General features: G+C 44.2%; 2 protein-coding genes and 1 pseudogene across 15 annotated transcripts; 2 read left to right on the plus strand and 1 right to left on the minus strand.

Moving 5' to 3' along the window:
* Positions 1-3689: 3689 nt before the first annotated feature.
* Positions 3690-63235, plus strand: CFLAR (CASP8 and FADD like apoptosis regulator). Of its 12 annotated transcripts, none has more exons than XM_053596635.1 (11): positions 3694-3985; positions 7952-7997; positions 22086-22485; positions 24917-25022; positions 27338-27473; positions 28333-28418; positions 34605-34659; positions 38253-38302; positions 40022-40103; positions 57959-58469; positions 63049-63235. In XM_053596635.1, exons 3-11 carry the CDS (start codon positions 22136-22138, stop codon positions 63185-63187), a joined length of 1515 nt encoding a protein of 504 aa, XP_053452610.1. In that variant the 5' UTR covers positions 3694-3985; positions 7952-7997; positions 22086-22135; the 3' UTR covers positions 63188-63235. The 12 variants fall into 12 exon arrangements, with proteins under 12 accessions (XP_053452616.1, XP_053452610.1, XP_053452607.1 ...); XM_053596636.1 differs by lacking the exon at positions 3694-3985 and adding an exon at positions 11107-11267 and having other exon boundaries at positions 5250-7997; XM_053596634.1 differs by lacking the exon at positions 3694-3985 and adding an exon at positions 5250-6734.
* On the minus strand, positions 46604-47937 carry LOC128589855 (ESF1 homolog; annotated as a pseudogene).
* A 19166-nt stretch (positions 63236-82401) lies between the features above and the next one.
* On the plus strand, positions 82402-128196 carry CASP10 (caspase 10). 3 transcript variants are annotated; one of them, XM_053596647.1, is made up of 9 exons: positions 82402-82579; positions 86088-86441; positions 90114-90207; positions 103121-103256; positions 107224-107333; positions 117075-117183; positions 117748-117932; positions 118023-118231; positions 124565-128195. In XM_053596647.1, the coding sequence occupies exons 2-9, from the start codon at positions 86089-86091 to the stop codon at positions 124716-124718; spliced, it is 1350 nt and encodes a 449-aa protein (XP_053452622.1). In that variant the 5' UTR covers positions 82402-82579; position 86088; the 3' UTR covers positions 124719-128195. The 3 variants fall into 3 exon arrangements, with proteins under 3 accessions (XP_053452622.1, XP_053452623.1, XP_053452621.1); XM_053596648.1 differs by having other exon boundaries at positions 117748-118032; positions 124565-128196; XM_053596646.1 differs by having other exon boundaries at positions 117748-118231.
* The last annotated feature ends 1918 nt before the right edge of the window (positions 128197-130114 follow it).

Below are 130114 nucleotides of genomic sequence, written 5' to 3' on the forward strand. Positions count from 1 at the left end.
TAGCTCACAGAAATCTCAAAGTCTTGGGCTTGAGTAATCCTCTTGCCTCAGCCTCCCAAGTAGCTAGGACTACAGGTGTCTGCCACAACGCCCAGCTTCTTCATTAAAGTGTGTTTATTATGGGCCGGGCACAGTGGTTCATGCCTGTAATCCTAGCACTCTGGGAGGCCAAGGCAGGTGGATAGCTTGAGCTCACAAGTTTGAGACCAGCCTGAGCAAAAAAAAGCAAGACCCTGTCTCTACTAAAAATATAAAAACTGTGGCGGTGCCTGTGGCTCAGTGAGTAGGGTGCCGGCCCCACGTGTCGAGGGTGGTGGGTTCAAACACAGCCCCGGCCAAACTGCAACAACAAAAAAATAGCCGGGCGTTGTGGCGGGCGCCTGTAGTCCCAGCTGCTCGGGAGGCTGAGGCAAGAGAATCACATAAGCCCAAGAGCTGGAGGTTGCTGTGAGCCGTGTGACACCACGGCACTCTACCGAGGGCAGTAAAGTGAGACTCTGTCTCTACAAAAAAAAAAAAAAAAAATATATATATATATATATATAAACTGGCTCGGCACCTGTAGCTCAGTGAGTAGGGTGCCAGCCACATACACCAGAGGCTGGCGGGTTCAAGCCTGCAGGCCTGCTAAACAACAATGATAACTGCAAGCCACAAATAGCCAGGTGTTGTGGTGGGCACCTGTAGTCCCAGCTACTCGGAACGCTGAGGCAAGGGAATTACTTAAGCCCAATAGTTTGAGGTTGCTGTGAGATGCGATGAGACAGCACTCTACAGAGGGTGACATAGTGAGACTCTGTCTCAAAAGAAAAAAATAGAAAAACTGAGGCAAGAGGATTACTTGAGCCCAAGAGTTGGAGGTTGCTGTGAGCTATAATGCCACAGCACTCCACACAGGGTGACAGCTTGAGACTGTTTCAAAAAAATAAAAAAGTTGGGCGGCGCCTGTGGCTCAGTCGGTAAGGCGCTGGCCCCATATACCAAGGGTGGTGGGTTCAAACCCGGCCCTGGCTGAACTGCAACCAAAAAATAGCCGGGCGTTGTGGCGGGTGCCTGTTGTCCTAGCTACTCGGGAGGCTGAGGCAAGAGAATCGCTTAAGCCCAGGAGTTGGAGGTTGCTGTGAGCTGTGTGATGCCACGGCACTCTACTGAGGGCCATAAAGTGAGACTCTGTCTCAAAAAAAAAAAAAAAAAAAAGTATGTTTATTATGTTTTGTGTACTTCACTGAATGCCTTTCAAAATCAGCTTTTTAAAATGAAGGTATAACTTCAATGTAATTCTTACTCTAAAATAAGGCAAAACAAAACAGAAAATTTCTTTTTTTTTTGGCCGAGGCTGGGTTTGAACCCACCACCTCCAGCATATGGGACTGGCACCCTATCCCTTTGAGCCACAGGTGCCGCCCCAAAACAGAAAATTTCAATGAAAGGGTTGCAAGGGCTTGGGTGTGGTGGCTCATGCCTGTAATCCTCGAACTCTGGGAGGCCGAGGCGGGTTGATTGCTTAAACTCAGGAGTTCAAGACTAGTCTGAGCAAAAGCCCTGTCGCCAAAAAATAGCCAGGTGTTGCGGCAGGTGCCTGTAGTCCCAGCTACTCAGGAGGCTGAGGTAGGAGGATCGCTGGAGCCCAAGAGTTTAATGTTGCTGTGAGCTATGATGCCACAGCACTCAACTCCAGGGCAACAAAGTGAGACTCTGTCTCAAAGAAAAAGAAAAAAAGGCCAGATGCAGTGGCTCACACCTATAATCCTAGCACTCTGGGAGGCTGAAGTTAGTGGATAGCTTGAGCTCTGTCTCAAAAAAAAAAAAAAAGGGTTGGCAAATAGAGAAAACATCCTAGAAAGTAGAGTAAAAAGTAAAAGTAGGGCCTGGTGCAGTGGCTCACACCTGTGCCTGTAATCCTAACCCTCTGGGAGGCTAAGGTGGGTGGATGGCCTCAGCTCAGGTTTGAGACCAGACTGAGCCAGGGTGAGACCCTGTCTTTTCTTTTTTTTTTTTGTGAAGCTGTTGCCCTGGATAGAGCGTTGTGGCATCACAGCTCACAGCAAACTCAAACTCTTGGGCTTAAGTGATTCTCTTGCCTCAGACTCCCTAGTAGCTGGGACTACAGGCAATTGTCATTGTTTTTTTTGTTTTTTTTTTTTTCTGTAGAAACAGAGTTTCACTTTATTGCCCTTAGTAGAGTGCCCTGCCGTCACACAGCTCACAGCAACCTCCAACTCCTGGGCTTAGGCGATTCTCCTGCCTCAGCCTCCCAAGTAGCTGGGACTACAGGCACCCGCCATAACGCCCAGCTATTTTTTTGCAGTTTGGCTGGGGCTGGGTTTGAACCCGCCACCCTCAGTATACCGGGCCGGCGCCCTGCTCACTGAGCCACAGGCACCGCCCTTATTTGGCCCAGGTCAGGTTTGGACCCTCCAGCCCTGGTGTATGTGGCGGGCGCCCTACCCACTGAGCTACAGGCACTACCAGATCCTGTCTTTGAAAAACAAAAAATAGCTGAGCGTTGTGTTGGGTGCTTGTAGTCCCAGCCACTTGGGAGGCTGAGGCAAGAGAATCACTTCAGCCCAAGAGTTTGAGGTTGCTGTGAGCTATGATACCATAGCACTCTAAAAAGGGTGACAAAGTGAGGCTTTCTAAAAAAAGAAAAAAAAAAGTTGGAGGTGAACATTGGGTGAAGTAATGAAGAAAGAGACCTAAAGCCTCTTCTTGTGCTGCAGCACTCCACTCCAAAGCAGAGCTTCCCTTTCACATCTGGTGGCTGGTAGGAAGAAGTGATTTGTTCACCTCTCAACCAATCCAGACTTGACATCAGCCTGGAAATGTTGACTTCAGTCAGGAAATGTTGACATCTTGCATCTCTGGCTGAAGGAGGGAAGCCTCAGAGTTATTGGTTGCAGCAGTTGAGAGTGGAGGCCTGTCTTGCAGTGCTGAAAAGAGGAAGGAAGTGGGTTTGGTTCAAGTAACATAGGGGCTTTTTTTTGAGATAGTCTCACTCTGTTGCCCAGGCTAGAGTGCTATGGCCTCAGCCTATCTCACAGCAACCTCAGTCTCCTGGGCTCAGGTGATCCTCCTGCCTCAGCCTCCCAAGTAGCTGGATTACAAGCACCCTCCACAACTCCCAGCTAATTTTTCTGTTTTTAGTAGAGACCAAGTCTTGCTCTTGTTCAAGCTGGTCTGAAACTCCCCAGTTCAAGGGATCCTCCTACAGACTTGTGCCCCAGCCCCATAGACTGGCTGTCTCTTCATTTGCTGTTTTGCTCTCAGGACCATTTGCAGAGGCTTTACACGGGTGTCTGTTTTAAATAGTTTTGACTGCAGTCTGGGTGGGTCCGCCAAGCTCTCCTTGCTGTCCTGCAGGTGTCAATGTCTTGGTACTATACTTGAAACTTTCTTGTAAGTTTAAAAGTATTTCAATAAAAATATTTTTAAAAACACAGAAGTATTGGGTGGTGCCTGTGGCTCAAGGAGTAGGGCACCGGTCCCATATGCCGGAGGTGGTAGGTTCAAACCTAGCCCCGGCCAAAAACCAAAAAAAAAAAAAAAACACAGAAGTATTTAGGAATCGATAGATCAAAACAGAAAGCCCGTTCACTCTTGCAATTTATTTTCCACACCATCGGTAGTAAAAACTAGCAGTGTTCATAATACCACCCGGAACGCTGGGTTCAAACCATACGGAAATACAAAAGCCCTGAGCAGGAAATAGCGAGCTAGCAGTCTACCCGGAGAATGTTTCAACTCGGAGGAGGGATCTGCCGAGTGGGGTCTCCGACCGTATCGCAGCGAGTGTAGGGTATTAGACTTTTGTAGGGTTAAAGTTTTAAAAGTCTTGACGCCAGCAGAGGGAGAGTGGGCAGGGACACGCCACGGAGAGTGATTCTCAGGAAGCCACGTCGGCTCCCAGGCTTTCGGTTTCTTTGTCCAGGGTAGCGAAGGCTAAAGGGAGCCGGAGGACAGTCCAGGCACAGGGTGCAAGACAACGGTACGTGCCCCGCTCTGCAGCCCAGGAGACCAGCCTTGACCCAAGACCCGACGCGGCGTTTTGGCGTCAGTGTCGCCGCAGGCCCCTCACAGACCTGCGCGCGAGAACTAGCCCCGGGCGGGGGTGCGGGGCAGGGGCCCAGCGGGGGTGGGCCTTCTCCAGGTGACCCAGTTCCGGAGCTTTGTTAATTTCCAGTTTGCCCCGCTGGCATTGGCTGGAAGCCCCCGCCCCCTCCTCCACTTTCTCCCGGGTTCTCCTCTTCTCACCCCCTTCTCCCCGCTCTCTGTCTTGGATTCCCGGCGTGGCGGTCCTAGGCTACTGGGGTCCCGGTGGCCCTACCGACTGGACCGACGGGGAAGTAACCTTGGTTAACACTGGCCACCGTGCAGCCCCTGGCAGAGAAACTGGCTGTGAGCTTTGGTGTGGGGTCCCCTGTGTCGTACAAACGTTTCTAAAGATGATGTTGAGAGTTGCTCAATTCCTGGGGTAAACTGCTGTTGAAAAGATTGGGCAATTCTCCTTTTGATCAGTTAATGGAAGATAAGACTTTTTTAGGTGGACTGTTTGAGCGTTCAGGCCTTGACTCGGCTGGAACAACTGGCCGGACGGGAGTTTTTACTCTTTCGCAATATCCTGGTGATGGAAGTAGGGCAGTTGTTATTTCCCAAAGCAGTTTAATGTATACATATATCGGCAAATTCCACGTGTCGCCGTTCAGGCAGTTGTCTGGTCCTCCCTTGTGTGCTCGTGGCCAAAGAGTGAGCAGACCCACCAAAAGCAAGGCAAGCGTGAAACCAAGTTTATTGAGGAAGAGAAAGATAGGTTTACCGAATAAGATACGTTGGTCACAGACCAGAGGGAAATCCCATTGTGACAAAAAGCTCTAGTACAGTCTGGGGTTCTCTTTTATACTGTCTGACTGGGTCCCTGCTCTAGGTGGAGACCTTATCAGAACCACTTCCATGGGCAGTTAAGACGCGATAATTAAGTCACTTTACAAATTCTATTGTGCTCCAGCTGCCTACCCTGGGGGCTTCCTCCTTCTCCCAGGTGGCAGCCAGTTATGGAGGATTTCTGCAAGGCCCCTCTAAGATGGAGCCCTCCCTTTTCTTTCCTTCCTGGTGGGGCAGTTGCTCCAGGCAACCCCAAGGCAGAGCACCCCTTTTGTCGTTTTTCCCTAGGAAAGAGGATAGGATACCGATAGGATAGCCTACCGATAGGATAGCCTACCTTGGAAAAGTTGGAAATGCTTGAGTAAGTTTTTTAAACCTTGATATGAATCTGTTTTCTTTTCCTTTCCTGGAGAAAGACAGTGGAATGTTCTTGCTGGAGTGTATCCTTCCTGACTTGGAAGGAAGGGCTGATATTTTTAGTGTTATTAACAGTGGAATAACAAAGGCCATTGAAACAGAGGGGAAGTTTTTGGCCCTAGGGAGCAGGAAGTAAGTTAGAGGACGACCAAGCTCTTTTAAAGATTTTAATTGGCTGACTTTTTAAATTTGTTCTGAGGCAACAGAGGGTGAAGCCAATGGTGGATAGTGTATGTAAAAGCTTTTGGACTTGTACAAACTGATAATCTAGAACTAAAACCGGGCGCTGGCCTGCTTTAGAGGAAAGGTTTCAGATAAGAGAAACAGAACTTTAGGTATTTTTCCTTTGGGTGGTTTCTCTAGATAATCTTACACAAGAGTTTCATTGAACAAAGAACTTGGATCAGGCTGGGCGAGGTGGCCCACGCCTGTAATCCTAGCACTCTGGGAGGCTGAGGCTGGTGTATCTGTTGAGCTCACGAGTTGGAAATTAGCCTGAGCAAGAGCAAGACACATCTCAACTGAAAATGGAAAAATTAGCCAAGCGTTGTGACGTCCCAGCTACTCTGTAGGCTGATTCAAGCTCACTGGGGGCCCAGGAGTTTTTGAGTTTGCTGTGAGCTGGGCTGACACCATGGCACTCTAGCCTGGGGGAACAGAATGAGAATCTTGTCTCAAAAAACAAACAAACAACAACAACAAAACACAACCAAAAAGCTTGAGGGAAAAAAGGGTTGAAAGAGAACTTTGAATGCTTGCTGTATAGAATTTTTTTTTAACATTGTTTTACTTACAGATTTGGGGTCGAATGTCCTAGTTAAAATGGCTTTTCCTAGCGACTTCATGTTTTAATTTATTTGTAACTGACAATTGCACTTTCTTTAACTTTGTGTTACTTACTCCCTTAAACCTATTTCCAAGGCAAATCCACCTTCATGTCTCCCAGGGGCGCCATGTGCTTTCCCCTGGACTCTAGCGCGACTGGAAGTAGGGGAAGTTGTAGGCAGTTTTACCAGCCTGTCTAGGAGCCTCTAGGACGAGAAGTGTCTGGCCCTAGGCATCCCCGGGGTCTTACTGCCCCTCCCAGTAGGTGGCTGGACGCCGCAGTGGCGCGCACACGTTAACTTCTGTCAGCGCTGCGGGTTCCCTTTGGCCACACAAGGGAATTTTGTCACCTGTAGAGACACGCGCCTAGCCATATGTGAGTTAATACCGCGCTGAGAGGATGTCGTGGGCGGCGCTGTCACACGGTGGACAGCGTGGAGGAGGCGCGAAGAGCCTCTACAGTCAGTTCCCGGACGCTGGCCGCGGAGGGCAGCTTTTCGTGCGTGTGACGCTGCCCCCCAGTTCCTCATCCCGTCGGAAGCATTTCCACTTGGTTTTCCGCGGTGGCAGGTCTGAACGTTTCGGGCTAGGGAAGAGCCAGCGGCGGCCAGGGCGTGAGTACACCGAGAACTTTGCCCATCCGGCTTCTCCCGCTCCCCACCCCCGGGATGGTGTAGTCTGGGCTCTGGGGACGTCGGGGCACTATACTCTTATCCCCGCAGAAAAGGACTGAGTCTCTTAGTTTTCGGCCCTTGGCTTCTTTCTGGAACCTTTTGAGGACTCTCAACACTGAGGCTTGTGGCTCAGCCGTGGAATGGACTCCGTTTGGAGATGGGGGCGCCCTTTAAGTCTGATTATTTCTTCCTTGTTAGAGTCCCAAGGGCTAATTAAACTCGAGTTTGTGGACTCAAATGCCTTCTTGCCTTTAATTCAGTATAATCCTTCCAACATTTATTGAGCTCTGAGTTCTGGTTCCTGAGGATACAGGAATGATCTAAACTTCATTCCTAGAGACCCAGCAAACTTGGAGTTAAGGCAGTATAGACAAGGTCCACTGAGAAGGAAGCCCAGGGTTTTTTTTGTTTTGTTTGTTTGTTTGTTTTAAGGCAGGGTTCTTGCTCTGTTGCCTAAACTGGTCTCCAATTCCTGGGCTTAAGCTATCCTCCCACTTCAGTCTCCTGAATAGCCGGTTCTGTAAGATGATGCCACCTCTCCCAGCTTTGTGTTTATATTCATTCCTTTGATGATGTCCACTTCTAACCATTTTGTCTTTTTTTTTTTTTTTTGTTAAACAGGCCCAGGCCAGGTTTGAATCCACCACCCCTGGTACACAGGGCTGACTCTCTAACCACTGAGACATATAGATAGGTGCCCCATTTTGTCTTTATTAGCCCATTTAAGTTTTTGAGTAAAATAAACAAATAGCTTCTTTGCTGTGTACTGAGTTGTCATCTTTGGTAACTCAGTACTTATTATAATAGAACTAAGATCCACCAATGTGATGCCACTTTTCTCTGCATATTCAAGATGATTTGTGTCTTCTGCAATAAACTAACTCTTCAGTTGAGAAATGAGTCCGTATCACCTATACCTCAGTTTTTCAAGTTCATTGAAAAATCCTCTTGTAGCTACTTGCTCCAAGGTTTAAAATATTTCCCAGGGTAATAACTTCCTTCCATCATCTGACTTTACAAAGGGGAACAAAAGCTTCCTTGTCTACTATTGCAACCAGCCAACTTGTGAAATTCTTAAACTTTTTTTCCTTGACCTTCTTTTGGATCTTCCTTTTGGCTTATATATCTGGCTTTTTATTTCTGTTTTTTACTTGCAGCTTTGTTTACAGAGGAGGCATGGACTCATTTCTTATTAACTATCTGGTAAGTGAACAGACTGCCTGAAATGATGACTGAAATTTGATTCAGAGTTGAATGGAAAAATTAATTCCTTTAGCATTTACTGAGCATCTGCTGATGCTATGGAATGAGAGCACATAGAAGATCTCCCTTTTCTATGGAGCTCCTTTCTAGTTGGAAATATAGAAGCAGCAGCAAAAGTTATGCTCAAAACCTTGGCCATATTATTGAAACCCCAGAGTTCAAAAGTTATACTTGACTTGTGTTCTACTGTAACCCATGTCTGGGTTATTTTGATCTGGCAAATAAATAAGGCTGTGTTCCAGGTTTACAGGCTGGGCTATTAATACTATGAAATGTGTGGTGGCTTAGGGAAATTATTGAGAGCAAAAAGCTGTACCCCCAGAGCATCAGTTGTCTGCTTTATCTTTCAAAAAGGCTGACATTCAGCCAAACTGTAGTATGAATCTATCCCTTTTATGGAGGTCATCACCAGGAATGTCAAGGAAACTGGCAAGCAATCAGAAACCTAGGAACAGGTAAAAAATACCTGGGATGATGATAAGACTGAAGCAAATGCAGAATTTTTATTTTCTTCTCTACTTTTTGCCATTTTCTGGATTTTCCTATAGCAAGCAGGTAGTGCTTTTTATAATTAGAAAAAAGAATGCTGTGTAAAAGGGATTTTGAACAGAGCTGTCTCCTTGGCTCTTCAGTTACAATGGAGAATCCATTGTATAAACTGAGCAGATATATCCACCATGTTTAATTTTTTTGAATTAAAAATTCAAGCTAGGCTCAGCTCCTGTGGCTCAAGCGGCTAAGGTGCCAGCCACATACACCTGAGCTGGTGGGTTCGAATCCAGCCTGGGCCCGCCAAACAACAATGACGGCTGCAACCAAAAAATAGCCAGGCGTTGTGGCGGGTGCCTGTAGTCCCAGCTACTTGGAAGGCAGAGGCAGGAGACTCACTTGAGCCTAGGAGTTGGAGGTTGCTGTGAGCTGTGACCCTACAGCACTCTACCCAGGGTGACAACTTGAGGCCCTGTCTCAAAAAAAAAAAGATTTCAAGCTAATCTTGTCTATATGAGCTTTAGAGAATGTCTGCTGTATTTTATTTTAGTGCAGGATACTTGATATTATGCTAAATAGGATTGTTACTTGAGCCACTTTTTATTCCTTTAATAAAGACCTTGAGGAGGAATACATATTTTCCAGATTGCTCTGGCATGAGGATATACATCTAATTCATCTAAAGATGACATTCGATACCTTTAAGGTGATGTTTACATACCTAAAAAGAAGTGAGGCTGAGCCACAGCTCTTCTTCTGGCTTCTTGGGATTGGGATCTGGTCTCTGAACTCAAGCTTTGCTGAAGCAGTAAAATTTGAAATCTTGCTTAAACTCAGGCAGTTTCACCTGTTGCTAAATTTTCTTTCTTTCTTTTTTTGAGACAAGAGTCTCACTTTATTGCCCTTGGTAGAGTGCTATGGCTTCACAGCTCACAGCAACCTCCAACTCCTGGGCTTAGGCGATTCTCTTGCCTCAGCCTCCTGAGTAGCTGGGACTACAGGTGCCCACCACAACGCCTGGCTATTTTTTTTTTTTTTTTTTTGAGACAGAGCCTCAAGCTGTCGCCCTGGGTAGAGCGCTATGGCATCACAGCTCACAGCAACCTCCAACTCCTGGGCTCAAGTGATTCTCTTGCCTCAGCCTCTCAAGTAGCTGGGACTACAGGCACCTGCCACAACGCCCGGCTATTTTTTGGTTGCAGCCATCATTATTGTTTTGGCAGGCCTGGGCTGGATTCGAACCCGCCAGCTCAGGTGTATGTGGCTGGCGCCTTAGCCACTTGAGCCACAGGCGCCAAGCCTACCCAGCTATTTTTTTGTTGCAATTTAGCCGGGGCTGGGTTCAAACCTGCCACCCTCGGTATATGCGGCCGGCGCTCTACCCACTGAGCCACAGGGGCCACCCATCTGTTGCTAATTTTTCTTCCAAGGAAATTGAAGTCTGATAATAAATTAATGAATGCAGCAAATGTCTTGCATTGTCTTGTGGTTTTTCCTCAGTAGAGGGAATGAATACAGCAGCAACTCATGGAAGATGATTCTATACAAGACATTAGAAGGCTGTCCTATTTGGGAAAAAAAAACTTTAACTTTTAGACATGTTTGAGTCCACCCTCGGAGATCTATATGTGTACTGTGCACAGCGGAGTGGGTGGAGGTCTGGCAAAGATGAATACTATGGCACAAATTTTAAAGAGGTTGAGGAATTACAGTTTATTGTGATAAATGCAAAAGATACATTTTTAGCAAAAGGTACTGGGGCTTGTACTTTTTGCTAGGGCCAGGGGATATTTGGCTGGAGATGTTGTATTCTCCCTCTTCAAGGTGAGGTCCTGCCAGCTCCCACGAAGTTTTGCATGGGGGCTTGCCCAGCTTCTTAGAATCACATTGTAAGTCATCCCAAAACAACACCTTTGCCATCAAAGCTTGCAGAAGCTTATTTCACAAGCTCTGTCTCTGGGTCCAGGAACAGCAAGGCTCTAAGTATGATATCTTAATAAAGCACCAGCACCATCTTGCTTCATTGTAAGTTACAGAAGGATGAGTAGGTATTATGTGCTTACCTGCTGTAAATGTGCATTGACAGCCAGTCTGTTCAAGACCCGACAGGACTGAGCTTGGCAAGTCTGATTAGATCCTACCACAGCCTAATGAAGATGAGTAAGAGCCCGTGTCTCTTCACAGACCTCTGTGATAGTTGAATACCATCATACGTATAGTTGATACATACAAGAATAAGATAAATGCTAGAAGGGAGTCCAAACGGTGCTACAAAGCGGGAGGAGATGACTTCTCAGCCTCCAAACCTGTGAGAAGTACATGTCTTTGTAAATTACCTAGTCTGTGGTGTTTTGTTATAGCAGCCCAAAATGGATTAAAACAGGACAGACTGTTCGTGATTCTCAGGGAAGCTTCCACAAGTCCCAACCTAACATTATCTCCACTGACCTTCCCGGTTCATCTGCAGCCACATGGTCATTTATTATTACACATCTTCATTTTAAATATTTAAAGGCTGTAATCCACCGCAATGCCTCACTAGTTTTTCTATTTTTCATAGAGACTGGGTCTCACTTTGCTCAGGCAATCCACCTGCCGTGGCCTCCCAGAGTGCTAGGATTACAGGCCTGAGTCCCCATGCTCTGCCACCACATTCTATTTTACCCAGAATTGTGCAACATCATCTTTATCCTTTTAGAAGCTTCTGGGTGACACTTTCAGGTACTTCATATTCATATCTCTACTTGGCTTTCTCAGACACCTGAGAGTTCCAGGTTCACATGCTGCTTTCTGCAGCTGGCAAGATAGGTTTCTCTCTCTCTCTGTCCAGTTTTGAGGGGCTGCTGAGAAATCACATTTACTTTCATACTGTGGCTTCTGGTATATGACCTTGCTTTCATGCCGCACCATGACCTTAAGCTAGGAAAGCAGTACAAAGTATGGAATGTTAAGTACGTGTTCTGAGAGCATAACTGGTCATGCTGGTTGCTGTGCTATTGATTACAGGAAACTTGTGCTTTGGATACTACATAGTTTGGAGACAACATTGATGTACTGTGAGAAAGCTTGAGCAGCTTCTTTAACTACATTTTACTGTCACCTATTAGGGCAAATGCCAGGTACTGGGGAGATGTGTTAAGTGCTTTAATAGAGGTTTGTATGTAGTATCATGATGGTATGAAGGAGTTACTGCCAGATCTATGTGGGATCTTCCAGGAAAACTAAAAGCAGGAGATGCTTCAATTGGTCCTGTAAGCTGAGAAGGGTTTTGCTAGGCAGGTAAGTAGAAGAGTGAAATTTAGGCACAGGCACAGGGCATGGGAAAGAACTCTTGGTTGAGATTCGGTTGAAGCTGAATGTATCAGATATGTATTGATGGGAGATAAGGGCAGGCACTGAGCTGTGAGGAGCCTTGAATGCAAAGAAAAGTGGAACCTGCAATGGGAGATGAGGAACCACTGAATGGTTTGAATTAGAAAAGTGACTTGGTTAAGAGGGACTTTACCTAACAAATGCAATCAGTGTAACCTGGTTTCTTGCACCCCCAATGAATCCCCAACAAAGAAAAAAAGTGACTTGGTTCAAGCATGAACTTCAGAAAGTTTATTTTGATAGGAAATAGGTTTGGAGAAGGTGAGGTCAGAGGCAGAGGAAGAGAAAGGCCAGGGGGTTGAGTCCAGGTGAGAGATGGATGCTAAGGGACACCAGCATGGAAGGGGCAGGTGCAAAAAGAGGGTGGTGAGGGAAGGAAAAATGTTAGAGAGGAAGTGGGCAGAATACAGTGAGAAAAGGTCAGTCAAGGGAGAAGGTTAATTCAAGGCGGGGTTAATTAGCAGCATTAGATGGGACAGATGGTTCAGATAAAAAGGACTTCTGAGTACCCTTGGATGTGGCAGCCAGGAAGTCACTGAGGTCTCAAGAGCAGTATCATCAGGGCTAAGATGAGTGAGGCACTCGTGTGTCACTAGGGCGAGGCGAATGAGGCACAACATTTAAGGGGATGCTCACAAACTCAGTAATCAAGATAAACAATACCTTAAATGCAGTATTTTAAAAAATTGACACAAATGCCAAAAATGTGTGATGAACAGAATATTAAAATTTTAAAGACAGCATCAGTATTGTTGATGCTTCCTTTGCCTCAGATCCAGTATGGTTCAGCACTGTCACCGAGTATAGGACGATGGGAGTGCAGGCATGTTGAGGAGTCGATTGGAGTTGAAGACATTGAAGCGAAGGGCAGACTCTTCCTTCACAAAGTCCCAGCTTCCTGTGAATGTGAAAGGATGGCCGGTCCAAGTGACCTCATGGATAAGGGGGTTTTTGGTTTTATATATCCTTATAGGTGGAGGAGATGAGCTGAAGAGAGTCCCTGGAGTGGAGAGGGGTTGACAAAAGAGCAAGGGCTCTGTGGAGGCAGGAGGGCGCATGGCTGGCTCTGGGCAGGCTGAGGGCAGGAGGTGCTGGCTGGGGCAGTGAACAGGTGAAAGGTCGTGGGTGCTCACACTAATAAATGGCACCAGTGGACAGCGCGAGGATGGAAGAAAGCAATGAAGGTCGAGGTTTTCCCGAAGGGGGCTGGGCTGGGGGTAGAAAAGGAGCTGACCAGGGTCCCGTAAGTGAAACTGCCAAGCAGACAAAACCCAAGGGAGGTCGGAAACCACACAGGGTGTGGGGGTGTCAATTTGAGTGTTGTGTGATCCTTTCCTCCACCTTCAGAACTGCTTGCTACGCTAGGTGGAGGAGTGGAGGAGGCTCTCTATCGAAGGCTGGGGTGCTAGGCATTTCCTGGGACTCAGGACTTTTAGTGTTAAAACTGCAAGTCCTGGGCAAAGCAGGACCAGTTGGTCACCCAAGGTTTTGCAGGTCTGGTAGTCAGGAGGCAAAACAGGTGGGAGAATTGAGGGGTGCTGGTCAGACAGAGGCTGCTGGGTGTTCCAGGTCCCAGGTTCTATCTGGAGAGAAAAGAAGTGAGGTCATTACCCAATAACATCTTGTGTTTGTTTACTCAACAAATATTTGCTAACTCTGAGTCAGGCACTTGGTCTGTGTAGAGGATTTAATCACAGAGAAGAAATAAATGACCTCATGGAGTATCCTGTCGTGGCCTGGGTCAGCTGGTGCTTAGGATCCATTTTCACCTCTGCTGGAGGGCAGAAGGCTACAAGCTGCATTCCCTAGGCTCTTTTTTTTTTTTTTCTTCTTTTTTTTTTTTAAATTGAGACAGAAGAATCTCACTTTGTCGCCCTGGGTAGAGTCACAGCTCACAGCAACTTCAAACTCTTCGGCTCAAGCCGATTCTCTTGCTTCAGTCTCCTTACTAGCTGGGACTACAGGTGCCCACCACAACGCCTGGCTATTTTTGTTGTTGTTGTTTAGCAGGCCCAGGCCAGTTTTGAATCCACCAGCCCTGGTGCGTGTGGTCGGCATCCTAACCACTGAGCTACGGGCGCGCCTCCCTAGCCTCTTTTACAGCTAGCCTGTGAATGAAGTTCTGCCAGTTCGGTACGTTCAGGCAAGATTTGTGAACAGAAGTGGGCAGAGGCCAGGACTTTGCTGCTTTTCTTTGTTTCTCTGCCAGCTAACAGGGTGGTGTTGATGTGGGGATTTGGAAGGAGGTGTGATGGGGTGGGTCCACCCCTATGGCTGTGTCTCTGCTAAGGCAGAGGGTTTTTGAGCTCAGGCTGCCTCCTGATTCCCCTCTGCTCTGACTGAGGCAGGGTCATTCTGGGAGCCCCAGGGATCTTTGCTAGAAGCCCAGCCTAGAGCCCTTTCCTCTACTCCTTCCAGCAGTTTTGCAGGTGTCAGTATTGAGGGTATTTCTACTGAAAATGCCTGGAGTTTCTCTTTCTAGAACCTGATCTCCTTCTATTAGTCAGTATTGTAGAACTTCACTCTGGTGACTCACCATTGATGAGTGGTCTCATGACTTTTACCAGAGAAGTGGAACTGAATTTGGTCTTAGGTTTTAGTTTTTCTGTTTATGAAGATCAGGAACAGTTTGTACCAAGGTGGGGATTTTATGTGGGTGTGGAAAAGAGGGGGAGACACAGCCACTAAATTATATTATATTATAATATGCCTCTGAATGGATTTAAGAAATGGGAAATTCCTTTAAAATTCTAGAAACATACACAGATGCTAATTTTGTCTGGCTAAGTAAAGCAATAGGTTTAAAACCATAGGAAGTGACTGACCACCCACATAGCACAGTGGCTATGATGCCAGCCACATGAACCAAGACTGGTGGGTTTGAACCCAGCCAGGGCCAGTTAAACAACAATGACATCTGCAACCAAAAAATGGCCGGGTATTGTGGTGGGCACCTGTAGTCCCAGCTACTTGGGAGGCTGAGGCAAGAGAATCACTTAAGCCCAAGAGTTTTAGGTTGCTATGAGCTGTGATGCCACCGCACTCTACTGAGGGACACAGTGAGACTCTGCCTCAAAAAAAAAATAGGAGGTGAAATGAAGCTCGAGGATTATTACTGATCTATCAGGAGGAGTGAGTATTTGAAAGCAGAGAATAAAAAGAATTGGGCTTGATTAGCCTCTTTGCACCCGAGTAAGGTAAAGGTAAGTAACTCTTCAGAAGAGGTGCGTGGAGTGTTAAATCAGACAGCTCAGGCTGGATGGGGTTGGTAACTGAAGGGCACAGGTCTTTTTAGGGAGTGCTAAAGAACTCATTCTGCAGCCAGCACTGCTCCCATACCTATCTTTTGAACCTTGTTAAATAAAATCTGACCTAGTCTTTTCGAGGATAACTTTGAGAAGGCTTTAGGCTTTCTTGTTCTAATGTTTGTTTACATGTACACCAAAGAAGTAAAAGCATTTTAAATGCCGTGAGGTAGCTCACTATGGCATGAGCTGTTTTTTTCCTTTGGTATCTGTGTTTTGTATAGTACAACAGAGGCTGAGTGCAGAAGAGGCTGAAACTAGTTTTTCAGTTCCTTCCAAACCTGTGAGGTTTCTTTTTGGCTATTTTTGTTTCCTAATTTTATTATACTGTGGTCTGTGGTCCACATCTGTTTTAGTGTCTGTATACCTGTCACCCAGCTTATGAAGCAAAATACTACAAATTTAGTCATTTTCCCTCTATGTTTTGTTTTTTTTTTAAGAGACAGAGTCTCATTTTATCGCCCTTGGTAGAGTGCCATGGTGTCACAGCTGACAGCAACCTCCAACTCCTGGGCTTAGGTGATTCTGTTGCCTCAGCCTCCCAAGTAGCTGGGACTACAGGCGCCTGCCATAATGCCTGGCTATTTTTATTTCGTTGTTGCAGTTTTGCCAGGGCTGGGTTCAAACCTACCACCCTTGGCATATGGGGCCGGAGCCCTACCTGCTGAGCCATAGGTGCCGCCCTTTTTCTTTTCTTTTTTTTTTTTTAGATAGTTTCATTTTGTCACCCTTGGTAGAGTGCCATGGTGTCATAGCTCACAGCAACCTCAAACTCTTGGGCTCAAGCAATTCTCTTGCCTCAGCCTCCCAAGTAGGAGGGACTACAGGTGCCTGTGACAACGTCCGGCTGTTTTTAGAGATGAGGTCTTGCTCTGGCTCAGGCTGGTCTTGAACTCCTGAGCTCAGGCAATCCACTTGCCTCGGCCTTCTAAGTGCTGGGATTACAGGCGTGAGCCACCATGGCCAGCCTTCCCTTTGTGTTCTTATCTAGTCACATTCCTTTCATCCCACAGCGAATGTTTTTTATGTCTTAAATATTTGTAACTGGAGGTATAATAATATTCTCATAGATTCTTAAGCGATTCTCTTGCCTCAGCCTCCCAAGTAGCTGGGACTACAGGCGCCTGCCACAATGCCCAGCTATTTTTGTTGCAGTTGTCATTATTGTTTAGCAGGCCTGGGCTGGGTTCAAACCCGCCTGCTTTGGTGTCTGTGGCTGGTGCCCTAACAACTGAGGATAGGCGCCGAGCCATTACTATTTAACTCTTTATAAATCACCCCTGGCTTTTAATCTATAAATCATCCTTTTAGAGAACTTACATTTTTATTATATCAAATCTCCTCATTCATGAAGAAAATGTAGCTCTCTCCTTAGCTAGGTCTTTATTAATGTTTTTTTCAATAATTTATGGATTTTTTTCATGAAGTCTTGCATATCTTATTAGAATTATTCCTACATGTTACCTGTTATAATGCTGTTGTATACAGTAAATCTTAAACATCTACCACCGTGGTTTTTAGCCCTTTTTTCTTTTTGATCCCCTATAATTTTTCTTTCTTTCTTACATCTCAGCTGTGTTTTCTGTTCTATTCAACTTCTCTACGTACGTTGAAGCCAGAGTTTTCTCAGATTATCTAGTACGAGGTTTCTCAGTCTCAGCACTGTGGCCCTTTGGGGCTGGATAACTCTTTGTTTTGGGATAATGTGCACTGTTGAAAGTTTAGCAGCATCCCTGGTCTTTATCCACTAGATTCCAATAGCACCACCTGGTTATGATGGCCCACCATGTTTCCAGACATTGTCAAATGTCCACCTTGGGGTAAAATCATCCCTGATTGGCCAGTGAGGTGGCTCTTGCCCTAATCCTAGCACTCTGGGCTGCTGAGGTGGGTGGATTGCTGAAGTTCAGGAGCTAGACCAGCTTGGGCAAGAGTGAGGCCACATCTCTAAAAATAGTCAGTGTTGTGGTGGGCTACTCAGGAGGCAAGACAAGAGCATTGCTTGAGCTCAAGAGTTTAAGGTTGCTGTGAGCTATGAAGCCACAGCACTCTACCGAGGGTGACAAAATGAGACTCTTGTCTCAAAAAAAGAAAAAAAATCATCCTTGATTAATCAAGTACCATTGATCTAGCCTATCATATTGCAGAAAATTCTCTTATCTCCTTAAAGTAATTTTAAAATACTTATTTTAACTCTTCCAGATGTAAGTTCTTAGGATGTGAATTCTACTTGTTTCGTTTACTGTTATGGTGATTTTTATTTTTAAACATAGTAATTTTTAAGCCTGAGTTTACCTCCAGCACAAATTTTTCCCTGGAGTCTCATATGCTCAGGGTGGTGAAAAGTGGTCTTACTGGGTGGTTTTTCAGTTAGTCTATGACAGCAGTTCTCAACCTGTGAGTCGCGACCCACAGGAACTGTATTAAAGGGTCGTGGCATTAGGAAGGTGAGGTCTTTGAAGACCTCATCAGCTTCCCTAGTCTCAGAGTAATTTTTATTTCAATTTCGTGGCTTGGGCTTAAAAGAAATCTCAGCAAGGTGGTGATTGTTTGAACTTCAGCCTTGTATACTGTCCTTTCTCAAGTGCCCGTTGCCTGTACTCCAGGGTCCTGCCTGCCTTGAGTGGCCCTGGCTCTGCACAGTGATCTGTCATTTCCTTTTGATATTTGCTTTCAGTGTGCCAGATGCTACCACTGAGTAATTTGGGTTTTGCTGCCAAATGATACCCTGTTAGCATAGAGGGAAGATGGCGTGCCAGTGTGCTCGCTGAGTGTGCGTGACTGGCAGAAAGCAATTATGGGCCTAACAGTTGGAGGGAATGAACTGAGCAGATAATGTTTTTTAGAACGATTATATAATTTTGTTAACTCTCGGTGGTATTGTCATATTGTTGATAATTACAAATGACAAAAGTTAGATGAGTGTTTTTAAAAAATGGGGAATTTAACATTTCATTTCTAGTAGTTCTGTTTGGTTCTTTTCCAAATATGTCTGGGGAATTTGTATAATATCTTATTTCTTACTCTTGTGTGTAATGATTTTATTTTTGTATTTACTTATTTTCACGGAAACTGGTGGTTAGAATAAAGCACCATTAACATATAAGTAGAGTATAGATTTTGGCTTGCCAGGACACCAAATTAGTATTTATTTTTCAGATTAAAAATATTAAAGTAATCTGAGTACCAATTTTTCCATTTCCATTGAATAATCATTTGAGAAAATTTTATTTTCAGTGGGTTTCAACCTTCCAAATGCCACAGCCCTTTAATACAATTCCTGTGGATCGTAACCCACAGGTTGAGAACCGCTGCTCTAGTTATTTACAAATCATATTTAAGTCAAGTTTGGATGAATGGGCAGGGGATTGGCATGGCCACAGCAATACTTATTAGTAATTATACCTTAGGGAAAACATCTATTAATGTTTTTAGTAAGAGCTCACCTATTTATATTGGCTTTGGGAAGGCTAATGTGAAAAGTATGAATGATCTATTTTAAAATAAAATACTTTGCTTGTCTTCTGTAGCTCAGCAGCTAGGGTGCTGGCCACATACACCATGGCTGGCAGGTTGGAACCCAGCCTGGGCCTGCTAAACAACAATGACAATTATAACAAAAAAAAGCTGGGCATTGTGGCAGGTGGCCGTAGTCATAGCTACTTACGGAGGCTGAGGCAAGAGAATCACTTAAGCCCAAGAGTTTGAGGTTGCTATGAGCTGTGACGCCATAGCACTCTACCAAGGACAACATAGTAAGACTCTGTCTCAAAAATAACTTAAAAAATTGTCATGTTATTACATTTAATAATAAATGTATTTTTTTTTTTTTTTTACTGAGATAATTAGGCTGGGCACCTGTTGCGCAATGGTTAGAGCACTGGCCCTATGCACTGGGGATGGCAGGTTCAAACCCAGCCAGGTCTGCTAAACGAAAAACAAAACCAAAAAAATTTGCCAGCCCTTAATAATTTTGGCTCGGCACCCAGGCTCATTGGTGAGGGCGCCAGCCTGTCATTGCTAAACAGCAATGACAACAACAACCACAACAATAAATAGCTGGGCGTTGTGGTGGGTGCCTGTAGTCTCAGCTACTTGGGAGGCTGAGGCAGGAGAATCGCTTGAACCCAAGAGTTTGAGGTTGCTGTGAGCTGTGATGCTACGGCACTCTACTGAGGGCAACATAGTGAGACTCTGTCTCAAAAAAAAGAAAAAAAAGAAATTTAATTGCTTTAAATGGAACTTGAGTACTTTCAGACACTAAAGAACTCATTAATAGTTCCTGTGACTGGGAACACTGAAACGCCAGGAAACTGTGTCCCCTATAAGAATCTGTTTTGTTTTTCTTTGCTTTGGCAGTAAGAACTATTTACCCTCCCAAGTATCCCTTTTTGCTTTCACTGCCAGGAAGCTCAGGGACAAATTTAGGCTTTTTTACCCCATGCATATTATTTGCATTGTATTCTCTATCTTTCTACCCTATTTCAAATTTTGAATCTAATTTTTCCCCTTGTTCTCATATAAATGTTTTCTACTTAATGCATTTCTTTCTTTCTTTTTTTTTTTTGTGACAGAGCCTTAAGCTGTCACCCTGGGTAGAGTGCTGTGACATCACAGCTCACAGGAACCTCTAACTCCTGGGCTTAAGTGATTCTCTTGCCTCAGCTTCCCAAGTAGCTGGGACTACAGGTACCTGCCACAACACCCGGCTATTTTTTTTTTTTTTTTTGGTTATAGTTGTCATTGTTGTTTGGCAGGCCCAGGCTGGATTCGAACCCACCAGCTCAGGTGTATGTGGCTGGTGCCTTAGCCGCTTGAGCTGTAGGCACCGAGGCTACTTATGCATTTCATTGTAAGATGCCTCAAATCTTTTGTAGATTGATATTGTATAAGTATGTAAAATAGATTCAGTGCTCCTTTCATTAAATAGCTAGAAAACATATGTGGGTCATTACAAAAGTTTTGAGATAAGTTTTGAGATACACAAAAATCAAGAAACATAAAATCTACATGGACAGAAACAAATGCAGCTTTCCCAGCAATAATAAGCCAAGCAAGTGGAAACTGCATAGGTGAATAAGAATCTTATCGACTGTGTTTCTTGGAAGTGAAATAATAGACCATAACACAGTATGTCTCAATACTTTCATAGTGACCTACATTTAAATATACTTGTATATAAATACAAAGCAACTGTTAGTAACTTACAATTGACTTGTGTTTCCAATTATTTTTTGATAAGATTAGGTGTTTTTTTTTTTGTTTGTTTGTTTGTTTTTTAGAGATGGTCTCATTTTATCACCCTCGGTAGAGTGCCATGGCATCACAGCCCACAGCAACCTCCAACTCCTGGGTTTAGGAGATTCTCTTGCCTCAGCCTCCCGAGTAGTTGGGACTACAGGTGCCTGCCACAACGCCCGGCCATTTTTTGTTGCAGTTTGGCCGGGACTGGGTTTGAACCCACCACCCTCGGTATATGGGGCTGGCACCCTACTCACTGAGCCACAGGTGCTGCCCAATAAGATTAGGTTTTAACCTTAAATGTTTATAGGAGCAGAGAAGGTACTGGCCCAGAGATAAGAAGTGATAGAATATAAAAGCTATAAAACTTATGAGTAGCTGGACATGGTAACTCAGGCCTGTAATCCCAGCACTCTAGGAGGCCGAAGTGGGTGTATTGCTTGAGCTCACAAGTTTGAGATCAGCCTGAGCAAAAATTGAGACCCCCATCTCTACTAAAAATAAAAAAACTGAGGCAAGAGGATTGCTTGAGCCCAAGAGTTGGAGGTTGCTGTGAGCTATAATGCCACGCACTCTACCCAGGGTGACATTTTGAGACTGTGTCTCAGAAAAAAAATAAAAATAAAACTTCTGAGTATACAGTAATTGCCACTTAGAAATTTTGAAAGAAAATATGTTGAGTTCCAATGGAAGAAGTTAAGAACGCACCCATGGCTTGAGCTCCTCACTCCTCCCACCCAAGCCCCACTCTAGGCTTGAGGACCCCCTCCCAATCTTCTTTTCCACTTCCTTCCACTGAGACCATCAGGAATGCAGAGGGCAACTGCTGCCGTGTGACAGTGTCCTGAGAGTCAGGGGACCTCTGGTGCTTCCACTGGCTCAGAGTCTGAAGACTTGATCATAGCTTGACAAAGTCTTTGTTCAGGTGCTGTCAGGGCCTGTGAGCATTCACAAGGAAGTTGTGGCTTGGGCTCTGGGGGGATTTCAGCAGAGGCTTCTGCTTACATGTGTGAGTGAAGGGTTGTGAAGTAGGAAGACAACTGGAAAAAAGGGGTGACGTGGGGACAGAAACCTCTTTTCTCCATTATTTATAGCACACTGCGGAGAAGGTCTCTGTTCAAGCCCACATGGGTGAGGTCACCAACAGTGGGAGTTAAAACCCCTATGACACAAGTGGGACCCTGACAGTGGGAATTAACCCCATGACACAAGTTTCTCTGATCTAATTTCTAGTCCCTGGGCTTTTCCTCCTTTCTTCCACTAAGGGCATTTGTTGCCCTTTAGTCATTATCTCCCCTCTGTGTGATTTTCCCTTACCATGCTTTGCATTCTAATGAACTGTAAATAAGCATACAGGATTTTTTTTTTTTTTTAGGTACTTTTGTCTCTGGTTTCATTTTCTTTAACATAGAGGTTTTTCTTCTCTGTCTCTCTTGGTTTTTGGATTAGTCTGGGTTTTGGCAATGTCTACTGAGGATCTCTTTTTGTGGAGTTACTTTACTAACAAGATTGAATCCCCCAGGTTAGAAAGACCAGCAAAAGGAGAGAGCCTGTACTTTAACTCTTAGGTATAAGTTACCTTGATAAGAGGTTTTAAAAAACAATTACCTTTTAACCACAGCACTACTCCATCGGAAAGGATTCTGAGAGAAATGAAGAAAGCCCTCAGAAATGAAATTGGTATCTGTTGACTGGCTGGGAGTTTTATTATTGCGGTTCCTTGACATGACCCTGTGCGGGATGTCTGCTGAGGTTATCCATCAGGTCGAAGAGGCACTTGACAAAGACGAGAAGGAGATGCTTCTTTTTTTGTGCCGGGATGTTGCTGCAGATGTGATTCCGCCGAATGTCAGGGACCTTCTGGATATTTTGAGGGAGAGAGGTCAGCTGTCTGACACAGGCCTGGCTGAGCTGCTCTACAGAGTGAGGCGCTTTGACCTGCTCAAGCGGATCTTGAAGTTGGACAGAGCGGCAGTGGAGGCCCTCTTGCGCAGGCATCCTCACCTTGTTTCAGACTATAGGTAACTCCTCAGCTCCTCTCAGGGCGGGATGGAGGTGGGAGTGGGGGGCGTCTACTGTGTGATAGAAAGGAGGGCAGCAAGCAGGCAGCCCCTTTCCTCTCTCCCCATGTGATGTCACTTCATGCCTTTGAACTCTTTCTATTCTTAAAACATACTTGCTTACAGTGATGGGGATCATATGAAAGCAGAAGGGTGTATATGTCAGCTGGTATGTGTCTGCTGGAAGGACAGAATGAGGAGAAATGAAGAAAGATAGGAACTAAGAGGTAGTAATTCTTGCCAGCCTCTGACAGTGTGATTTCTGCAGTGGCACTAACTGGCTGATTTCTATGACGTTGGTTTTTGACAACTTCCAGTACCAAGAAAGGTAATAACAGCTGTGACAGTAATCTTCCTATTATTGCAGAACTCCATCAGCTTTTCGGAATCCCCAGCAGTCCTTCCCCTGCCTAGGAAGTTTATCAGGGTGGGCTCCCTTCCTGTGGTTCCTGTCCTCAGAAGATCTGGGGAGCCCAGTTGACACTCTGCATTTAACCACCTCTAAGCCCCCTTTAGTTCAAAGAGGGAACAGCCACTGGAGTCCCCTTTAGTTCAGACAGGCTTTGAGTTCTTTTTTCTTCACACAATACTTAGAGGTTGAAAGGGCAACAGAAACCACTGGAAAGGCTGAGTTTCTGGGGAAAGGAAAAGAATTTGTAATCTTAAATTGGTGTTTCCTTTTTCTCCAGACCACTGGCCTTCTCTTATACCAGTGATGTATATTTAGAGATGATGTGTATTATCAAGAAATATACTAAAGAGAGTTGAAAGCAATATGGGCTTTGGAAAGTATAAGAGGCTTGGGTTTGGAAGACCAGTTTCAAGCCTCAGACCTACCAGTTGTGGACTAGGCAGGCTGGGCCAATCAGTAATGGTGGCTGGACCTCCGTTTTCCTCCTTATATAGTGAAGGATAACAATGCCTAATTTCACAAGGTTACTGTAAGCATCAATTGTGATAATTTACAATGTGAAGGACTTTTAAAACTGTGAAGTACAGGCGGTGCCTGTGGCTCAGTGAGTAGGGTGCCGGCCCCATATACCCAGGGTGGTGGATTTGAACCCGGCCCTGCGAAACTGCAACAACAAAAAAAAATAGCCAGGCGTTGTGGCAGGTGCCTGTAGTCCCAACTACTTGGGAGGCTGAGGCAAGAGAATCGCCTAAGCCCAAGAGCTGGAGGTTGCTGTGAGCCATGATGCCACAGCACTCTACCAAGGGCGACAAAGTGAGAGTCTGTCTCAAAAAAACAAAACAACAACAACAAAAAAAACTGAAGTACTCTACAGATGCAAGGGATGATAATTGTTGTTATTCTTGACCATCTTCCACCTCTCCAACCATCAGTTAGAATGTCAGTAATCTTCAGACTTTTGGGGAAGCACTGACTGGGTTTCACTGCAAGGGTTAGAGCACTTTCTCCATTTCCTGTTTTCTTGCTGTAGTGAGTGGAAATTAGCCATCGGGCCTTCTGGGAAGAGAGGCTGGGCAATTGAAGGGGAGTGCTAGATTTATTCATCATCTTTGATGTGTATTGGCATGTGCCAAGTATTTTGCTAAGCTCTAGGGCGAAATAAATGAATCGCCTATCCTCAGGAATCTGAGAATCTAACCTGGGAAATGACCTTGATGACAGGGGATGGTAAAAATGCAAACCACGAGGGATCCTAGGAGCCCTGATAAAGTGCAGTGGTTGGTCTTCGGAGTGTATTTCCCTAAAAAAAAAATGTGGTTGTAGATCCAACTGGAGCAGAGATGAGTAAGTCAGGAGGAGTTTTCTAGACAAAGACACCTATCCCCTTTAAATGCAGAAGTGCACTGGGATGTCCCAGGTATTTTTTTCCTTTCCATCTTATGACTAAAAGTATGGTCCCCGGATCAACACCTGAGAGCTTTTCACTAGAAAAGACAAGACAATTTTGAATGCTATTTCTGTCTTTTATATTAGTCATTTGGGTTCTTAACTCATGTCACTGTAACTTGGGGAGCTAGGGGATTCTTTAGGAAAGTTTCCATTCTCTTGAGTTTTCAGAAGCCGTTTTATTTATTTTATTTATTTATGTATTTATTTAGAAGGTGTTAGTTAGCAAGGAAGGTATCATCTGTTGAAAACAGAGGAAAGGATGAGTTTCCATTTTTAAGAATGGGAATATCTCTTCCTGGGGTGATCTAGGCTTTCTGTTTTATGGGAGAGGGATACATTCAGATGGGGGCAAACACTGGTATGGTTTTTTTTCTTCTTCTTTTCCTTTTTTTTTTTAAATTTTATAACAGCTCTTTGGCAGAAAAGAACTAATCTCTTAACCAGTTATTGGTGTAGGGGAGGCCTGGGCTCTTGGAATTCTCCTTAGGGCACATGTCAGCATTTAACTAAAGAAACATGTCTGGTTTACAGGGTGCTCATGGCAGAGATTGGTGAGGATTTGGATAAATCAGATGTATCCTCATTAATTTTCCTCATGAAGGATTACACAGGCCGAGGCAAGATATCCAAGGAGAAGGTAAGTTTTCTTTTTCATGGTTCATGGCCCCAAAAGCCTGTCGGAAGTTGGGGGCTGCTCCTTATTGTGTAGAGAGAGGGAAGCAAGGAGTCTGCTGCCGTGTTAGTGGGAATCAGACATCTGAGATGGTTTTTTGATAGCATGGATGGGAAGAGAATTGGTTTATGAATCAAGAATAAATAGGATGATATCTTCTGGTGTTGCCTGGAGTGTTTCTTTCATTCTTGGATTTTATCCTTACTTCTTTTTTTTTGTAGAGACAGAGTCTCACTGTACCGCCCTCAGGTAGAGTGCCATGGCGTCACACGGCTCACAGCAACCTCTAACTCTTGGGCTTAGGCGATTCTCTTGCCTCAGCCTCCCGAGCAGCTGGGACTACAGGTGCCCGCCACAATGCCCGGCTATTTTTTATTGTTGTTGCAGTTTGTCCGGGGCTGGGTTTGAACCCGCCACCCTCGGCATATGGGGCCGACGCCCTACTCACTGAGCCACAGGCGCCGCCCTATCCTTATTTCTTAAAATTCATAGGTTTGGCTTATATATCAGTTTCTTACCTGGTTTGACAGATGGTGGGGTGGGGTAGGAAGTCCCATATACATGTGTTGAGTACAGACAAGTAGGAAGTGCTAGTCCATGCTTTCCTGTTGCTGTTTCTCCTCAGGAAGTTCAAGGCCAGTGTGGAGCTCTCTAGGATACATGTGGAAGTGGGGGGAGGGAAGGTACGTGTGACTAATATATTGGGAAATTGGAAAAAGTAGAGATTTGGGGTCGAAAACCAGGTAAGAGGTGAAGATCTCAGGGATGTTGTGATCGTTGGAAGAGTATTTAATTTCCACCTGGCCCTACATGCCCTACATGTTACTGCTCACTTAGGGAAGGCCAAGAAATGTTTAAGTCTATAGCATATGGCAGTAGGTCCTAAAAGTGGTTGGCCTGCCTCTAAAGACTCTACTAAGTCATTGCTCAAGAATTTCCTCATGTTTGGGCGGCGCCTGTGGCTCAGTCGGTAAGGCGCCGGCCCCATGTACCGAGGTGGTGGGTTCAGACCCGGCCCCGGCCAGACTGCAACCAAAAAAATAGCCGGGCGTTGTGGCGGGCGCCTGTAGTCCCAGCTTCTCGGGAGGCTGAGGCAAGAGAATCGCTTGGGCCCAGGAGTTGGAGGTTGCTGTGAGCTGTGTGAGGCCACGGCACTCTACCGAGGGCCATAAGGTGAGACTCTGTCTCTACAAAAAAAAAAAAAAAAAAAAGAATTTCCTCATGTTCCTTTAATGATCTTAGTTACATTTCTGAAATCTGAAAATATGGAGCAACTGTATGCTCCTACCATCAAGTGAAAAATGAAAGAGAAAGTGAAAAATAGCTTTTTTTGGTTTCTCCTAATTCTCTCTTAGCCATTTATATATGTTTAATTATGATTATTATTTTTAGAAATAAAGATAGCACATCAACAACCAAATTTGGTGGCTCATGTCTGTAATCTTAGCACTCTGGGAGGGTGAGACAGGTAGATTGCTCAAGCTCAGGAGTTTTGAGACCACCCTGAGCAAGTGGGAGACCCCCATCTCCACTAAATATGGACAAATTAGCCAGGCATGGTGGCAGATGCCTGTAGTCCCAGGTACTCAGGAGGCTGAGGTGGGAGGACTGCTGTGAGCTATGATGATGCCACCGTGCTCTGCCTGGGGACACTCTGTCTCAAGAAAACAAAACAGGAACAAAAAACTCAAGCGTTACATGCAAAGGAAATAAAACCAAAGGTGACGCTGTTTCTAAAGTATAGTTCTTTCACAATTCCAAGGGAAAATACTGAAACTTTGTAATTTCACCTCTCTAAAACCTCTATAGCTTCATTCCAACAATGAGTTAAAATGTCAGGCATTGATTAAAGTATTTTAGGAACTTTAAAACTGTATCCCTGAGATTTTTCTCCTAAAACTTTCCCACCAGCCTCCTCTTTCCCCTTTTCAGGGAAGCTCTTAGAGTTTTTCAGTTTAACATCATCCTGGCTTTTGGTGAGCGAACAAACTCCGGAGGCTTTATTTTTAGGATTGCTCTTTCACGGTCCTCCTTGATGACACAACAAGGCACATGTGTCTCTCTCCACCCGGGAGCAGGTTGATGACCAAGACGTTTACCACCCCCTCTGTTCTGAGTAAAATTCAGGAGTCTGATTTGCTCATGACAGAGATGTCTGGCTTAGGGTCACTGAAGGTCACTAAAGGAGCTCTTCTTGACACGTTTTCTTTCCTGGGTCTGGGGTTTGCATTGGGAGCTTATTAGCTCTATTGACATTTGTTTCTTGTTGATTTTCTTAGAGTTTCTTGGATCTTGTGGTTGAATTGGAGAAACTCAATCTGGTTGCTCCAGATCAGTTGGACTTATTAGAAAAATGCCTAAAGAACATTCACAGAATAGACCTGAAGACAAAAATCCAGAAGTACAAGCAGTCTGGTAAGAATTTTGGCCTGTCAATGGTCTAAAGCAAGTACCCTGTACACAGTAGATATGGTTGGCAGGCATTTATTTGTGGGGTAAGTGGATGGAACAGAACCTGAATGGCCACAGCCCCTCTACTTGTGGCTAGAGATCATATGCCATCATCTCCTTGATATTCCAGATCTGCTGACTCCATCGTCTTGTACTCATGACTTCTGCACAATGTTGCCAAGTAGTTCTTCACATTCTGGCCTTCAAGGAAGAATCTGCACCCCCATTTTCTACGCAGGCTGGTAGAACTGTGGCTATTCAGGGCTTTTGAGTATATGCTGGACCCTACTGCCTGGCTCTAGTATTTGGCCTGACATCCACCCTCCAACTCTGGATAATGTCACTAGATCCCAGAGTGGCCCTGAGTATGTTCCAATTTTCACAAAACCTCATGGAAAAGTGCACCTTCAATTTCTCCTTGATAAAGGGGGTCAGACTCACTGGCCTTCTCCGTCAACAACCCCCATTTTCCATTGTTTTTGAGATTCAGCCTCAGTGTTGGCTCTGCTGACAGTTCACTGCCACCAGAGTGTCACCACCTCCAGGGCATGGCTGAGACCCTACTGAGCTACAGAGCACTCCTCCACCCCCATACACTCTAAATGACTCATCTAGGTCAAGAAAAGGAGTATCATTTTTAGTCCATTCTTAATGATGGTTGGTGAAAGAGTCTTCTGATCTGATATTTTTAATTCAGTAAGATGGCTGGAAAGTTTAGGGTATTTTGAAAGATGGTTATTGACCTGAGACTAAGCCACTGTTAAAGATTTATTTGATAATAATTTATAAATCTTAACTCAGTACCTCTCTTCTGTGTTTATAGCTCAAAGACCAGAGACAAGTTATAAAAATGCTCTCGAAGCATCTCTCACAAATGTGAGTCCCAAGGAACCTTCCTATAACTTCAGGGTGAGTCTGGAGCAAATGTGTGAAATCCCAGCATGAATTGGTTTCAGAACTTTAACAAAAATATACTTACTGATCAACATTCATTAATCGGTAGCCTTTATATATACCAACAATAGTCAAGCTGAAAAAACAGTTAAGGACTCTATTCCATTCACAGTAGTGCCAAAGAAGATGAAATATTTGGGAGTTTATCTAACAAAGGACGTGAAAGATCTCTATAACGAGAACTATGAAACTCTAAGAAAAGAAATAGCTGAAAATGTTAACAAATGGAAAACATACCATGCTCATGGCTGGGAAGAATCAACATTGTTAAAATGTCCATATTACCCAAAGCAATATACAATTCTAATGCAATCCCTATTAAAGCTCCACTGTCATACTTTAATGATCTTGAAAAAATAATGCTTCATTTTATATGGAATCAGAAAAAACCTCGAATAGCCAAGACATTACTCAGAAATAAAAACAAAGCAGGAGGAATCACGCTACTGGACCTCAGACTATACTATAAATCGATAGTGATCAAAACAGCATGGTACTGGCACAAAAACAGAGAGGTAGATATATGGAACAGAATAGAGAACCAAAAGATGAACCCAGCTACTTACCGTTATTTGATCTTTGACAAGCCAATTAAAAACATTCAGTGGGGAAAAGATTCCCTATTTAATAAATGGTGCTGGGTGAACTGTCTGGCGACCTGTAGAAGACTGAAACTGGACCCACACCTTTCACCATTAACTAAGATAGACTCTCACTGGATTAAAGATTTAAACTTAAGACATGAAACTATAAAAATACTAGAAGAGAGTGCAGGGAAAACTCTTGAAGAAATCGGTCTGGGCGAATATTTTATGAGGAGGACCCCCCGGGCAATTGAAGCAGCTTCAAAAATACACTACTGGGACCTGATCAAACTAAAAAGCTTCTTCACAGCCAAGAACACAGTAAGTAAAGCAAGCAGACAGCCCTCAGAATGGGAGAAGATATTTGCAGGTTATGTCACCGACAAAGCTTTAATAACCAGACCACAGAGAACTCAAACGTATAAGCAAGAAAAGAACAAGTGATCCCATCGCAGGCTGGGCAAGGGACTTGAAGAGAAACTTCACTGAAGAAGACAGGCGCACGGCCTACAGACATATGAAAAAATGCTCATCATCTTTAATCATCAGAGAAATGCAAATCAGAACTACTTTGAGATATCATCTGACTCCAGTAAGATCAATCCATATCACAAATCCCAAGACCAGAGATGTTGGTGTGGATGTGGAGAAAAGGGAACACTTCTACACTGCTGGTGGGAATGCAAATTAATACATTCCTTTTAGAAAGATGTTTGGAGAACTAAGAGATCTAAAAATAGATCTGCCATTCAATCCTATAATTCCTCTACTAGGTATATACCCAGAAGACCAAAAATCATATTATAACAAATATATTTGTACCAGAATGTTTATTGCAACCCAGTTCATAATTGCTAAGTCATAGAAAAAGCCCAAGTGCCCATCAATCCATGAATGGATTAATAATGTACACCATGGAATTAATATTAATAAATAATATTATTATAATATTAATTAATAATAATCCATTAATGGATTAATTGTGTACACCATGGAATATTATGCAGCCTTAAAGAAAGTTGGAGACTTCACCTCTTTCATGTTTACATGGATGGAGCTGGAACATATTCTTCTTAGTAAAGTATCTCAAGAATGGAAGAAAAAGTATCCAATGTACTCAGCCCTACTATGAAACTAACTTATGGCTTTCATATGAAAGCTGTAACCCAGTTATAACCTAAGAATATGGGGAAGAGAGAGAGGGAAAGGAGGGAGGGAGGAGGATGGGCACAGGGAGGGTGATTGGTGGGATTACACCTACGGTGCATCTTACAAGGGTACATGTGAAACTTACTAAAGGTAGAATATAAATGTCTTAACACAATAACTAAGAAAATGCCAGGAAGGCTATGTTAACCAGTGTGATGAAATATGTCAAATGGTCTATAAAACCAGTGTATGGTGCATGATCACATTAATGTACACAGCTATGATTTAATAATAAAATTAAAAAATATATATATGCTTACTGGCTCCATGCCTATAGAAAAAACAAACAAAGATATATATACTTATTCTCACAGCCTATTCAATATCTGAAAAAATTATGATATAAATATGTATGTATTTTAAAATATGTATAACTTCTTATGTTTACAAAGCTAATAAATCATCTATGGGGGGGAGTACAAAGAAATTAAAAAGGAGGAAAATAAATCACCAATATCCTGCTACCCCAAAATACACCCCTTTTGGTGTGTTTCCTATCTGCTGTTTTCCATATGTGTTGGTGTATGTGTGTATGTATACAGCTGGGGATATTTTTGCCTGTTCTGTTTTTAAAATGAAAATAGATAGGATATGCTTGTGGACAACAAATTCAAAATGTAAAAACTGGCTTTCAAAGTACATTTCCAACCCCTGTAATACTAACTCCCCAGTTCATTTCCTCAGAAGTAGCTATTATTAACCAGTTCCTTCTGTATCCATCTAGAGAGGCACATGTGATATTTTATTCTTGTCTTTTTCTCTTGTATAAATGATAGCACATTGTATACTGCTGAAAAGTCCTCATCTGAAAAGTTGTCCCATGTGACTAATACGGAGCTGCTTCTAATTATCACTATTTTGAATGATCATATGTGGTTTGCTTTTCCAACTGTATCATAACTAACCCTTCTAGTTAATGTACATTTATATTGTTTCCAGTCTTTTGTTACCACAAGTAATGCTTCAAAATAAATATCCTTGTACTTACTTCTTTGTGCGTTTGCTTTTTTACTGAGCAAATTTTAATGATTTCAGCAAAAAAAGTTTTTTTATTTAGTGATAAAATGAAAAGTGCCCCCCCTTTTTTTAATAGCATCAGTTATGTTAGGAAGGTTTTTTTTGTTTGTTTTTTGTGTTTGTTTGGTTTTTTTTTTTGGTTTTTATTTGTTTTTTGTTTCTTCATGAACATACATATCACATAGTCACATCACTTAATGGGTATTTTGTTAGTAGTAGGTAGTATAAGGTATTATCAGAATCCTTCTTTGGTTAATCTTTTATCTTGAGAAGTTAAATCTTGGTATAATCTTAATCTTGTCCCCATATAAAGATAGGTGAGTACAATTTTATGGTTAAATTATAAATACTTTTGAAAGTATGTAATGAAGGTTGTACAAGGTGACACACCTATAATCCTTGCAATCTGGGAGGTCGAGGTAGGTGAATTGCTTGGACTTGGGAGTTTGAGACCAGCCTGAGCAAGAGCAAGGACCTCCCCCCCCCCATCTCTACTAAAAATAGAAAAAACTAGCCTGGCGCAGTGGCACATGCCTGTAGTCCCAGCTGTTGGGAGGCTGAAGCAAGAGGATTTCTCAGGCCCAAGAGTTTGAGGTCCATAGTTCTTCCACTATATTGTGACATACCTAATAAACTATTTGTTACTCATCTCACAGCTTAGATTTATCTTTCTTTTTTTAAAGCACCAAATGTGTTGTTTTTTCTGAGACAGAGTCTCACTTTGTCATCCTCAGTAGAGTGTTCTCTTGCCTCAGCCTCCCCAGTAGCTGGGACTACAGGCCCCTGCCACAATGCTCAGCTATTTTTAGAGATGGGGTCTCCCTCTTACTCAGGCTGGTCTCAAACCTGTGAGCTCGGGCAATACATCTGCCTCAACCTCCTAGAGAGCTAGGACTACAGGCGTGAGCCACTGCGCCCAGCCAAGAACCAAATGCGTTTGCTTTTGTTCTTCTGAGTCTACGTAGGAAATCGTGAGACAAAGAAGATACAGGATTCAGATCCAGACTTTCTGAGCTCTCTGCTGTTGTCTAATATAAATTATACTGTCATTCTTACTTAAAAACTTGCCATATTTCTATTTTTATGTTTTCTGTTTTTTAAATGAAGGTAAGCATATTTGTTGCTAAATAGCCTGCTGGGAACCCATATGATATGTATTATCAATTTCCTTAAATTTGCTGTATTTAATATGTGACTTGGATTATTCATTATTAATAGGCACTAGGACATGTGAATTCAGTGACTTTCTCATAGGATTTGTGAGCCAAATACCTAGGTAATAACTCATACAGGCTGCAGAAATGCTTAAAACATTCCAGTGGCTTCTGAGAAATGCATCATGAAGTGTTTTTAAAAAATTAAAAAGCCGGGCGTTGTGGTGAGCACCTGTAGTCCCAGCTATTTGGGAGGCTGAGGCAAGAGAATCGCTTAAGCCCAGGAGTTGGAGGTTGCTGTGAGCTGTGTGAGGCCACAGCACTCTACTGAGGGCCATAAAGTGAGACTCTGTCTCCACAAAAAAAAAAAAAAAAAATTACAGTGGCATTAAATAATACAGGATACCGTGACATTATAGAGTAAAAAAGTTGTGTGACTCTGCAATATAATGCTTTTAAAATCCAGCTTTGATTTGAAGTTATCTCTTTAATTGTATATCAAAGTGAATACCTGTCCATGTGGAGGACCAATTTTTATCTGCTGTCATTAGCTTCTGGCTGAGTCACTTGTTATTAGTGAAAAAAGCAACTTAACGTTTTTCTTTAATTCAGGCACACAGGCTTAGCTATAGACACAGTTTAACAGATAGTGTACTTCTCTCTTTTGGCTAGGAATAGCTTTAGAAGAGAACTGTCATTTGAAAGCTGAGCTTATCAGATGGTTGACAGTATGTGTACCTTATACAGGACCTGTCATCTGAGAAGAGAAAGGGTTGGTTCAATCTTTCATTCTCTGATTAATCTCACTTGTAGCCCTCAGAAGTGTTTTATAAAAAATTATTGATATCGAGCGGCACCTGTGGCTCAGTGAGTAGGGCGCCGGCCCCATATACTGAGGGTGGCGAGTTCGAACCCAGCCCTGGCCAAACTGCAACAAAAAAATAGCCAGGCATTGTGGCAGGCCCCTGTAGTCCCAGCTACTAGGGAGGCTGAGGCAAGAGAATCACCTAAGCCCACCAGCTGGAGGTTGCTGTGAGCTGTGATGCTACTGCACTCCACTGAGGGCGACAAAGTGGGACTCCGTCTCTAAAAAAAAATTCTTGATTATCAAGAACCGGACCCAATTGTGTCTTATGTGTAGCTAGGCAATGATAGCAAAGCAATAAATGGACATTTATTACATTTGTCCGTGTGCACAGAACTGCACTGAGTGCTTCGCGTACGTTTTATCTTCATAAAAAAATCTAAAAGGGGTTTAGGCGCCCGTGCTCTGTGGTTAGGGTGCCAGCCACATACACTGGGGCTAGCAGGTTCGAACCCGGCCTGGGCCTGCTAAGACAACAATGACAACTATAACAAGAAAATAGCTGGTTGTGCTGGGTGCCTATAGTCCCAGCTACTTGGGAGGCTGAGGCAAGAGAATAGCTTGAGTCCAAGCATTTGAGGTTGCTGTGAGCTATGATGTCACAGCACTGTACTGAGGCTGACATAATGAGACTCTGTCTCAGAAAAAAAATCTATAAGGTAGGTACTATTATTATACTCATTTTTCAGGTGAGTAAATAGAGAAAGGTTATATAACTTGTGTGAGGTTACAGAGTTAGGAAGCTGCAGGAGAATTCATAGCCAGGTTTGTCTGGCTTAGAACTCCTACTCTTTTTTTTTTTTTTTTCTTTTGGCCGGGGCTGGGTTTGAACCCGCCACCTCCGGCATATGGGACCGGCGCCCTACTCCTTGAGCCACAGGCGCCGCCCAGAACTCCTACTCTTAATCATGCTGTACTTTACCCCTATATTAAAAGTTGAATGTCCATCTCATGTAACAGCCTGTCCTAACTTGGAACTATTATAGCTACTATCCCATCCTATAACATCTGGTTTTACTGAGCTGTTTTGAAACATTCTAATTTGCTAGTTTAGCATATTTATATTTTCCTTGTATTTTCACTTCTTAAAAGAAGAATTGCCTTATTCTTTGGCAATATAATGTGGGATTTATGGAGTTAACAGCTATTGCTATTGTTTTTAGATAACTTGAAGGTGATGTAATTTTTTTCCTGGGTAAGAATCTTATTGAGATATTTAAAGAGGTGTGATAGATAGTGTACCTCTGAAAAGACTAACAGGGAGTGTGACCTTATTTTTTTTTTTTTGTGACCTTATTTTTTATATTTAAAGCTCCAGAATGGGAGAAGTAAAGAACAGAGATCTGTGGAACAACTTGGCACTCAAAGTAAGATCAACTTTTATTTATTTTCCATTATTTATAAATGCTTATTAATTCAAGTATAAAATGGCCATTTCCTTTATGTATTCTTCTAAGTCAACTCTCAAAATAAAAAGGAGCTAAGATCTTAAAATATATTCACTGGCATTAACTTATTTAAGTTTGAACACCATCTTACTCCATCAGCTTTGTCCTCTTGGCTATATTTTTAAGAGATGTGACATTTATACCCGAAATGGAGCTATAACTAGGCCATGTTAAACTTTATTCCAGCCATGAAAATGAACCATATTAAACCAATAGCTAGTGAGGCTGTTTCTTGTTTGGGGCCATTATAAATAGTCATTCCAGGTGGCGCCTGTGGCTCAAGGAGTAGGGCACTGGTCCCATATGCCGGAGGTGGCGGGTTCAAGCCCAGCCCCGGCCAAAAACCACAAAACAAAAAAAATAAATAGTCATTCAGTAGATATCTTTAACATACATTTTTGCACTCATTCTCTATTATTCCTTAGGATAAATTTCTAGAAGCAGAATGAAGAATATTGCCAGTTGTCTTTTAAAAAGGCTATTTCAGGCCTGGCATGGTGGCTCATGCTTGTAATCCCAACACTCTAGGAGGCTGAGGCAGGAGGATGCGTTGAACTCAGGAGTTTGAGACCATCCTGAGCAAGACTGAGAACCTGTCTACTAAAAATAGAAAAATGAGCCAGGTGTGGTGGCAGGTGCCTGTAGCCCAGCTACTTGAAAGGCTAAGAAAGGAAGATCACTTGAGCCTAGGTGTTTGAGGTTGTGTTGAGCTAGTCTGATGCCACCACACTCTAGCCTGGGCAACAGAGTAAGATGCTATCAAAAAAAAATAATAATAATAATAAAAGGCCATTTCAACTTAGACCATGTTAACATTTGAAAGTGCTCATTTCCTTCAAACCTTACCAATATTGGCCTTTTTGTTTGCTTGTCTTAGACATTACTTCTCTTTTTTTTTTTTTTTTTTGAGACAGTCTCAAGCTATCACCCTCAATAGAGGGCTGTGGCGTCACAGTTCACAGCAACCTCAGAGTCTTGGGCTTAAGCGATTCTCTTGTCTCAGCCTCCTAAGTAGCTGGGACCACAGGCACCCGCCACAGTGCCCGGCTATTTTTTTGTTGTTGTTGCAGTTGTCATTGTTGTTTTAGCAGGCCCAGGCTGGGTTTGAACCCACCAGCCCCGCTGTATGTGGCCATTGCCCTACCCATTGAGTTACAGGCACTACCCCATTATTTCTCATTTTGCAACAATCTGGTAAGGTCAACATTAGTATATAACTTATCTAATCCAGAGTTTTGCCTTCTGCAGTTTTTCTTTACCCACAGTTAACTGTGGCTGGAAAATAGGTAATACAGTACAGTAGGATGTTGAGAGAGAGCACATTCACATAAATTTTTTTTTTCTTTTTTTTTTGTAGAGACAGAGTCTCACTTTATGGCCCTCGGTAGAGTGCCGTGGCCTCACACAGCTCACAGCAACCTCCAACTCCTGGGCCTAAGCGATTCTCTTGCCTCAGCCTCCCGAGCAGCTGGGACTACAGGCGCCGCCACAACACCCGGCTATTTTTTGGTTGCAGTTCAGCCGGGGCCGGGTTCGAACTCACCACCCTCGGTATATGGGGCCGGTGCCTTACTGACTGAGCCACAGGCGCCGCCCCATTCACATAAATTTTATTACAGCATATTGTTATAATTGTTCTATTTTATTATTAGCTTTTAATCTCTTATTGTACCTAACTTGTAAATTAAACTTTATTATAAGAATGCATATAGGGCGGCGCCTGTGGCTCAGTGGGTAAGGCGCGGCCCCATATACCGAGGGTGGCGGGTTCAAACCCGGCCCTGGCCAAACTGTAACCAAAAAAAAAAAAAAAATAGCCGGGCGTTGTGGCAGGCACCTGTAGTCCCAGCTACTCGGGAGGCTGAGGCAAGAGAATCGCTTAAACCCAGGAGTTGGAGGTTGCTGTGAGCTGGGTGAGGCCACGGCACTCTACTGAGGGCCATAAAGTGAGACTCTGTCTCTACAAAAAAAAAAAAAAGAATGCATATATAGGGCGGCGCCTGTAGCTCAGTGAGTAGGGCGCCAGACCTGTATATCAAGGGTGCCCGGTTCAAACCTGGCCCCAGCCAAACTGCAACAAAAAAACAGCCAGGCGTTATGGCGAGCACCTGTAGTCCCAGCTACTCGGGAGGCTGAGGCAAGAGAATCACCTAAGCCCAAGAGCTAGAGGTGGTTGTGAGCTGTGATGCTATGGTACTCTACTGAGGGCAACAAAGTGAGACTCCGTCTCTAAAAAAATAAAAGAATGTGTATATAAAACGTGTTATATACTATACGTATATGGTTTGGTACTGGCTATGGTTTCACGCATCTACTGGGAGTCTTGGAGCGTATCCTCATGGATAAGGAGGAACTACTGTACTTAGTTTAGTGATTCATAAACTTCTGAGACTCTAGAAAGTAACTTGCTCAGGATCTCAGAGCTCATCTGTGATAGTGCTAGGATTTGAACCAGCCCTTTTATGGCTTCAAAACTGGTGGTTCTGGCCGTGGTCCCAGCTACTTGGGAGGCTGAGGCAAGAGAATCGCTTAAGCCCAAGAGCTTGAGGTTGCTGTGAACTGTGACACTGCGGCACCCTACCAAGGTTGACAAAGGGAGACTCTGTTTCTAAAAAAACAAAAACAAAAAAAGCCTGGTGGTTCTTCCACCTCCCTGGGCTAATCAAGTCATATTTAGCTAACAAAATTTACTATTGACTCATCTATGTTTGCCAGGCTCACTGTCCCCTATCCTTGACATTGACATTTTATTTTATGATCTCTCAGCATCACTGGACTATAAAAACCTGGCCATCTGTTCTATAACTAGCAAACACACATTCGCGTAAGCTTTCCCTTTCAAAGGTTATTCCCTTTAGGTGTTAACAACAATTTCAACACACATAAATATGCTATCAGTATTGTTAGGTGGGAAGGTTATTATTAATAGATTCTCCCCACTGAGTTAAAAAACCCACCAGCCACCTGGTCCTCACTGAGAAAGGGATAGTAGGGAGCTTTCTTTTAGTTGCTATTTAAACAGCTTTTCTGCATAGACCCACGTAGCACAGGGGCTGTGCTTTCTTATCAGTCAGGTTTTTCTTTTTTTTTTGTAGAGACAAGAGTTTCACTTTATTGCCCTCAGTAGAGTGCCATGGCATCACACAGCTCACAGCAACCTCCAACTCCTGGAAGCGATTCTCCTGCCTCAGCCTCCCGAGTAGCTGGGACTACAGGCGCCCACCACCACGCCCGGCTATTTTTTTGTTGCAGTTCGGCCAGGGCTGGGTTTGAACCTGCCACCCTCAGTATATGGGGCCGGCGCCATACCAACTGAACCACAGGCGCCGCCCATCAGTCAGGTTTTTCAGTGCCAGGTTGGAACCTTGGGTCTAAGTATAGCTGGAGAGAGAAGGGACAGTTGAAGAAAGCAGAGGAAAAGAATAGTTGTGTTATAAAGAAACTCAGCCAGCAGGGCGATGGGCTTACTTCTCCTTTAGCATTATAAATGATTTTTCTCTCTCCTTCCCCAGGGGAACCAGTGAAGACATCCATTCAGGAATCAAGAGCTTTTTTGCCTCAGGTACAGAATAAAATGATCTGATTTAGTATTGCTTTGTATGTATGGTACCTATGGAGAACACTGATCTCTTTTAAAAACTATCTGTCCAGCCTGTAATCCCAGCACTCTGGGAGGTTGAGGCAGGTGGAGTGCCTGAGCTCACAGGTTCGAGACCAGCCTGAGCAAAAGTGAGACCCCCGTCTCTTTAAAAAAAACAAAACAAAACTGGGCATTGTGGCGGGTGCCAGCTACTCAGGAGGCTGAGGCAAGAGAATCGCTTGAGTCCTGGAGTTTGAGGTTGCTGTGAGCTATGATGCCTTTGCACTCTACCAGGGGCGACAAAGTGAGACTCTGTATCAAAAAAAAAAAAAATCTGTCCATTAAGAATTCTTTCTGGGGTAGCGTCTGTGGCTCAGTGGGTAGGGCACCGGCCCCATATACTGAGGGTGGCGGGTTGAACCCGGCCCCAGCCAAACTGCAACAAAAAAATAGCGAGGTGTTGTGGAAGGTACGTGTAGTCCCAGCTACTCAGGACACTGAGGCGAGAGAATCGCCTAAGCCCAGGAGTTGGAGGTTGCTGTGAGCTGTGTGATGCCATGGCACTCTGCCAAGGGCAATAAAGTGAAACTCTATCTCAAAAAAAAAAAGAAAAAAAAAGAATTCTTTCTGATAGACTCAGCACCTGTAGCTCAGTGGCTAGGGCACCAGCCACATACACTGGAGCTGGTGGGTTCAAATCCAGCCCGGGCCTGCCAAACAACAATGACAACTACAACCAAAAAATAGCTGGGCATTGTGTCAGGTGCCTGTAGTCCCAGCTACTTGGGAGGTTGAGACAAGAGAATTGCTTCTTAAGCCCAAGAGTTGGAGGTTGCTGTGAACTGTGATGCCATGGCACTCTACCCAGGGTGACATAGTGAGACTCTTGTCTCAAAAAAAAAAAAAAAAATTCTAATAGCAGGGCGTTGTGGCGGGCACCTGTAGTCCCAGCTGCTCGGGAGGCTGAGGCAAGAGAATCGTGTAAGCCCAAGAGTTAGAGGTTGCTGTGAGCCGTGTGACGCCACGGCACTCTGTGAGGGCAGTAAGGGCAGTAAGTGAGACTCTGTCTCTACAAAAAAAAAAAAAAAAAAAAATTCTGACAATGGGATGCCAAGAGTGTGTTCTTCTGAGAACTCATTTAAGAGGGAACCCTGGATGTAGCAAAGAGAATGATGTTAATGTAGATTCCATTAGCGAACTTTGGAATGCAGGGTTACTTCTAAGTAACGCCCGTCATCTCAGCTGAGTGACTGCCAAATATGTATCCCTGCCTTGTGCTGGCTTTTTGTTCGGCTAATACCTCTTCCCTGTAAGAAAAGGCAGTAGAAGGCCTCTTTTTGTACTGGTTTGGAAAGATACCACTTGTATAGCCTGAGGTTACTGTGGAGATGTGTGACCCATCTTTTCTAGCAGTGTCAAATTCTCTTTTTTCTGCTACGTTAAGGCATGGGTAAAGAGGTTGCAGTTTTTATTAAAATTCAATAAAAACTGAACTAACTTGTCTGAAGCACATTACCTTAATAGAGGAAAAACTTGATGTTAACGGCAAATGTCAGCTGTGAGGGGAAACTTCAGGCTGTCTTTTGAGTGACTCACCTGCCCAAGGGATGCTTAAGGAAATCCAAAAGTAGAGGTAGTATGGATGGGCCTTATAGGAAGACCAGTATCTGCAGTCTTTAACAGTCCTGTCTTCCTTTGTAGCACATACCTGAAGAGAGATACAGGATGCAGAGCAAGCCCCTAGGAGTCTGCCTGATAATTGATTGCATTGGCAATAATGCAGGTAGGTGTGGAAGCTGCAGATTAACTGGTACCCTACAGTGTGGTCATGGCACAAGCAAGTGGTATTCATCAGCGCAATCAATACTAGCTGCTGTAACAACCACCACGAGAATCTGTGGTTCAACATGTGGATGTCTTTTTTCTCACTCATGTTACAGTCTAGTGTAGATTGGACCGGGGGAGCTTTGTTTCCTATGGTCATTCAGTGGCTCCATCATATTCTGAGGTCTTGGAGTTTTCTGCAGGGTCCTCTGCCTTTGGCTGGTGGATGAGGGGAGAGAGAGTGTAGGGAGGATCTCATAGGAGATTTTAGGGACCGGGCCTGAAAGTGATATGCACCATTTCCACACACCCCCAATTCCATGGGTCAGAACTCAGTCCTATGGCACCACCTAAATGTAGTGGACATGGAGGAATTAGTCTGGCCGTGTGTTGGGAGGAAAATGAAATGGATCTAGCGAACATATAGCATTGTCTCTGAATGTTGATGAGTTTTAATTTGCCTTTTTGTCTCGAATGTTCTGGTGGGGAGGAGTCTAGAGGGACAGGTATAATAAGGAAGGCATTCTGGCTTCAGATGCTATCAGATGCCCCATCCTTTCACCTTAGATAGATTGCAGAAGCTTTCCTGGGGAAAGGTAAAAATATGATAAATGCGTGTTCATATAGAGAGGCCTCGGCCATTGTCTTAGCCATGTGTCACTTAGTTCTGCTGCCCTTTCCTGTGGGTGCTGACCTGAGTCTGTTCCTCCTCTGTGTGACCACCGTTTGGATCTGAATTGATTCCTTTGTTCAGTTGTTATCAGATGCCTGACTCAAACTGAATCACTGGTAATAATACATCAGAAGACAATGAGAGGAGCCTACATCAGTGGAGTGATATTCTGTTTAATTATTTACCTCTTCCTTGAGAGGACCCATCATTCTATTTTCAGTTTTGCAGCTTCTTAACATTCTCTTAGGATGAGTCAGAACTACCTTTAGGCTTACTTAGAATGTTATCATGGGGAATTTTGAGAAGAGAGTCTCATGCTAGCAAATATGAAACTGAATTTCCCAGGATTTCAGATATGATTCTGTTTTCTCATGTTCTGCTATTGGTTAGATGTGACGAATGCTGTTTCCTCAGCTATAGACACACATCCTTTTCTTTTAGCCATTAGTACCCATGTAAGAATGAGAAAGTATTTTCTTAATGAGTCACTTCCAGTTTTAAGAGAGTTATGTAATTGTCCTCTACCCTTGGTTGTAGTAGTTTTTTCATCAGCAGGAACATTCTCTGCTGTGCAGGTTGTACATATATCTGTTGTTTAAGTGAATCCTAAAAAGCTATGTCGTGATGTGAACTGAACAACTAAGATTTTTGTAGCTAGAACCCAGTGTCTATGCTTGCTTCTCTTGCTGTGCTGTGGGCATCTTGCAGGCAGGACCTGGATGCATATTTGTATTTTTCTGCATTATAAGAGTGTGGGGAGAGTTGAGCCCTGGAATAAGACTGTGTGGTTTGAATCATGACTGTGCCAGGTTCTAGATTGTGACCTGGGGCAACTTTCCTAGCCTTTTTAAAGGCTTATTTTCTCTTTGGTAAAGTGAGTTAATAACAGGACCTACCTCATAGGCTAATTGGGTGGAGTGAGTGAGTTCATACTTACAATGTGCCAGGCACATTATAAGCATGTACTAAATGCCAGCTAATGTTACATTCTCATTGTGTTCATTTAATTAAATTAATTTTTATTTTTTAGAGACAAGGTCTTACTCTGCTACCTGGGCTCAAGTACAATGACGTGATTATAGCTCACTGCAACCTCAAACCCCTGTACTCAAGTAAATCTCCTGCTTCAGCCTCCTGAGTAGTTGGAACTATAGGCGTGCACCACCATGCCTGCCTAATTTTTTAAAAATTCTTTTGCTGGGCGGCGCCTGTGGCTCAGTGAGTAGGGTGCCGGCCCCATATGCCGAGGGTGGCGGGTTCAAACTCAGCCCCGGCCAAACTGCAACAACAAAAAAAATAGCTGGGTGCTGTGGCAGGCGCCTGTAGTCCCAGCTACTCGGGAGGCTGAGGCAAGAGAATCGCTTAAGCCCAGGAGCTGGAGGTTGCTGTGAGCTGTGTGATGCCATGGCAGTCTACCAAAGGCCATAATGTGAGACTCTGTCTCTACAAAAAAAAAAAATTCTTTTGCAGAGACAAAATCTCATCATGTTGCTCAGGCTGGTCTCAAATTCCTCCCACCTTAACCTCCCAAAGCATGACCATTACAGGTGTGAAGCCACTGCGCCTGGAATGTTTGTTTAATTTTAGTTATAAACCACTAAATAAAACTCACTATGTTTTTGTACTTGGTGCATGGAGCCTGATCTCACACAAATGAGGGACCAGGAAACTGAGGGCTTGAGGCCTGTTCTGACCTCGAGGCCACTTAACAAACTCCCCTTGGGTTTGGGGGGCTAAGCAACGGGTAAGAAACAAGAATACACACTTTTCCTCCATTATAGCTCACTGAGGACTCGAGGCCTGGAATCCTGCTTTGGTTGAACGTGGTCATTATGAGACGTAGCACCCTTCATTTCTTCTTTTCTCTCTAGTAAAAAAGAGATTTCTACTGTTTACTCTACTGAACAGTAAGGGACTTCATCTAGAGCGATGATGTGGGGTTTCCTCTGTCTAGTGAACTTTGCCATCTGGTTAATGTTGAACATTTGGGAGGAGTGCAAGAGTCTGGTAATAAAAAAGCAGGCAAGATAATTGCCATCTGACATAAGGGTTCTGAGAGAAACAAATAGGAACATGATGGGACAAATTTGGGTATGGCAGTGATAATTTATTAAAAATGTACTACGGGGCAGCGCCTGTGGCTCAGTCGGTAAGGTGCCAGCCCCATATACCGAGGGTGGTGGGTTCAAACCCGGCCCCGGCCAAACTGCAACCAAAAAATAGCTGGACGTTGTGGCAGGCGCCTGTAGTCCCAGCTGCTTGGAAGGCTGAGGCAAGAGAATCACTTAAGCCCAGGAGTTGGAGGTTGCTGTGAGCTGTGTGAGGCCACGGCACTCTACCAAGGGCCATAAAGTGAGACTCTGTCTCTACAAAAAAAAAAAAAAAAAATGTACTAGGTGCCAGGTACTCTGCTAATTACTTTATGTGGAGTCTCATTTAATCTTCATAAGTAATACTGTTAAGACAGGTACTAGTATCTCCATTTTTAAGGTGAGCAAGCTTAGCAGTAAATGACCTTAGTATTAACACGCACTCTAGTGAGGTTGGGCTAAGGGGGCTGGATTTAAAAACTGGACCCCAAAGCCTATGCTTTTAACTCCTTTGCTTTAATGTAAATTCCGTGAAGATAGGGGAGTTCATCAGTTTCTTTTGTTGTGTCTCTGCTATCTGGAACGGGGGTGTTAAATAGGTGCTCAATAAATATTTGTTGGGTAAAGGGACAAAGGAATATGCTTTCCTAGTGTCATTGTGTTTCTGAAACCAATCCTTTTTTATCTTTTGAGTTTAACAGACTATCTTCTACCTATCTTTTCTTCTGTCCTCAAAAAAATCACTCTTTTATCCAATGGGGATGCAAGTCTCTAAATAGTTATAGTTCTATTTCTTCCTTTGTCTAATGAATGTTCATTAAACACCTGCTAGATATGTGCAAGGCACCATGCTTGGCTATTATTTATTCATTTATTTATTTATTTATTTATTTTTATTATTATTTTTTGTGTGTGTGTGGTTTTTGGCCAGGGCTGGGTTTGAACCCGCCACCTACGGCATATGGGACCAGCGCCCTACTCCTTGAGCCACAGGTGCTGCCCTATTTATTTATTTTTTATTTGTTTTTGGCTGGGTTCGAACCCACCACCTTCGGCATATGGGGCTGGCGCCCTACTCCTTTGAGCCACAGGCGCCATCCTTCATTTATTTATTTTTACTGAGACAGAGTCTTAGTTTATTGCCCTCGGTAGAGTGCCGTGGCGTCATAGCTTACAACAACCTCAAACTCTTGGGCTGTAGGGATTCTCTTGCCTCAGCCTCCTGAGTAGCTGGGACTACAGGCACCTGCCACAACCACCTGGCTATTTTGTTTGTTTGTTTTAGCAGGCCCAGGCTGGGTTCGAACCCATCATTCCCAGTTCATGTAGCCAGCACCCTATCCACTGAGCTATAGGCGCCACCTTTGTGTGAAACAAATATTAAATGTCAATGAGATGGAATCTAGTCTCAGAGCCACATGGTGATCAATGATAAAGTTATTCTAGGCCAGGCGAGGTGACTCACACCTGTAATCCTAGCCCTCTAGGAGGCCAAGGGAAATGGATCGCCTGAGCTTGGGGGTTCGAGACCAGCTCAGAGTAAGAGCGAGATTTTGTCTCTAAAATATAGCTGGGTGTTGTGACCAATGTCTGTAGTCCCAGCTACTTGGGAGGTGAGGCAGGAGGATCACTTAAGCCCAAGAGTTTGAGGTTGTTGTGAGCTATGACTCCATAGCACTCTACCCAGAGTGACAAAGTGAGACTCTGTCTCAAAAAAAAAAAAAAGGCTTGGAGTCTGTGGCTCAAGTGGCTAAAGCGCCAGCCACATACACCTGAGCTGGCGGGTTCAAATCCAGTCCGGGCCCGCCAAACAATAATGACAGCTGCAGCCAAAAAATAGCCGGGTGTTGTGGCAAGCGCCTGTAGTCCCAGCTACTTGGGAGGCTGAGGCAGGAGAATCGCTTAAGCCCAGCAGTTGGAGGTTGCTGTGAGCTGTGTGAGGCCACGGCACTCTACCCAGGGTGACAGCGTTGAGGCTCTGTCTCCAAAAAAAAAAAAAAAAAAAAGATGAGGTTATTCTTTTGTGGCTCATTCTTGAGGAGAATCCTTGTAGAGGTCAGTAATCCTTTTAAGATTTGAAATGAATGCTTAGTTATTTGGGGCTAATTATCTCAGTTTGGTAGAATTAAAAAGTAAGTCTTTAGTGTTGCATCACTTTTTCAGTGGCCTGGCAAATCTAGATCTGTGCTAAGCCCTGATATGCTAAGCACCAGACCTTTCTATCTGAGACAGAGCCTTGTTCTTTTGCCCTGGCTAGAGTGCCATGGTCTTAGCTGAGGTCATAGCAACCTCACACTCCTGAGCTCAAGTGATTCACCTGCTTCATGTAGCTGGGACTACAGGAGTGTCCACCACACCTGCTAATTTTTCTATTTTTTATAGAGACAGGACTAGGGAGTGGGGGTGGTTTTTGCTCTTGCTCAGGCTGGTCTTGAACTTCCTACCTCAATCAATCCTCTTGCCTTGGCCTCCCAGAGTGATTATGTAGTGGGAACCACCTTGCTTGGCCAGTGCTAGATCTTTTGATCTTGTTAGGAATATAGAAGCAAATGTCTCAAATCACTGATAAGAGGACTTTGGAGCATTGTCTAAAGCTCCAGCCAAATAAAAGACAGTGTTAGCAGATCTTAGGGGGATGTATTTTTTTCCCTTCCCTTTTCTCCTCTGTTCTTTCTGAAAAGCTTGAAAATTTTTCTGTACTTTTTTTTAATTTTTTATTTCTTTTTCTTTTTTTTTTTTGTAGAGACAGAGTCTCACTGTACCGCCCTCGGGTAGAGTGCTGTGGCGTCACACGGCTCACAGCAACCTCTAACTCCTGGGCTTCCGCGATTCTCTTGCCTCAGCCTCCCTAGTAGCTTTTTTTTAATTTTTAATTTCAGCTTGCTTGTTCATTCTTCTTCATTTGAAGTTTTTTTTTTTTTTTCTTTTTACTCTTCTTCCTTTGGTGATTCTCTTTCCCTTTGCCTCCCCAGTAGCTGGGATAACAGACGCCTGCCACAATGTCTGGCTGTTTTTGGTGTTACTAGAGATGGGGTTTCACTCTGGCTCACTCCTGCTCATACTGGTCTCGAACCTCCGAGCTCAGGCAATCCACCCGCCTTGGCCTCACAACTACAGGCATGAGCCACCACGCCCAGCCTTTTCTGTACTTTTTTTTTTTTTATTGTTAAATCACAGCTGTGTACATTAGTGCAATCAAGGGGTACAATGTGCTTGTTTCATATACAATCTGAAATATTCTCATCAAACTGTTCAACGTAGCCTTCATGGCATTTTCTTAGTTATTGTATGTAGACATTTGTATTCTGCCTTTAGTAAGTTTCGCCTGTACCCATTCTAAGATGCACCGTAGGTGTGGCCCCACCTTCCCTCCACTCTAACCTCCCCCCTCCCTTCCCCTTCCTTGGCCCTTTCCCCATAGTCTTGTGCTATAGTTGGGTTATAGCCTTCATGTGAAAGCTATAAATTAGCTTCATAGTAGGGCTGAGTACATTGGATACTTTTTCTTCCAGTCCTGAGATACTTTGCTAAGAAGAATATGTTCCAGCTCCATCCATGTAAACATGAAAGAGGTAAAGTCTCCATCTTTCTTTAGGGCTGCATAATATTTCATGGTATACATGTACCACAATTTGCTAGTCCATTTGTGGGTCGATGGGCACTTGGGCTTCTTCCATGTAAAATAAGTCATTTTGGTTAGAGAATAACAGATGTGGGGCTTGGGAACAAAAACAAGAGTATCCACACACCACCTGCGACAAGATGGTTCTTTACAGAAAATATACCTCCTTTAGGTTTAAATGAATTGAACAGAGCCAGCAAATCTTTTGCCTTTAATCAATCCATGTTACAAACTGCTAATCGACGTGTAATCTCATCAGCCCGAGGAGCATCTTTATCTAATTCTCTCCAAGCATGCTCAAAACCAGATTCTTCTGGAAACAAATCTGCCATATCATCTTCTTCTTCAGAACTAGTTTCTATATTTCCTTTACACTTTCATTCTCTTCATTATTCTCATCTTCATCTTCCTCATCTTCCTCTGCATTATCATCATCAACTGAAGCTCTAGCACCTGTAATCTCACTTTCAGATTCTTCATCACTTCCTATTTCACTAACACTTCCTGAATCTTCCTCCAGAGCACCTTTGTCAAACATTTTGCCATCCATTGAATTTTCATGAACATCACTATCTCTTGACATTACGGGTGGAACTACTGATTGCAATTCTCTTGTCTTAGAACACTTGATCTCAGGAGATTTCACAATTTCAAAGGTGTCAGAGTCTACTGTCCTTAGTTTTCCTTTGGGACAAGAATCTGTATTATGTTGAACAATGTTTTTTTCCTCTCGTCTACTTTTTTTTTTTGTAGAGACAGAGTCTCACTTTATGGCCCTCGGTAGAGTGCCATGGCATCACACAGCTCACAGCAACCTCCAACTCCTGGGCTTAAGCAATTCTCTTGCCTCAGCCTCCCGAGTAGCTGGGACTCCACTCGTCTATTTTTTTGGGTAAAATCTTTGCTTTCTTTGGACTTGTGTTTGAATCTACCTTAGATTTACATGCGTTTTTCATTTTCTGAATTCTTTCAGAATTATGTAAATCACTTTTATTTTCTAAATCCTTTTGATTAACTTTCTTGGTTTCTTTTTCTCAAACAGATTTTTTGGATCTACTTCCTTTTTCATCTGGGGTTTTTTGTTCTTCATTTTCTTTTGATTAAATGTTTTGCTCTCTTCATCGGAAAGATCAGAATCAGAATCTGAAAGGTCATAAAAATGTTTTAAGTCTTCTGTAGTGCTATGGTTGATTGGGCGTCCTCTTTTATCCATAGCATATTTCAACTTGAACTTTTGTCATGAAACATGGCTCGAAATCTCTTGTCAATTTTGACTTTTCGATCCTTTTCTGGCTTTTCCTCAAATCTTGGATCCTTTGCAACCTGCCTAACCCTCTGATCACTCATTATTTCTTGTTTGGACGACATTTTTAAATGTCTTGAACAAATTCTTGCAGAAACCAAATACCTCTAAGCTGATGAATACCAGACGGCCCCGGGAACCAAAGTCTTCTGTCCTCCCAAACCTCAGGGGGCAGCTACTGGGCTGAGGTCTCTTGAGAAGCGAACACGAGGAAGACCCAGTAAGTCTGAAGAATGAGGCCGGAAATGCAAGGAAGAAGTGGTGAACCCTTTACGATTCCAAAGGAGACCTCGCAAAAGCCTAGTTCTGTTGGTTCTAGAGCCCGTCTACTTCTTTTTTTTTTTTGGTTGCAGCTTGGCCGGGGCTGGGTTTGAACCCGCCACCCTCTGCATGTGGGGCCGGCGCCCTACTCACTGAGCCACAGGTGCCGCCCTAGAGCCCGTCTACTTCTATACTTTTTTTTTTTTGTAGAGACAGAGTCTCACTTTATGGCCCTCGGTAGAGTGCCATGGCATCACACAGCTCACAGCAACCTCCAACTCCTGGGCTTAAGTGATTCTCTTGCCTCAGCCTCCCAAGCAGCTGGGACTACAGGCGCCCGCCACAACGCCCAGCTATTTTTTGGTTGCAGTTCAGCTGGGGCCGGGTTTGAACCCGCCACCCTCGGTATATGGGGCCGGCGCCCTACCGACTGAGCCACAGGCGCCGCCCTACTTCTGTACTTTTTTAACCAGGCTGAGACTTAGATTTTTTTAGCAGATGCTGCAAATTTTCTTTGTAGATCTTCCATAAGAAAACTTCCTCTTAGGGCAATAGGAATCAGGAACGCAAACAGGAGGAAGTGGAGACGGATGCTTCATGGGTGGTGCTGACTTTAGCTGGCTGTTTCTGGGAATTACTTGACCTCCTTTACCTCTTTTCTTTTAATGGAAAAGGCAGCAACCTGAATCAGTAACATTTTCCCATAGTAACATTTGTAGGAAAATCTCACCAAGGGAATTGAAGCAGCTGCTATGGTTTCTGCCCATGAGCTATGAAGACCAGTGGTCTGTGACATCTGAGATGGTGGATGGAGGTTTCATTCAAATAGAGCAGCAACCACTTGCTTCTGACCAGTTTGAGAAGGAAGCAGAACTTCTTGCTCTTATGAGATTAATCTACTAATCTCATCCTGGGGAAAAAGACCAGGAGTCTGTGATGAGGCAATTTTGGGGGGGGGGGGAGTATTCCTACCCTCTTGAGGTGCCTGTGGCTCAAAGGAAGGGGGCACCTGCCCCATATGCCGGAGGTGGCGGGTTCAAACCCAGCCCCAGCCAAAAACTGTGGGAAAAAAACCCCAAACAAATTAAAAAAAAATTGTCTCGGGCGGCGCCTGTGGCTCAGTCGGTAAGGCGCCGGCCCCATATACCGAGGGTGGCGGGTTCAAACCCAGCCCCGGCCAAACTGCAACCAAAAAATAGCCGGGCGTTGTGGCGGGCGCCTGTGGTCCCAGCTACTCGGGAGGCTGAGGCAAGTGAATCGCTTAAGCCCAGGAGTTGGAGGTTGCTGTGAGCTGTGTGAGGCCATGGCACTCTACCGAGGGCCATAAAGTGAGACTCTGTCTCTACAAAAACAAAAAAAAAATTGTCTCGGCGCCCACAGCACAGTGGTTATGGTGCCAGCCACATACACTGAGGCTGGCGAGTTCGAACCTGGCCTGGGCCAGCTAAAACAGTGACAACTGCAACAAAAAATAGCTGGGCGGGCCGGGCGTGGTGGCTCACGCCTGTAGTTCCAGCGCTGTGGGAGGCCGAGGCGGGTGGATTGCCTGAGCTCAGAGGTTCAAAACCCATATGAGCAGCAGTCAGCCAGAGTAAGAACCCGTCTCTACTAACAACATTAAAAACAGCCAGCACCACAGGAGAAAGAAGAAAATCAACAAAAAAGGAGTGCTTCAAACAAAGATGAACAAACACACTGAAAATAAAAATAAAAATTAAAAAATTAAAAAAAAATAGCTGGGCATTGTGGCGGGCACCTGTACTCTCAGCTACTTGGGAGGCTGAGGCAAGAGAATCTCTTAAGCCCTAGAGTCTGAGGTTGCTGTGAACTGTGATGCCATGGCACTCTACCTAGGTTGACATTGTGAGACTCTGTCTCAAAAAAAGAAAATAAAGGCTGGTGCCTGTAGCTCAAGCAGTTAGTGCGCCCGCCACGTACATCTGAGGTGGTGGGTTTGAATCCAGCCCAGGCCACCAAATAGCCGGGCGTTGTGGCAGGTGCCTGTAGTCCCAGCTTCTTGGGAGGCTGAGGCAAGAGAATTGCTTAAGCCCAAGAGTTGTAGGTTGCTGTGAGCTGTGATGCCACAGCACTGTACGTAGGGTGACATTGTGAGACTCTGTCTCAAGAAAAGAAAATAAAGACTTGGCGCCTGTAGCTCAAGCAGCTAAGGCGCCAGCCACATACATCTGAGCTGGTGGGTTAGAATCAGCCCAGGCCTGCCAAACAATGACAGCTGCAACCAAAAAATAGCTGGGTACTGTAGCAGGCACCTGTAGTCCCAACTACTTGGGAGGCTGAGGCAAGAGAATTGCTTAAGCCCAAGAGTTGGAGATTGCTCTGAGCTGTAAAGCACATGGCACTCTACCCAGGGCAACAGCTTGAGACTCTCAAAAAATAAATAAATAAAATACATAAATAAATAAAAATTTCTTTTGCTGGTCATGGTGGCTCATGCCTATAATTTTAGGACTCTGGGAAGCCAAGGTGGTTAGATTGCTTGAGCTCAGGAGTTTAAGACCAGCCTGAGCAGGAGTGAGACCCCCCCCCCATCTCTACTATAAGTAGAAAAAATAGCCAGAAGTTGTGGCAGTTGCCTATAGTTCCAGCTACTTGGAAGTCTGAGGCAAAAGAATAGATCACTTGGGTTGCATCTGTGGCTCAAGGAGTAGGGCGCCGGTCCCATATGCCAGAGGTGGCAGGTTCAAACCCAGCCCTGGCAAAAAAAAAAAAAAAAAGAATAGATCACTTGAACCCAAGTGTTTAAGGTTGCTATGAGCTATGACACCACAGCACTTTACCTACTATATCCAAAAAATTGCACATACTTAGGATTTACAATGTGATGCTTCAAAATCATTGTGAAATGATTACCCATAAGCAAGCTAATTAGCATGTACCACCTCACATAGTTACCATTTGTGTGTGTGTATTTGTATATGTGGTGAAAATCTTTGAGATCTACTCTCTTAGCTAATTTCAAGTATACAATACATACATTCTTATTAATATTCACCTTGAATTTTCCTTTTTTTTTTTTTTTGTGGTTTTTGGCCGGGGCTGGGTTTGAACCCGGCACCTCCGGCATATGGGACCGGCGCCCTACTCCTTGAGCTACAGGCGCCGCCCGAATTTTCTCTTTAAATCAGAGTCACTAGAGGCTCTATTATGTAGCAAATCTTTTTTTTTTTTTTTGCAAATCTTTATTTTAGGCTCGGCACCTGTAGCACAGTGGTTACGATGCTGGCCACGTGTACTGAGGCGGGTGGGTTCGAACCTGGCCTGGGCCTGCTAAACAACAATGACAACTGCAACAAAAGAATAGCCGGGCATTGTGCACAGGCTGAGGCAAGAAAATCACTTAAGCCTAAGAGTTTGAGGTTGCTGTGAGCTGTGACTCCCCAGCACTCTACTGAGGGTAACACAGCGAGACACTGTCTAAAAAAAAAAAAAAAACAACCAAAAACAAATCCTTATTTTGCAGATAGTATAAATCTAGTGTTTGTGTATGAATTATAGGTCCACAATCCCTTATTGGAGGCCCTTGTGTTTCAGAATTTATTTTTTTTTAATTTTTATTTATTTATATTTTTGAGACAGAGTCCTACTCTGTTACCCTGGGTTTGAGTGCCATTGAGTCATAGTTCACAGCAACCTCAAATTCCTGGGTTGGAGCAGTCCTCCTGCCCCAGCCTGTACATGGGACAACAGGTGCCTGCCACAATGCTTGGCTATTTTTAGCAGAGACAGGTTCTCATTCTTGCCCAGGCTGGTCTCAAAGTCTTGAGCTCAGGCAATCCACCTACCTGACACTCCCAGAGTGCTAGGATTACAGGCGTGAGCCATGGTGTCTAGCTGCGTTTCAGAATTTAGAAGTTTTAAGAGTTTAGAAAGATGACATGCTTCATATACCATAATTTATAAAACACTCCAGTGAGGTCAAGGCTAGCACCTCTTAATCAAATATGTATATTCAGATTTCTGTAGCAAAATGCGGTTTTTGGCTAGGGCTGGGTTTGAACCCACCACCTCCAGTATATGGGGCCAGCGCCCTCTCCTTTGAGCCACAGGCACTGCCCTCTGTAGCAAAATGAATGAATATTCATACTAAGTGGGATAAACTAAGACTAATAGCTCCTCATGAGTTCAGGAGAGGTTTTGCCATAAAATGAGTTGGAGAAAAGAACTTAAGGTTTTCAGAGCTTTTGGGGTACTGAGATTGGGGATAAGGGGTTGTAGGTATGTGAACAAGGTACTTTTAGGCCACCCAAGGTACTCCAGAAACCTCTTTTGATATACAGTTGACAAATTTATTATTGATATTATTTTCTCCTAAGTAAAGCTATAAGTTAGTCCAGGCTGGGCATGGTGGTTCACACCTGTAATCCCCCAGCACTTTGGGAGGCTGAGATGAGAGGACTACTTGAGGCCAGGAGGAGTTAAAGACCAGCCAGGGGTGTACTCTCACCTAATGGGCACAACAATGGGTACATGGCATACTTTTTGGATGAGAGGCACAACTATAACAGGGATATTACCTAACAAACACAAACATTGTAACCCGTTTCTACCCTCATGTTAATCTGAAATGTAAAAATTCAGGTTCATTCTGATGTTACCTTACATTGTGACACTGCTCTCTTGGATAAAACTTCTGCATCTCAGCATGGGCAACCTAGCAAGACACCATCATTACAAAAAATAAATTTATTTTTTGAGACAGAGTCTCAAGCTGTTGACCTGGGTAGAGTGCTGTGGCGTCATAGCTCAGGAACCTCCAACTTGGACTCAAGCAATCCTCTTGCCTCAGTTTTTCCATTTTTAGTAGTGACAAGAGTCTTGACTTTGCTCAGGATGGCCTCGAACTTGTGAGCTGAAGCTATCCAACTGCCTTGGCCTTCCAGAGTGCTAGGATAATAGGCGTGAGGCACCATGCCAGGGCTCATTACAAAATATTAAAAAAAAAAAAAAAAAAGTTAGCTGAGTATGGTGGTGTGTACCTCTAGTTCTATCTACTTGAGAGGCTGAGTTAGGAATTTGAGGTCATAGTGAGCTATGGACTTGCAGGTTGACAGAGCTAGACTCTGTTTCATCCAGGTGTGGTGGCTCACACCTGTAATCCTAGCACTCTGGGAGACTGAGGTGGCAGGTCACTTGAGCTCAGGAGTTCAAGACCAACCTGAGCAAGAACAATACCTGGTCTTTATTAAAAACAGAAAAAATTAGGGCAGTGCCTGTGGCTCAGTGAGTAGGGCGCAGGCCCCATATCCCGAGGGTGGCGGGTTCAAACTCAGCCCTGGTCAAAGTGCAACAAAAAAAATAGCCGGGCGTTGTGGCAGGCGCCTGTAGTCCCAGCTGCTCAGGAGGCTGAGGCAAGAGAATCGCGTAAGCCCAGGAGTTAGAGGTTGCTGTGCGCCGTGTGACGCCACGGCACTCTACCGAGGGCTGTACAGTGAGACTCTGTCTCTACAAAAAAAAAAAGAAAAAGAAAAAATTAGCCAGGCCTTGTGATGGGCGCCTATAGGCTCAGCTGCCTGGGAGGCTGAGGCAGGAGTATCACTTGAGCCCAGCAGTTTGAGGTTGCTGTGAGGCTGATGCCATGGCTATCTAGCCTGGGCAACAGAGTGAGACTCTTGTCTCAGAAAAACAAAAAAGACCTGTCTCAGGAAAAAAGCTAGCCCAGAAGGGAATTACCAGTTATTATTTGTGTTTTATAAAGTAGCCTGTAATTTGGAGCCTTTGTGGATGATCCGGTGAAACCCCCTGACTGGCCTAACTAAATAGGAAAGTCAGGTTTATTCAGACTGTCCCACCCACCTCTGCTGGGCCTTGTTTGTTCACCAGTGTTCCCCACCTGGGTGCCTTTCCTTCAGCCTGTTTTTTGGGGCGCCAGCTTTTCTACACTGCCCTCTCAGACCACACTGGTCGTCTTCCCTTCTGTGCCCACCTGTTTCTCCTAAAATCCTGCTATACCGTGTGACATTTCAATCACTGTTTTATGCACATTTGTGAGCTTTTCTTCCACAACAAGATCTTAAGCTCCTTAAAGAGCAGGAACTACCCTGTATCCTTGCTCTGTATGCCCTGGTTGCAGCATTTCCATAAGGCAATAAGAGGAACTTTGTAAAACCAAAACAGGACCTTGGGTTCAAGTAAATTTGAGAAGTGCCACCTGCTTTGTTTCCCTCTTGGAGATTTGTTATGCATATTGGCCTGTTGAAGGCTTGGAGAAGGCTTCCTGTAAAAACCCCTATTCTAGCCTTGTCTCCCCTGCGTTTCTCATAAATATTTGGCCTCGGAACTCTCTCTTCCACTGGGCGTGTCCTGCTCATCTCATCTTCTGCTCAGCCCTGGGCTAACAAAAATACTCAGTGAGTGGCTGTAAATCAACCAGCGGGGCATTCCCTCTTTCTCATTTATTCTATACATTTATTTAATGGAGCCCATTTCATAGAAAGTGTCAAGATCAAAGTGCCCTCCTTTAGATTAAAACAAATTCTAAACCAGCATGGTGGCTCACGCCTGTAATTGTAGCTCTCTGGGAGGCCAAGGCAGGTAGATTGCCTGAGCTCATGAGTTCGAGACCAGCCTGAGCCAGAGTGAGACCTTGTCTAAAAAAATAGCTGAGTGTTGTGGTGGGCACCTGTAGTCCCAACTGCTTGGGAGGCTGAGGCAAGAGAATCGTGTAAGCCCAAGAGTTTGAGGTTGCTGTGAGCTGTGATATCACAGCACTCTACTAAGGGTGACAAAATGAGAGTCTGTCTAAAAAAAAATTCTAAGTTAGTGAAATCATGACATTTTACTGCATTTAGTTTTTTTTTTTTTTCCTTTTTTTTTGTAGAGACAGAGTCTCACTGTATCGCCCTCCGGTAGAGTGCCGTGGCCTCACACAGCTCACAGCAACCTCTAACTCTTGGGCTTACGCGATTCTCCTGCCTCAGCCTCCCGAGTAGCTGGGACTACAGGCGCCCGCCACAATGCCCGGCTATGCATTTAGTTTTTTGATTTATCACTATAGTCCCCAGCCCTGTGAATAGGCTTTTATGAAAAACCCTCTACTAACCCCCTGGCTAGAAGAAAACCCCTGCATCATTTAAAAAAGTTCAGAAGAACAGCTGAAATTTACAGAGATCCGGCTGTGTTGGTGTGGGGTTTCCCGTGTGGGTAGGAGGAGAAGTGGGAGTTCTGCAGTTTGTTGAGGTTTTATTTTCCAAACTTAGCCCCTAAGTTTTTCTTCCTCTATTTGTGTCAAGGCCAAGACATACATACCCAGGACATGGAATGTGTCTGCTCTGAGTCCATTTTAGTTTAGAATGTAGAGAGCTCCTTGGTCAGGTGAGGTGGCTTACACATGTAATCCTATAGTACTCTGGGAGGCTGAGGCGGGCAGATTGCCTGAGCTTAGGAGTTCAAGACCAGCCTGAGCAACAGTGAGGCCCCATCTCTAAAAGTATCTGGTGTTGTGGCGGGCAGCTGTAGTCCCAGCCACTTGAGGGGCTGAGGCAAGAGGATCACTTGAACCCAGGAGTTTGAGACTTCAGTAGCTATGATGCCAGGGCACTCTACTAAAGGCAACAAAGTAAGACTCTGCCTCAGGAAAAAAAAAAAAAGAATGTAGAGACGTCCTTCTGAGTCCTAAGAGGTAGATTCCATGAGAGAGGTGCACTGTAGGCTGGGTGATTTATAGGTAGAAATGACTGCTTTTATTTTCTTTAAAATTAATATCTTATATTTAAAAACACCATTTGCAAAGGTTCTTTACAGAAATCTCATTGGATCCTCACAGTCACTTTAGTTTTCTTTTCCCTTTTTTTTTTTTTAAATACTTTCAATTTGGCACTTATTTACTTTCATATACTAAGGCTTTTTTCTTTTTCTTTTCTTTTCTTTTTTTTTTTTGTTTGCTGCCTGCGCTAGAGTGGCAGTGGTATTATCATAGCTCACGGGAACCTCAAACTCCTGGGCTTGGTCAGGTGTGGTGCTCACACCCGTAGTCCTAGGACTCTGGGAGGCCGAGATGGGTGGCTCACCTGAGCTCAGGAGAACAGCCTGAGCAAGATCGAGACCCTGTCTGTACTAAAACTAGAAAATTTAGGGCCAGCCGTGGTGGCTTACGTCTGTAATCGTAGCACTCTGGGAGACTGAGGCAGGTGGATTACCTGAGCTCACAGGTTTAAGACCAGCCTGAGCCAGACCAACACCTCATCTCTAAAAATAGCCACATGTGTGGTGAGTGCCTGTAATCCCAGCTACTTGGAAGGCTGAGGCAAGAGAATAGCTTGAGCCCAAGAGTACGAGGTTGCTCTGATGACACCATGGCACTCTATCCAGGGCAACAGAGTGAGACTTTGTCTTAAAAACCAAACAAACAAACAAAAACCTGGGTTCAAGCAATCTCCCACCTCAGGCTCCTAAGTAGCTGGGCTACCAGAATGCGCCATCATGCCTGGCTGATTTTTCTATTTGGGAAGTAGAGACAGGGCCTCGTTACATTGCTCAGGCTGGTCTTGAACTGGCCTCAAGTGGTCCTCCCGCTTCAGCCTCTACGTGTGAGCCACTGTGCCTGGGCCTTAGTCAATTTTTTAAAGAACAACGTGGTTTAAGCGAAGGTTTCAATCTCATTTTACAGATGAATTAACTGAGGCTGCAATTTACTCAAAGTCACATTGTTGTCATCTTTTGGATCCTGCAAAATAGACTGGTCTGTATGCATGTTCTTGCTGGCCCAAGAAACAGGGAAAATGTGACATTAATGGGAAAAGTCAACTGTGATAGCTTTAGGCTGTGTATATGGAGGGACTTGTCACCACAGGGATATATAAGGGGTGTTCTGTCTTCGTCTGGGACCCATCCAGATTTGGAGCTGTTCTTGGCCTTATCCTTGGCATTTGGGATCCTGTGTGGTTTTCAGCTTCACCTCCAGCTTTAGCTGTTTTTCTCTTGTTCTGTTAGGTTAGGATTTCCTGTCCCAGACCTGAGTCCCATCCCCTTTTTAGCCCCTCTGCTGGGTAGCTCAGTCCTCTTCCAAGACTAGGAAGGAGGTGGAGGAGGTGTTGTTGGAGCTGGGACGTAAACTCAAATCTTATGATTCCAAGGTGGATGGTTCTCCTTTTGCCTGTCATGTGACAGGGGCTGCTCCAGCCAGAAAATCCTCAGAGCCAGGTCCTTGCATATCCGCTTGGGCAGGGAAGCTTTCTTTCAAGGAATCTAATACAGAAAGATGTTTATCAGTGGGCGGCGCCTGTAGCTCAAGGAGTAGGGCGCCAGTCCCATATGCTGGAGGTGCCGGGTTCAAACCCAGCCCCGGCCAAAAACCACAAAAAAAAAAAAAAGATGTTTATCAGTGAAGAGCAAAGGTGTTGAGAGAAGTGAACTAGTCTGAGATCTGAGAACCCAAGAGCTTGTAGTCTGGTTTTCCTGTTTGCTTCTGGCCCAGAGTCTCTAGTGAGGTTGTGGTCAGATGTCAGCTGGGGCCATGATGTGAACTAGTCTGAGATAAGAGCACCAAAGAGCTTTCAGTCTGGGTTTCCTGTTTGTTTCTGTCCCCTACAGGAGAGAATATGCCATGGTTAGAGACCTGTGAGTCCTGAAAGAAAGCATTTGGAGTAAAATAGTAGTGAGGGAACCAGAGCCGAGTCCCGATTCTCTTGTAGTTCTGCTTGGCACGGTCCTGGGTATTGCAGCCTGGCCTGCACATCTTTCATGTTTCAGGTGGATTCTGTCCCTCTTGCCCAGGACTTAGGGCCCTTAAAATATTACACAAAAACAGAAAGAGATAAATAATGGAGCTTAGATCACGACCAGGGTTCCTGCCTCTTGAGTTTATCTCACTCCAGTATTGTTTCCTATGTTTGTTTCTTTTCTCCAGAAGTTCTTCAAGACACCTTCGCTTCCCTGGGCTATCAAGTCCGGCGTTTCTTGTGTCTCACAGTGAAGGAAATAGACCAGGTTCTTAACCAAGTTGTCCATATGCCCCAGCACCGAGACTATGACAGCTTCGTGTGTGTCCTGGTGAGCCGAGGAGGCTCCCAAAGTGTGTTTGGTGTGGGTCAGACTGACTCGGGCTTCCCTTTGCATCGGATCAGGAGGCTGTTCATGGGAGATCTGTGCCCTTCTCTAGTAGGGAAGCCAAAGCTCTTTTTTATTCAGAACTACATGGTGCCTGAGGCCCAGCTGGAGGACAGCAGCCTCCTGGAGGTGGATGGGCCAGCGATGAGCAATGTGGAACCTGAGGCACAGAAGCCGGGGCCCAGCATGGTTCACCCGGAGGCCGACTTCTTCTGGAGTCTGTGTACAACAGATGTGTCCCTCCTGAAGTGGTCCTCCAGCTCTCCATCTCTGTATGTGCAGTGTCTCTCCCAGAAACTGAAGGAAGAAAGGTGAGCCACTCAGGAGGGGCCAATCCTGGACCACCTGCTTGTATTCCTGCCACTGACACGGGGATTACCACTGTGCCATGTTTGATGCTCTGCTTTTCAGAGAGAAAAAGGGTTTTTTCCTTCACCATTGCCTGAGGAGTACAGTATAGACCCAAAACAATTTATGAACACTTTGTTAGCTTGTAGTCTGAATGTTTTCCATTGAAATTAAGAAATTATTTGTTTATATTTTGGGGACAGAGTCTCACTAAGTTGCCCTGGGGTAGAGTGCCATGGTGACATAGCTCACAACCTCAAACTCCTGGGCTTGAGTGATCTACTTGCCTCAGATTCCCAAGCAGCTGGGACTACAAACATGACCACTATAATGCCCGGCTAGTTTTTCTTTTTTTAATAGAAACATGTCTTGCTCAGGCTGGTCTCAAACTCCTGAGCTCAAGCAATCCATCTGCCTCAGCCTCCCAGAATCCTAGGATTACAGGCGTGAGCCACCTGCCTGGCCAGTCCATCTTTTTTTTTTTTTTTTGAGACAGAGTCTCACTTTGTCACCCCCAGTAGAGTGCCATGGCTTCATAGCTCACAACAACCTCAAACTCTTGGGCTTAAGCAATTCTCTTGCCTCAGCCTCCCAAGTGGCTGGGACTACAGGCACCCACCACAACACTTGGCTATTTTTAGAGACAAGGTCTCTCTCTGACTCAGGCTGGTCTCGAACCTGTGATCTCAGGCAATCCACCCACGTTGGCCTCCCAGAGTGCTAGGATTACAGGCGAGAGCCTCCTCGCCCGGCTGCAGTCCAGCTTTTGAAATACGGAAAAAGATTTTGTTTGAAAGTCCCCAGTGAAATCTCACAACAAAGTCATCACCAATACACAGTTGTTCCCACGTTTGAGAAATAGCCATCAGGGAATGGGCAAGAGCTTGACAGAACGCCTTACCTGATGTACTTAGGAGCCCGCCCCAAAAGTAGAAGAACATTTCTTTCCAAATCAAGCAGTGAGCACTTCAGTCACAACAATATGTGCACCAAAATGTTTTGCTCGATGTATTTTGAAACGAGTGCCACATATTATGCTAAACCTTATTGATCACTGATCAGAATGCAGCTGACACCTGGCTGCTTAGCAGCATTTGCAAAGGTCAATCAGAGTGATGAATACACCTGCCATCGTCACCCATTTCCCTGTAAAACTGGGCTTCTGGCTGATACCCATGTCCTCACACTTCCTGAAACAAGTCCAGCTTCTGGGCCAGCACTGCCCAATAGAGCTCCCTGGGATGATAGAAACATTCCTGCACGTTCCATAGAGGAGCCACTGCCACATGCTGAGCACAGGACAAATGGCTGGAACTGGGAGGAGCGCAGGAGTTGATTCTGTTTGAGTCTCAACATCCCCACATGGCAAGTGGCCCCTGGAGCGCAGTGTGCCTACAGGGAGATGGTGGGGCACCTTGAAAATGTTTCCATGGTCATCATGAAACCGTCTGCCTACAGATCTCCCCTGGAGAGAGATGTGGCCGGCATGAATGGTGTTCCGGGTTATATAAGAAGCATGAGCTGCCTCTGCTGCAGTTTACAGGTTGCCTCTAACATGAAGAAGAAACGCTCCCAGGCATTTCTGCTACCACCCTACATTCTCTTCTGTTAACCCAACATGCTGCACATCCTCCCTCCACCAGAAGGGAGCACAGATACCAGCAGCAGCCTGTGTTGAGCATGAACATTTTACAGCCCAAGGGACCATTTTGTTTCCTGAGCTGTGCTGGTCAGGACCTAACTGCCATACCTTTTTCTTTTCTTTTTTTTTTTTTTTTTGAGACAGAGTCTTAGTCTGTCATCTTGGGTAGAGTGCTGAGGCATCATAGCTCACAGCAACCTCAAACTCTTGGGCTCAAGAGATCCTCTTGCCTCAGCCTCCTCAGTAGCTGGGACTGCAGGTGCCTGCCACATTGCCTGGCTAGTTTTTCTATTTAGTAGAGATGGGTTTCACTCTTGCTGAGACTGGTCTTGAGCTCCTGAGCTCAGGCGACTTACCTGCCTTGGCCTCCCAGAGTGTTAGAATTACAGGTGTGAGCCATAGCACCCAGTCTACCTTTTTTTTCTTCAAAGGAAAGACCTTGCTTTTCCAAGGTTGTGAGTGCTACCACAACTCAAAGATCAGCAGCAGCTCTAGGCCTCATCTTCTTGGTCTGCCCATTTGGCCCCGGGCAGGGGACTCTGCTGCTGAAACAGCTTCTCTTCTGCTGGTAAGAGGTCATGTTGTCAAACTAGCCTTATAGACTCTGCTGAGATTGGTGTTGATGCCAGCCTCAGCAGGCTCTTCCAGCATGGCCCAGTTCTCATGAAGAACACCAGAGAATTTCTTTTTTTTTTTTTTTTTTTTTTGTAGAGACAGAGTTTCACTTTATCTCCCTCAGTAGAGTGCCGTGGCGGCCCACACCCCCTTTCTTTTCTTGTGACATCTTCCCTGCAGTACCGCTCACAGCAACCTCCAACTCCCGGGCTTAGGCGATTCTCCTGCCTCAGCCTCCCGAGCAGCTGGGACTACAGGTGCCCGCCACAACGCCCGGCTATTTTTTTTTTTGCAGTTTGGCCGGGGCTGGGTTTGAACCCGCCACCCTCGGTATATGGGGCCGGCGCCCTACTCACTGAGCCACAGGCGCCGCCCATGAGCCACAGGCGCCGCCCGAGAATTTCTTTAAGTTGGCATTTTCAGGAACCAACTGCCAATGGCCATCCACAGTCTTGCAGACCACCAGTGGGGCTTCCTGGCTGTCCTGCAGGACCTGACACAGCCCCTGTGTCTCCTCACAAGACACATCCCACCCCTGGTGCTGGAATATCAGTTTCTGTCTGTACATCAACTGCTATCTGAGGGCATTGAGCTGGAAGGTGGAGACCATAGCACTGCTGTCCCACAGAAGTGTCCCACAGCCCTCCTGGCTCCAGAAGGTGATCCTGGATGCAGCAAACCTCTTTTGGTCCTGAGGTCCCAGCAGCTCCCACAGACTGGCCAGGTGACAGCAGCACAGTCGGTGGCTGCTTTTGTACTCCCAGAGCCTCAGAGGAGGACAGGAGCAGTTCAGTATAAGCAGGCTCCACAAGATGTGGCTCATCACCTCTGAGTGCCCACGGCAGAAGGACTTGGTGCCCGATGCTGTGGGGCACCACCACCCTGCTCACCCAGATCTCTCACTCTGGTTGGCAGTGAGGATGTCTAATAGCAGAGACAGGTGCCCAAGGTCAAGATGGCTGCATCCCTGCAGCTCTAATACCAAAAAGTAGTAGATGTCTCTAGACTTGTCAACCACCAAGACCTCCTTGGAGCCAGCTAAGCTCAGAGTCCTACACCTCCTCACCACGGTCCTGACACTCAGACATTGCCATGGTTTGGTGCAGAAAAACATCGGTCGCTTACTGTCATCAGTTAAAACAAAATAGCTCCAGACTTGGAGAAGATGGACAGCAGAACCGCTGCTCTGGGTGAAGGGCGGCCCACACCCCCTTTCTTTTCTTGTGACATCTTCCCTGCAGTACTGCACCCATCGATGAGGAGGCTGTTGTCATTGTTTCTTGTAGTGGAGGTGACCAGGAATTGGCTGCCACCTCACACCATCAGTATCTGCCCCCCATAAGGCCAGCTCCATGGAACTCTTAAGTTTTGACTTTTTTTTTTTTTTGAGGCAGAGTCTTACTTTATTGCCCTGGGTAAAGTGCCGTGGTGTCACAGCTCACAGCAACCTTAAACTGTTGGGCTCAAGCAATTCTATTGCATCAGCCTCCTGAGTTGCTGGGACTACAGGAGCCACAGTGCTCCACTATTTTTAGAGATGGGGTCTCACTCTTGCTCAAGCAGGTCTTGAACCTGTGAGCTCAGGCAATTCACCCGTCTTGGCCTCCCAGAGTGCTGGGATTACAGGCATGAGCCACTGCGCCTGGCCAAGTTTTGACATTTTGATAGGTGAAAAGTGGCCTCTGACTGTCCAGGTCTGCCAGTTATATAAACTGTTTGTTTGTTATATAAACATGTTTTATGTTTATTGGCGGGAATACTTTTCTAAGGGACACATCGGTGTTCTGGTTTTCATTTAAGCTGAATGAAGCCACGTGTACCTCGAGTAGCCTTTTTCATTTGCACCCTAATTAGAATTAGAGTGAAGTTTCTGAGCCACTTGTCAATACATTCTGGACTATACTCTGAGGACTCCAGGAATAAATCTCATAGCCTTCTGCCCCACCTCCTCAGTGGTGGCTCAGCAGGAAGGGGAGGGCTAGAGAGGAGCCACTCTGCTCCCAAGGGCCAGTCGCTTCCACATTTGCATAGATTATCCCTGTGGGTTAGCATGTGCCTGGTGTAAGTAAAACTCAGCTGTTCCTTGAGGGAGGGGACAGCAGCCACCCTGGGCCACAATCCTGCAAGCTGGTTTTAAATCATTCATGGCGCAGCTTGTGGAACATTTAGAAAGAAACTGCCACAAAAGCACCTTCACATCTGTGGGCTCACTTCACCCTAATGACAATCTCTCTTGCCTTTGATATTTGCATGGCATTAAATTTTGCTTTTCTTATCTCCTCCAGAAAACGCCCACTCCTGGATCTCCACACTGAACTCAACGACAATATGTATAATTGGAATAGCAGAGTTTCTGCTAAGGAGAAGTACCATGTCTCCCTACAACACACTCTGCGAAAGCAGCTCATCTTCCCTTACAAATGAAAAATCAAAAACCGGGCGGCACCTGTGGCTCAGTGAGTAGGGTGCCGGCCCCATATACCGAGGGTGGCAGGTTCAAACCCAGCCCTGGCCAACCTGCAACAACAACAACAAAATAGCCAGGCGTTGTGGCGGGTGCCTGTAGTCCCAGCTACTCAGGAGGCTGAGGTAGGAGAATCGCCTAGGCCCAGGAGTTGGAGGTTGCTGTGAGCTGTGTGATGCCACAGCACTCTACCGAGGACCATAAAGTGAAACTCTGTCTCTACAAAAAAAAAAAAAAAAAAAAAGAGCGAGTAACAGCTTCCTTGCATCTGGGAACCGTGAGTCTGGGGAGATAGGACTCCAGGCATCTCTGGCTGGTGGGATCTGCCTATCATCACCCCTGAGAGGATACAGGGAGTCAGCAAGAGACTTCTGGACCCCAAGAGGGGGACTAAAACAGTGGAAAACCGGCAAGTGGTTGCGTGTGTTCAATCTGTCTAAACCCACCCGCAACTTCCACAGGTACGAGAACTTAAAGAGCAAGAGGAAGTGAAAGGAAAATTAGGGCAAGGAAACAGATAAAAGAAATCACTCATGAGGAAGAATCAGCAGAAAACTCCAGGCAACATGAAGAACCAGTCCAGAACAACCCCGCCAAGGGACCATGAGGTAGCTACTGCAGAGGATTCCACCTCTACAGAAATGTTAGGAATGACAGAAAGGGAATTTAGAATACACATGTTGAAAACAATGAAAGAAATGATAGAAACAATGAAGGAAACTGCTAATAAAGTGGAAATTAACCAAAAGGAAATTCAAAAACAGAATCAAATAAGAGATGAATGATATGAAGAATATAAAAAGGATATAGCAGAGCTGAAGGAAATGAAACAGTCAATCAGGGAACTTAAAGATGCAATGGAAAGTATCAGCAACAGGTTAGACCATGCAGAAGAAAGAATTTCAGAGGTAGAAGACAAAGTTTTTGAGATAACTCAGATAGTAAATGAGGCAGAAAAGAAGAGAGAGAAAGCAGAACGTTCACTGTCAGAATTATGGGACTTTATGAAGCGTTCCAACATACGAGTTATAGGAATTCCAGAAGGGGAAGAAGAATGCCCCAGAGGAATGGAAGCCATACTAGAGAATATTATAAAAGAAAATTTCCCAAATATCACCAAAGATTCTGACACACTGCTTTCAGAGGGATATCAGACTCCAGGTCGCTTCAACTCTAACCGAGCTTCCCTAAGACACATTGTGATGAACCTGTCCAAAGTCAAGACAAAAGAAAAGATTCTGCAAGCTGCCAGGAGTAAGCGCCAGTTGACCTACAGGGGCAAATCCATCAGAGTGACTGCAGACTTCTCTAATGAAACTTTCCAAGCAAGAAGACAATGGTCATCTACCTTTAATCTACTTAAACAGAACAATTTCCAGCCCAGAATTCTGTACCCTGCTAAGCTAAGCTTCAAAATTGACGGAGAAATCAAATCATTTACAGATATACAAACATTGAGGAAATTCGCCACAACAAGACCAGCTCTACAGGAAGTACTTCAACCTGTTCTGCACACTGAACACCACAATGGATCAGCAGCAAAGTAAGAACTCAGAAATTAAAGGACAGAACCAAACCTCCACACTGATGCAGAAGATAAAACTAAGCAATGGACTCTCACAAAATAAGATGAATAGAATACTACCACACTTATCAATTATCTCAATAAATGTTAATGGCTTGAATTCCCCACTGAAGAGACATAGATTGGTTGACTGGATTAAAAAACACAAGCCATCCATTTGCTGTCTGCAAGAAACACACCTGGCTTCAAAAGACAAATTAAAGCTCCGAGTCAAGGGTTGGAAGACAATTTTTCAGGCAAATAGAATTCAGAAGAAAAGAGGAGTTGCAATCTTATTTTCAGATACATGTGGATTTAAAGGAACTAAAATCAAAAAAGACAAAGATGGTCACTTTATATTGGTCAAAGGAAAAATACAACAAGATGACATTTCAATTCTAAATATTTATGCACCCAATTTAAATGCTCCCAGATTCTTGAAACAGACCCTACTCAGTCTGAGCAATATGATATCTGATAATACCATAATAACAGGGGACCTTAACACTCCTCTTACAGAGCTGGACAGATCCTCTAAACAGAAATTAAACAAGGATATAAGAGATTTAAATGAGACCCTAGAACAACTGTGCTTGATAGACGCATATAGAACACTCCATCCCAAAGATAAAGAATATACATTCTTCTCATCACTCCATGGAACATTCTCCAAAATTGATCATATCCTGGGACACAAAACAAATATCAACAGAATCAAAAGAATTGAAATTTTACCTTGTATCTTCTCAGATCATAAGGCACTAAACGTGGAACTCAACTCTAACAAAAATGCTCGACCCCACCCAAAGGCATGGAAATTAAACAATCTTCTGTTGAATAACAGATGGGTGCAGGAAGAAATAAAACAGGAAATCATTAACTTCCTTGAGCATAACAACAATGAAGACACAAGCTACCAAAACCTGTGGGATACTGCAAAAGCAGTTTTGAGAGGAAAATTCATCGCTTTAGATGCCTACATTCGAAAAACAGAAAGAGAGCACATCAACAATCTCACAAGAGATCTTATGGAATTGGAAAAAGAAGAACAATCTAAGCCTAAACTCAGTAGAAGAAAAGAAATATCCAAAATCAAATCAGAGATCAATGAAATTGAAAACAAAAGAATCATTCAGAAAATTAATGAAACAAGGAGTTGGTTTTTTGAAAAAATAAATAAAATAGATAAACCATTGGCCAGACTAACGAGGAATAGAAAAGTAAAATCTCTAGTAACCTCAATCAGAAATGATAAAGGGGAAATAACAACTGATCCCACAGAGATACAAGAGATCATCTCTGAATACTACCAGAAACTCTATGCCCAGAAATTTGACAATGTGAAAGAAATGGATCAATATTTGGAATCACACCCTCTCCCTAGACTCAGCCAGGAAGAAATAGAGCTCCTGAACAGACCAATTTCAAGCACTGAGATCAAAGAAACAATAAAAAAGCTTCCAACCAAAAAATGCCCTGGTCCAGATGGCTTCACTCCAGAATTCTATCAAACCTTCAAGGAAGAGCTTATTCCTGTACTGCAGAAATTATTCCAAAAAATTGAGGAAGAAGGAATCTTCCCCAACACATTCTATGAAGCAAACATCACCCTGATACCAAAACCAGGAAAAGACCCAAACAAAAAGGATAATTTCAGACCAATCTCACTCATGAACGTAGACGCAAAAATTCTCAACAAAATCCTAGCCAATAGATTACAGCTTATCATCAAAAAAGTCATTCATCATGATCAAGTAGGCTTCATCCCAGGGATGCAAGGCTGGTTTAACATACACAAGTCTATAAACGTTATCCACCATATTAACAGAGGCAAAAATAAAGATCACATGATCCTCTCAATAGATGCAGAAAAAGCATTTGATAAAATCCAGCATCCTTTTCTAATTAGAACACTGAAGAGTATAGGCATAGGTGGCACATTTCTAAAACTGATTGAAGCTATCTATGACAAACCCACAGCCAATATTTTACTGAATGGAGTAAAACTGAAAGCTTTTCCTCTTAGAACTGGAACCAGACAAGGTTGTCCTCTGTCACCTTTACTATTCAACGTAGTGCTGGAAATTCTAGCCAATACAATTAGGCAAGACAAGGAAATAAAGGGAATCCAAATGGGAGCAGAGGAAGTCAAACTCTCCCTCTTTGCTGACGACATGATCTTATACTTAGAGAACCCCAAAGACTCAACCACAAGACTCCTAGAAGTCATCAAAAAATACAGTAATGTTTCAGGATATAAAATCAATGTCCACAAGTCAGTAGCCTTTGTGTACACCAATAACAGTCAAGATGAGAAGCTAATTAAGGACACAACTCCCTTCACCATAGTTTCAAAGAAAATGAAATACCTAGGAGTATACCTAACGAAGGAGGTGAAGGACCTCTATAAAGAAAACTATGAAATCCTCAAAAAGGAAATAGCAGAGGATATTAACAAATGGAAGAACATACCATGCTCATGGATGGGAAGAATCAACATTGTTAAAATGTCTATACTTCCCAAAGCAATCTACCTATTCAATGCCATTCCTATCAAAATATCAACATCGCACTTTCAAGATTTGGAAAAAATGATTCTGCATTTTCTATGGAACCGGAAAAAAACCCGTATAGCTAAGGCAGTTCTCTGTAACAAAAATAAAGCTGGGGGCATCAGCATACCAGATTTTAGTCTGTACTACAAAGCCATAGTGCTCAAGACAGCATGGTACTGGCACAAAAACAGAGACATAGACACTTGGAATCGAATTGAAAACCAAGAAATGAAACTAACATCTTATAACCACCTAATCTTTGATAAACCAAACAAGAACATACCTTGGGGGAAAGACTCCCTATTCAATAAATGGTGTTGGGAGAACTGGATGTCTACATGTAAAAGACTGAAACTGGACCCACACCTTTCCCCACTCACAAAAATTGATTCAAGATGGATAAAGGACTTAAATTTAAGGCATGAAACAATAAAAATCCTCCAAGAAAGCATAGGAAAAACACTGGAAGATATTGGCCTGGGGAAAGACTTCATGAGGAAGACTGCCATGGCAATTGCAGCAACCAGAAAAATAAACAAATGGGACTTCATTAAACTGAAAAGCTTCTGTACAGCTAAGGAGACAATAACCAAAGCAAAGAGACAACCTACACAATGGGAAAGCATATTTGCATATTTTCAATCAGACAAAAGCTTGATAACTAGGATCTATAGAGAACTCAAATTAATCCACATGAAAAAAGCCAACAATCCCATATATCAATGGGCAAGAGACATGAATAGAACCTTCTCTAAAGGAGACAGACGAATGGCTAACAAACACATGAAAAAATGTTCATCATCTCTATATATTAGAGAAATGCAAATCAAAACAACCCTGAGATATCATCTAACCCCAGTGAGAATGGCCCACATCACAAAATCTCAAAACTGCTGATGCTGGCGTGGATGTGGAGAGAAGGGAACACTTTTACACTGCTGGTGGGACTGCAAACTAGTACAACCTTTCTGGAAGGAAGTATGGAGAAACCTCAAAGCACTCAAGTTAGACCTCCCATTTGATCCTGCAATCCCATTACTGGGCATCTACCCAGAAGGAAAGAAATCCTTTTATCATAAGGACACTTGTACTAGACTGTTTATTGCAGCTCAATTTACAATCTCCAGAATGTGGAAACAGCCTAAATGCCCACCAACCCAGGAATGGATTAACAAGCTGTGGTATATGTATACCATGGAATACTATTCAGCCATTAAAAAAAATGGAGACTTAGCCGGGCGTTGTGGCGGGCGCCTGTAGTCCCAGCTGCTTGGGAGGCTGAGGCAAGAGAATCGCGTAAGCCCAAGAGTTAGAGGTTGCTGTGAGCCGTGTGACGCCACGGCACTCTACCCGAGGGCGGTACAGTGAGACTCTGTCTGTACAAAAAAAAAAAAAAAATGGAGACTTTACATCCTTCATATTAACCTGGATGGCGTGGAAGACATTATTCTTAGTAAAGCATCACAAGAATGGAGAAGCATGAATCCTATGTGCTCAATTTTGATATGAGGACAATTAATGACAATTATGGTTATGGGGGGGAACAGAAAGAGGGAAGGAGGGAGGGGGGTGGGGCCTTGGTATGTGTCACACTTTATGGGGGCAAGACATGATTGCAAGAGGGACTTTACCTAACAGTTGCAATCAGTGTAACCTGGCTTATTGTACCCTCAATGAATCCCCAACAATAAAAAAAAAAAAAAAAAAAAAGAGGGTGGCGCCTGTGGCTCAGCGGGTAGGGCACTGGCCCCATATGCCAAGGGTGGTGGGTTCAAACCCAGCCCCGGCCAAACTGCAACAAAAAAATAGCCGGGCGTTGTGGCGGGCGCCTGTAGTCCCAGCTACTCGGGAGGCTGAGGCAGGAGAATCACCTAAGCCCAGGAGTTGGAGGTTGCTGTGAGCTGTGTGACGCCATGGCACTCTACCGAGGGCAATAAAGTAAAACTCTATCTCTAAAAAAAAAAAAAAACTAGAAGAGTCACTGTCCTCCTTATCTGAAGTAGTATTGCAGAATAGACGGGGACTCGATCTCCTGTTCCTAAAAGATGGAGGGTTATGCGCTGCACTGAGAGAAGAATGCTGTTTCTATATAGATCACGCTGGCATGGTAAAAGACTCCATGTCTAAACTCAGGGAGAGACTGGAAAAAAGGCAACGAGACTAGGAGGCCCATCAAGGATGGTTTGAAAGTTGGTACAACCAGTCCCCTTAGTTCACCACTCTCGTTTCCAGTTTAATAGGTCCCCTTATCATACTGCTTCTAATTCTTACCTTTGGGCCCTGCATTTTCAACCGTATAGTCACCTTCGTCCGGGAGAGAGTAAGTGCTGTACAAGTGTTAATGCTCAGACAGCACTACCAGTCTCTCCCCTGGGACGATAGCCATGAGAATGAATACATACAGCCAGAAGTTCCATGATTAGAACTTCCCAAAAAAACAAATGGGGGAATGAAGGAAAGTACTACCAAATCCAAAAAGGGGGGGGGACCAGATATGTAGCAGCACCCCTCGCCCCCTACCATAAGAATGTGACCTTTTGTGACTGTCCTAGGAAATAGCCCCAAGCTGAAGCAGATAACCAGTAACTGGTTCTGAAAGAAAAAAGCTAAGCAAATGTTTAACTGCTGATCTTGTCTTAAGACAGATGAGTAATGAACCAGAGTTCTTCTTATCTGGAAAAGCCCCTATGTCTGCTACCCCTCCCTAAAGCCCCTGCTATGTCTGCTACCCCTCCCTACTTTGTGGTTTTTGCCTTTATAAGCTTGTAAAACCTGCTGTTCAGGGCTTGACTCCTCGGCTCCTAAAAGAGTTGCGAGTCAAGCCCCAGCATGCTGGAATAAAATCCTCTTGCTGTTTGCATCAAGCGCCGTCTCTTGCGGTTGATTGGGGTCGTCATTGCTCAGGGCAGAGTGGGGGGTCCTGCCCCAAGTCTTTCAATGTGAGTACAACCTGGTACCTTTTTACGGGGTGCAATAAAGACACTGCAGAGGGAAGGCATAAACAGCCTCCCTGAGTCCCTTGGAAGCAAACCTGATTTGCATAGAGGTTAACGTCGTAAAAATTTCTCCTCTCCTCCCCAAAAGACGCTCAAACTTATCATGCGGTCACTTTGCCCGCGGGAGGAATCAGGTCAATACTTCCCCCAAAAAGGTTAATGCCCTCTCTTCTACGCTGACAACTGACAGACCCCAACAATTTAAAAAACTAAAAGGGAGGAGATGCCGGGAGCCAAAACATATCACAAAAATGCCCCTTGCTATCTTGATTTTACGAGCAAACTATTCTCAGGAATTCAACCATAAACAGCAATGGTACCTTGGTATTTTGGTATCCTGCTATTTTGGTATCTCCTCAAAAATGCACCCCCTGCCTTAGGGTCCTTCTAGTAATTTTCCAGAAACTAGCCCCCTCCCCCGCCCTGTTAGGAATAGCCCTTAGTTACTTCCTCGTTTGTGTGCTTATAAGTCCAGCTGAAAAATAAACTCGACGGAGCTTGATCAGACTCTTGACTTGCTCTCATTCTTTCGTGTCTCTTGTCCCCTCATTCAACTGACCCCTTTGTTTCCCAGGTCCCCGTTGAATTCCCCGCGGGCCGGGGCCTATTATTACATTAAAAAATAAAAAAAATTATTGTAGGGCAGCACCTGTGGCTCAGTCGGTAAGGCGCCGGCCCCATATACCGAGGGTGGCGGGTTCAAACCCAGCCCCGGCCAAACTGCAACCAAAAAATAGCCGGGCGTTGTGGCAGGCGCCTGCAGTCCCAGCTACTTGGGAGGCTGAGGCAAGAGAATTGCTTAAGCCCAGGAGTTGGAGGTTGCTGTGAGCTGTGTGATGCCACGGCACTCTACTGAGGGCGATAAAGTGAAACTCTGTCTCTGCGAAAAAAAAAAAAAAAAAAATTATTGTAAAAAATGTCTACCATCTTTCATACATAAACACATCTAATATATTTACTTATGAATGGCATAATATTACATAATATTACTATTCTCTCCATTCTTGTGGTTGTATTGCTATGTGTCTTTTTTTTTTTTTTGAGACACAGTTTCACTTATTAAGCCTCGGTAGAGTGCCATACTGTCACAGCTCACAGCAATCTCCAAATCCTTGGGCTTAGGTGATTCTCTTGCCTCAGCATCCCAAGTAGCTGGGACTACAGGCGCCTGGCACGACGCCCAGCTATTTTTTTGTTGCAATTTGGCCGGGGCCGGGTTTGAACCCACCACCCTTGGTATATGGGGCGGGCGCCTTACTCACTGAGCCACAGGTGCCTCCCTGCTATGTGTCTTTATGTGATATTTAAGTCATTCACAATTTTTCACTGTTTAAACAATGATAAAAAAAACTTTTTTTCCTCCTTGTTTGGTAAGGACTTTCCGCCTCAGATCTAGGACTGTCATCCCTACTCCTCTGCTGGTGTAGGTTAATCTTCCAAGACTGGGCATTATTTCAATCACTTTGCATCTTTAATTTCTCCCTTTCTTTGATCCTTTAGTCTAAAACAAGCTCTGCCCCCCCACCCCATGAAATAAATTTCATCTCCTTTAAGCTGCTATATATTTTTTTTTTTTGTAGAGACAGAGTCTCACTGTACCACCCTGGGGTAGAGTGCCGTGGCGTCACACAGCTCACAGCAACCTCTAACTCTTGGGCTTCCACGATTCTCTTGCCTCAGCCTCCCGAGCAGCTGGGACTACAGGCGCCCGCCACAATGCCAGGCTATTTTTTTGTTGCAGTTTGGCCGGGGCTGGGTTTGAACCCGCCACCCTCAGCAAATGGGGCCAGCGCCCTACTCACTGAGCCACAGGTGCCGCCCTGCTATTCTATTTAAACTTAGGACTGGTCTATACTCTACTTCCTCCTTTCCTGTTTCCTTCATACTCTCCTGAAGTCTGAATTTCTTTCTTTTTCTTTTTAAATTTTGAGACAGAGCCTCAAGCTGTCGCCCTGGTAGAGTGCTGTGGCATCCTCCAACTCCTGGGTTCAAGCAATTCTCCTGCCTCCACCTCCCAAGTAGCTGGGACTATAGGCACCTGCCACAATGCCTGGCTATTTTTTTTTTTTTTTTGGTTGCAGCTGTCGTTGTTTGGCGGGCCCAGACTGGATTCGAACCCGCCAGCTCAGGTGTATGTGGCTGGCCCCTTAGCCGCTTAAGCCACAGGCGCTGAGCCTGAATTCATCTTAACCATTCTCCCAAATCTTAAAGATCCAAGGGTGACACTGACCTTCCTTACCAAACCAGGGGTCCTTAGATTCTATGGAATTGTTGTTGTTGTTTCTCTCTGGTATTCTGCTAAGCAGTTCTATCAAGGATTTTTTTTTTTTTTTTTTTTTTTTGAGACAGTCTCATTCTGTTGTCCTGGGGTTGAATGCTGTGGCATCATCATAGCTCAAAGCAACCTCAAACTCCTGGGCTCAGGCAATCCTCTTGCCTTGGCTTCCTGAGTAGCTAGGACTACTGTGCCTGCCAAATGCCCAGCTAGTTTTTCTATTTTTAGTAGAGACAGAGTCTCCCTCTTGCTCAGGTTGATCTTGAACTCCTGAGCTCAAGCAATCCACCCACATCAGCCTCCCAGAGTGCTAGGATTGCGGGTGTGAGCCATGGCGCCTATCAAGGACTTTTTGATATGTCTTCTCCTGATCCTCAAGTGTGGATGTTCCTGAGGATCACTCCTTTGTTTTCTCTCTTCATATTTTCTCTTTTGACAACTGGGTGGCTTTAGTGACTATTGTCTATGCCAGTGATTCCAAGATGGTTATTTCTGGCTCAGACTCCTCTCTTCAAGTTCAGAACTTACCTTGCAACTTCCTGGCAAACTTTTCCATTTGATTTTCCCTCTAGCACCTGAGACTTAATACACTCCAAACATACGAAAGCCTCTTTCCAAAACTCTTGCCTGTGTCTCAGTACCACTTATTGGAAAGACTTCTTTTGGGCGGCACCTGTGCCTCAGTGGGTAGGGCGCCGGCCCTATACACAGAGGGTGGTGGGTTTGAACTCAGTCCTGGCCAAACTGCAACAAAAAATAGCCGGGCATTGTGGCAGGTGCCTGTAGTCCCAGCTACTCGGGAGGCTGGGAAGCTGAGGCAAGAGAATCACCTAAGCCCAGGAGTTGGAAGTTGCTGTGAGCTGTGACATGACAGCACTCTACTGAGGGCAATACAGTGAGACTCTGTCTCTAAAAAAAAGAAAGAAAAGACTTCTTTTCCCCTATTGAATTATCTGGTCATCCTTATCACAAATCATCTGATTATAAATGTAAAGGTTTATTTGTTTGTTTATTGAGTCTTACTCTGTCCCCTGGGCTAGAGAACAGTGGCATCATCATAATTCAAACGCCTTGGCTCAAGTGATCCTGCTTCAGCTTCCTGGGTAGCTGGGACCATAGGACTATGTCATTAGGTCCAGCTAATTGTTGTCTATTTTTAGTAGAGATGGGGTCTTGAGCTTGCTCAGGTTGGTTTTGAACTCCTGAGCTCAATCAATTCTCTTGCTTTGGCCTCCCAGAGTGCAGGATAACAGGTGTGAACCACTGCACCTGGCCTTTTTATTTTTATTCATATAAATTTAGGGGGATACAACTGCAATTTCATTATGTACAAATGGCCAAGTCAGAGCTTTAGGGTATCCATCAAGTGACTAACACACATTGTAACCACTGAGCAATTTCTCATCCTCCATCTCCCTTATGCCTCAAATGTAAGGGTTTATCTCTGAACTCTTAATTCTATTCGTTTGAGCCATCTATCTGTCCTATGCCCATATCACACTGTCTTGATTATCATAACTTTGTAGTAAGTTTTGAAAACTGGAATTGTGGCCCTCCAAATTTGTTCTTCTTTTTCAGAATTTCTTTGGCTATACTGGGTTTTCATTTACATACATTTCTACATAATCTTTAGGATCAGCTTATCAATGTATGCAAAAAGGGCCCCTAAGATTTTGATATGGTGATTAATGAAATATACAGATCAATTTAGGATATATTGCCACTTTAACTGAATTCTCTTTTTACATCCATTGATATCAGTGACATTTCTTGTCACTTGCCTCACTTTTTGTAGATGTGGCTAAGTAATATGCTTCCCTTCTAAAAAGTTATTAAATCAAATACTAAAAAAATTTTCTCCTTTTTTTTTTTTATTTTTTATTTTTGTAGAGACAGAGTCTCACTGTATCGCCCTCGGGTAGAGTGCCGTGGCGTCACACGGCTCACAGCAACCTCTAACTCTTGGGCTTACGCGATTCTCTTGCCTCAGCCTCCCGAGCAGCTGGGACTACAGGCGCCCGCCACAACGCCCGGCTATTTTTTTGTTGTTGTTGCAGTTTGGCTGGGGCTGGGTTTGAACCTGCCACCCTCGGCATATGGGGCCGGCGCCCTACTCAGTGAGCCACAGGCGCCACCCTTTCTCCTTATTTTTTGTCCTGGAAGCAACAAACTAATCTCTGAAAGTCTTTTTGCTTTTTATTTTTAATCACCATTAAAAATACTCAAATTTCGCGCCTGTAGTCCCAGCTACTCAGGAGGCTGAGGCAAGAGAATCGCTTAAGCCCAGGAGTTGGAGGTTGCTGTGAGCTGTGTGAGGCCACGGCACTCTACCGAGGGCCATAAAGTGAGACTCTGTCTCTACAAAAAAAAAAAAAAAAAAAAAAAAAAAAAAAAAAAAATACTCAAATTTCATCACAGCTACCTCGTTTCCCAATCTACTGTTAATTTAACATTCTTAGGAAATACTGCCATCTTATGGACTTTTGAGTTTTTGTTGTTGTTTTTTTAAGACAAGAGTCTTAAGTTGTTGCCCTGGGTAGAGTGCCTTGGCATCACAACTCACAGCAACCTCCAACTCCTGGGCTTAAGTGATTCTCTTGCCTCGGCCTCCCAAGTAGCTGGGACTACAGGCACCTGCCACAATGCCCGGCCATTTTTTTTTTTTTGGTTGTAGTTGTCATTGTTGTTTGGCAGGCCTGGGCTGGATTCAAACCTGCCAGCACTGGTGTATGTGGCTGGCGCCTTAGCCGCTTGAGCTACAGGCGCCAAGCCGAGATTGAGGTATTACTCCCTCAGAATTACCTAGCTGCCTCTGTTCTTCCTTTGCACAGTATAGTGAACACAAGATGGGTTGCATTTTACTTGTTTAGCTATGATGTTCTGCCAGTTCACTATTTGGAAGTCTCTGGTGGGATACTTGCCAGAAAAAATCTCCCCCTTCAGAATTTAGCTTCACTGTACTTCCTTATATTGTGTAAGACTGATTCTGGAAAGGTCTGTAGTGTGTGAATGAAGGTATGGAGTGATGTGGGGGGAACGGATTCCTGGAAGTGGGTGGACCCACAACCTCAGGACATTTTGAGGAAACCCTCAGGGGGTGGGATGAAAGTCTCAGTGTACTGAGCTCTTCTCCAGCCAGTACACCCCTCTCCCATCACTTTTCCCAATCCTTTAGTGTGGGAGTCTTCGCTCTTGTAAGGTCACCATGAGCAGAGTGTAGGTAACTAGGATCAGAGCCAGAATGTAATAGCCAAGCATTGTGGCAGGCACCTGTAGTCCCAGCTACTCAGGAGGCTGTGGCAAGAGAATTGCTTGAGCCCAAGAGTTTGAGATTACCGTGAGCTATGACACCACTGCACTCCACCGAGGGCGACAGAGTGAGACTATCTCAAAAAAAAGAAAAGAAAGATTTTGATCAACCTTCAAGTAGACACACTGACTGTAACCAATCAGGAGATTGTTAAGAAGCAGTTATTCTACTACAATCAACTCACCACCAGCATGCTCCCAGTAAGTGTTGTTCTGAATGAGAGGAAATGGGAAAACCGAGTACAGATACCTACACTGCACACCATCTCCCTCCATAACTTGGTTCAAGTATTTCCCTTGAGTAGGAGGAGTACTAGGATGAAAGTTTGTCTTACTTCCAGTGCCTCTAATGTACTTTTTTCCTTCTAGGCTTAGATCCAGTGCCTCCTTCACCAAGGCACCCCTGTCTGAAGCCATCACTTCTTCTCTGGGGCTCCTGTGGCATTACCGCACCCTGCCCAATAGTGACAGCTAATACATTACATCACCTTGAATTACAGGCAGATGGAGCCTGGGGGTTCAAGGCATGGAATTTGGAGGCAGTGAGATTTGAATTTGAGTCCTGAATTCCCACCTCTTCCTAGCTTTGGGATGGTGGAAAGATATTTTGCCTCTTTGAACCTGGATTTCCTCATTTTTTTTTTTTTTTTTGTAGAGACAGAGTTTCACTTTATGGCCCTAGGTAGAGTGCCATGGCATCACACAGCTCACAGCAACCTCCAACTCCTGGGCTTAAGCAATTCTCTTGCCTCAGCCTCCCAAGTAGCTGGGACTACAGATGCCCGCCACAACACCCGGCTATCCTCATTTGTTGATTGCAGGTAACAATGCCAATTAAGGCTGAGTGTTATTATGAGAATTCATTAGAGAATAAGGGTCTGGAAAGGGTAGTACTTGTAGTCTTATTTATTATGAAAGATGTTAGGGCGAAAAGCTCAGTAGGTGTTCCACATGGGATGAGCAAAGAATTTCTCTAGGCCACGATTAGGAAACAAAAGTGTAGGTTTATTTTTTCTTAGAGTGGGAGTGAGAGAGGTAAAGAGAGAAAAAAAAGATAGAAGGAGATGGTGTGGCATCCCAAAGAAAAAATAAAGAATGCCTTCTCTGCCCATAATCCTAGCACTCTGGGAGGCAGATGCAGGTTTGTCACCTGAACTCAAGAGTTCCAGACCAGCCTGAGCTAGAGCAAGACTCTGTCTCTACTAAAAATAGCAGGCATCATGGCAGGCGCCTGTAGTCCCAGCTACTTGGGAGGCTGAGACAGAAGGACCGCTTGAGCCTAAGAGTTTGAGGTTGCTGTGAGCTATGGCACCACAGTACTTTACCCAGCATGACAGAGTGAGCCCCTATCTCAAACAAACAAACAAACAAAAATGCCTGTCTGGAGGTCAAGTGGGTACCTGGACTTAAGAGGGGACAGATGAAGTGAGTGTATGATGCCCCATAATCATATCATTGTATACAGTTATGATTTAATAAAAAAAAAAAAAAAAAAAGAGGGGACAGAGAAGGTAACTGCAGCCGAATTCACAAGGTATTATGTGAATGTGAATGCTGTATCCAGTTTTTCTCTGGTCAAGCTGAAGTCAGACATTTTTCCAGGTGTTTCCAACCCTGAGGCCCGATGTTCATATCCCACTGTTTCTCTGGGACACTCAGGAACCACTTGAAGATAAAGGAACAACTTCTAAAAGATAAAGGGGAAGAAGAATTAACTCTTCCTTTTGATCTGCTGGGCTCCACAGTGGTTTGTGAAAAGGGAACTCGGGGGCGGCGCTTGTGGCTCAGTCAGTAGGGCGCTGGCCCCATATACCGAGGGTGGCAGGTTCAAACCCGGCCCCAGCTGAACTGCAACCAAAAATAGCCGGGCCTTGTGGTGGGCGCCTGTAGTCCCAGCTACTCGGGAGGCTGAGGCAAGAGAATCGCTTAAGCCCAGGAGTTGGAGGTTGCTGTGAGCTGTGTGATGCCACGGCACTCTACCGAGGGCCATAAAGTGAGACTCTGTCTCTACAAAAAAAACAAGAAAGAAAAGGGAACTCGGAGGTGGAAAAAGAAAGCAGGCAGAGAGAGAAATGGATTTTAGTCCTTACTAAAGAAAACTATGAGTTAATAATTTCTCTATTATTTCACTACAAAGACTGGTCATCCTTACAGAAGGCGGACATTGTGTTTGAATCACTTTTGCTTTCTAATTGTGCCCAAATCAGTGCTTTTCACATAGAAAATACTTGCTAAATATTTATTGAATCAAAGTTGTAAGATTTAATGTACTTTATGAATAGGTTTGGAGAGAGTGGTAGTTTCACCAAATTGCCTCCATAAATGACCCAAGGAATGAAGTATTTGTAAGAACAATTTAATAAAAGACCAAGACTTAGGGCTTGTCTTTATTATCATTTTTTTTTTTTTTTTTGTAGAGACAGAGTCTCACTTTATGGCCCTTGGTAGAGTGCCATGGCATCACACAGCTCACAGAAACCTCCAACTCCTGGGCTTAAGCGATTCTCTTGCTTCAGCCTCCCGAGTAGCTGGGACTATAGGCACCCACCACAACGCCCAGCTATTTTTTGGTTGCAGTTCAGCCGGGGCCGGGTTTGAACCCGCCACCTTTGGTATATGGGGCCGGCGCCTTACCGACTGAGCCATAGGCACCGCCCCTCTTTATTATCATTTTTAAAATTGTAATAAAATGGCTGGGCAAGGTGGCTCACACCTATAATCTTAGCACTCTGGGAGGCCAACGTGGGAGGATAATTTGAGCTCCAGAGTTCAAGAGGAGCCTGAGTAAGAGTGAGACCCTGTCTCTGTCATGGGAAGATGAGGCCCAATGGAGAGAACGAACACTCAAACACTGTATTTAAAAGGAAAAAGGCTTTATTCAGCCAGTGGAGCTATGGCAAATCTAAAAATCTCAAAATGGCCCCACTCTCTGACTGGTTTGGTCTTTCCCTTTTTATCTCCAGTCAAAAAGTTCCACCCCACAGGTACCTTTCTCAATGGTGAGTTTGAATCAGGCTGGAGAAGCTGCTCCAGCCCTCATAGAACTACAGGATTTCATAGAAACAGAAATTTCCAGGTCCCAGAAAGTTAAGTTCACAAATTCCTAATAGCTGAGTCACCATGGGGAGGACCTCGAAAGTGTATTCTTGGGGTCTCTTTGAGAAGACCTCTGTTCTCCTAGACCTCACCCTTCCTGGGTATCTTCTCTTATCTCTACTAAAAATAGAAAAATTAGCTGGGCATCATAGTGGGTGCCTGTAGTCTCAGCTACTCAGGAGGCAGAGGCAGGAGGATCACTCGAATCCAGAAGTTTAAGGTTGCTGTGAGCTAGGCCAAGGCCATGGGACTCTAGCCTAGGGAACAAGTGAGATTCATCTTTAAAAAATGTAATAAAATATACATAATATGACCGGGTGAGGTGGCTCTTGCCTGTAATCCTAGCATTCTGGGAGGCTGAGGCGGGTGGATTGTCTGAGCTCACAGGTTTGAGACCAGCCTGAGCAAGAGTGAGACCCCCCCCCATCTTTAAAAATAACCGAGTGTTTTGGTGATCATCTGTAGTCCCAGCTACTTGCAAGGCTGAGACAAAAGAAAGGCTTGAGCCAGGCAGCTCCTGTGGCTCAAGGAGTACAGCGCTGGCCTCATATACCAGAGGTAGCAGGTTCAAACCCAGCCCCAGCCAAAAACTGAAAAAAAAAAAAAAAAAAAAAACAAAAGAAAGAAAAAGAAATTGACACTGTGGCCAAGGGATAGCCACACTATCTATGGGTTGTAGCAGCTGTAGCCCTCTTAACCTCAGAAAGAATGGCTTGAACCCAAGAGTTTGAGGTTGCTGTGAGCTGTGACGCCAGGGCACTCTACTGAGGGCAACAAATGAGACTGTGTCTCAAAAAAAAAAAAAATATATATATATACATATGTACACACATATTAATGAGATATGCCATTTTTATCTTCTTGTTTTCCTTTTTATTTTTATTTATGTTTTTTAGAGACAGAGTCTCACTTTGCCACTCTTGGTAGAGTGCCATAGTGTCACAGCTCACAGCAACCTCCAGCTCTTAGGCTTAGGCGATTCCCTTGCCTCAGCAAGTAACTGGAACTACAGGTGCCTGCCACAACGCCCAGATTTTTTTTATTTGTTTGTTTTTGTTGCAGTTTGTCTGGGGCCAGGTTTGAACCCGCCACCTTCGGTATATGGGGCCGGCACCCTACTCACTGAGTCACAGGTGTTGCCCCTGTTTTTCCTTTTTAGAGACCAGTAGCTATTCACAGGCACAGAAGCTTTGATTTCGGTCTTTGACTTAAGCTGGTTCACCCCTCCTTGGTCAACCTGCTGGTCCCCCTCCTAGGAGGTCATCATATTGATGTGGAACTTAGTGTGGACACCTAATTGGCAAAAGACACTATAACCCAGAAGTCTTGGGTTCAAGTGATCCTTCTGCCTCAGTCACCTGAGTAGCTGGGACTATAGCCACATGCCACTGGCCCCGGCCATTTTTTTTTTTTTCTCTCTTTTTTTTTTTGTAGAGACAGAGTCTCACTGTACCGCCCTCTGGTAGAGTGCCATGGCGTCACATGGCTCACAGCTCTAACTCTTGGGCTTACGCGATTCTCTTGCCTCAGCCTCCCGAGGCCCAGGCCATTTTAACTATGTTTGGCGTACAATTCAGTGGCTTTTAAGTACATTCATGTTGTGCAATAAGGTCTAGAGCTTGTCTTTCTTTTCTTTCTTTCTTTTTTTTTTTTTTGAGACAGAGTCTCAAGTTGTCGCCCTTGGTAGAGTGCAGTGGCATTACAGCTCATAGCAACCTCCAACTCCTAGGCTTAAGCAATTCTCTTGCTTCAGCCTCCCAAGCAGCTGGGACCACAGGCACCTGCCACAACACCTGGCTATTTTTTGGTTGCAGTTGCCACTGCTGTTTTAGCTGGCGGGGGCTGAGTTTGAACCTGCCACCCTTGGTGTGTGGGGCCAGCGCCCTACCCACTGAGCCCCAGGCGCCGCCCCAGGCTTGTCTTTCTTAAACACAGAAGTTCTCTGGGTCATGCCTAGGGGTATGGAGAAGGCACTTTAATACATTTGCTAATTGAAGTATCATAAATTTTGCTTTTCTCCCCAGAGATGAAACATCTAAGACTCTGTACCTCTTCCCAGAGTTCTGTACATCTGAGTTAGCTTAATTATAAGGTAGTGACTTAGAGCCAAACTTACTAGTTTAAATCTTGGCTCTACCACTGGCTCAATGCGTGACCTTGGGCAAATTACTTGATCTTTCTGTGCTTTCATTTTCACATTTTATAGCAGGGGCCATAATAATAGTATTTATCTTAGAGGGTTGTTGGGATGATGAAATGAGTAAATATTTGTAAATACCGTGTGCCTGGTACATGGTAGTGGCAATTTAAGTATTTCGTGTTTTTATTATCAGAACTAATGTGTTCAAGGTCTCTCTCTCTCTCTGCTGCGGGATTGGATGTGCTATGGGAGCAGACACTGTCAGTTTTGTCTACCATTACCTGGTTGAGCTCCTTGCAAATATCTCTGTATGGGCTTACTAGCCATCCCCACTTTATCTTTTTTTTTTGAGACAGGAAAAAAACTCATTTTGTCGGCCTTGGTAGAGTGCGGTGACATCATAGCTCACAGCAACCTCAAACTCTTGGGCTCAAGTGATTCTCTTGCCTCAGCCCCCACAGTAGCTGGGACTACAGATGCCCGCCACAAAACCAGACTATTTTTAGAAGCGGCTATTTTTATTCACCCACCTTGCCTCCCAGAGTGCTAGGATCACAGGTATGAGCCACCATGCCCAACCTGTCACTTTATTTATCTTTAAAAATGTTTATTTGTATGCACATACATGAATTGAAGAAAGTGTTAAGATGACCGACTACTGTTTCATGAGCTTTTTGGTTTTCTTTGAAAGGTGAAGTGAGTTAGGGAAAAGAAAGGGTTAGGAAAGTAGAATTCCCACTCACTCCCAACCCCCCTTTTTTTTTCTTTGAGACAGAGTCTTACTGTGTCGCCCTCACAGCAACCTCCAACTCCTGGGCTCAAGCGATTCTCCTGCGTCCGCCTCCTGCGCAAACGCCTGTAATCCCAGCTACTTGGGAGGCGGACGCAGGAGAATCGCTTGAGCCCAGGAGTTTTTTGGTTGCAGCCGTCATTGTTGTTTGGCGGCCGGGCTAGATTCGAACCTGCCAGCTCAGGTGTATGTGGCTGGCGCCTTAGCCGCTTGAGTCACAGGCGCAGAGTCAGAATTTCCCTTTTTGACCTACCAAGTCAACTGAGACCCAAAGGAAAGCCTGGAGCACTTAGAGCCTTCCCATTTCTGGGAGCCTTTGGCTTGACCTGGGAAAATCCTGAGCTCTACAGTGAGAAAAGAAAGTTGTAAATTCGCCTTTAGGAGACGCTGTTTGTCAGGGTTATCTTTACTGTGAGAAAGAGGAGGGGAGAAGGCAGATAGGCGACGGTGACGTCAGCAGGAAATTAACATCAAGCTGTCCGGACCCGAAGATTCAGTGTTCCCCAAAGGGCCAGTAAGTTGAGTTTTCTTCCCGCGCAAAAGGATTCTAATTTCTATAAATCTTGGTTTTCAAGCATTTCCTTGGAACAACTTACCTCCAGAGGATTGGCGAAACTTGATCTGAAGGTATGTAAGTAACACTCCCACTCCTTCTCCCGTGCTCCGATCTTTTACTTTGCTCTGTCTCAGAAACTGGTGAAAACTGCTGTCAGCAATGGCACTATTTCTGCCTGGATTTCTTTGCCATACTAGAGAAAACTAAAGTTAATGAAAAACCATGAAGACTTCAACATAGCCCTTTACCAGCAGAAATTTGCTAGCCCACAGAGACTCCCTGTAGCCGGAAGATAGAATCTTCAAGAAACCACAAGGCGGGCGGCGCCTGTGGCTCAGTCGGTAAGGCACCGGCCCCATATACCGAGGGTGGCGGGTTCAAACCCGGCCCTGGCCGAACTGCAACCAAAAAAATAGCCGGGCGTTGTGGCGGGCGCCTGTAGTCCCAGCTACTCGGCAGGCTGAGGCAAGAGAATCTCTTAAGCCCAGGAGTTGGAGGTTGCTGTGAGCTGTGTGAGGCCACGGCACTCTACCGAGGGCCATAAAGTGAGACTCTGTCTCTACAAAAAAAAAAAAAAAAAGAAACCACAAGGCAAGTAGAATAGAAAGATATGGCCAAGAATCACTCATTTGATCTTGGGGCTATTAGCAGGGAAGACAAAGGATTAGGACGCCAGCCCCATATACCAGAGATGTGGGTTCAAACTTGGCCCTGGCCAAAAAAACTGCGGAAAAAAAAAAAGTTTCTTTTGTCAGGCGGCCCCTGTGGCTCAAAGGGGTAGGGTGCTGGCCGGCCCCATGTACTGGAGGTGGTGGGTTCAAACCCAGCTCCAGCCAAAGAGAAAACTGCAAAAAAAAAAAAAAAAGTTTCTTTTGTCAGGCGGCCCCTGTGGCTCAAAGGGGTAGGGTGCCAGCCGGCCCCATATACTGGAGGTGGTGGGTTCAAACCAGGCTCCAGCCAAAGAGAAAACTGCAAAAAAAAAAAAAAAAAAAAAAAAAGTTTCTTTTGTCTAACAACAAAAGTAATATATGCTCATTGTATAAAATTTGAGAAACTCAGATGGGAGCCCAGAAGAAAATTTGTATTATCTATATATTTTTTAGTATTTTTATTTTCTTTATTTATTTAAACAAATTTTTTCCTTTTTTTTTTTTTTTTAGAGACAGAGTCTCACTTTATTGCCCTTGGTAGAGTGCCGTGGCATCACAACTCAAAGCAACCTCCAACTCCTGGGCTTAGGTGATTTTCTTGCGTCAGCCTCGCAAGTAGCTGGTACTATAGGTGCCTGCCACAATACCTGGCTATTTTTTTGTCGTTGTTGCAGTTTTGGCCGGGGCTGGGTTCAAACCCGCCACCCTCAGTATATGGGGCCAGAGCCCTACTCACTGAGCCACAGGTACTGTCCAACAATTTTTTTTTTGAGACAGAATCTCTTTATGTCACCCTCGGTAGAGTGCCATGGCATCACAACTCAAAGCAACCTCAAACTCTTGGGCTTAAGTGATTCCCTTGCCTCAGCCTCTCAAGTGTCTGGGACTGCAAGCACCCGCCACAATGCCTGGCTGTTTTTTTGTTGTAGTTGTCATTGTTGTTTTAGAAGGCCTGGGCCGAGTTCAAACCGCCAGCCCCAGTATATGTGGCCCGTGCCCTGGCCACTGAGCTATAGGTGCTGAGCCTAAGTAATTTTTTTTTAACTTTTAATTCATAGACAGAGTAGTCTGCTCTGTTGCCCAGGCTAGAGTGCAGTAACATAATCTGAGTTCACTGTAACAACCTCAAATTCCTGGGCTCAAGCAAGTCTGCTTGCCTCAGACTCCCAAAGTGCAGGGTTTATAGATGTGGGACACCATGCTTGGACTGTAATATCTATAGTTATACTACCTCAATATAACCATTCTTTGTTATTGAGGTTTTGATTTTTCTTATGTAAAATACTAAAATACTTTTAGAAAGTATTTTCCTGTTTCTAAAAATAGCCAAGTCCTGCATAATAAATGTATACCTCAAGTTCTTATAAAATAAATAATATTATAAGGAAAATTTTACCAATGCATTGCTCCTTTGATTAGAATGAAATTTGGTGTAGAGAACACTGTAGTTTATGAAATGGTCAGGTAGAAACATTAACTTAACATGGTTTGTAACTTCCTACACCGATTTGAGCAATTCTCATCTGAAACCAGCCTTTCCTTCTGGGTCTATGGTTAGGGGTTCCTCTGCTGTGAGATAAAGGCCTGCTCTAGTGTGGGGGGAGCAGTCTTAAGACTGTAACAAACATCCTTCATGGGACTGAAATTGAGGTCAAGCTCATACCATCTGCTTTAGGATAGCTAGTAAGTTGGAAGAGAAGGTTAAGGAAAGTGACTTTTATAAGGAAAGCCAGCAAACCAAGAAGATGTCAGACAAAGAACCACCTTAAGTTAGCATGAACTTTAGACTCCTTTTTGTCTTAAGGGAAGGGGAAGGTGGGGTGTATTGCAAGAGGTAAACAAGGACTGCAGACATCTGGGTGTTAGCAACGGTCTGAGAAGGTTATAAAACTTTTTTGTTCTTGTTCAGTTAACTTTGGAGGATGAAGGTCAGGATGCCTCTAAAAATCTTACAACATAGCATTGTTACTTGTGTGTATACTTTTCTTTTCTTTCTGGGAGTGAGTTTTGGGAAAGACACAGTTGTCATCTTTCTTCTAGTTTATGTGCAGAGCTAAGCAGAAGATTTTAACCTAAAGGACATTACTGCAGGCAGCCAGAAGCAAAATGGAGCTAGTTGTGTTAAGCTTCTCTTTCACTGTTATAGAACATTGTTGTCTTTGGGTTATAAGTCAGAAGGATTAACGTCCCCAGAATGCTTTGTTTTTCTAACTTAAAGAATAGATCCAACTGCTATTTCTGCCATTTGGTAGACATGAATTTTGGGTTTGAGAATTCCAATCAGGGTTCCAGGTCTGAGAAAAAATTGTACTATGTCCTCCTCTCTCTCTTGACTAATCCCCACTGGTTACATTTGGATTTGGGAGAAATCAGAGTTCTAATAAAAACTTCCTCCAAACCTTCTAAAAGGTAACTTCCGGCCAGGCACAGTGGCTCATACCTGTAATTACAGCACTCTGGGAGGCCGAGGCGGGCGAGGTGCCTGAGCTCAGGAGTTCTAGACCAGCCTGAACAAGAGCAAGACCCCATCTCTAAAAATAGCGGCTGTTGTGGCCAGTGCCTATAATCCCAGCTACTCGGGAGGCTGAGGCAAGAGAATCACTTGACCCCAGGGGTTTGAGGTTGCTGTGAGCTACGATGCCACGGCACTCTACCAAGGGCAACAAAGGGAGACTTTGTCTCAAAAATAAATAAATAAATAAATGATAATAATAAAATAAATAAATAAAAGGTAACTTCCAAGCATTGGGATGGAGTTTTCTGGACTATTGGCTTCTAAAGAAGGCTCACAGTGGTTTTTATTTTTTAGCACTTCTAGGAAAGTCTAATGCTTGGAATAGAGGAGGCTGGGGTTGGAGGAGGGCCTGGGAAATCGGGGTGCTAGGCGTCCTCTCTCTAATGCCCTGCCCCACCTCTCTTTCTCTTTCAGAATGGCCATGGCATCTCAAGGTCAATGTCTGGGTTCTAGTTCAGATAAAAACTGTTTAGTGGACTTTCGAGAGAGGCTTCTGACTATTGATTCAAACCTGGGGGTCAAGGATGTGGAGCACCTGAAGTTTCTTTGCCAAGACATTGTCTCTGTCAAGAAGTTAGAGAATTCCAGCTCAGCCTCGGATATCTTTGATCAACTCTTAGCACAAGAGCTACTGAGTGAGGAAGACCCGTTCTTCCTTGCGGAACTCCTTTATATCATCCAGCGGAAATCACTGCTGAAGCACCTCAGCTACACCAAAGAGCAAGTGATGAATCTGCTGCCCACCCGAGGGAAGATCTCTCCGTTTAGGTGAGGATGGGTCTGTGATGAAGACATCTCATGTTCCTTCTGGCCATTGGGCTTTGAAAGGAAGCCGAAATTAAGATCTTTTTCTTGGCCAGGAGCAATGGCTCACACTTATAATCCCAGTACTCTGGGAGGCCAAGGTGGGCGGATTGCTTGGGCTCAGGAGTTTGAGACCAGCCTTGTCAAGAGCAAGACCCCGTCTCTACTAAAAATAGAAAAATTGACTTGGTGCCCATAGCACAGTGTTTACAGCACCGGCCACATATACCAAAGTTGGTGGGTTTGAACTCAGCCCAGGCCTGCTAAACAACAATGACAACTGCAACAAAAAAATAGTTGAGTGTTACCGTGAGTGCCTGTAGTCCCAGCTACTTGGGAAGCTGAGGCAAGAGAATTGCTTAAGCCCAAGAGTTTGAGGTTGCTGTGAGCTATCAGGCCATGACACTCTACCAAGGGCGACATAGTGAGACTAAGTAAAATAAAGTAAAAACAAAGTAACTAAACAAAGTAACTAAAATAAAGTAAAAACAAAGAGACTAAAAACAATGTAAAATAAAATAGAAATAAAAAAACTAGGCAGGGGTTGTGACTGGCACCAATAGTCCTAGCTACGCAGGAGGGTGAGACAGGAGCTTGAGATCGCTGTGAGCTGTGATGCCATAGCACTCAACCCCAGGGCGACAGAGTGAGACTCCGTCTCAAAAAAAAGTTCTTTTTCTTAATTTTCCTCCTTGGATCATAAACCAGGAGATTTCTCAGCCTCAGACGCTAATGAGATGAGAGTTGGAAGGTCAGCAAAGCTTCAGGACCCAGCGCTGGAGAAGCCTGGAGTTGGCTTCTTCTTTTTTTTTTTTTTGTAGAGACAGAGTCTCACTTTATGGCCCTCGGTAGAGTGCCGTGGCCTCACACAGCTCACAGCAACCTCCAACTCCTGGGCTTAAGCGATTCTCTTGCCTCAGCCTCCCGAGTAGCTGGGACTACAGGCGCCTGCCACAACGCCCGGCTATTTTTTTTTTATTATTATTTTTTATTTTTATTAAACCATAGCTGTGTACATTAGTATGATCGTGGAGCACCATATACTTGGTTCATAGATCGTTTGACACATTTTCATCACATTAGTTAACATAGCTTTTGTAGCATTTTCTTAGTTATTTTGCCAAGACCTTTACATTCCACATTTACTAGGATTCACATATACCCTTGTAAGATGCACCACAGGTGTAATCCCATTAATCCCCCTCCTTCCCCCTCCCTCCCACCAGCTATTTTTTGGTTGCAGTTCAGCCGGGGCCGGATTTGAACCCGCCACCCTCGGTATATGGGGCTGGCGCCTTACCAACTGAACCACAGGTGCCGCCCTTGGAGTTGGCTTCTTTTTGTTTTGCTTCGCACTAGCACTGAAGCCCACCCCAATGTGACAAAGTCCGCACTTTTCCTGATCACCAGCCTCTGTACTTGCAGGCAGCTTTTTTCCCGGGAATCCTTGGTGTGTCTACTCATGTTCAGGGATTCCCCAGAAGAGAGTAATGCATATTGCAGCTAAATAAGCAAAATGAAAAAGGACATGTTTTCCCTAGGGTACGGAGGGGTATCATGTATGCCTTATCTAGTTATAGATTTTTATACTTTTTTAATTTTTTTGAGACAGAGTCTCAGTCTGTCACCCTGGGTCCAGTGCTATGGCATCATAGCTCATAGCAACCTTAAACTCTTGGGCTCAAGCAATACTTTTGGCTCAGCCTCCTGAGTAGCTGGGACTACAGGTGGCCAGCACAACGCCCAGCTATTTTTAGAGAGAGGGTTTTGCTCTAGCTCAGGCTGTTCTTGAACTCCTGAGCTCGGGAGATCCACCCACCTTAGCCTACCAGAGTGCTGGGATTATAGTAACCACACCATACCTGATTTTTACTTTTTTTTTGCAGTTTTTTGGCCGGGGCTGGGTTTGAACCAGCCACCTCCAGCATATGGGGCTGGCGCCCTACTCCTTTGAGCCACAAGTGCCGCCTGATTTTTATATTTTTTAGTAGAAACCCAAAGAAGTAAAATTTAGGTTTCAGGCTTATCATGAGTTACACTCCAAATGACAGTGTTTTAAATCATCCACTGATGTTCTGTTCACATCAGAGAACCTCACAAGGAGGAGCCTTGGAAGGGTGTTTTGTGGTTGGGATTATTAGACCTGGAACTGGCACCCAGCTGTCCCTGGTCAGTGAAAGGAATGATGAATTCCGGAAATCCATATTTTCATTCTGCTGGGTAAACATCTGAGGGATGGTCTCTGCATACTGGGGTGTCTAATATGTGAATGAAATATTCAGGGTTTTTTTTTTTTTTTTTGAGACAGAGTTTCACTATCATCCTGAGTAGAGTACTGTGGTTGTCATCTTACCTCACAGCAACCTCAAACTCCTAGGCTTAAGAGATCCTCTTGCCTCAGCCTTCCAAGTAGCTGGGACTACAGGTGCCTGGCCACAATGCCCAGCTAAGTTTTGTATTTTTAGTGGAAATGAGGGTCTCACTCTTGCTCAGGCCAGTTTTAAACTCCTGAACTCAAGTAATCCATCTGCCGTGGCCTCTCAGAGTGCTAGGATTACAGGCTTAAACCACCAGGCCTGGCCTATTCAATTTTTTTGCTTCTGGATAAATCAGTATCCAAAATTTGGGTTGGCTTCCTTCCTTTTTCAGTACATAACAGACTGTTCAAGGGCTGGCATCAGGTCCTATCAACTGTGGGCCTGTCAAGTAAGCCTAAATTTCTGTCTCTTTTTTTTTTTTTTTGAGAGAGAGAGAGTCTCACTAGAGTGCCGTGGTGTCACAGCTCACAGAAACCTCTAACTCTTGGGCTTAAGCAATTCTCTTGCCTTAGCCTCCCAAGTAGCTGGGACAATAGGCACCTGCCACAATGCCCGGCTATTTTTTGGTTGTTGTCATTGTTGTTTAGCTGGCCCAGGCTGGTTTTGAACCTGCCATCCTCGGTGCATATGGCTGGCACCATAACCACTGTGCTACGGGTGGTGAGCTAAGTAAGCCTGAGTTTCGGTAATGGAGCCAGGAGATGAGGGGCATGCTGCAATTGTGTTTCATGCTTTCCTAGTGTGATCAAAAATAGCACTAGGCTTGGAATCAGAATGCCTGCCTCTACTTCTTGTTGGTTTGTGTTTATTTACTTATTTATTTATGTATTTTTGGAGACAGAGTCTCACTCTCTTGCTCAGGCTTGAGTTCAGTGGCCTGATCATAGCTCACTGCAGCCTGGAGCTCCTGGGCTCCAGCAATCTTCCCACTTAGCCTCCTGAGTGGCTGGGACTTACAGGCATGTGCCATCATGCTTGGCTAATTAAAACTATATATATATATATTTGCAAAGACAGGGTCTTGCTATGTTGCCTAGGCTGGTCTTAAATTCCTGGACTCAAGCAATCCTCCCAACTTGGCCTCCCTGAGTGCTGGGATTGCAGTTATGAGCTACTGCACCTGGCCATCATTTTAATTTAAATGAGTCACTTAGAAACTCAAAGTTTTCATTTTTGAATCTATAAAATGGGGTTAATAATTTTTTACTTACAGAGTTGACTATGCAAATGACAGAAAGCATTTATGAAAGCTCTTGATTTACTGCAGTGTCCTCTGCAAACATGGAGCTTTATTTGTTATTTTGGGTGTGTTTCTTAGAAAACTGCTCTACAAACTGTCACAAGAGATTGACACAGAGACCTTAAAGGACATTATCTTCCTTCTGAGAGACTTGATTCCCAGAACCCCAATGGTGAGTCGGGTAATACAGAGTGGGGTCTATGTGGGCACTGCCTTAATCAGTGACTGGGATGAGGCTGGGAAGAATTTTCAAGGAAGTTTATTTTGTGGGAGACAGTGTCATGCAAAGTTAGAACTTTTGCAGTTTTAGTGTTGAATGTGCCTGGGTTCTAGTCCTGACTCTGATTCTTAACCCCATGATACGGGGCAAGTGATTGAGTCTCTTTTGTCTTATGTGTCAAACTATGGACATACTACTTCCTTTTAAAACTGTGGGGAGAGGCTGGGCACAGTGGCTCATGCCTATAAATCCTAGTGCTCTGGGAGGCTGAGCTGGCTGGACTGTCTGAGCTCAGGAGTTCAAGACCAGCCTGACTAAGAGTGAGACCCTGTCTCCAAAAATAGCTGGGTGTTATGGTGGACGCCTATAGTCGCAGCTACTTGGGAGGCTGAGGCAAGAGAATTGCTTGAGTCCAAGAGTTTGAGGTTGTTGTGAGCTATGACGCCATGGCACTCTACCCAGAGCAACAAAGTGAGAGTCTGTCTCAAAAAACAAACAAACAGAAAACCAAACCTGTTAGGAGGATTAGATGAAATATTGTATGTGAAGCATTAGCATGAGGCCAATATTTGGCATGTTAACCAGGCAGTAAATGCCAACTGCTATTGGGATACACTATCTTTTATGATGTAACAATGTTCAAGGCACAACAAGGAGATTCAGGATCACTAAACAGTGGCAGAGTAGATATTACCTGTTCATTGCCTTCTTTGGATGAGTCTTCTGAGGGAGTCTGGGTGTCCTTTTCAGTGGTGTTTTCCATGTCTCCCATGTAGGATTTCTGTGAAAATCAAATGACAGTTTTAGGATGGCTTTGTAAAGGGCTGTTCTTATGCTTTGAATTAATAACAATAGTATGCTTTGAATTAATAGTAATGTTTTTAATATTACCATTTATTATTCTCTGTTAGTATTTCTATATTCGTCATATTTAAGGGCAGGGAAGTAGCTCCTCATGGTTTTTTCCTGGTCCTCAAAACTTCATATTTTTTCTTTTGACTGTAGTAACTTGTGCTAAGCAAGTTAGTTGATTTGGGAAGGGATTGACTTTCCGATTTTACCCTATCATATTAATTATATTTTTCAGCTGATATTTTTATTAGATTTTAGGTTGTGTAATGTTTGAAAATAGAAAAGGATACATGTAATATGTATGACAGTTACAAAATGTGGTAATAAAGTGAACAGCCACAAACCCACTATCCAACTTCTGGATGCAAACCTCAAAAGGCTCCTGAGACTATATGTGTAGTTCTCCTGGATCAACTGATATTATTGACAAATAACTTTAAAATGAAATCACTGAGGAGTGGGAAACTGTTTTACATGTAGTAGATCAAATGAGGACTATGTTAGCAACATTAAACATGTCTCCTGCTGTCAGATCTGTAGATCTGAGTAGGTCAATACTGTTTTGTCTAAAGCATTTGAGTCAGCCCCCCTCCCCCAACCCAACCCCTTTTTAGAATCTATAAATTCTCAGGGATTTCAGCTCTTATGTTCTTTTGATTATTTATCCTTGTTCTACCTCTTGGGGCTCCATTCTCCCAAGGATTGACTGTAGGCTCCTTGGGGCTGGGGACTGAGTCTTACCCATCATTACAGGCCCAGAACCTGGCAGACTCTGATGCAAAATGGTGCTCAGGTGGTCCTAATGAAGCATGAATGAATGAATGGGATAATACAATCTTTCCTTTCTTTTTTTCTGCGATGCCCAAATCCTTTCTGTTTTATGGGCTTTTATAATGAATAACTAATGGGATTAGCAGGATGAAATAAACCACTTGATGGGGATTTATAATATTCTCATAGTTTTTGTTGTTCCTTGTAGAACGAGGGTTCTGTTGTTCCTCACGATCTACTCATTTTCTTCCTTAGAGGGTCCCTGGAAGTTCTGTGCTTTTTGTTTTTTATACTTCTTTAATTTTCACCTTTTTATTGTTTAAAAAAAAAAACCAAGAAAACATGAGTACAGAAAATGTCAGAAAACAAATAATAGCTTAAGGTATTATTATAAGGTTAGTACCTGTACCCTTGAAATCACCACCAGGGTCAAGAAATTGACTTTGGGACTTTATTTTTTTTTTTTTTTTTTTTTTTGGTTGCAGTTTGGCCGGGGCTGGGTATGAACCTGCCACCCTCAGTATATGGGGCCAGCGCCCTACCGACTGAGCTACAGGCGCCGCCCGACTTTGGGACTTTAATAAAATGACAAGGTAGGGGGCGGCGACTGTGGCTCAGTCGGTAAGGCGCCGGCCCCATATACTGAGGGTGGCGGGTTCAAACCCGGCCCCGGCTGAACTGCAACCAAAAAATAGCTGGGCGTTGTGGCGGGCGCCTGTAGTCCCAGCTACTCGGGAGGCTGAGGCAAGAGAATCGCTTTAGCCCAGGAGTTGGAGGTTGCTGTGAGCTGTGTGAGGCCACGGCACTCTACCGAGGGCCATAAAGTGAGACTCTGTCTCTACAAAAAAAAAAAAAAATGACAAGGTAGGGCAGGGCCTGTGGCTCAATGAGTACGGTGCCGGCCCCATATGCCGAGGATAGTGGGTTCAAACTTGACCCCGGCCAAACTGCAACAAAAAAATAGCCGGGTGTTGTGGTGGGAGCCTATAGCCCAGCTACTCGGGAGGCTGAAGCAAGAGAATTGCCTAAGCCCAAGAGCCTGAGGTTGCTGTGAGCTGTGATGCCACGGCACTCTACTAAGGGCAACAAAGTGAGACTCTGTCTCTAAAAAAAAAAAAAAAAAGACATTGTATGTATAATGTGCCATCTGAACTTGCTATATGTACTTCTTTGTTGAGTGTTTTCAAAACAAATGAGTAGAATAGAATTTTTTAAAAGGCAGAAAAAGAGAAAAAGATTCTGATTCAAACAGCAGAGACAGAAAAAAAATGAAAAAGAAAAAGAACAAGAAAGAAAAAGAAACAGAATTTTCCCAGCCACTCAGAACCTCTCCATTTACCCCATCCCTATCAAAGCACCTTCCCAGCCCTGAAGCGACCACTGTCCTGGCTTTCCTAGAACTGTGTTATTATAGCATGTTTCCTAATGTGTATCTCTGGAACTCAAGTTTAGTTTTGCCCAGTTTTTTTCTGTCAAGTGTCTTATATTTTATTTATTTATTTATTTATTTTGAGACGGAGTCTCACTTTGTCACCCTCAGAAGAGTGCTGTGGTGTCATAGCTCACAGCAACCTCAAACTCTTGGGCTCAAGTGATCCCCTTGCCACAGCCTCCCCAGTAGCTGGGACTACAGGTGTCCGCCACAAAGCCCAGCTATACATATATATATATGTATATAGTTGTTTTTTTTTTTTTTAGAGGTCTTGTTCTGGCTCTGGCTGGTTTCAAAGTCATGAGCTCAGGTGATCCACCCGTCTCAGCCTTCCAGAGTGCTAGGATTACAGGCATGACCCACTGTGCCTGGCTGATACTTGGTTTTCTTGATATTAGCAACTGTTGATGTTCAACAGTTTTATATATTGACTCTCTGGGGATTGGAAACTGGAGAGATTAAAATTCTATCATTTTGTTTTTTCCTCACCTACTATTTGGCTACTAGCAATACAGCTTATATATAAGTTCTTGATTCTGTCTTCTCTTTACCCAGTTTTCAAGTTAATTGGTTTCATGTCATTCTCTGAAGGTGACTCATTATAAAATATATATAAATTTGAACTCATGGATATAAACATATAGAAGGGTTTCAGTCCACTGCAGTTATCCTTTCTGAAGTTCAAATTGTCCAATTTTTGCCCACGCGGAGCCTCTTCAACTTTGTTTCTACGTCATTTTGATATGATCTTAGTAGTCTTTGATGGCTTCTTTGCTATCTGGCAAAGATGTCCTCAGGTCATTTTGTATACTTTCTGTTCAGCCCTGCAGTCTGTCATTTCTCTAAAAATTCCGGGTTTCTCTGAATGAGAGATGGCATTTCAGGACCACAGATGCTGGGGTGCTGGGGTATTCATTGTTTCAGCATTGGCACACGTACACACAGACTGATGCACACACACGTGATATAAAGGTCCAAGAATTTTTGGAGAATTAAAAAAAGAGGGGAGTTTTGTTTTAGAGAGTAATTTTTATAAAGCCCTATAGGGATATTCTACAAAATTTCAATGCTCACATTTCCACTGATCCAAAACAATTACCTGCTAATGTGACAGCCTTTCTCCTTAATGAAGAGTTTCTCAGTGATGGAGGAGAGTCTTTTAGTTCGACAAGTTCTCCAGGTGTTTCTGAGAACATTCTCTTCTAGGTTGGGGTGTCCGCTCATAAATTTACCAATGTCTGGGTTTAGAAATAAAATGATAATGCTTTTTATTGTTACATCTCTCCCTGTGTCAAGAAGCCCTCACTGGCTTGGCACCCGCAGCTCAGCGAGTAGGGCGCCAGCCACATACACCAGGGCCGGCGGGTTCCAGCCTGGCCTGGGCCTGCTAAACAACAATGACAACTCCAACCAAAAAATAGCCTGGCAGTGTGGTAGGCACCTGTAGTTCCAGCTATCTGGGAGGGTGAGGCAAGAGGAATCGCTTGGGCCCAAGAGTTTGAGATTGCTGACAGCTGTGACACCACAACACTCTATGTAGGGTGACATAGTGAGACTCTGACTCAAGAAAAAAAAAAAAAAGCCCCTTACTCTCTGGACAACATGATGTGATTGGGGACGGTGAAAGAAAGGCCATTTGTTAAAGGAGACCTAATATGCTTGTCACTGAGAGGTGGTTTTCCATTAAGAAAAGCTGGGAAATGTGTTTTTTTCTTTTTGCTTACACGGGTCCTAAATCCGTACCTGAAGGCATCTGAGGCTGGCTACAGAATCATTTTTATGGTCAGAAGCATCCCAGGTATTTCTCTCTCTGCTAAATTAGCTTTCAAAACATCAAAGGCCTATGCTTAAGCAGCCAAATGATTTTGTATGGCTTTCTCAGTACAATAAAAGGAATTGCTGCTGTGTTAATAAAAGGAAATGTAGCTATGGCATGAACCGTGGTGTTACTTAGTCAGATTTAGGAAACCTGTGCTTTCTTCTTGGAGCCTAAATGAATTGCGGCTTTGTCTTGAAGGAGATCTAATTCTTCTTTTTTGGGGACAGAGTCTCGCTCTTTCGTTCAGACTAGAGAGCCCTCACATCATAATTCACAGCAACCTTAAACTCCTGGGCTCAAGTGATCCTCTTGCTTCAGCCTCCAGAGAAGCTGGGACTACAGGTGTCTGCCATCATGCCCAGCTAGTTTTTGCATTTTTAGTAGAAACAGGGTCTCTCTCTTGCTCAGGCTGGTCTCAAACTCCTGAGCTCAAGTGATCCACCCACCTCAGCCTCCCAGAGTGCTAGGATTTTAGGCATGAACCACAGTTTTCAGCCAGGAGATATAATTCTTCATATCAGAATTCTGGCTGAGTTATACACCTCAGATAAGGCTGATTTCTACTGGACTATGAGATTAAGCCTGTCTCTAAACAACCCCGGTGAGTTTCTATTCCAGGGCTTCGTGAGGCTGCACCATATGCAAAGGCTTTGTCACAGAAATAAATTTCTTTTTTTTTGTAGAGACAGAGTCTCACCTTATGGCCCTCGGTAGAGTGCCGTGGCGTCACACAGCTCACAGCAACCTCCAAATCCTTGGGTTTAGGCGATTCTCTTGACTCAGCCTCCCAAGTAGCTGGGACTACTACTGGCGCCACAACGCCCGGCTAAGAAATAAATTTCTTACCAGCCATGGGAGGAGGGTCTGAACACCCCTCAGCTGAAAGGGAAAGGTTCTAAATTAATATGGTGTTTCTGGCAAGAATAAAATGACCTTTGCCTTTGTAGGGTGTTCTGGGCTTCCCCTTCGATAGCTTTCGTAGAAATGGAAGCCGTGTAGCTACCTACACACATCCTGGAGACCTGAAGAACAGACGGGAAACACATTCTTAGCATAGCAATTAGCATAGAACGAGGGGAAAAAGGAAACCACACCCAAATCTACTAGCTTTTTAGCAAAGAAACAAAACAAAAGAACTTTCAGATTTGTCCTGCTAGTATTTGCCAGAGTGGTGTTTTCATTTATTTATTTATTTTTTAATTTTTAACTGAAATAGACTTTGGTAGACTAATGATGGACTGCCATTCATTAAGTCTAACTAACCTCCCCCTGCTGCAGGGCCCATGGAAGAAGCTGTCTCAGGTAGGACAGAACTTTCAGAGTGTGGAAAGGCCACATGGCTGCCACAAATATTAGTGGGTGTTAGAGAGTTCTTTAATGTGCCAGTTGGCAAATGGTTCGTGGATGTGTCAGGCTTGCTTGAGGATGTAGGATTAAAATCCCCAAATCACCCTGAGAGCTCCTTCTAAAACGTTTGCCTTCCACTGCCTCCAGGTTGAAGCCCAGCCTATTAGGAGAGCTGGGCAAGACCCTGCACCCTTGCCTTCACCTTGCTGAGTTGTCATCTGCTGTCACTGTCACTCAGTGTCGGCTGTGCAGCAGTCAAGCTCATTTCTTTCCTGTCCTCTAGCCTTGCTATGTTTTTACTCATCTCAGCAGTCTCTCTGCTCCTTTAGAAACACTCATCCCACCCTGCGGAAGTTCTGCCTCTGGTTTCATTTTATCTAATGCACCTTTCAGTAGCTCGACTCTGCAGTAGCACTGGGGATTACTGCAGTCCGCATGACATGCCTGGGCCTTACATATGGTTGCTGATGCCACCTCCTAAGTGAAGTTTCCAGGGTTTGAACCCAAACAACTGTTCTTTTTTATTTATTTATTTATTTTGGAGACAGAGTCTCACTTTGTCACCCTGGGTAGAGTGCCATAGTGTCACAGCTCACAGCAACCTCAAACACTTGGGCTTAAGCGATTCTTTTGCCTCAGCCTCCCAAGTAGCAGGGACTACAGGCACCTGCCATAATGCCTGGCTATTTTTTTAAAGATGGGGTCTCGCTCTAGCTCAGGCTGAGCTCAGGCAATCCACGTGTCTTGGTCTTCCAGAGTGCTAAGATTAAAGGCATTAGCAACCGGCCCCAAACAGCTGCTTTTGATCAGAATCTGTCCCCCATGTGTGTCCAGCAAGACTTCATGCCCACTGCAGGCCATGGTGGATTCTTATTTGTTTGTTTATATTTAAGAATGGCTTGTCATGAAAGTCCCTTTCATCCTCTTCTTACTTATTTAAAAAAATTTTTTTTTGTTAAGTAGAGATGGGATCTGACTATGTTGTTCAGGCTGGTCTTCAACTTCTGGTCTCCAGTGATCCTCCCCACTCACCCTCCCAAAATGTTGGAATTACAGATGTGGGCCACCATGCCCAGGCAATCCTCCTCTTACTTTATGGGCATCTTCATTTTGTTGTATCTTGAAATCTTTGCAGCAAGCATGTTACACATGATTCTATGTACAGATCGACAGATGTCTTGAGTGTGGGAAGAGGGCTGAGAGGCAATATCATATACCCCCAGGGAAGGTGTGCTCAGCAGTTTCCCATGGCAGAATTCTTGAAAGCTGCTCTTTGACCCTCCACCCTGAATCTGCCCATATCGAACCGTTTTCACTTTGACTTCTGCTGTGCGTGCCATTTCCTACTCCGCTACTGGTTACTGAGCTCTTCTTTCTTGGGGAGAACTTATACTGTGTGTGTCCAGGACCCCCCACCATCTCCCACCACAAGGCCGTGCAGACGAATCAGGTGGTGTTTTGAATCAACAGTCACTTATAAGCCCCATTTAAATTTGTGTGTTTCATTTGCTTTAGCTGTTTACATCTAAAAGACTTTTTACAAAGTACAGTGAGTTTCCATCATTGCTTCTGGAATCACTGTTTTAGCCCCTTTTCCTTCTCTTGGTAGGATGTTGTCAAGACAGGAGTCTCTGTTTTGAGACTTTCAGAGAGAGTTCATTTGCACATAACCAGTGGCCTGGGGTGGGGTCCCTCTGGCCCTCTGCTAGTTGTTCAACTCTGGATGGACCTTCCTCTCTCCTTTATTCCCTGGCCAGGCTGTCGCTGTTCTGGGGCTGCAGGTAGGACACACACTTCCTTGTCTCATTGGTTCTCCTACTGTTATCAGATGAAGAGGGTCCAGCTACCTGTCACTGTCAGCCAATATGCAGGGACAGGGATAGGTCCACCAAACTTTATATGTCAGAAAGCCAGCAATTCTGGAGAACAGTGACAGTAGCCTCTCCAAGACTGTTCTGTGCTTCCATTTCCAAAATTACAGTTTTATACATAAAGTTAAAAGCAAGAACTATATTAACCCTTATCTTAAACGAGAGTAATTAACACTTAAACAACAGTAATCGCCATAACCCATAATAAACAATAATTGACATAACCTGTGACCCGAACAACACTTATAATTTAAAAGTTAATCTCTTCAATCAATCACCCTAAACTACTTAAAGATACAACTTCAGGTTAAAGCAGAGTTTACAAAACAACAAGAATGGGGGACTTGCTTGGCGCCCGCACACAGTGGTTAGGGTGCCAGCCACATACCCTGAGGCTGGCAGGTTCGAACCCGGCCTGAGCCAGCTAAACAACAATGACAACCGCAGCAAAAAATAGCCAGGTGTTGTGGTGGGCGCCTGTAGTCTCAGCTACTCAGGAGGCTGAGGCAAGAGAATCGCTTAAGCCCAAGAGTTAGAGGTTGCTGTGAGTTGTGACATTACAGCACTCTACTGAGGGCAACATAGTGAGACTCTGTCTCAAAAAAAAGAAGAAAAAGACATGAGGTGAAGGTCAGGAAGAACCTAAACTTACCAGATCAGCTGTGTCATCCTGGCCCTCGCCTGCCTGGCTCCATCTCATTCTTACTATGTGTGCTCTCACTACTTGTCTCTGGAAAATTTGTACTCTGTGTCTTTTCTTTTTCTTCTCCTCCTCCTCCTCTATCTCCTCCTCATCCTTCTCCTCCTCTCCTTCCCCCTCCTCCTTCCTCTCCTCCTCCTCCTCCACTTCTAGGCCAGAGTGCAGTGGTATCATTGTGGCTCACAGTAACCTCAAACTCCTGGGCTCAGAGATCCTCCTGCCTCAGCCTCTGGAGTAGCTGGGACTGTAAGTACTCGCCACAGTGCCCAGCTAAGTTTTCGATTTTGAGTAGAGATGGGGTCTCGGTCTTGCTCCAGCTGGTCTTGAACTCCTCAAGCAATCCACCCTCCTCAGCTTCCCAAAGTGTTAGGATTACAGGCGTGCCCAGCCTGTACTCTTTGATCGAATGTAGACAGAAATGAGTTGAGACTTTGAAACTCTGGCCTCTTCCTGGATTGTTTTGGCGTTTGGGTGCCTTGTTTGGGCACACACACACACACACACACACACACACACACTCACTCACTACACACACTCACCACACACACTCTCACACACATATATACACTCCCACACACATGCTCATGCACACACTCTCTCCACACTCACACACACAACTCTCACACACACTTTGTACACACACACTCTCTTCACACACACATGCACTCCACACACACATTCTCACACCCACTTTCTCCACACATACACTCACACTCTCACACTCTCCACACACACTCCATACCCACTCGCACACACACTCTCACACACTCTCCACACACACACTTTCCACACACACAGTCTCTCCACATTCAACACTCTCACATGCATACTCTCCACACCCACACTCTTACACACACTTTCTCCACACACACATTCACTCTCTCCACACACAGACACACACTCTCTCTACACTCACACATTCACGCACTCTCTCCACACACACTCTCACACACACTCTCCACACACCCACACTCGCATGCTCACACACACTCTTTCTCTACACTCTCACACCGACACTTACTCTCCACACACTCATACTCACACACACACTTTCACACACTCACACACACCCCCTCTCTCCCACACTCTCCACACACACTCTCGTTAGCACTGCGTCTCTCTATGGTACTGCTCTATTGCCCGTGTTCCCTTTACTACTCAATCTCTCTCTCCATTCGGACAACTCTTAGTCACATTCCAGTTTGGCTTCAGTCTGCATCAATTCAATGAAACAATTATTTTTTTCTTTTTTTTTTTTGAGACAGAGTCTCACTATGTTGCCCTGGGTAGAGTGCTGTGACGTCACAGCTCACAGCAATCTCAAACTCTTGGGCTTAAGCGATTCTCTTGCCTCAGCCTCGTGACTACAGGTGCCCGCCCCAATGCCCAGCTATTTTTCTGTTGCAGTTGTCATTGTTGTTTAGCAGGCCCAGGCTGCGTTCAAACCTGACAGCCTTGGTATATGTGCCTGGTGCTGAAATCACTGTGCTATGGGAGCCGGCCCAGTGAAGCAATTCTTGCTGAAGCCACCAAGAACCTCCTAACAACTAGACTTATATTTCTCATCATTTCACATATGGCTTTCTTTTCTGGGAATGCCCCTTCCTGCACTGTCAGTGAAGGCCTTGTCCCCCTTCAAGTGCAATTCAGTTATCATCACCGACTGTGAGCAACTTGTGTGGGGCCTGCTGTGTGGAACAGATGAACTGTGAATGAATGAGTGGTGTCACCATGCAAAGTCATCTTGGACACTTCCTTCATTTCTTCACTGTTTCCAATGATCTCCAGAACTCATCAAGCTGGAGTTAAGAGATACCCAGGGTTCAGGCACTTACTTTCTGATTACTCTTTTCTGTGGGATCCACAGTTTGTTCATAACATTTTTTCTTTTTCTTTTTTTTTTTTTGCAGTTTTTGGCTGGGCCTGGGTTTGAACCTACCACCTCCAGCATATGGGGCCGGCACCCTACCCCTTTGAGCCACAGGTGCTGCCTCATAAAATTTTTTCATAACCAGATTAATACACTTGAGAAACCCTAATCACTGAAAAGATTATGGTGTCTTCCACCCCATGTGTAATTCAGTATTAAAACAAGACTAGTAGATTTGTGATTTTTTACCCCCCTAGGAGTACCTTAGAATTTTTTTTCTTTTAAAATATCAAATAAAGGGCCAGGTATGGTGGCTCATGCCTGTAATCCTAACAGAGTGGTGAAATTAGATGCAGAAAAACACAAATATTTAGTATATTGACATGTGGAGGGGCAGCCAGTTTTGATTTCTGCCCTGTGTTTCTACCTGTATATTATATCACAGCAAAACTACCTTTATTAGATAGATTTAAAAAGAAAAAAAAGAAGGCAGAGGTAGGTGGATTGCCTGAGCTCAGAAATTTGAGACCAGCCTGAGCTAGACCGAGACCAAGTCACTAAAAAAAATCTAAAAAACTAGCTGGGGGGCTGAGGCAAGAGGATCTCTTGAGCTCAAGAGTTTGAGGTTGCTGTGAGCTATGATGGCACAGCACTCTACCCAGGGTGTCAGAGTAAGACTGTCTAAAATAAAATAAAATAAAATATCAAACATAAAAGCTTTTCAAAAAATTTTCTCCTCATTTCTTTGGTATCTCTGTTTTGCTGGTTCCCTAATTAATTATATCACTTAAAAATGTGATCACAGGCAGTATAGTTCAATGGTTAATAATAAGACATACTTTGGATTATGTGTACTGGCTCTGCCACATATTGGCTTTGTGACCTTGGGTAACTTACTGGAACCTCCCTGTGCCTCAACTGAGGCATCTCTAAAACGGGGATTATAAAAGTGTTGACCTTGGGTTGTTGGATTGTTTTGAGGTTAATAAACAGCAAGCACTGTGCCTGTTATATAGAGAGTTATATATATTTTGTACTTAGTATTAATATAGATTGTACAGAGATTTGCTTGGTAATGCCTTTCCCCTACACTATTGAGGTCCTTGAATCTTTTTTTTTTTTTTTTATAAATTACAGAATTTGTAGACTCATAAACCTATGATAACCAAATGTGTATTATTATTTTTTCTTTTTTTTGTTTTTTGGCCGGGGCTAGGTTCGAACCCGCCACCTCCAGCATATGGGACCGGTGCCCTACTCCTTGAGCCACAGGCGCCGCCCACCAAATGTGTATTATTAACATAAAGATACATGGATCAATGACATAAAAGAGTACAGAAAATAGTTCCAAGTATACAGAAAATAGATTTTTAATAAATATGTCAATTCAATGAAGAAAAGACTATCTTTTTTTATTTTTAATTTTTTTTGTAGAGATAGAGTCTCACTTTATGGCCCTCGGTAGAGTGCCGTGGCCTCACACAGCTCACAGCAACCTCCAACTCCTGGGCTTAAGCGATTCTCTTGCCTCAGCCTCCCGAGTAGCTGGGACTACAGGCAAGACTATCTTTTTTTAGAGACAAAATCACACTTTGTCATGCTCGGTAGAGTGCCGTAGCGTCACAGATCACAGCAACCTCTAGCTCTTGGGCTTAGGCCATTCTCTTGCCTCAGCCTCGCAAGTAACTGGGACTATAGGCACCCACCATAACGCCCGGCTATTTTTTTTTGCAGTTTGGCTGGAGCTGGGTTCGAACCCGCCACCCTCCGTATATGGGGCTGGCACCCTACTCACTGAGCCACAGGCGCCGCCCGAGAAAAGATTATCTTTTCAAAGCAAGAGCCTGCTTATGCCATATATATACAATATACAAATTCATTTCCCTTCTTGACATTTCTATCCTCCTTTATTTATTTATTGCCTTAATGTCAATGCTGTATAAAAACATCCAATTTATGTTTTTCGTTTGCTTTTAAGTGCTAACCATTTTTTTTTTTTAATTTTTTGTTGGGAATTCTTTGTCGGTACAAGAAACCAGGTTACACTGATTGCATTTATTAGGTAAAGTCCCTTTTAACTTGTCAGACACTGTATCTTATTGTCAATGCAAAACCTGTTGCCTAGTGGTCATGCAGGTGATGTTTAACAAATGAATGGGTGATCAGTAGGCAAGTAAATGTAACTCCATTGATTCTCTTGCAGAGCTCTCTAAATTTACTCGACTATCTAGAGAAACAAAGTAGAATAAATGAAGATGATCTGACATTCCTGGAGAACCTCTTTAAAACAGTTGCACCTAAACTTATAAAAATGATAGAGGGGTATAAAAGAGAGAGAGGTAAGTAGCTCATGCTTGCTTACTTGCACTAGACCGTGGGAATTCTTAAAACAGTAGGCCATGCATGACACACATCCATCAGTCTGATAATATTCTCTTGAGAAAGCCCCCTTTATTCATTCCACACGTGTTACTGAACACACACTATGTGCCTGGCACTGCTTTAGAAGTTGGGGGCGTAGCTAGGTACAGAGCAAAGCTCCCTCCCTCGTGGAATTTACAGTCTAGTAGGGGAAAGGAGTTTTAAACAAATGTCTTGTACTTCTTTTTTTTTTTTTTTGTAGAGACAGAGTCTCACTTTATGGCCCTCGGTAGAGTGCCGTGGCCTCACACAGCTCACAGCAACCTCCAACTCCTGGGTTTAAGCTATTCTCCTGCCTCAGCCTCCCGAGTAGCTGGGACTACAGGCGCCCGCCACAACGCCCGGCTATTTTTTGGTTGCAGTTCAGCCGGGGCTGGGTTTGAACCCGCCACCCTCAGTATATGGGGCCGGCGCCTTACCGACTGAGCCAAGGCACCGCTTTGTCTTGTAATTCTTAATATGGGAGTGAGAGTGTAGGAAATGGTTTTTGAATGAAGAAACAAAAATGAAGGCAGGCTAGCATGGAGATAAAGAGTGGAGTCTCCAGACTCGCTGTAACTCCACTTGGTAGTCATGCAATTGCCCTTTCTTGGCTTTTCTGTCTCACATTCTCCATCTGTAAAGTAGACTAATAGGTTTTTGTGAGGATTGAATGAGATAATTTCTTTTTTTTTTGTGGTTTTTGGCCGAGGCTGGGTTTGAACCCACCACCTCCAGCATATGGGACTGGCGCCCTATCCCTTTGAGCCACAGGCGCCGCCCTGAGATAATTTCTTTTTTTTTTTCCTCTTTTGAGACAGAGTCACACTCTGTTACCCTGGGGTTGAGTGCCACAGCATCGTCATAGCTCATAGTAACCTCGAACTCTTGCTCAAGTGATCTTTATGCCTCAGCTTCTCCAGTAACTGGGACTATAAGCACTGGCCACAACACCCAACTTATTTTTCTATTTTTTGTAGAGATGGGGTCTCGCTCTTGCTCAGGCTGGTCTCGAACTCCTAAGCTCAAGCAATCCATCTGTCTTGGCTTCCCAGAGTTCTAGGATTACAGGCATGAGCCACCACACTTGGCCCGATGAGATAATTTCTATAAAATGCACATCTGGCACTGAGTAAGCATTTAGCACATGTTGCTATTATGACTATGTTTGTCAGAGAGAAAAGTTCATGTTCTCTGAGAACTTTCTTTAAAAAAAAAAAGAACAAAAACCTGTCTAATAAAGGTAATTTTGCTGATATTCTATAGAAGTAGAAACACAGGGCAGCTCAAACCTGGCTGCCCCTCCACATGTCAATATGCTAAATATTTGTGTTTTTCTGCATCTAATTTCTCCACTATTAAACAAGAGATATACATAAAAACTCATGAATATCTTCATGAAGTTTTTATGCCACATTCATAAGTTAGCTGCTAGTGAGTGCAAATTTCTTTGGTTAAAAAATGATACTAACTGGGCTTGGCACCTGTGGCTCAAGTGGCTAAGGCGCCAGCCATATACACCTGAGCTGGCAGGTTCGAATCCAGCCTGGGCCCACCAGACAACAATGATGGCTGCAACAAAAAATAGCTGGGCATTGTGGTGCCTGTAGTCCAGCTACTTGGGAGGCAGAGGCAAGAGAATCACTTGAGCTTAGGAATTGGAGGTTGCTGTGAGCTGTGATACCACTGCACCCTAGCCAGGGCGACAGCTTGAGACTCTTGTCTCAAAAAAAAAAAAAAAAAAGATACTAAGAGGAAACAGCTCCCTAAAAATTCAATTAATAAAGAATGAGTTGAACAAAAGAGCACTGTTGTTAAATTGATAAAATCCTGGCTGGGCTGTGGCTCACACCTGTAATTCTAGCACTGTAGGAGGCCAAGGCAGGAGAATCGCTTGAATCCAGGAGCTTGAGGTTGCTGTGAGCTAGGCTGAGGCCACAGCACTCTAGCCTAGGCAACAAAGTGAGACTCTCAAAAATAAAAAAAATTGATGAAATTGCAAACAATGATTCAAGCAATGACTAAATGTAAAATTTAAGTAAAAGTCATGAAGAATATAATCAGTTCTTATTAAATTATTAAGGGGGAAATCAAAAACAGGAAGTTGATACTGAGAGAATATTCGGAACTCGTACATGAACTCTGAACACAGAGATTTTTTCCTGAACACGTTATCATTTCTTTGTAATATCACAAACAAAGTAAACCACAGGGCAAGTGGTCATATTATTTTGAATGTTTGAAGTCTGGAGAAGACACACTAGTTTCTATACAGTTAATGTTTTCATTTACCTGTGTGAGGACTGACCTTTAGATCAGAAGAGTTCTAATTTTCATTTTTATTTTCTATAACCTACTTCTGTGTGATATCTTTTAGGTGTCAATCATTATTGATATTTTAATATTTACTTTTTTTTTTTTTGTAGAGACAGAGTCTCACTTTATGGCCCTCGGTAGAGTGCCGTGGCCTCACACAGCTCACAGCAACCTCCAACTCCTGGGCTTAAGGCGATTCTCTTGCCTCAGCCTCCCAAGTAGCTGGGACTACAGGCACCCGCCACAACGCCCGGCTAATATTTACTTTCTATAGTCTTAAGAGTTTGGGCCTAATTCTGCCTTTAGAGGAAAGACTGAAGTAGATGTGCAGATTTTAGACTTTTTTAAGGTGCAATCCAAAGTCCAAGTCCATTGTATCTGATTACGATACTAGCTTTATTTAAGGACTACTTGGCTAACTTTCTGAGTTTTCTTGAGCCTTGGTGTTTGCCTTAGTATTCTAAATTTATTTCTAAAAAGATGTATATAATTATAAAATTAAATAAAAATTCAAATAATAGTAGTATGGAGTATAGAAGGTAAAAGTTTCTCTCTTCTCCTCCTTCCTCCGTTGCTAACCCATTCCCCAGAGGTAACCACTGTCTGGAATATAACTTTGTTAAAAAAAAAAAAAAAGAATATATTCTTGTAGATTTCCTTCTATCTGGAAACAGTTGTGTGTGTCTATAAATATTATATATATATTTAATTAAGACCATGCTAATCATATTATATAATTTGCTTTTTTTCCTAAATACAGCTGACATTTCCATGAATATAATATAGATGTAGCTCATTCTTATCAATGATTCCATAGAAATCCATTTTATGGATACACATATAATATTTTTATGTAATTACCACTTTTTTTTTTTTATTGTTGGGGATTCATTGAGGGTACAGTAAGCCAGGTTACACTGATTGCAATTGTTAGGTAAAGTCCCTCTTGCAATCATGTCTTGCCCCCATAAAGTGTGACACACACCAAGGCCCCACCCCCATAATTACCACTTTTGAATTGTTTTCCTTTTCTCTTCCTCTCTTTCTTTCTTCTTCTTCTTTTTTTTTTTCTTCTTTTTTTACTATTATAGTCTGAATTCTGATATAAATTTTTGGGGTAATGCTTTTGGAATTTCTACCTGGTAATTTTCTAGTACGTTAAGCACCATAAATTCAGAAATAGTATTTGATAAAGTATATAGTAATTTTAAGGAAGTAATAAAATTATAAAAATAAAGACATAAAAACAATAAGAAAGAAAATATAATAATACAAGGCATAAAAATATAAGAATAATAAAAATAACTTATAATTTGCATTTCTTATGGGTATATATTGAGACCACTATAAGCAAATGCCATTAGAAATGTACAAGTCTCTTTAAAATACTTTTGATGGCTGCTTTTTTCTTTTTTTTTTTTTGTGGTTTTTGGCCGGGGCTGGGTTTGAACCCGCCACCTCCGGCATATGGGACCAGCGCCCTACACCTTGAGCCACAGGCGCCGCCCTGATGGCTGCTTTTGATGATTGGTTATTTTGGATTGCTACTAGTCAAAAGGTGATTTTTGTTTCCCTGTTTGTTTTTTTCAGCTGCCCAGTTAGCGATGCCTCCTGTTGACGAGGAAACTGAGTCATTGCATCAAGGAGAGGAAGAACTGTTTTCCGGATCTGACACTAAAAAATTCCATGAAGCCTTACCGGTAGGTTTGGTGGTATGCTGGTCAATGTAATAACTGGTTCCATCTTCTACCCCCACCCCAAAACAAGAAGGAAAGAGAAATAGAGAGAGAAAGATCTTGATTTGTAGTGCTGGCTGTAAATATTCCCACCACAGCTGATTTCAAGTAAACATCATGATATCAACCAAATTGCACATTTTCTGAAAATTTAATAGTTGGCTCTCACTGGCTGGTTTGAGTTGACTGCACTGCAGCCCTGTGTTGCTTGGCAGTGGTTCCTTCATTCTTCTCTGTGGGATGCAAATAGAGCTAGCTTCATGGGCATATACTCTGTGCAGTTGTTACAGGGCCCCACGCTTTGTTTAATGCTGTTGTTACCATTTTGAAATTCTTAAAGACAGGGTCCCACTCTGTCACCAAGATCAGCAGTGGCACCATCACAGCTCACTGCACTCTCAAACTCCTGGATGCCAACAATCCTCTTGCCTCAGCCTCCTGAGTAGTGGGGACTACAGGCATACACCATCATGCTCAATTTTTTTTCCTACTTTTTGTAGAGCTAGAGTTATGCTGTGTTGCCCAGGCTGATCTGAAATTCCTGACCTCAAAAAATCCTCCTGATTTGGCCTCCCAAAGTGCTGGGATTACAGGCATGAGCCACTGCATCCAGCCCACAGAAGCTTTTTGAAAAGTAGTTTTCCAGCACTGACATTCTAGGATCCCCCAATTCTAAGTTAAATTGCCTGCTAAGCCTAACTCTCCCCACCTGCTTTTCCAAGTAGTTCTGTGGTTAGATACTGAAGTGCACATAGAACACACACACACACACACACACACTCACTCACGCACAAGACTCTGCTCTTTGTTTTTTAAAAATCCATTGTTTGTAAAGGGGTGTGGCTCAGCTGTGGTCTCTGAAGTGCTGCAGCAGTGCTGACCTGTGATGACTCTGGCCACAGCCAGATGAAATTAGGAGCTAGTTGTGGTAGTGCTGGAAGTGCAGGGGGTTGGGGACAGCACCTCACATCACATACATTCTCAGACTCTGGAGGATGGGAAGCTGTCTTAAAAGTTACTGGGCAACCCTGCCCCTCTCCAACAAGTGATGGATAAAATAAAACTCAGTGAAACATCTCATATTTCTTGTGCACCTGAGGAGTTTTCTTACATAAAAGAACACTGCCTGGGGCAGGTGAGGTGGCTCACACCTGTAATCCTAGCACTTTGGGAGGCCCGTGCAGATGGATTGCCTGAAATCACAGGTTCGAGACCAGCCTGAACAAGAGGCAGACCCCATCTCTAAAAGTAGCCGGGTGTTGGGGCGGGTGCCTATAGTCCCAGCTACTCGGGAGGTTGAGTCAAGAGAATCGCTTGAGCACAAGAGTTTGAGGTTGCTGTGAGCCATGCTGCCAGGGCACTCTACTGAGGGTGGCAAAGTGAGTCTCTGTCTAAAAAATAATAAAATAAAATAAAATATACTGCCAGTAATTGGACTTTAAGCAACATCTCCTAATTTGTTTAAAAACAAAATCAGAGCCAGCTGGGGTGACTCAGACCTGTAATCCCAGTGACTCAGGAGGCAGAGGCAGGAGGATCTCTTGAGACCAGAAGTTCAAGAGCAGTCTGGGCAATATAGGAAGACACTGCCCTCCCCAATTCTACAAACATTTTTTAAAAAATTAGCTAGCCTGACCTGGTTTCTTGTACCCTCAATGAATCCCCAACAACAATAATAATAATGATAATAAAACAGTAATTAACCCCCCACCCCCAATAAAAATTAGCAAGCCTGATGGTAAGTACCTGTAGTCCTAGCTACTGAGGAGGCTGAGGCAGGAGGATCACTTGAGCCCAGGAGTTCGAGAGTTATAGCATAACTCTCCCTATATTTTCTGGGCAATATAGGGAGACACTGCCCTCCCCATCTCTACAAACATTTTTTTAAAAAATTAGCTAGCCCATCCAAGCACTAACCAGGCCCAACCCTGCTTAGCTTCCGAGATCAGACGAGATCGGGCGCGTTCAGGGTGGTATGGCCGTAGACATAAAAATTAGCTAGCCTATGGCAGCGCCCGTAGCTCAGTTGGCAGGGCGCCAGCCACATATACCGAGGCTGGTGGGTTTGAACCTGGTCCAGGCCTGCTAAGCAACAATGACAACTGCAACCAATTGTGGCGGGCGCCTGCAGCTACTTGGGAGGCTGAGGCAAGGGAATCTCTTAAGCCCAAGAGTTTAAGGTTTCTGTGAGCTGTGATGCCATGGCACTCTACCAAGGGGTACAGCTTGAGACTATTGCAAATAAATAAATAAATACATAAACAAATTAGCTAGCCTCATGGCAAGTACCTATAGTCCCAGCAACTCAGGAGGCTGAGGCAGCTGGATCACTTGAGCCCAGGAGTTTGAGGTTACAGTGAGTTATGATCATGCCACTACACTCTAGCCTGCACAACAGAGTGAGACCCAATCTCTAAACAACTAAAAACTCTAAGTTGATATTTTGGAGTGTGGTATAGGGTTTTCTTAAAGAGAGGAATGCTTCTCTATTGAGGAGATCTACCAACTGTTCCTTTGTAAGGTCTTAGTGGATTCTCTTGAAAAATCAAAAGAAGTTGATTTGTGGGACATTCATTCATTCATTTGTGGGACATTCATTCATTCATTTTACTCTGACACAGAGACTTGAAGGGTGTTAGCAGGGGATGCAGCATCCTCAGGAAAAGAGAGGTAGATAGACCTTCACGCTTTCTCCTAGCTCCTGTTCAGGCTCATTTTATCCTCCAAGGGAAGACAAATCAAGGAAATTCAGGGCTTGGAGATGCTGGGCAGAGCCAGCTGCTGCCTTCACGTTGCCCTTAGTCTCAGAAGATTCACTGAACTGCTGGACAAAACTAGGAGGCAGCCTGGCCAGGCCTTTGTATGTCACTTAGATTCTGATTCTAGGACTCTGCAGGAAGGGGACCATGGCTTATGAAGAGTAAGGCTGGAAGTCTTTTGGAAAGTAAAACTAAAACTACTGTGCATTTGCTCCCAGAGCTAAGGATACAACACTGGGGAACTCTCACAATAATGGGAAGTTCCTCCTAGGTAGAAGCTGCTCTTAAAAAAAAAAAGGAAATTCCACTATTGTGCAGCCCTGTGGGTGAAGCAGTGTGGCTTTGGTCACTCTCCTGCAGCCATAAGCCTGGGGGCCTCCAGCAGGAAGGCATCTCCAGGGACTTGGGGTGACTTGCTGGTCCCCTCACACAGGGTCAGTGCTTCCCTGACACTTGGTCAAGTCCTCTCTGGGGCTTTGTGCGTAGGCTGAGGACTGAGGACAAGGGGTGACAGTGGTGGTAAAGGGGGAGGAGAATATGGAAAGAACAGGGCCCTAGACTTAAATTTTGTGTTTCCTAGTGTAAAATGTAAATGTAGGCCCGAAGAAAAGTCTGTGTTGTATCCTTGCCTCTCCTCCTTCATCACTTACCATTTTTATTTGTTTTATGATTTGTCCTATTGTCACTGTTGAGAAAAAACAACCCAGATCTCCCCTTTGTCACCAGAGAGATAGCATACTAACATGCTGACTCCCTGTGACAGTATCTCCAGGAGCAGAGTACAGAGACTGTCTTCAGCATCCTACTACGATGTCTGGATGTACCATCGCTTCCTCAGCCACTCTCTATTGGTGGAAATTAGGCTATTTCCAATTCTTAGTTATTCCTGTAATGCCACCGAGAAGGAACGCCCTTGTGCACATGTCCTGTTGTATTTTTTGCCGGTGTATCTTCGTGAAGCTTCCCCTTTGGGAAGAGGGAGTTGATTCTCCTTCTTTCTCCTGCTAATGCCCTTTTGTATGGCTGGGGATTAAATGTCTGCCCTTCACTGTACTGAGTCTAGATTTTTTTTTTTTTTTTTTTGTAGAGACAGAGTCTCACTTTATGGCCCTCGGTAGAGTGCCATGGCATCACACAGCTCACAGCAACCTCCAACTCCTGGGCTTAAGCAATTCTCTTGCCTCAGCCTCCCAAGTAGTGAGTCTAGATTTTTGACCTTTATCTTAACTATGTGAATTTCCTGTACTCCCTACATTGTCTGTTTCCTTAACAGGAGGGGCCTTGGCAGCACCAGCATTGAAGGTGCAATGGTGGGTGTTTCTAACACAGATTTTACAACTTGAATCAGTATGGCAGGAGTAGATGTATTTGAGATATACCAAATAATTCAAGGTGACTTGATAGAGAAGATTTACAGATTAGTGGATAATTCATTTGTTATTTCAGTTCAAGGCAGGGCATAGCCACGTGTTGTGGTGGGCACCTGTAGTCCCAGCTACTTGGGAGGCTGAGGCAAGAGAATCGCTTAAGCCCAAGAGTTAGAGGTTGCTATGAGCTGTGATGCCACAGCACTCTATTGAGGGCAACATAGTGAGACTCTGTCTCCAGGAAAAAAAAAGGCAATAATAAAATAATTCAAGGCAGGGCAGTGAATATAGGTATTATACCAGTTCTTCCGTGGGGTGTGGGACAGGCTGGGTGGCTTCTGCTCTGAATACTCAGCATAGCTGATTCTGGGGAATATGGACAACCGCTCTTCCTCCACCCTTCAGAATGAGGTCACCCTCTGAGGGGGAGAGGAGCCTCTGCAGGGCTGAAGCCTGCAGGCAAGTAATGACCATGGACTGTGCGGTCTGAGGACAGAGTGGCTCCAGATGCTGCTTCTGTTTGTCAGAGAGAGAAAAACAAGAGGAGGGACTTGGCAGTGCCCCGAATCTCTGCCCAGATACCATGACCTTAGGAAAACGTTCCAGAATCTACCACTGAGCTATACTGCTTAGGACTAAACTATTTTTTGTGAAGTCTGTCTGTGATATGTAAGGTTTATCAAAGCCCAGTCCTCAGTTTTTTCTGGAATATTAACCTTCAGAGCCTAAGACACGCAGCTTTCCAGAATTCAGCCTTTTTGCTAACCTGGAAGTTGTGTGCTGTGGTATTGGTGACAATGATATTGGGGAGGATTCCCATCACGGAGCACCGGCCAGTGTGACAGCATTCCAGGAGATGATGCTATTTAATCTTCCAGTCACCTAGACATGGGTACTACTGTTATCTGCACTTCATGATGGGGAAACTGAGACCCGTGACATCTAGTACTTTGCTAAGGTGCTGCAGCCAGTGGAGCTGGCATTTGAGCCCAGCAGTCTGACTCCGGGTTCCACCACTGTGGAGCCGCGTGAGCTCAGGCAGCCACTTCACTTCCTAAAGGATAAGGCAGTTTCTTTCTGCTATACAATTCTGCACTTCCAAGGTTTAGACATGGCTTCTTCTGGAGTGTTACCTTCTCTCAAGGTGAAAAAGAATTTCCAGGTGCTATGAGCCACTGCAGTTTGGGTTGCTTTTCATATATTTTCTGTTCTGGGGAAGATGGACTTCTTAGCTGAGCCTGAGGACTGACCTTAACCATAGTTAATTATTAACTTGTGCCCAGAGACAAAGGCAGAGCTTGGTGGATTCTATTACAAATTTGCTGTGAGTGAGAGAAGAAAACTGTTTTATGTTATGTTACATTTTCCTGGTACTGTCACGTGACAAATAACCCATCTGTCAGTTTTCTATGTTAGATTCTTATCCAGAGGAACCAGAGAGTTTGCAGGAATAGTTTAAAGCAGTGTGATACTCAGCCAATGCCAAAGGCGTGACTAAGCTAATTCCAATGGCTTCCCCAAATTGGTCCCTGGGCCTTTCTTTTTGTTTTCTCTTTTTTTCCTCTTCAGATCCACCTAGCCTCTGTATATCCAGTGACAGATAAATGCTGACTTAACCCAATCATGCTTCTACCAGGAACCTGTGATCTGATCCATGTAATCTTAATTCCCCAACCCATGGCCTGCCAGAAGGGTAGTGTCCCACCACACAAAGCAGAAAGGAATGTGAGAACATCAGCCTCTCCTATCAGGAAGGGAAAAGTGGCTGAATTTATGTTGCAGGAGTGCCTTGAGGGAAAAACAATTCTCTAGAATTACTTACGTAATTATAAAATTATTAGTAAGGAAATCTAAGTGCGTGGGTGAAGATATTTGAAGAGTCTGAATACTTCTCTTTTCAAGTGACAGCACTTCCAATCGCGTGCTAGCTTGGTCTCCATGGTGATATTGGCAGCATCTGCCAACACTCAATTCTGAAGCCAGAACAAAGGTCTAGACCAGTGATTTTCAAACCATGTGCTATGGCATGCTGGTGGGCTATGAAAAAATTTTTTTTTTTTTTTGTAGAGACAGAGTCTCACTTTATGGCCCTCGGTAGAGTGCTGTGGCATCACACAGCTCACAGCAACCTCCAACTCCTAGGCTTAAGTGATTCTCTTACCTCAGCCTCCCAAGTAGCTGGGACTACAGGTGCCCGCCACAACACCCGGCTATTTTTTTGTTGCAGTTTGGCCGGGGCCGGGTTTGAACCCGCCACCCTTGGTATATGGGGCCGGTGCCTTACCGACTGAGCCACAGGTGCCGCCCATGGCTATGAAAATTTTTTAAGATCATTAATTAAATTATTTTTGAAAGAAGTTCGAAGCAAGTAAGTATATTCCTTTTTTTTTTTTTTTTACTGTTTTTTTAATCAACATAAATTTATGAGTGTCGTGGAAGTCTAACTATAGGTTCAACTGTGCTTGAGATAAAAAAAAAAAAGGTTGAAAATGGGCAGCGCCTGTGGCTCAGTGGGTAGGGCGCTAGGCCCATATACCGAGGGTGGCGTGTTCAAACCCGACCCGGCCAAACTGCAACAAAAAAATAGCCGGTGTTGTGGCAGGTGCCTGTAGTCCCAGCTACTTGGGAGGCTGAGGCAAGAGAATTGCCTAAGCCCAGGAGTTCAAGGTTGCTGTGAGCTGTGTGATGCCAAGGCATTCTACCAAGGGCAATAAAGTCAGACTCTATCTCTACCAAAAAAAAAAAGGTTGAAAAACACTGGTCTAGGCACTTTCTTTCATCAGGAGCACTCTACCTAGGTAGGGTCCAGCCCTTAATGGCTTCGAGGGCTTACAGCTGTTTGTTTCTGACTTGGTTCTTTCCCCCTTCGTGATTACCTGTGCTCTTGCTGCCTTGTTCAGTATCAAGCATACCTTTGGCTATGGAAATAATGCTATTACATTTTCAGTCATGCATACCCTCTGGGTTACTTCTAGAAAGGGGAATTTTTTTTTTTTTTTTTTTTTTTGCAGTTTTTGGCCAGGGCTGGGTTTGAACCCACCACCTCCAGCATATGGGGCCAGTGCCCTACTCCTCTGAGCCACAGGCTCCGCCTGGGAATTTTTTTTTTTTAATCCACTGAAAGCATTTCCTTTCTGTGGATCAAAGAAAGGAAGGGTGCCTAGTTTTCAAGAGATCCGTTTCACAGAGGCTAGTTGTATTGAGGCTTCTCTGAAGCCAACTCAGCCAATTTGTCATTGCTTTTTTGGAGGCTCTTTACAATAGCCTTCAAAAATAACTACACGTTTTTAAATTCTTACTTTGATACGTGAGTGTATGTGTGTATATATATATATATATATTTTTTTTTTTTTTTTTTGAGATAGTGTTCTTGCTATGTTGCCCAGGCTGATCTCGAATTCCTAGGCTCAAAGGCTCCTCTCACCTCAGCCTCCTGAGGAGCTGGGACCACAGGTGCATGCCACTGCACTGGCTTGTATATTATTTTTATAAAGTTAAAAAGGAGATTTCTTTGTTTTTGGAGGAATCAGATCACTCCATATCACTACCATCTGAAGAAAAGAAAACCTGTTTTTTAATTTAGTTGTCTTCTCAAATCCTTACCTATGCTTTCTTCATATTGCTAATCCAAAACTGAAGATGCTTTTGCAAAAATGCTGGATTTGCAATATTAAAACACATATTCTGTTTTCTAACTCTGATAATTGAGATTTTCCGATCAAACCAGGTGAAGTCTGAATTTGAATCAGGACATGGCATTCCACCTTAGAATTATATTTTTTTATTATGACTTTTTTTTTTTTTGAGACAGCGTCTCACTGGGCTCTAGGACTTAAAAAGAATCTTTGAAATTGTTTTTAGATCATAGTTTTTTTTTTTTTTTTGTAGAGACAGAGTCTCACTTTATGGCCCTCGGTAGAGTGCCGTGGCATCACACAGCTCACAGCAACCGCCAACTCCTGGGCTTAAGTGATTCTCTTGCCTCAGCCTCCCGAGCAGCTGGGACTACAGGCGCCCACCACAACGCCCGGCTATTTTTTTGTTGCAGTTTGGCCTGGGTGGGTTTGAACCCGCCACCCTCGGCATATGGGGCCAGCGCCCTGCTCACTGAGCCACAGGCGCCGCCTAGATCATAGTTTAACAGCAAAACCGAGTACAGAACGGTTAGAATCGCCAGCTTTCATTATGTGACTTGTGACTTTTTCAACTAAAGTATAAAAACATCACTTAAACAAGTGGCATTAAGGGATGTACTGTGTCCAGGCTCAGTGGCTCACGCCTGTAATCCCAGCACAGTGGGAGGCTGTGGCAGGTAGATTGTCTCATCTCAGGAATTGGAGACCAGCCTGAGCAAGAGTGAGACCCCCATCTCTAAAAATAGCCCAGCGTTATGGCAGGTCCCTGCTGTCCCAGCTACTTGGGAGGCTGAGGTAAGAGGATCGCTTGAGGCCAAGAGTTTGAGGTTGTTGTGAGCTGTGACACCACGGCACTCTACCAAGGGTGACAAAGTGTTGGGGTCCCACCCCAGGACAGGGTCCACTAAGACCCATGGAAACTGGCAGCGACCACTGAAGAAATACAGAGTTGGAAATGAGGGTAAAGAAAGAGTCGTGAGACATAGAGTAGAATTGAAGGTGGGAGCTCAGGGGTCCATTAGCCTTTTGTGGGCTTCAGACAATGGCGCCACTGAGTGTTTGCTCCTCTCTGCTTTTATTGAAGTCTATTTGCCCAGAGGGTAAGATGAGGGAGGGAACAAAGATGCCAGCATTTTCTCTGATTGAGCATATCAGCTCCTATTGTTATTATTAACCTTAAGTGTAGCCTTGAGAAATCTCAAATCTGAGCCTTGTGTTAGGAGAGCCTCCCGCTTGAGATCACACACAGAGATTTCTAGGGAGGTGTTAAACTCCGCTAGTTCCCTGTGGAGTAATCCGCTAGTTCCCTGTGGAGTAATCCGGCACCAGCGTTAACTTCTCTGAGGAATTGGTGGGAGGAAGGAATTTTACTCCCATCACCACCACAGAGGAACTTCCTCTGCATAAGATATAAACTCTTCTGCCCATATCTCAGGGCTTGAGCTACTCCCTTGATCTCTGCCTTAGGCAAATGTAAATCTCCACAGTGGGTATCTGCTTTACCTGTTTACTAGGCAGGAGATGACCCAGCTAATGTATCTTTCTAGGTCTTGTGAAGCCTCTTCTTTGACCATTTTTCCTCAGAGTGCTCACAGACCCAGGAGGGGTGTTTGTAAGCTGTATCCCCAACAGGCTAGAATTTCAGAGAAGGCAGGGGATTGCCTTTAAGCTAGCAATGGCTAACTTAAATGTAAACTAGCTGAATTTTCTTTGTTCTGACTCACTCAGAACAAAGAAAATTTTATGAGGGTGCTTTCCTTTGCCAAGAATGGGGTCTTTGGTCCCCATTCTCCCAGCAATAAAGCGAGACTCTGTCTAAAAAAAGAGAGTGAGAGATGCACCCTGCTCTTCCTCAAAATGTACCCACTGGAGTAGTTACTTCGTTAGAAACATTTAAACCCTCAGTTGAGGATTCCTACTGAGTGGTTCTATTTCTTTTTCAAGGAGACACCTGAGTACAGGATGAATGGGAAATACAGAGGCCACTGTGTCATTGTCAACAACCACAAATTTACCTCCCTAAGCGACAGACCAGGGACTGACAACGATGCTGGTAAGAAAAGTCAGAAATAGTTTATCAAATGCAAGTTGATATTTAATTTGCTCTGTCTGCTGGCGATCTTAAAATTATTATTTTTTTTACATTTTCTCTCTGTAACTTTTATCATCCATATAAATGTAAGGATGATGTCATAAATATTTCTAAGGCTCCTGCAGAACTTCAGGGTATCACCAGTCTGCTAAAGAGTAACAGGAGTCCCTGACTATTTACACCTCTGTTGTGTGGGGAGAGCTTACTGGGTCACACAAGGAAACTTGGGCTTGAGCTCTGGTGCCTCCGCTAGCTAGGGGTGTGGCCTTGGGAGAGTTGTAGGACTTCAGCCTCCTCATGTGTGAAATGGGATGAAACAGGTTGCCTGCTGATTCTCAGGACTCTTGTGACAGCGCTGAGCACTACGGGAAGTCAGGTTCCTTGCAAGATTTTGTTGTTACGGAAGTAAAAATAATCCAGAACATTAGACTATTTGCTGTGCAATTTTTAGAGCATTGTTTCACTTCCTCATTTTATTTTGTTTGCTGCATTTCATTGCTTCCTCCTCGCCTCCTTTCCTTGCAGTCTGCCTTACAGACGTGTTTCAGTGGCTCGGCTTCACAGTGTACAAGTATGATGATGTGACCAAGGTGCGCATGGACCAGATTCTCCAGGAGCAGAAGAGTCATCCGGACCATGCTAACGGGGACTGCTTCGTGTTCTGTGTTCTGACCCACGGAAATGTGGGCACTGTCTACTCTTCAGATGGGGTCTGCATTCCCATTCGGGAGATCACGTCTCACTTCACAGCCCACCAGTGCCCTGGACTGGCTGAAAAACCTAAGCTCTTTTTCTTCCAGGCCTGCCAAGGTATAGAGACACAGCACTCTGTATCCATTGAAGCAGATGCCTGGAACCCTGAGAGCACACTTCAGGATAGCATTCCTGTTGAGGCAGATTTCCTACTTGGGCTAGCCACAGTCCCTGGCTACAAGTGCTTCAGGGACGTGGAGAAAGGCAGCTGGTATATTCAATCTCTATGCAATTGTCTGAAGAAGTTGGTCCCAAGGTGAGAGTTTGGAGTTTTTCCATCCACCTGCCCGTTTGTCCATCCATCCATCCCTCCCTCCCTAACAACCTTGCATTGAGTACCAGCATAGACCTGAAAAGGAAGATAGGGAATTAAGAAAGACACCATCCCAGGCCACATGTTGCTCATGAGCTTGAGCCACAGACAAACAGACAGGGAAGAGCATCCCCAGGTGGTAAATACATGTCATGAAGCACAGTTGTTATGGAAATACATGGGACAAATACCTCATCCAGTGCTGGCGGGTCAGAGGAGGCTTCTAGCAATGGCCAATTGGTGTTAGGCAGAGAATCAGGGAGACAGACATGCTGGGCAGAGGGAACAGCATGAACAAAGGCACGGGAGGCTTTCGTTTATTCCTTCCTTTCTCATTTATCAGGCACTCATATTTGCCAAGCACCTACCTATGTGCTGGCCTGGGCATTCTATCTGCCTAACAACTTCCCTCTGCCACATCTTCGATTTCAGTAACCCTAGAATTGGGCCGTCACCAGACTCTCTTCCCTGCACTTGTGAATTCCTCTTCCCCAGCTCCTCTCCTGGCAGAGAGACCCAGCGGCCACTGACACCTCCATGAATATGTCTCCCAAATTGCCATCTCTAGTCTACTCATCTGAGAATTCCCGGAGGGCAGAAACCCTGATTCATGTAGCTTTAGCACCTGGCACAGTATCTGATATGTTGCTGGGCTTGATAAATATTTGCTGGGCTAATGAATGACTGCCTGAGCCAACCTCATTCACTGCCTGCCAGATAAACTACTTTTGTGTTGCCCTTGGAGGACATATTCTGTATGGATCTTCCAGCCTTCTCAAGGAGCACCTGCTCCTGAATTCCCATTTCTAGGAATGGCCACCATGCTGTTCTGGGAATTCAAGACTGGAGCCTTGAGTCACTTTTCCCTCTTCTTTTTTTTTTTTTTTTTTTATAGAGACAGAGTCTCACTTTATGGCCCTCGGTAGAGTGCTGTGGCGTCACATGGCTCACAGCAACCTCCAACTCCTGGGCTCAAGCGATTCTCCTGCCTCAGCCTCCTGAGTAGCCGGGACTACAGGCGCCCGCCACAACACCCGGCCATTTTTTGGTTGCAGTTTGGCCGGGGCCGGGTTTGAACCCACCACCCTCGGTATATGGGGCCGGCGCCCTACCGACTGAGCCACAGGCGCCACCCCTCTTCTTCTTTTTTTTTTTTTTTTTGCAGCTTTTGGCTGGGGCTGGGTTTGAACCCGCCACGTCTGGCATATGGGGCCAGCACCCTACTCCGTTGAGCCACAGGTGCTGCCCAACTTTTCCCTCTTCTTTACCAGCCCCTCGATGCTCCCACAGCTGTCAAAGGCCAATGTCTATGTCTTTTTTTTTTTTTTTTTTGAGACAGAGTTTTACTATGTCACCCTTAGTAGAGTGCAGTGGCATTACAGTTCACAGCAACTGCAAACTCTTGTGCTTAAGTGATTCTCTTGCCTCAGCCTCTTGAGGCAAGACAGGTCTTTAGTATGGCATTATGTAAAACATTATGGGCAGGCAAAAACCCTGATTCATATAGCTTTAGTTGGGACTACAGGTGCCCACCATAACACCCGGTTTTTTTTTTGTTGTAGTTGTCATTGTTGTTTTAGCTGGCCCAGTTTCGAACCCACCAGCCCCGGTGTTTGTAGCTGGTGCCCTAACCACTGAGTTCTGGGCGCTGAGCCCAATGTCTATGTCTTCAGGAACAAGGCAGTATCTATTGAGGGCCTGCTATGTGCCTATTATACTGGATGCTGAACTAGGGGCTAGGGGAGCAATTGTGGACAAGAGAGAAGGTATATATATATATATATATATATATATATATATACATATATATATATGTATTTTTTTCTTTCTTTCTTTTTCTTTTTTTTTTTTTTGTAGAGACAGAGTCTCACTTTATGGCCCTCGGTAGAGTGCCGTGGCCTCACACAGCTCACAGCAACCTCCAACTCCTGCGCTTAAGGCGATTCTCTTGCCTCAGCCTCCCGAGTAGCTGGGACTACAGGCACCCACCACAACGCCCGGCTATTTTTTGGTTGCAATTTGGCCGGGGCTGGGTTTGAACCTGCCACCCTCGGTATATGGGGCTGGCGCCTTACCGACTGAGCCACAGGCGCCACCCTCTTTTTTTTTTTTTTTTTGAGACAGCGTCTCACTCTGTTGCCCTGGGTAGAGTGCTGTGGTGTCATAGCTCACAGCAACCTCAAATTCCTGGGCTCAACACCTGATTAATCATTAACTATTTAAACATTCAACAGTTTACTAAAAGGAGATGGTATACAAGCCTGACTAAGCAATGCCTATTTTTTGCTACTGTAGAAATTTCTTCTTTCTTTCTTTTTTTTTTTAGAGACTCCTGAGCTCAAGCAATCCACACGCACTCAGCATTCCAGAGTTCTAGGATTACAGGCATGAGCCACCACACCCATTCCCAGTGCTAAGATTACAGGTGTGAGCTATTGCGCCCAGCCCCCTTTTATTTACTTTTTAATTGACACATCATAATTGTACTTGTTTATGGGGGTACAGTTTGATATTTTGAGATATAGATATACACACACATATATACATATCTTGTTTAATGATCAAATCAGGGTAGTTAGTATATACACCACCCCAAGAATTTGTCATTTCTTTTTGGTGAGTACCTCCAAAAGCCTCTCTTCTAGCCTGTGCGGTGGCTCATCCCTGTAATCCTAGCACTCTGGGAGGTCAAAGTGGTGGATGGATTGCCTGAGCTCAAGAGTTCGAGACAAAACCTGAGCAAGAGTGAGATCCTGTTTCTTTCTTTCTTTCTTTTTAAAAAAATTTTTTTTATTAAGTCATATACATATAGATCATGAATACATTTATGCATATGTGGGGTACAATGTGTTTTTTTTATACAATCTGACGTGTTTACATCAAACCAATCAACATAGCTTTCGCCTAATTTACTTGATTATTGTGTTAAGACATTTATGTTCTACACTTGACAGATTTGACTTGTACCCTTGCAATGTGCTCCATAGGTGTGGTCCCGCCTTTCACCCTCCCTCTGTCAAACCTCCCCCCTCCCCTCCCTTCCCACTCCATTTCTCTCCTTCATCCTGGGCCATAGTTGTGTTCTATCTTTCATAAGAAAATGTAAGTAAATAGAAGTTGGTTTCATAGAAGGACTGAGTACATTGGATACTTTTTCCTCCATTCTTGAGATACTTTACTCAGGAGAATATGTTCCAGGTCCCTCCATGAGATCCTGTTTCTAAAACAATCACCAGGCATTGTGATGGTACCTATAGTCCCAGCTTCTCCAGAGGCTGAGGCAAGAGGATTGTTTGAGCCCAAGAGTTTGAGGTTGCTATAAGCTGTAATGCCACAGCATTCTACCAAGGGCAAAAAGGTAAAACTCTGTCTCCAAAACAAACAAAACAAAACCCCCCCACAAATCCTCTCTTTTAGTTATTTTGTGGTATACAGTACTACATTATTAACTATAGTCACCCACTCTAGAACTCAGGGAGAATGGAAGGGGGCTAAGGATGAAACATTTCGATACAATGTACACCATTTGGGTGATGGGTACACCAAAAGCCCAGACTTCACCACCATACAATATATCCATGTTACAAAACTCCTAAATCTATTGGGGAAAACTGAGAACACCAGAATTAATTCCTCCCATTTAATTGTAACTTTGTACCCATTGACCAACCTTTCCCCATCTTATCTTCCCTCCTCCTCCCAAGTCTTTCATAACCAGTTTCATGATATCAACTTTTTTTTTTTGAGACAGAGTCTCACTATGTGGCCCTTGATAGAGTGCTGTGGTGTCACAGCTCACAGCAATCTCAAACTCTCGGGCTTAAGCAATTCTCTTGATATCAACTTTTTTTTGTTTTAGATTCCACATATGAGTCAGCTCATCCTTTTTTTTTTTTTTAATTTTTCTTTTTTGATGTCTGATTTACTTCACTTAATATTATGTCTTCCAGGTTCATCCATGTTGTTGCAAATGACAGGATTTTGTTTATTTTTTATGGCTGAATAGTATTCCTTTGTGTATATTTGCCACATTATCTTTATCCATTCATCTCTTGTGGGGCATTTAGGTTGATCCCCTATCTTGGCTACTGTAAATAGTGCTGAAGTAAACATGGGAGTGCAGCTATCTCTTTGAATACTGATTTTGTTTTCTCTGGATATATACTCAGTAGTGAGATTGCTGGACCACGTATTTAATATTTTGAGGAACCTCCATACTGTTTTACATAATGCCCATACTAATGTATAATCCCTCTACATCCTTGCAAACACTTGCTTTCTTTTGTTTTTTTGATAATAGCCATTCCAACTGGAGTGAGGTGGTTTGTTTTCTTCCAGTAGTTTCATGGTATCAGGTTTTATGTTTAAGGCTTCAATCCATTTCAAGTTGATTTTTATGTAAAGAGAAATGTAGGTGTCATTCTTCTGCATGCGGATATCTAATTTTCCTAGCACCATCTTTTGAAGAGACTGTCTTTTCTCCAATGTATGTTCTTGGATTCTTTGTCAAAAATCAGTTAGCTTGGGGCGGCGCCTGTGGCTCAGTGAGTAGGGCGCCGGCCCCATATGCCGAGGGTGGCAGGTTCAAACCCAGCCCTGGCCAAACTGCAACAAAAAATAGCCGGGCGTTGTAGCGGGCGCCTGTAGTCCCAGCTGCTTGGGAGGCTGAGGCAAGAGAATCGCGTAAGCCCAAGAGTTAGAGGTTGCTGTGAGCCGTGTGACGCCTCGGCACTCTACCCGAGGGCGGTACAGTGAGATTCTGTCTTTACAAAAAAAAAAAAAAATCAGTTAGCTGTAGACACATGAATTCATTTCTAAGCTATTTTGTTCTTTTAAATGCATGTCTCTTTTTATGCCAGTACCATACTGTTTTTATTTACTATAGCTTTGTAGTATATTTCAAAGTCAGGTGGTCTTATACCTCCAGCTTTCTTTTTGTTCAGAATTGCTTTTGCTACGTGGAGTCTTTTGTGTTTCCATATAAATTTTACGGAGCTGTTTCTTCTATTTTTGTGAAGAGACAGGTTCTCACTGTGTTACCCAGCCTGGCCTTAAACTCCTGGGTTCAAGTGATTGTCCCTTCTCAGTCTCCTGAGTAGCTGAGACTATAGATGTACCCATAAACCTGGCTTTTCATTGGTATTTGGTAGGGATTGCATTAAATCTATAGAACGCTTGTTTAGTATGGTTATTTTAACAAGATTAATTTTTCTAATCCATGAACATGAGATATACTTCCATTTTTTAAGTGTCCTCTTCAATTTATTTTATTCATGTTGTATGGTTTTCATTGTTTAATATTTAAGTTAATAAGACAATTTCAGGAAGTGGTGACTGCCATGAACATATGAAAAGGGGATCATGACATAATGATACAGAGAACAGGGCGGGGGCTACTTGGAAAGGCTTCTTGGTGGGGGTAATATTTCAGGGGAAGCTTATGTAATGAGAAGGGGTCAGCCATAGGAAGATACGGGAACAGAGAAAATAGCTAGTGCAAAGCAAGATCCAGGGATAGAGAACAAGGCAGGAATTGCAATCCTCCACCTGAAAAATGGTGATGATCATGAGGAGGAGGAGGAGGAAGAAGAGAGTAGTAATAATAATGTTAAAAAAATGGTCAATGGAATAGTGTAGCCAGTGTCCTAAGTGCTTTACCTGAAATACATTATTTCATTCCCATGGCAGTCTTTGAGATTGGGATTACCACAGTTCCTCCTTAATGCTGAGGCACAGAGAAGTAAGTAACCTGCCTAAAATCACACAATTAGTGAACAATGGAGCCCCAACTGAAAATTGAGTGTACCTCCAAAGGTTATTTTTGCTTCCAGTGATATGTATCACCCACCTCCAGAATGTTCTGGTAAATGCTGTTTGTCCTACCATCCCAGGCTCAAATGCTACCTCCTCCGTGGAGTTTTCTCTCTTCCTTCCAACCAGAAGAAATGCTTCCTCCTCTGTACTTGCAATGGAACTTTGACCTACTTTTCATATGGACTTGGTCATATTCTGCCTCGTATTGTGGACATTGTATTTATGCCATGCTTGATAAATGTGTTATGTCTGTACTCTAAGTGTTTTAAATTCAGGGACTGTGCCACATTTATCTTTGTAACTCTCCCTGAGCCAGTAATGGAGAGGGGATTATTAATGCTACATATTTATCGATTCGAGACCCTCCCTTCCTGGCAGTGATGTGATTATCTGTTATCTTTCTAAGACCTAGGATGTAGTTTTTGCCTTCTGACTGAGAAAATTTTTCCTTTCTGTCTGCAGAAATCAAGACATCTTATCTATCCTCACTGTTGTCAATGATGATGTGAGCCGACAAGCAGATGCACGGGGAACAAAGAAGCAGATGCCCCAGCCTGCTTTCACACTAAGGAAGAAACTAGTATTCCCGGTTCCACAGGGAACACTTCAGTGCTAGAGTTTTCATCGGCTCTTCCACTTGAAAGGAACGTGCACCTTTGTCCTGCAGCCTCCCACCTAGCACAAGAATTGGTGATGGATGGTCAGCTGGTCTCCACCTGATCTTCTAGTGATAGGAAACAACCTTCTTTCAGACACAATCAATTCTGTTTTTTCTTTTCCTTTTGACAAGTCTACATGTTTCTTTTTTTGTGTGTGTGTGTGTTTTTTGGCCGGGGCTGGGTTTGAACCCGCCACCTCCGGCATATGGGACCGGCGCCCTACTCCTTGAGCCACAGGTGCCGCCCCCTTGACAAGTCTTCATGTTAAAAAACTTTCTTTCCTGAAGACTTGAATTGTCCCCCTGGTTTTGAGTGCGTACCCTGATGACAGAATACTTGGCCTTGGCTTACGTTATCTGTGAAAAGCAAAGTGGAACCACATGCATTTAAGGTTCCCTTGAGCTCAAAGAACCACTATTTTTAGCCTAGACCAAGCTTAGATTTCCCCTGTCCAGAGCCCCCCTTTCGCCTCTTGGTTATAGTTCTGTGTCCCCTCTGCACGGAATTGTAGATGGGACAGTGAGGACATTCTGCTTACCTCCCTCTGCTCTCCCCTTTCCTAAGGCTGCTCTTCTGCATATGTAGGAAGTGAAAATTCGGTCCATGCCCAGCTCATTTTCTGTTTTAGTGTAAGCAAAATGTTCATGCATGGGTTGGAGGCAGGTTTGGCTCCAAGAAGATGGTGGCTCAGTGTGAAGAGAGACACATTCGGTTGCTCTGGGAGTGGAGAGAGACTTTACAACCTAATGCCAGATCGTGTATTGGTCAGAATCTTTCTGGAGCTGGTGACAGGACACCAATTCAAACTCACTAAAGCAGAAAAGGGAAGCTATTGTCTCTTTCATGTGGAAACCCATGCATGAGTAGCTCAGGCTTCAGTCAAGCTCGACTCAGGATGAAATCTCACAGAAGCCCCTGTCTCTAGGTTGGATGTTCGCGGGACTGGCAGCCGTGTTGTGTGGATTACAGTCAACAGCCCCCACCTAGTCACTAGGACACTGCTCCTCTGGCCCAGTAGGTGAGGAGAGAGGCTGCCTTAGGGACGAGCTGTTTACAGGGATCACTGAGCTCTCTTTGGCCAAAAGGATGTGTAGCTCTGCCTTGAAGGAGTAGCTCTCTGTGGAAGTGTTGATACTGTTTTTATAGGTTTTAGAGGGGGGAGGAGTTTGAGACAGGGTTTTATTCTCACCCACACTGGAGTGCAGTGGTGTCACCATAGCTCACAGCAATCTCAGACTCTTGGGCTCACGTGATCCTCTTGCCTTAGCCTCCCAAGTTGCTGGGACTGGGAGGAGACAAGATGGCTGGCTGAAGCCAGCTTTCCACAGAGGCTCCTGTTCAGGAGAGTTAAAGGACAAAAATTCAGCAAGTAACCTGGTGGATTTGAGCTGCACTAAGAGAGAAGGTTGTAGAACGCACGTCAACCCCGCTGAGGCGAGCTGTGACCACAAGGACACAAACCAAGTTGCTGGGACTACAGTCACATACCATCACACCTGGCTTATTTTTTCTATTTTTAGTAGAGAGGGAGGCCCTTGCTCAAGCTGGTCTTGAGCTGCTGACCTCAAGTGATCCTCCTGTGTCAACCTCCCAGGGTGCTAGAGCAACTCACTCACAGTCCTGCAGCTAGTCATTGTTTACAGGCCACTGAAGTGAACTGGAAGCCACAGGACATCCTGAATTTCTCCTGGGATGTGCAGGTGCGCATAAAAGATGTCAAAGAATGAAGAAAAATAAGTTTCATGGCAGCACCCACTGCTCAGTGGGTAGGGCACAGGCCACATACACTGAGGCTGGGGGTTTGAACCCAGCCCAGGCCAGCTAAAAACCACAACTGCAATAACAACAAAAATAGCCGGGCATTGTGGCAGGCACCTGTAGTCCCAGCTACTCGGGAGGCCGAGGCAAGAGAATCACTTAAACCCAAGAGTTTGAGGTTGCTGTGAGCTGTGACATTACAGCGCTCTACGGAGGGAGACATAGCGAGACTCTGTGTCAAAAAAAAGAAGATAAACTGTAAAAAAAATTAATGACAAAAAAGAAAAAAAACAAGTTTCAGGGCTGCCTGACTATGTGAAAGCTGAATTCATTTATAATAAATTTGCTATGAGTATTATTCGTAGGAACCCTGTTATAATACAGCTGGGCACTGCCTGGATGAGAATGTAGCTGTACGGAGCAAATACGGCTAATACTTGTATCAGGATGATCTTCTGAAACCATTGTTTATGCAAGTCAAGGCTGACGACTGGTGGCCACAGTCTTTGTCCAGTTGGATATATAAGCCTTTGGCCCTTGAACCTGCTCTCTGCAGGAAGGGTGACAAGGTAGAAAGGAAGAGGCAATAGGTCTGAGAGTCAAAGCCTTGGGTTCCCATTTCACCCCTTGATTCTCCCATTCCATGACACTAAGTCAGGCTAGGTTTTCCAGCCTTTTTTTATTTTGCAGTTTTTGCCTAGGGCTGGGTTTGAACGCCTCACCTCTGGTATATAGGACCAGTGCCCCACTCCTCTGAGCCACAGGTGCCGCCCCCAGCCTTTTATTCATAGAGAAAATGTTAGCTTTGGAAAGATGAAGGGCATTGTGTGTACGTGTACCCGTTTAAATCTAATCAAGTGCAAGTACGTAGCAGGCCTTTGATAGAGTCTTTTGTCAGTAACCTCCACCAAAATAGCTGAGCTTGAGTTCTTTTGTGCCTAATTCCAGCTGACTTTATCAGCAGCCACTCAATGCTAGCATGATGTGTGTCCTCTGAGTGAAGGCTGATTCTTCCCTCGCTGGTTCTTGGAGCAGCAGCAGAAGGCCAGCCTTGGCTCTGAGTTTAGTTGGAGAAAACACTGTTGATGGAATTCCCTTCTTCAGAAACATTTGAAGTTTGATGGTTAAGTTTTGGGCCTATAGTCTTGTTTTCATATTTTTATTTTGCTACAACTCTGTGTTTGTGCAAGAAATTTATTTTTAGAGGTCTCCAGCAAGCACTTTAGGGCTCCTTGCCCATTTGCAATTGTGAATCGGGGGTATGTACAGATACCCAGCATGCAATCACCCTCGACAAGGACACATCACATTTGTTCACGTATGTCCTTCAAGATTATGGAAAATACATTTGTCTGTATTTTGGTGTTCATGTGTATGTGTCTGCATGAATTAGAGTCCAGTACTAGGGGTTTGGTCACAAGTCTTTGGAAATGACTACTGCCAATGGACACCCATTTATGGAGAAAAAGATTAAATGAGGTTCCTATATACAGGGCTCCTATATACAATTTAAATAATTGTAACTATTTTTTTTTTTCTGTAGAGACAGAGTCTCACTTTATGGCCCTCGGTAGAGTGCCGTGGCCTCACACAGCTCACAGCAACCTCCAACTCCTGGGCAGCGATTCTCCTGCCTCAGCCTCCCAAGCAGCTGGGACTACAGGCGCCCGCTACAACGCCCGGCTATTTTTTTTTGGTTGCAGTTTGGCCGGGGCTGGGTTTGAACCTGCCACCCTCGGCATATGGGGCCGGTGCCCCACCGACTGAGCCACAGGCGCCGCCCAATTGTAACTATTTTAAATTGCACATGAACTTTATGGCCACCCTGTGTTTTGCTTGAAGCTACTGGAGAAAGTGTTATGCACATGTTATTCACACGTATTGATTAAAAATGCTTACACTGATGAAAATATCTTTTTCTAGAACCACAGCAGCTGTTGGCCTTGGCTTGAGGGACTCACAGTGGCGGGCAGGTGTGATACATCACATTATTTCCCACCAATGCTCAGGTGACGTTAGACATAGAAGCAGCTGGTACATTGCAGATACTGAGCAATCAGAGCAAGCACTGGTGTGACAACGGTGAGTGCCGCTGCGATGGCAGCCCCTTCTCCGTGACCAAACCAAGTTAGAAGTTTACTTCATTTTACAGGTTTGGGCATTTTTGGTGCCAAACGTGATTTACAAAACCTTCAGGTCAGGTTCTTTCTGAGTGATCTAGGTAAATAGTTCTCACCCTAGAATTCTTGGACCCATAAGTGTTTGTTGTTTGATTTATTCCTACAGTCTATGAGTGCTCCGCTTTAATTTTTAAATGTTTTAATTCTTTCCAGGTGATAATCTTTAACAATTCATAGATAATGCATTCTGAGGGCTTTGTATGTGAGCACTGCCTCAGGATTTGGTGCCCACGGAAAGCAATGAACTTTACTTTGAACTTTGTAGTGCAACATAGGTGGATGTTCGAGGCTGGAGGTCCTCACATTTATTGTTAGGTGCTGTGATTGACCTGTGTGAAGCTTGCTCCAACCCATCTTCTCACTCCGTGACAGATTCCTCCTCCACCATCTCTCACCTCTGCTTCGCTGTTCCAGCAGACAGAGTGAAGCACTAGAATCCTGGTTTTGGGAGCTTCAAAGGACCCTAGTGACCCCACAGTCTAGCTCCTATTGGTGGAGAATTCGTAATCTTTTGTAGCTCCAGACTCAACATCCTGTGTCTCTGAGGCATTTGGTTTCACTTTGGGCAGCTCTTCTTGTTTTTTTTTTTCTCTATTAGATTTGTCTCCTTAGAACCCATCTGAAACTGGGCGGGGCCTGTGGCTCAGTGAGTAGGGTGCCAGCCCCATATGCCGAGGGTGGCACCTGTAGTCCCAGCTACTCAGGAGGCTGAGGCAAGAGAATTGCGTAAGCCCAAGAGTTAGAGGTTGCTGTGAGCCGCGTGACGCCACGGCACTCTACCCGAGGGTAGTACAGTGAGACTCTGTCTCTACAAAAAAAAAAAAAGAACCCATCTGAAACTATTTGTTCCCATTCTAAACTCTGAAGTCCTGCCAAATTGTCCTTGGGTGTGGTATCTACTTTGTATGTGACAAATCGTGTAACTTTTTTCCTGGTAGAGTCTGGGTTTTGTTGAAAATCTGCAGTTTGCTCTTAAGGATGTGGTAAGAATGTAGCAACACATTTGTTATCTTTGAGCAGGAGCTAAATTTTTAATTTTTTAAAAATGGAACCCTTTACAAATTTTTTTAAAATGAGATACTTTTTAAAAAACCAGTAGGGGAAATTCCCTACTTAACACACGACTCAGGTTTGTACTGCCAAATGAATCATGCTTTATTTATTTATTTATTTTTGAGACAGAGTCTCACTTTGTCGCCCTCGGTAGAGTGCCATTAAGTCACAGCTCACAGCAACCTCAAACTCTTGGTTCAAGCAATCCCCTGCCTCAGCCTACAAAATAGCTGAAACTACAGGTACCTGCCACAATGTTGGGCTGATTTTTCTATTTTTAGTAGAGACAGGGTCTCACTCTTGCCTAGGCTGGTCTTGAACTCCTGAACTGAAATCATCCTCCTGCCTCAGCCTCCCACAGT

Source organism: Nycticebus coucang, chromosome 7 (assembly GCF_027406575.1).
Source record: "Nycticebus coucang isolate mNycCou1 chromosome 7, mNycCou1.pri, whole genome shotgun sequence".
Classification (NCBI taxonomy): domain Eukaryota; kingdom Metazoa; phylum Chordata; class Mammalia; order Primates; family Lorisidae; genus Nycticebus; species Nycticebus coucang.

What these genes read in the sequence shown, in the direction of transcription:
- CASP10 (XM_053596646.1), top strand. Translation starts at nt 86,089, where the DNA reads ATGGCCATGGCATCTCAAGGTCAATGTCTGGGTTCTAGTTCAGATAAA. An exon ending in GGGAAGATCTCTCCGTTTAG is followed by an intron (nt 86,442 to 90,113) that starts GTGAGGATGGGT and finishes TGTGTTTCTTAG; the next exon opens with AAAACTGCTCTACAAACTGT. An exon ending in CTGAAGAAGTTGGTCCCAAG is followed by an intron (nt 118,232 to 124,564) that starts GTGAGAGTTTGG and finishes TTCTGTCTGCAG; the next exon opens with AAATCAAGACATCTTATCTA.
- CFLAR (XM_053596635.1), top strand. Translation starts at nt 22,136, where the DNA reads ATGAAATTGGTATCTGTTGACTGGCTGGGAGTTTTATTATTGCGGTTC. An exon ending in CACCTTGTTTCAGACTATAG is followed by an intron (nt 22,486 to 24,916) that starts GTAACTCCTCAG and finishes TCTGGTTTACAG; the next exon opens with GGTGCTCATGGCAGAGATTG. An exon ending in GCAAGATATCCAAGGAGAAG is followed by an intron (nt 25,023 to 27,337) that starts GTAAGTTTTCTT and finishes TGATTTTCTTAG; the next exon opens with AGTTTCTTGGATCTTGTGGT.